A 144,179-nucleotide genomic window follows, 5' to 3' on the forward strand; every position below is an offset into this window, starting at 1 on the left:
GACCAATAGCTGAATATCAAGTTCAGATTTTCTGATGTGGAATGCAGATATTTTAATGGGTGTTTTAATCACTGGGCTAAATGTCTGACTCTACTATTATTTTACATTTGCTTAAAAATTAACTTTCAAAAAAATACCCATGCTTAAGACATTCTGAGATCTTCATTATATAGTGTCAGAGAGAAAAATCACACTCCTTTCTAATCAGTAAAGAGAATTATTATTGAGATGAAACACTCTTCTTGATTCCCCCAGCTATTGGAAGAGGAAATTGAGGCTTTATAGCCCCTACTCTTCTGTGACTACATGGACAAACTTATGAAGATATATTCTTGTATGTTCATATGTGTACCTTAGCAAAACAATGAAATCCGCGTTTCTTGTTCTCAAATTTGATTTCTCGCGGAGGCCCAATGAGTATCAGTGATTTACACTTCCCAACCCACAAAATGGCAGATTGTTATGTAAACAAGATGAGTCTGCAAGTCAGAAGGCATACATATTAGTCTTGTCTGTAAACAATGATAGTTGAACATTTTGACCTGATAACAATTATTTGTTGACCTCAGTTTTAATGCCTGTGAAATAAAAATGCTGGAATAAATAACCCCTGGTAACCCTGGTGATATCAAATGATGTATATTTCAAAATCACTAGTTAATGTCAGAACAGTATGGAAAGTTTCCTCTGAAAGAGCAAAGACTATTTATTACACTTGATATGATTTTAAAGGTGCATTATTATAATTTAAGAAACCAAAATGGGAAAATCAAAACATTGTTTAGTGAATTTAGTAATTACCTTAAGTCATACTGTCTTGCTGTAAACCACCTGAATATTTTTCTCTTTTCAAAACACAATTTTTTCCAGGGGTTATAGGGGAAGTGCAATACAAAGACCTAGATTTTCACTCTCTCTTCATTACTAACCTCGATTTGAGAAGTCAAATTAGCTTCTACATTCCTCAGGGTTTTCGAAATGTCTAGATAATAGTGACTGGATCGAAAGCAATCATTTTAAATAGTTCTTCAAAATAATGCAAAGGCGTATGTTTAGATTCTGTTGAATCATAATTATTTAAGTAACAAAATTTAAATGTTTTCATAGAGGATCTATTGAGTGTTCAGGATTTTCTTCCATGTGAAATATTTGGAAAAATTGATCTTCCTAAAAAAAATTGATCTTCCTAGATTCTAGATTTTTGTGTCAATTTCCTAAAACACTATATTTCATTTGAAAAACAGAATCAAACACACTCACACAAACACACACACACACACACACACACAAACACAGAGATATTTTCCCACCAGTTGGTTCCCTGCCCAAAGGCCTATAAAAGTCACGAAGGGGCAAAGCTGAAATCAGGAGAACAGAAACACAGTCTTGGTCTCCCAGCTTTTGAGCAGTGACACAGCTAGTTCACACACCAGAGTGTATTTGCAGAAAGCTAGATAAGAAGTAGAGCCAGAAGTCAGGAAGTTCAGGCACCCCAACATTGTGTAGTCACTTACAGCCATATCATAACTGCTACAAATGTTTGCTCCTTGTATCCATTTTCAATACTCTATTTTGCAATAACAGATTATCAGATTCTTTCTAATACATTGCTTTCACTGGTACTCCCCTTACGAAGATATTTTGGGTGAAAAAGAAAAGTATATTATCCTGATATGGAAATAACATGTAAATAATGTGTGTTACTTAACAATTTACTAAGGAGATATAGATCAAACCAAAGCAAAACCAATATTTACATATGTGTCTTTCATCACAAAAAACGTTACATAAAATTTTACAAATTGAAACAATTGGGAGGGAACAATCCCGTTTAGAACATGCACAGGACACCCATGACACTGAATGAAAGTTTAACATATTTTGATTTTTTATAGAGAGAGAACTGTGTTTAACAAAATTAAGCAATTTACTAAAGCTTCCAACGTTTTTAAGTGACCGAAGTCTTCATATTCCGGTATCCATAACTGCAAAATCCACACTTCTCCTCTCAATTGTATTGCAGTTTTGTGTTTCTGAAATGGTGCTTTTAAAAGAGCTGTAAGTTCTGGAGGCTGGTCATGTTTAAAGCTTTGCAGAAGCAAGTTTTAAACTTTTTATTTGCCATGCAACACTCTTTACATTTTAAAGCATCTTTCACAGTTTGAACTATATTTCCCCATTTAGTCTGTTTCATGTAAATGAAAATGATCTCAAGTAAAAAAAGACAGACCAGCAATTTTTTTTTCTGTATTATGGCAATGCTATTGAAAGATTACATTATGTTTAGATAGCATGCAGATGTGGCTTAATTCTTGAGAAAGATTACTTTTTGTTTTTAGTTCTGATTCATCTATGGGTGAAAACAAAGGGTAAAATATATCTTTTTAGCACATTAACAGAGAGAAAAATAAAATGCAGCTACAATATAAGACCCCTTTCAGCAGACTAATCAAGCTGATAATAAAATTAGGATCTGGGTAAATGTTTAGCACGCAGTGAAGATGTCCCACATTTCAACAATGGCTTGGATGTCTGTCTCCAACTTGCCACTCATGCACTCTGGAAGCCAGTAGGATGCCTCTGGAAAATGGGGACTCCTGCCACCCACATAAAAGTCCTGGATCAATTCCTGATTTCCGGCTTTTGAGTATTGCATATTCCAATCTAGACAAAATCTTTCTTCTCTCCTTGTTTCTCCCTTTCCTTCTCTCCTTCTTCCTCCCACTTCTTCCTACTCTCTCAAATAAATAATTATATTTAAAAATATTAAGTTCTGAGGCCAGTGCTGTGGTGTGGCAGTTAAGCTGCCAGCTGTGGTGCCAGTATCACATGTAGGCTCTGGTTCAAGTCCCGACAGCTGCATTCCCAACCCAGCTCCCTGCTAATTCATCCGAGAAAGCAACCAAGGATAGTGCAAGTGCTATGGCCCTTGCGCATCTTTCGGAGTTTCATTTCAAACTCCTGGATCCTGGTTTCAGACTGGCCAAGATCTAGTTGTTGGACAAGACAGGATTGAACCAGTGGATGGAAGATATCTTTCTCTGTGGCTTTCCTGCTGTTTCTCTGTAATGTTCCTTTTCAAATGCATAATAAATATGTGAATAAAACAAGTTCTATAGTTAGATCAGTAGCCTATAATTCTGAAATTCAAAAATTGAATTATTCTTTCTGTGAAATTTGAGTTTTTAGTCCATCTTCACTTGTAAAATAGCTCCCAGCTTCAGTCCATAAAACAGCCAATAAAACTAACTAAAACTCTGTTTTAACTGTGCATTCTAAAATATAGAACCACATTCAAGCATTGTGTAAGCACTGTTTCAATTGGAAAGAGCAAAATAAACATTCAAGCTCTACCTTGGACGAACATTTTTATTTTAAATTAAATTTTACATTAACAAAATTTTGTGGTTTATATAATGTAGAATTTTTATTTATATACTGTTTTAATTTACGTAAACTTATTTTTATGTAGTGGATAATACTTTAAGGCATCCCTTTGTGAGCACGGAGTCCAGTCTGTGTGCCCCACTTCAGATACAGCGCCCTGCTAATGTGCCTGCCAAAAGCAGTGGAAAATGATTGGAACTGCTGTCACTCACCTGGGAGAACCAGGTAGATTTCCTGACTCTTGGCTTCAAACTGGCTTACTCTGGTTCACTACAGCCATTTTGGGGAATTAATTAGCAAATAGATATGTGTTGCTCTTGATCTGTAACGCTGCCTTTCGTATACAGAAATCAATCTTAGAAATAAAAAAAAAGAAATGACTACTATTTTTGAAATGTTCTTACAATGAAGTATGAATGACCTCAAACAGGACACAGGATGCCGATTTAAATATGATATCAAGTGATAAATCTTTAAACTTATCTTGTTCACATGAAGGTAAAGTTAGCATCATTGCATTATTAAAATGTACATTAAAAATACATCAATTTCAATTATTGATGCAATTTGAAACATAAACTGTCTTTGTTCTTTGTTAGCAACTACATTAACTGCTGAAACAAGAATATAATTTTCTGTAGCTTTATGTTTTTCAGTTTGCCATAGTTATACAACCAAGTAATGTACAATGACCGTATTATTTCCACCGTATTTTCCCACTTCAAATTATGTGGAAGTATTTGATTTTTGAAGAATTCTGTGAACTCAGTACATGCTTTGTGTGGTAATAACCAGGTGATTTTACCTTAAAAGTAAGGACAAACATGGGCATGGAAATTTTGGAAGCACTTCCTATATTATTCAACAAATAGAAACTTACTTAATATTTTAATTGAGCATCATTATATGAACTTTGCATATCTATCTTTCCAATGAAAATGAGATACATCTTTTTAAAAAAAAGAAAAATGAATTTAAAGGAAAAAGGAAAATGAGAGGACAGAGTTCAGAAATATGTTTATCAAAGCTACAAAATTTCTGCTCTTGAAAGTAAATTCAGTCTAGAAAGAGTTCCAATAACAGGTTAACATTAAAGGATTCACTGAAAGGCTGACTTTGTGATATAGCAAGCTAAGCCTCTGACTGTGCCTCCAACAACCTACATGGGTACCAGTTGGTGTCCCGGCTGCTCCGCTTCCGATTCAGCATCCTATTCGTGGCCTGGCGAAGTAGCGCAAGATGGTTCATGTTCTCAGAGCCCTGCACCCATGTGGAAGATCCAAAGAAGTTTCTAGCTTCATAAAATAATTTTATGGAGAAGTAGATGTTTCTGTTTTGTTTTGCTTTGTTTTATAATTTTGACAATATGAGTTAGGTCTGGAAATTATCCTCTTACTGTCTATTTTAAATCCTCAAAAAAAAAAAAACACCAATTATCCTAATTTGAATTGTCCAAAGCTGTGATAATTCCCATCTTCATTTTTTAGCATTTTAAAATTCGTCACTTGTCTTTACTTACACTTGGTGTAAGCAGGATTATTTATTAGGGTTCTAGGTAGTATACAGTTTCCATAAACTTCTATTCCCATTCAAGCAGGGAGTATTTGTTGTCTCAAAGATTTTTTTTTAATGAACCACCTTTTTTTTTTATTAGAATGGTAGTCCCACAGAAAGGAGATGCAGAGAAATATCCTCTGTCTACAGGTCCACTTCCAAGTGACTGCAAATGTGGAGCGGAGCTGATTCAAAGTCAAGATCCAGGAGCTTCCTCCAGGTCCCTGCACAGGGCCAGAGTCCAAAGGCCTTGGACCATCCTCCACCACCCTCCCTGGCCACAAGCAGGGAGTCCACCCAGAAGTGAAACAGCCAGATATGAACAGGTATCCACATGGAGTCCCACATGCAAAGCGAGCATTTAGCCACTGGAAGAGTACATCAGAGCCTGTCGCAAATATTTTTATTGGAGAGGAAAAAAATGGATCTCAATAGCATTTTGCACTCATTACTGAAAGACTTCTTGCTATATTATGATTTGCTCCCTATTCGCACCATTGTTTGAATAGTACTCATCAACATTACAAGAGGTTAGAGTTTTTTTAAGTGCTCTTAGGAATTTCCTAATTTTTTTAAGCTAGGAAACAGTGATGTTGCATGTGTAAGGCACAGAAAGCAATAATTTAAAAGTTAGTGTACATTTTATTATTTTTAGCTTTTACTAACATAAGAAATTGATTACACATTTTGTAGGTACAGTTCAAAGAAGAAAATACCATTTTCCTTACTTCCCTGTTCTCCACCAATCTCTCTCTCTTCTCTCCCTCCTCTCCATCAGTTTTGCTGACATAATTTTAAGCTATTATATATGTAGAAGCTCAATTCATCACAAATCATTTGTTCAAACATATAAAAAGTAGGAAGACCTCAGTTCCTTAGCAATATAAACATGGGCTAAAAATGGCAATGATATCCCAAAACAGCCAATTTCTATACTTATTTTTGTATTCTACCTCAGCTGTAACATATTAGAGAAAACATAATATTTGTGATTCTGAGGTTGGTTTATTTCATAAAATATAATGGTTTCTAGTTATGTGTAGCTTTTTAGTTTTTCAAAAGACATGATTTCCTTTTTTTAATGGCTGAATAGCGTTCAATAGTTGTATATACACCACATTCCCTTTATTCAGTCATAAGTTATTATGTTTCTGGGTTGATTCCATATCTTAACTATTGTGGAGTGAGCTGCAGCAAACATGGGGACACAAATGGTTCTTTTATATACTAATTTAATTTCATCTGAGTAAATTCCTAGGAGTCCGATGTTAGATTTTTTCAGCGTTCTGAAGAAATTCCATACTGTCTTCCATAATGATTATACTAGTCAACATTTCCACCAGCTGTGGACTGGGGTACATTTAAATCTTTTTAATTAGATTGAAAATTTTAGAAACAGTGAAATTTCACATTCCATACATTCTTTAAGCAATTAAATGGTTAAGATTACTTCAGACCTAGTAACCACAAGTTGAGTTTGATAATTTCCTTTTTGAAATGAATCTTCTGAGGACTCATTGGAAAAGATGAGTTCCCTGAAGCCTTAGAAATCTAAACCAAACAAACAAAATGCTTTTCACAATTAACTGGTAAGAAGCAAAGTAATTAAAAGCACAAAAACGCCCCCATACCTGTCATGTCTCAGCAGGGCACTTAGGATACCCCGCCACCAACACCCTCACCCAGCCTTCTGATCCCTGTATGCCATTCACTTCTAGGTTTTTTTCCCCCTCCAAAACACACTTTACATTCTTGCATTTCTGGAAAAATCTCAAGCTCTCACTTCTGTTCATTGCACTTGCCTCTTAGAGCATCTGGAGAATTCCCACAGCCTCTGTTGGTAGAGAACATGTATTGCTTCATGAGGAATCGCAGAACCATACCTTCAAATCCATCTGGGTCTTGGCATAACAGTCATGTTCTCAGCTCAACTGTCACATGACAGAGACCCTCCTCAAACACTTTATCCAAAGTTTGGCTTCCTCAATTTCGTTCTCTATCTCATTGCTTCATTGTGATGGCAATTTCTGATTTCTTTGCCTGTTTATTTACATGTTTACCATCAGGCTACTCATGTTCTCTAAGGTAGGTATCCTGCTTGTCAATATAGGTGTCTTCTGCATCCATAAATGTTCCATTAGCTCCTGTCACATAGCTTTGCTTGGGAGATTTTGAAATGTTCAAAAAGATGACATGTGTGCTCGCTTCGGCAACACATACACAAAAAGATGACATGTAAAAAGCAGTTTGGTGTGTGGAGAATAACAAACCTATGGCACCAGCATCCCACGTAGGAGCTGGTTCATGCCCTGTCACTCCACTCCCCATCCAGCTCCCAGCTTGTGCTCTAGGAAAGCAGCGGAATGCAGACCAAGTCCTTTGTTCCACTAAACCCATGTGGGAGACCTAGAAGAAGCTCCTGGCTCCTGGCTTCTGATTGGCTAGGCTCTGGCCATTGTAGCCATTTGGGGATTTAACCAGTGGATGGAAGACGTGATCTCTCTCTTGGTCTCACCTCTATCTCGGTATAAAATCTGCCTTTCAAAAAAAAAATAAATAACTCTTTAAAAAAGAAATTAAATAAAGACAAATAAGCAAACTTAAAAAAAAATAGCCCTTATATTTTTAGTATCAACTGTCTGAAGTCAAACAACTTGTTTTATTTATTTATTTATTTATTTTTGTATTTTGTGGGTCATTTTCTCACTATTCAAGAGGCAGAATGTACAAAACAAATCATCAACGTCTATTTAGAATATTTTTCCTCTGGTTTTGCTTTTTGGGTGCTTTTTTTTTCTTGTTTTCATGTTGTAGAACTAAAGGAAAAGTCAAGGGAAGGATAAAAACATATACAAGAAACCAGCCTGGGCGAGGAATTTTCAGAGAAGCCCCTCAAATGCACAGCGCTACTTGCTGTTGACTGAGGCCAATTTCTGTTCATTACCTGCAAGGAACAAATCTGTAGATTTCCTACCTCACCTGAGTTGCAGCAATTCAGCAAATGTCCATATGTCCTTAGCTGGCAGCTTACAAGATAGGACCGTTGGTGTAGTGCCTGGTACACAGCAAGCCCTAACTAAATGTGTGATAAGATAGTTCTCAAACTAAATGCTTTAACCACAATTTTTGTTTCCTGGAGTAATAAAACTTTGAAAAGTTAGCACAGCAAAGGCACTGTTAGTGCTACAGGAAAATGACATTGAATTCAGGATGTGTCAAGTTTTATTATTTTGTATCATTGAAGTCAGTGACACATTCAATACCCCGTTTTCCTACTACTACTAAATCCCACTACATACAAGTGTTTGTTTTCTTTGTATTTTTGAATGCCTCTGTGATGGGCTGGTAGGAATCGTGCCTGCAGCACATGTCTGCCAAGAACTGGAATATCGATCCACAGAGAATAGCAGCTACACCTGCCCAAAGAGTTACTAGTAACTTGAACATGCACTGCATAACAGAATGTGACTATTGAATCATTGTGATCTATCCCTATTCTACAATAAAGTGAGAATATATCTGACCAAATCCTCTTGACTTAACAGTATTTGTATAGTTCAAAACTGGGAGTCATTTTTAGATATGTATCCTAGGCTATGCCATACTTTATATGACTTTTAGAAGGTTATTTGATTTCTTTGTGCTTGTTGCCTCGTCTGTACAATTAATACAGAAAAGTATTAAATGCTGTGACAAATATGTTTTTAATTATTATTATTTGAAAAGGCAGATATACAGAAAGAAGGAGATACAGAGAGAAAGATCTTCCATCCACTGGTTCACTCTCAAAGTGGCCAATCTCTACTGCTTTCCCAGGCTACAAACAGGGATATAAACTGATGCCAATACGAGATCCTGGTGGATACAAGGAGAGGATTTAGCCACAAGGCTATTATGCCAGGCACCAAATATCTGTCTTAGATCTAGCATTGTGGAACGGTGGGTAATGCCTTCACCTATAATGTAAGCATTCAATATGGATGCCAGTTCAAGTCCCAGTTACTCCACTTCTGATTCACTCCCTGCTAATGTGTGTGAGGAAGAAGTGGCAGGAGATATGGAAGAAGTTCCTGACTCAAAAATATTAGAAGTAAATGACATATGCAATGAACATGCACACATTTGGGGGGTTATCATTATCTATAGGCTATAATACAACAATAAACATCATATTTATATCGTACTCGATATTTTAAATAACTTACAAATAGTTTAAAGTTTATGGGAGAATACAAGCATGTTGTACACAAATAGTGTGTTATTTTACGTAAGACTTTTGAGCATTATGGGATTTCGGTATCAGCGCAGAACCTGAAACCAATCCCAGTATAGTACTGAAGGACAAGTGTACCTCGTTTATTTGAAGTGCCCATGGATTATCATTAATTCTCATTCTTCTCACACCATTAGGTATAAATAATGTAAAAGTGAAATCTGTAATAGAATATAGGTATTTTTAAAGATGTTCTGTATGTCTTATAAATTTGTCTTAATTTTTTTATAACATCTTAAGTTAATATCTATTTATTTATTTTAGACACAGAAAGAGATAAAGAGTTTGCCCACTGGCTTTCTGTCCAGAAGCTCATCATGAACGGCTTTGTAGCCTGCAGTGCCCGCTATTTGTCTGCCATGAATTAGTGTTGTCTGGTTTCAGTTAGGTTGACGGGCTTGAGTTTGGTCCACTTTTATTGTTAAACCTTGGTTGTTTGTTTCTTTTTTTTTAGATTTATTTTATTACAAAGTCAGATACACAGAGAGGAGAGACAGAGAGAAAGATCTTCCCTCCGATGATTCACTCTCCAACTGAGCCGCAACGGGCCGGTGTGCGTCAATCCGAAGCCGGGAACCAGGAACCTCTTCTAGGTCTCCCACACGGGTGCATGAACCCAATGCACTGGGTTGTCCTCAACTGCTTTCCCAGGCCACAAGCAGGGAGCTGGATGGGAAGTGGAGCTGCCGAGATTAGAACCGACACCCATATGGGATCCCAGCACGTTCAAGGCAAGGACTTTAGCCGCTATGCCATGCCGCCCAGCCCAAACCTTGGTTGTTAAAATCAACTAGTGAAAATAAACTGTCACACATATCCAAAACACTTCTGAATGTTTTTTATACCAGTATATTAGGATATGCTCAATGTTAAAAAGACAAAAATTCTTTCTTGATTGTGCCTTTAGCATAAATCGCAACAGGGAAGTATATATTCTATTTTGCCTATATTCAAATTCTAAACCAAGACTTAGTTTTCTACTTCAATTTACCTGGAAGTGTTGTCATTATCATCATCACCACCATCATCATCACCGTAATAATTACATCAGCAGCTGACAAGGGACAGTGCTGGGAGAGGACAGGTGAAACCTGCGCCTGTGAAACCCGTGTCCAGCATGGGTGCAGACTCTTAACCCAGACACTTGACTTCTTACCAAAGGTACGGGAACAATAAGGGAAGACAGCCCAAGTGCATGGGCCCCTTGTCACCTGTGTGGGAGACCTGGAAGAAACTTCCTCCTGGCATTAGTCTGCTCCAGCCCTGGTTATTGGCTCCATGTGAGGAGTCAATCAGCAGTGGGGAGATCTCTTCTTCTACCTTTCCCTCTCTAAAATGGCTAAGGCTAGACCATTACACATTTGTAATTAATCTCTTTTTAAAATAAACCTTTTACAAATATATTGTATTATGTACTGTGTTTACTATATTCCCACTATTACTGAGATTAAAAACCTATAGTAAGCTTAAAATAAATATTTCTACCAAAATAAACACTCTCAACATTAAAATTGATATATTTCAATATTTTGTTACCCACATATGAGATCTTTCTTTTGATTTGTTCTCATCTTTTTATGTTTTGGAAAAAGTCATTAGATTTGTCAATATATTCTTTTTGTTTGTTTCTTTGTTTATTGTTTTTTTTTCTTTTTTTTTTTTAGATTTATTTTATTTTTATTACAAAGTCAGACATACTGAGAGGAGGAGAGACAGAGAGGAAGTGGAGCCGCCGGGATTAGAACCAGCGGCCATATGGGATCAAGGCGAGGACCTCAGCCACTAGGCCACGCTGCCGAGCCCTGTCAATATATTCTTAATTCACAATAAAATGCTTAATTATACTTTAGTGTATTTCCACTTAAATCAACGTATCATTATTAAAGTCATCCACGTCTATATTTTGTAAGAAGTACTTACTTACAGTGTTTATAAAATTAGTAAATTAAAGAAGATCTAAGAGAATAAAACGTCATTATATTCATAAATTCAAATTTGTTTTTAGCACAACAGACATCTTGAACACTTTCAACATTTGGCAAGGAATTCAGCAGAGCGATTATATTATACCTTGAGTTGAATTATCCATAAGCAAACTGAATGTAAAGATAATTAAATTCATGTACTGGGTAGACTTTAACAGAAATCTTACCATAATCATATTCAAGTTCAAGTTATTTTCAAACAAGTGTATCCCTGTGAGAATTAGTGGAAGAATTGTGATGGGAAGAAAATAATTTACAAATGAATGGTGCTTATTTCAAAAACTTTGGAGTACAAATCACACTGAAATTCAAACTTGTTTGCACACTATTTTTATTAAATAAAAATCAGTTTTTAGAACCAGTACAATGGCTCAACTGGTTAACCCTTCCTTTATAAGTGCTACATATGGGCCCTGTTTTGTGTTCCAGCTGCTCCACTTCCCATCCAAACCCTTGCCCTCACGTGGGAGACCTAAAAGAAGCTACTGGCTTCAGATCAGCTCAACTGCAGTTGTTGCAGCCATTTGGGGAGTGAACCAGCAGATGGAAAACCTTTCCTCTGTCTCTCCTTCCCTCTGCAATTCTGCCTTTCTAATGAAAATAAAGAAAAGAAGAAGGGGAGAGACAGAAAAAGAGAGAGAGAAAGGAAGCAAAGAAGGAAGGAAGGAGAGAAGGAAGGAGAGAAGGAAGGAAGGACTGACTCACAACTGCAGACCAGCTCTGGGTTCACCAGAAAGTAGCAAATCTAAGCCAATAGTGTTTTTGAAACTGTGGTGCATAGAATATATTGTAATGCTCTAAAGTCTTAATTTTAACACACTGATTCTTGGGCCTACAGCAGCTACTGAATCAAAATGTTGTGAGACAGCCTAGATAGCCTAGATAGCTATGCTTTAGTTCATGCTAAAACAACATTTTAAAAAAACATACAACAGTAAAAGAGAAAAATCTTAAATGTACAGCTGAATGAATATTTACACATCTATATACCCACGTAATTTCTTTTCAGATTCAAGACAGCAAATTTATATCACTTTGGAAAGATTTTTATTCTCTTCTCCAGTCAGTAACTCAACCAGAGTTAAATGTTACTATTCTGATTTTTCTCAAACCTCACACAAATGGAACAGCTCATCTGTGTTTTGAATTTATCTTCTTATTTGAATGTATTCTTAATGAGTGTAATTTTAGTATTTTGTGTCATTGATACATGTTTGGAAGGCTTCCCAGATGATTCTTGTCTACTACAACATTTTGAAGTCTTACTATATCTTTGAAGTGCAGCGTAGTATTTCAAGGCAGTTTATAACTAAAATGATCAGTTGTGTCAGTTCTGCCTCTGGGACTGGGCATTCGATGTAGCAGCTAAGGCACCAGCTGGGAGGCTGACATCCAGTTTCAGAGAATCTGAGATGGAGTCTTACTCCTGACTGCAGCTTCATGTTAACACAGACCTTTGGACAGAGCAAGTAATAACTCAAGTGCTCCGGTTCCGGATACAACAAACTAATCTTCGGCAAACTTGCTAGAATCAATGCCTATAGGAAGGTGTTGGGAAAATTAAGTCTATCAATGCAGAACTGCAAGAAAAGATGCTACCTTGAAGCTTATACAAAAATCAACTCACAAGGATCAAAGATTTAAATCTATGACTTTAATACCATCAAATATTTCTAGGAAGCCCTTAGAGAGACAGAGAAGCCTGAGTGGTCAAACAGTTTTAGAAAAGATGCCGGACATACACACAATAGAAAGAAAAATAAGTAAATGTGATTTCATCAAGGTGTATAATCTTTTCTCAAGAGGAACACTCAAGGACTAAGAAAATTTTGATTGTCATGAGGAAGAGCAGAAGAGTGTTTTTATTTACTTTTGAGAAATACAGCAAACAAAGCAGGAATGTGGATTAGTTGAGTCACTTTAGTGAATCAAGAAAGCCTGGATACAATTTAAAATGCATTTATTTATTTAGTTAGTTAGTTGAAAGACAGTTACAGAAAATGGAGGCAAGAGAGAGGGAAAGAGAAAGAGAGAGAGAGAGAGAGGTCTTTCATCTGCTGGTTCTTTTTCCAAATAGCCACACCTTGGCTGATCTGAAGCCACCAGCCAGAAGTTTTTTCTGAGTCCCTCATGTGGGTGCCCTTTTTGACTTATTTTTCAGAAATATCAGCAGGAAGCTGGATTAGGAGTAAAGTAGTGGGCCCGGCACAGAAGCCTAGAGGTGAAAGTTCTTGCCTTGCACGCACCATGATCCCTTATCGGTGGCGGTTCTAATCCTGGTGGCCTCGCTTTTCATCCTGCTCTCTGCCTGTGGCCTGGGAAAGCAGTTGAGGATGACCCAAAGCCTTGGGACCCTGCACCCACGTGGGAGACCCAGATGAAGCTCCTGGCTCCTGGTTTTGGATCAGCTCAGCTCTGCCGTTGTCATTTGAGGAGTGAATCAGCAGATGGAAGATCTTCCTCTCTGACTCTCCTCCTCTCTGTATATCTGCCTTTCCAACAACAACAACAATAATAATAATAAAGAAGTGAAGTAGCAGAGACTCGAATTGGTGCCCATATGGAATTCTGGTATTATACACAGCAGTCTTACCTCCCAAAGCCACAGCACTTGTCCTTGGCAGTAAACTTAACTGCTGGGATATTATTTATATTCTTGCACAAATATGTAGTAAGAAGAGACACATTTCAGATTACTTAGTCTAACATTAATGAATTTCCCAGCTATACATGTTAGAAAACCACATTAAATCTAGAAGTGAAAAAAAAATCAGAAGTATTTCTTTGCATAAGGATACATTTTTCCTGGCTTACATATGAAGCTTTAATTACAAGGAAAAATTAACACTAATACTTTATTACAAGAACAGTAAAGGAGCTAGAATTGTGGCATACCTGGTTAAGCTGCTGCCTGCAATGACATAATCACTTATGGGCTGCACCACTCCCAATCCAGCTTCCTGATGATACATCTAGAAAAGTAGCATAAATCCCAAGTCTTTGGGCCTCTAGGAGACCCAGAAGAAGCATCTCATTCCTGCCTTTCAAATGGTCTTGCCATTTCATTGCAGCCCATTAGGGACTGAACCAGCAGATGGGAAAATCCCTCCCTCTCTCCCCTTCCTTCCCTCTGTCAAACTTGTCCCTTTCATATAAATAAGTACATCTAAAAGAAATTGTGAAAAATGTCTCTTCTCATCAATTCACTATCTTGCTTATTTTCCCCAAACACCATAAAAGGTATTTGGTTGCTTGTCCCCTTCACTAATGGAATAGACTCCTGCTACACACAGAATGTGTTCCCAAAGAGTACATGGACAATGCGTATTATGAAATGAACTATGTAAGGATCTCAACAATTTTTGCAACAAAATATAATGACCTATTACTTCCATTTTTCTTGATCTTTTCAAAGTGTGCTTGTACAGATTGTTCTAGTACAAGTTAAGTTGACTCAATTCCCAGAATACATCTAGACGGGTCTTTGAATATCTACATTAGAATCTGTCACCTTGCCAAACTCTTTCAATTATTCCCAGGTCGCTGAGATTAGAATTCTAAAATGTTTAAAATAGATCCCAATCCCTTACATTGACCATCAAGGTTGTAGATTTATTTTCTGTCTCCCAAAGTTTATGTCATTCCTACCCTTCTCTCCCATGCTATTTTTATTGCCTGACTCATATCGCCTCCTTAATTTTCCTTAAGCACACTAATTATACACCCTGCTTCAGTCTTTGCATTCACTAAGACTTTAGCCTAAATCGCTCTTTCCAGAACTATTCTCATGACTTGTTCCCTCATTTTATCCAGCTATTACTCCTATGTCATTTTGTCTGGACCTCTCTTGACTATGCTATAAAAATTTATAATTCCTTTCCACAAGGATACTCTGCAGCTCTCTAAATATATAATTTGAAAAGTTTTTTATTTCCACTATTTCCCGTCTAGCATTTTAACTATGCAAGGTCTTGATTGATTTGTTATCCACTGTTTATTCAAGAATGGAGAAATACTTTACCTGATGTTGAAAATATGCTATTAACAAATGAAAAAACAGAGAGATGATGATGCAGTAAAATTTGAGTTGGAAATACATGAGTTTGGGCTCCGGGTTGTTCATCATTTGCTAATGAGAACCGTATTGTAAAGACATTACAGCTGGCCTAACAGGTGCCGACACAAATGTGAAAAGCCCACACATAAAAGGTTTGGGGGCGGTGTGTGTATGTCATGGGGCAGGAACATACTGTTTCCTCACTGGAAAACTGACGCTTCTGCAGCATGTCTGGCAGACTGTACAGATGTAAATCACAAGGCTGACCCAGTGCAACAGGTGTGACCTATGACCCCTAGCTTCTATTTGTGTTTTCTATGAACCAAATAAATTAACATAGCACTAATAAGTATTCAAAACTGTTTTTTTTAAATTCTGCTTTTCAATTCCATTTTCGAATAAATGTCCCCACTTCTCCCTGAACTTTCCAGTTCGTTTCACTTAATATATAACATCTTTTCTACTTTTCTGAAAAATAGCTTCCCCCTTCCTCCCAGAATATTTCTGCATTACATCTCAACTGGTGAAGGAAAAAACCTTTGGCTCTTTCTACTGTTTCTTAAACCATCTCTGTCTGATGACAACACATATATTCTACTTCCAAGAGGAAACACATTGTTTCAAAGATTTGAATCTGAGTCTGCAGGAAGCAAGATTTTCTATTAGTTCCATTACTACTTTTCTTCTCCCATATAAGTGCATTCTAAATACATGTACTCTCAGCCTGGCAAGAAAAGTGATGACGAAGGCCTCAAAGCATGGATGGAAAGCAGTAAACCCAGAACTCTGACAAGGCAGTCTATGTAGGATAAGGGTAGCACAGTGGGTGACAAGCTACAGATCCAAGTACTCACACCTAATATTTTCTTTAAAAATCAAGATTATAGTTTTGTAGGGGAATGAAAAGTCAAAAGAAATAGCGAATATAGAAACAGTAATCACATTTGGGTAGAAAAATTGAAGATACATTTTATAATTTTTAACTTTTCTTATGTTCTAATATTTGGAAAATTTATTAATAATATTACAATATTAGAAACATGATAGACATGTAGTTCTGAATTTGTTGATACTAATTCTAGGGATAGATTCTCACCGAATGATACTAATTTTTTTTTATGTGTATTCAACAAATTATCATGTTTAGCCTAGGAAATATATAGAATTATATTCTTGATATGGATTGTTAAGGTCATTTCATCATAAAACAGTAGTAGGGCCCGACAGCGTGGCCTAGCGGCTAAAGTCCTCACCTTGAACGCCCCGGGATCCCATATGGGCACCGGTTCTAATCCCAGCAGCTCCACTTCCCATCCAGCTCCCTGCCTGTGGCCTGGGAAAGCAGTCGAGGACGGCCCAATGCATTGGGACCCTGCACCCGTGTGGGAGACCCGGGGGAGGTTCCTGGTTCCCGGTTCCCGGCTTCGGATCGGCGCACACCGACCCGTTGCGGCTCACTTGGGGAGAGAATCATCGGACGGAGAATGTTCCTCTCTGTCTCTCCTCCTCTCTGTATATCTGATTTTGTAATAAAATAAATCTTAAAAAAAAAGTGAAGGAAGTCCTGTCATTTACAAAATAAATAAATAAATAAATAAATAAATAAATAAAACAGTAGTAACATTTGTTGAGTGCCAGATACAAAGCAGATGTATCTCACTCACCCCACAGCAACCCTGAAGTATTCCATTATCTATTATCCTGGCTTAGAGAGGAATGAATCAAGTTTAGGAATGATTGAGTAACTTGCTCAAAAACCACAAAGCCAGACAATCTTATTCACTATTGTACCTGCTTGAGCTTGAAATAGAAGCACGTGAAAATGAATATTCACTTGACTCTGAAGAACCTAGTAGGTTTTTTTTATTTATAAAGTATTTTTATATCCATATTTATAGGACTTGAAAACTTTATAGCTAGATTTGTGGGAACAGTCTTACAGTTTGATTTAGAATTTTCATAAGTCAACTAAAAGGTCACTGATTATTATGTCTCTGTGTTTATTTGTGTATGTATGTGTGTTTCCAGTCTTGCCAACTACTTCCACTTTGTACTTGCATTCCAAGTGTGAGCCATCTATCAATCCCTATAACTGAGAACCACAATTCATTGTGCACTATGGTCACTATGTCAGGATGTATGTGCATATGTACTCCTACTAAGTTAAAAGCATAAATCACTCTACAATGCCATTTGTATTTGTTTGCAAATGGATTTATTCTGGGCTCAAATATCACCAAATCATTCATGTAATATAAAATGCTAGAATCAGTAGAGAATTCTTAAATTGATAAAAATTAAATTGAATGATTCTGAAAGGCTAACTTTTAAACATTTATGAGGGAACTAGGAAAAATTCAACAACTCAGAAAATTAAATTTTTGGGAAATTGCATTTGAAATGCTTCTGGAGTAAAACTGTCACACAACTACCTTTAAGATATTATTGTAATTTCAAAAATACATCAGAAGATATAGAAGTAGCATTATAAAAATAATACGCAAAAACTGCTGTGATTTCAACTGTGGAATTAAAGTGTCTTCCAACAACACCAGGAAGTTTACAAACATTTACATATTTCATTTCAAAATTTTCAAATAAATCTATATCACCTTGTGTTCTGCTTTATGTAACTATGTTGATTAATAAACCCATTCCTCTCAGAAATCTACCTGCATTATTTTATAGTAGCAACTAATAACAACACAATCTTTTTTTTTTTTCAGCCTCTATGTGGCAAAGCCCTGGTTACGGTGTGGCTGTTCCTGCTCCGGATCTTACTGAGATGAAATAAGGAGTCATGAGGGACTGCCTTCTGAGCCTAAGAGCCTTCTTCCATGCCCACTAGTTACTGGAAGTCCATTTTCTTCCAATTTTGGGACTGAGATCCCATTTTATCATCGTTTCATAGCTGGGGGATATTCCCAACCTCAGATGATGTTCACAGCGCAATTCAATGTGGCATCAAGAGACCATTCTCAGGTGAATCTGTGTTCTTCCTTTGGTCAATGGAAGTATCTGCTGTGACCAGTGGCAGAAACTTCTTTTTGGGGGGGGCTAATAAAGTTCGTGTGATTAGCTGTTACCATTGGGCATTTCTATTTTTCATACTTTTAACAGCATCACTGAGTTGCAATTGACACACAAAGAACTGCATAGAGTTAGTGTATACAGACTGCTGAGGTCAGACAGATGAAAAGACTTGCCTTGACTTTGGTTATGATAACCTTCCATTGTTAAAGCTGGCTGTGTTACACAACTTAATTACAAAAATGAAGTAAATACTAATTAAATCTCCCAGGATTAGAGTCACACAGACAGACAGCTCCACTTAGCCTGGGCATCTAAGAATTCTGTCTACTGCACACCTAAAAGGCTGGCAAGTGATCCGATGGGATTCTAGTATGCCACAATCTACATAACACAAGCAAAGCCCAAGTGTAACAAATGGACAACTATAAACTCTCACTTCTGCTTTTATATTTTGTTTTATCATCCTCTACTACTTATAAAGCAATTTAAAATTTTACAAGGAAAAAAGAGGCTTATTAAAATATTTGTAATGAGTAGTGGCTGAATTTAAAGTGAAAGAAGCTGATTTTATGAAAAAAATTGGAGGAATTCCTAGTTGTTTTGAGTCAGATATCCTCCTACTCACTCACACCCACATCACTTTTCTTTGAAATAAGATTTAGTCAGAAAAAAAAGAGGGGGGGAGAAGAAGGAAAGAAAATGCATCTGAGCAGGATATTATTAGCTTGGGTTGGTGAAAATAGATCAAAATCGTGATTTCTAAAATAAACAGTTCTTTCTAAGGAGAAAAAGCTCTTAGAATAAAAAAATTCAAAGAATAATAAGTTAGAGTAGTAGCAATAACTATCTTACACAGTAACAAGGAAATGGAGTTGTAATCAATTGTATGGTGAAAGGAAACTGATGAAACTAAACCTAATCTAATGCACAGAGGCGTCTAGGGTTGCTGTGATATCGCATTCTGTTCTCAGGCACAGGCAGCATTGTGTTTTCCAGCTGTACTCTCCACTTTTAAACACATGAACTAGCCCCCCTTATGAGCCTCAAAATAAGGCAAGACATTTGCGCATTTGGTTATTATTTACTCTTGAAAGTCTCTTTATCTTGCAGCAATAAAGGAAACATGTCAAATATATGTTGAGAAAAGATGGCAAAATTCAGCTGCAATCAGAGGCAGGGAACTATGCGTCAGGTACATCGGTCGCTGCCACCCCCGTGGGAGACCAAGATCTTGACTTCAGCCTGGTACAGTTATAGCTGTACCAAGGGCCTGGGAGATGAACCAGCAGCCCGGCGATCTCACTGTCTCTCTGCGTGTCTCTCTGTCCTTCTGTCTTTCAAGAAAACATAAAATAATTAATCTGTTTTAAAAGAGAAAACAGCATGAAATATTTAGGCCATTCCAAGATTTAAGCAAAATTGATATGAGTATTTCTATAGCCTGGTTTTACATTTTCATTCTGCATGCTAACTGGAAAAACAGTTAAAACTGTATTTCACCTATGTATATTTTATTAATTGAATTAACATTCTGCCATTTAAAACATAAACATTCCATAATTTTTATTATAAATAAATGAGTTCTGATTCAAACTCAATTTTAAAATAAAGCAATGAGATTGCCTAAAATACTATTGTCAAAGATATAAATAGTTAAGATTTAGATATTTGTAAACTCAAGCTCTGTTATTGGAACACCTTGAAGTTTCAATCTGTAGAACTGAAAATAAAGCTTTCCTAATTTAAATATCCAACTTCTTACTGTCATTAAATGCCTGTTAGGATAATAAGAAGCAAAGTAGCAGTGACCAGGACAAATACCAATTCCACTATAAAAGATACACTAGAAATTCTGAACTAGCTTCTGAAATTTAATGGAAGAATGTTTTTCTGTTAAATTACTAGGGCACTACAGAAAAATGACAAAGTACCCTGATTCTTCCACTAGAGATCAACTACATTTGGAGAAAATAGAGGGATAAACAGAAAAATCTTCAGACAAATACATAATTTTTTTCCTAATTAGATAGCTTGGAAAAATAGACTTTGGTTTTTCTCATTTATTTTCATTATATTCATTAGTACAATACATTATCATCAGATTTTATACTATATACTCAATCTATTATCATATGCTTAGTCAAAAATCTTTGTGGTCGGCAAGTCTCATAATTTTTTGTGTGAGTGTAAAATGTTGCAACCAATTTGGATAGCTTACATGCAGTTTTTAAAATGTTAAAGATATATTTATGCTATGACTAATCAAATATACTTCTAAGCATTATGTAAAAGTACAAAAGCTATTTGCAAGAGAACATGTTCAATATTGTAACCAAGTTATTCAGAATAGCTAAAAGTGGAAACAATGTCACATCCAACAATAGAAATATTAAATTATGCAATCAATTACTATTGAGAACTAAGATAAAATTACAGAATCATACAATGTGACAGAATGTTAAAACTAAAACTCTTATGGAAAGAAACTATACATAGAAGAGTATAAATGTATGATTCTATTTTTAAGAAAAAGACAAGAATAGTCTACAGTGGCAGAACTCAGATCCACAGGCTCATCAGAACTCAGAAAGATTGCCTAGGAGTGAGCTCCAGGGAGCGATTTAAGCGCTGAAATGTTTTATGTATTGCTGTGAGGTGTGGGCCACATAGGTGCTTTAATTTGTCAAGGTAAACTATAAACTTGAGATTGGTGCACTACATTGCACATAAATACTTTTATGAAAACATTTTTGTAATGTTTTAAGGCATTTTCTTCTGTCAAATAAATTAAAAAGACAGAATTAACTGAAGTTTTCTTTAGTAGTACGACTTTAAATAGTTACCTTATAATCTGTAAGAAGAGGCCATAATAAGTGAATATTTCAACATAGAACAATTTATGTGCAACCCTCAGAGACCAGATCTCCTCTGAACACAACATTAGGATAATATTTTCACTTAATTTATATAAACATCTGCAAAGATAAATTGTGAGTGTGCATATGTATGTTAACAGTGTGAGAGTGAGACAAAATTTAAAAGATATATATTCCCATGGCATGAGGACATGTATCATATCTTTAGTAGCACCTGTTAATGAGGTCAGAAAAATGTTAAAGCTGTTACTAATTCTGTAGAGAATAGAGGAGACAGCTGAAAAGAACAGCAAAGGAAGATATCATGACAATAAAAGGGCAGGCGACTGAGACTTTGATTCAGACCAGCGAAACTGCTGTATGCAACGAGTCAGGAGCTTTATTTTTGGCACTGCTGCAGACATAGCCAGGAGCCCCTGAAAAATTCACACATGAAATTTATGACACTCTGGTTGGCTTAGTAGATCTGACCTGAGAGTCTCTAATTATCTGTGACTGGTGGCAGCTGTCACTGCAGTACAGTACGCAAAGTAATCTCTCTGTGCTACATACTTTGAGAGATTACCAAGTTACAAAGGAAAAATCCACTAGTGAAGAAAATGAAATATCATTAGCCAGGATCAACTTTGGACAGATTGCATTGTGAATAGTATTTATGGATGGCAGTCCTCCCTGTGTGCCCAGCTGTTTCACAGCTTTCAAAGAACAGCAATAGTGTGATTCCAGGGCTGGAGGCAGTGACTGCAGAAGGGACAACCCAGGTGGGCATCTAATACTAAGAGATAGATTGTAGACATCTATATCTATGCACCAACCAAAACTAATGGATGAGAAAGTCTGGACATGCAAGATCTACCATTTATGCACATATTTATATTGTATAAACAATCATGCCTTCAAGAAAATGGTTATTGATCACTAGAAACAGATAATATGCATACAAGCGAATACAATCATGGATTGTCTTCTGTTCTCCCATATGGAATGTAATTCCATGGTGTCTCATATAATAAAGTGTGAACTTCACCAGGGACTCAATACTCTTAAATGGTTCACATCTCATGCCTCAGGGACTACCCAAATAATATCTTACATCTTTTTAACACATACAAAGAAATGCAGTGTGGTTTAAAAGGTTGAAATATAGGAAGAATAAATGGATGTATTAATAAAAGGAAGATAGAGAAAAAGATGAGTAAATGATGCAATTCAGCATACTGTGTTAACTGAGTATAATATAATGTTGTAAAATAAACTTAAAGATGAATACCAAAACTTCTAGTGGGACCTAGATGGAATAGCCCTACATTTTACTAGTCCTCTTTCAAACAATTAAAAAGTTAGAGGAATAATGAAACGTATTAGCAAAAATTTTAAAAAAACCCACTAAAACACAAAATGAAAGGTAGACTAGCTGAAGAGCTCAGCACTTGAAGAACAGAATGCAATGAGTTCTTTTGGCCTTCATGAGGCCTTTCATTGTAGGCCTGGATAAGAAAAAGAGTCTCATGAAAAGCATTTACCCTCTCAGCACAGGCAAATATACATCAGGATAAAAGTAGACTTTTTTTTAAACTCACTCTTATCCAGCATGCCAACCAAAGAAAAACAGCCCTACCTGAAAAAACACAATCCCAATCATAGCAATGTTGGATAAATTAGTTTTTCACATTCCCTGAACTGATTAAATCAATGGGCTAAATGGAAAGCCTAACTTCTCTGTACTCACAGTAGCAAAATGGTAAAAATGACATGGTCCAGGAGGATTCTAAATGGCACTTCAATTTCCTCTCCATGTCACCACAGTGGTAAACTGAGTTCTCACTATTACCAGACTGTTGCTTTATGCTAAATGGAATATCTCCTTCCAAATGGTAGGTTAAGAGCCAAGGCTTACAACATAATACCTAAAATGTTCAAAACAGAATAAAAAGATTCTCTTATTGTATCACAAATTTAAAAATCTTAGCCTGTAAATGAAGGACAATGAATAGACACAAACATAAAAACAACACTAGAATTGGAAATATATGACAGAGATTTTAAATAGTTATGAAAGCAGTTCACCAGGGGTTAAAGTATCTTTAAAAAAAAAATAAAGCCTTAGTGAAGAAGTAGAAAATATAAAGAACTCAGGGGAATTTTTAGAACTAAAAATAAAATAAGGAGTTTGATGATAGACTCAGTAGCACACTACAGCTCAGCAAAGAAAGAATCCATTTTCTTTAAGGTAGACCAGAAAATACTGCACAGCTTCAATGACTGATTGACAATGGCCTGCAAAAAAAATCAAAAAAAGGACCTCAAAAAACAGGAGAGCCAAAAAAGGATCTCAAATTTATGTCATCAGGAGCCTAAAAGGAAAGGAAAGAGTAAGGGTTAAAAACTATTCAAAGATGTTTGGGAGTCCTGGCCTCTCCACATCCAATCCAGCTCCTAGGTAATGTCCCAAAACAAGTCATGGGTCCCCACATGGGGAACCCAGAAGTTCCTGGCTCCTGGATTTGGCCCAGCCCCGTTCCAACCAGTGGATGCAAGAACTCTTTCTGTCTGCCCTTTCTCTGTAATTGATTTTCAAATAAAATAAATATCTTATACATAAAATACTCAAGGAAACAATAATAAATTAAAACTTTGGGAGACAAACACAAACGTATGGATAAAGGACCTGTAGAACCTTAGAAAGGATAAATCTGAAGATACCAGCGACAAATTCAACACACAATATGTTTTTGAACATTGTAAGGATAAAACAAAATCTTACAGAGCTAGAAAGTATTGATGCATTATTCATACAGAAATGAACTTTGAATAATAATGAGTTTCTCACCAAAAGTCATGATCATCAGAAGCAAATGATGTATTCTTTTTTTGATAATTCTTTTTTTTGATAATTCTGACATAGAATTCTATACCTTGCTAACAGAGTCATCAGAAATGAAGGTCAGGGAAGTGAAGCGGAAGGCAGGCTCAGTCAGTCTCTCTGCAAGTAAGATCCCACTGCTATACATGCACCAAACCCTCAGCACAAGGACTGGAGATATCAGGTAGAAGATTACAGTATCTCCTTATAATAAAACATTTTTTATAAACAACACAATGAAAGGCTGAAAAGCAAAGAGTGTCATATCAAGCTTCTTGTATTCTCAAGTAATGCAGGGAGAGACATCACTTGGTGGAGGGAGAGTGAATAAAACCCAAACATTGGCTGGGAATTCATTTCTATTTCTTCTTTTTAGGATTTATATATTTTTATTGGAAAATGGATATACAGAGAGGAGGAGACACAGAGAGGAAGATCTTCTGTCCGATGATTCACTCCCCAAGCGGCCACAATGGTTGGAGCTGAGCCAATCTGAAGCAAGAAGCCAGGAGTTTCTTCTGGGTCTCCCAGGTGTGTGCAGGTTCCCACGGCTTTGGGCCATCCTCGACTGCTTTCCCAGGCAACAGGCAGGGAGCTGGATGGGAAGCAGCGCTGCTGGGATTAGAACTGACATCCATATGGGATCTTGGCTCCTTCAAGGTGAGGACTTTTAACTGCTATGCTCTCGCTCCGGGCCCTCAATTCTATTTCTTATAATCAAGATATTGAATCCATCCTACTATCCCAAACTCTCGCTCAAAACAGAATAAAAATCCAGCCATTGGAAGATAGGGGAGGGATGTAAATTTCATAATTTGACTTGAAACTCACATCTAACGTTTTGCCAGAGACAAAACACCAGATAAAATCCATAGGCTTCTATCCCATAGGCTTCTATGCCATAGGCTAGGGTACACAGATGCAGTTTCTAGGTTTTTCTCAGTATCACATTGTTATTTGCACCTAAGTGGGACAGATCCATTTTGGCACACGTCACCACCAGCATTGCATGGGCTAAGTACATATCCTGAAATTATGCAGAGTCTGGTAACTGTAAGAGTCAGGTGTTAGCTAGCCTAGTGTCAACCTGGGTGGCCAAGTGATTGACTTCACAACCCTCCTCCAATCATGAGAAGTCAACAAGGAGCAAGACCCAAACCACTGCTATTTACAGCACTCAAATGAGCACAGGAATGTGCTCTGAAACTGGAGAAATCATCGCTCACATGATCAAGCCTTCACATTTTAGTCTGTGCAATAATGCCTAAAACTGCCACAATTCTAGGAAGAGATCCATTGCCCATTAATTGGAATTACATCCCAGACATCAACTAGGATTAGTTGCAATGGAATTTGGTTATAATTCCAACTCACTGATCAGCAGCTCATGGCAAAGTAGGCCAAGGAGCCCCACGTGCTGCAGTGAGTTACCCGCTGTGCAGGACCCCACAGACTGCTCAGGATTCCTATTGGCTCCTTCCTCAACGTAACAGGGAAAATGTAACGTTTTGCTTATGGGAAGAAAAGGCACATGTATCTCAAATGTTTAAAGTGTAAAGATCCAGGGGACTGGCACAGTGACAGTCTGTGGCCCCAGCATGCGATGATGGCACCAGTCTGTATCCCAGCTGCTATACTTCTGAGCTGAACTTTGCTGATAGGCTAAGAAAACAACCAGGAGATCCAAGGCGTTTGACCCCTGCTTCCTTGCAGAGGTCTCTTTGTCTTCTCCCTCCCTCTCTCCCTGTAACCCTGACTTCCTTGTGAAAGTAAATAAATCCTTTAAAAAGTGAAAGATCCAGTTCGAAGTCATTTTATGAAACTTGCATTACCTTGATTCCAAACCAGAAGGGCACAGCAATAAAGTAAAATTATAGACCAAACTGCCTGAAGAAAATATTAGTGAATCAAATCTAACAATACATCAAAAATATCATTCTTCATGACCAAGTGGAATTTATCCCAGAGATATGAATCCATGGATGCAATAAGAATAAAGGATAAAAGAATAAAAGATTAAAAACTCAGATGACCATCTCAAATAGATAAAAAACATATTCAGTAAAATTTAGTATACATTTGTGATGGAAATACCAAACAAATAAGTATAGAAGAAACATCTCAACATAATGAAGTCTATGTATGATAAATTCACAGCCAAAACCATTCTAAACAGGAATGTCTTTAAAGTTTTCTCTAACATTTGGAACTGAACATGGATGTCAACTTGAAAATGAATCTCAAAATGCAAGGGTAGGCCCAGCCTCCTGTCTGTCTCCCTTAGCACAAGGTATCCTTGCCTGCCATTTATAACAAGAAATCCACAGATTTAAGGAAGTGATCCAGCTCCAAGCCACGGACTGCTCCAACAGATAAGAGCATCAGTGGCCTGTGTTGTCCTGGGGTGATTTGAGTAGGACAATCCAGGTCTGGGTAGAACATAACTGTTATTACCTTCACACAGCCCCAAGGCCAACTGGAGCCAAATTAGCCTTAATAAATTCCCTAAAGAGATGGCATCACTGATCTACCAAAGGAAAGTCACAAGCTCCAATAAGGAATAAGAAATTGGACACAAGATGATCATGTACTTCTAACCCCCATTTTCATTGCATATGGAACCTCATCTTCCTGTATCTGCTTCTCTCTGTATACCTGCCTTTCCAATAAGAATAAATAAATCATTTTTTTTTTAAAAAAGGGACGTGGGGAGCGCGGCCAGCACGATAACCTAGTGCCTAAAGTCCTCTCCTTGCATGTGCCTGGATCCCATATGGGCCTTGGTTCATTTCCCAGCTGCTCTACTTCTCTTACTGCTCACTGATTATTATCTGGGAAAGCAGTAGAGGATGGACCAAAGCCTTGGAACCCTGCACTTATGTGGGAGATCTGGAAGAGGTTCCTGGCTTCTGGCTTCTGATCAGCTCAGCCCCGGTTGTTGCTTCCACTGGGAGAGTGAACCAGCGAATGGAAGATCTATCTGTCTCTCCTTCTCTCTGTATATCCTCCTTTCTAATAAAAAGAAGTAAATCTTAAAAAGAAAAGAAAGAAACTTTCGCCCTAACTCATCAGGGAACACAGCAATGAAGCAATAGCTCCCTGGCTCCTTGCTCTGTACTTTGAAACAAATACCTACTTTCTTCTACCAACAAATAATGATAATTGGCTTTTTGAAAATGCACAGAGCAGACAGGTTTTGCAATTATGCGTCCAAAAAATGTACAATCAGATCTAGCATATAATCTGGCTATCCCTCTGCTAGATATATATGTATTGAAAATGAAGACAGTATCTGAGATGCCTGCATTCTGTTTATTACAAATTATCACAGTAGCCTAGATGAAATCAACCTAGGTAACCATCAACAGATAAATGCCTTTTAAAATACATACAAAGGCATATCATTCAGTCATAAAAATTATTGAAATCCTGACATTTGCAACAAAATAAATAGAATTACTCTTTTTAAGTAAAATGAGTAAAATGAAGAAAGACGAATTCTTATGTTCTTCTAAGCAGAAGCTTTTAAAAGGCCAATTTGAATTTAGGAAAGTGATTACCAGAGACTGAAAATGTGGGATCAGACTGAAAATCAGTGAGTTTGATAATAAGTAAGCTAACTAATCTAGAGAGGAATTTCCTAATGACAAACACAAAAATATGTATTTTTCTTCCTCTTAAAGCTGATGCCTAATGCTATTGAAGCCACTTTTAATGACAAGGGGAGTTAGCTAAAATCGCAAGTGACAACATGGCCAGCATCTAGGACAATGATGATAGGGAGCAGTCTCTGCATTCATTAGACCTGGAGACAAACATCTTCAAAACTCCATGATAATTAATAGTCTTTTAAATTCTTTATTTCTTTGAATGCTTTGTTATTTGCTTTACACAAGGCAAAAGACATATAATATAAGAGCATTTCACAAAGGCAGAAGCACACACAGATACCAAAGATGGAAGACAGTCCAGAAAGAAGCAGAAAATGTCAAGAAAGTGGAGAGATTAGATCCAGGTAATACAAGATTGGTAAAGGAGAATTCCAGGATGGCACAAAAAATTACCACAAGAGCAAAAGTATCACTGAACCGGAAATACGGAAAGACTAGAAGCAGTAAAGGATAGACACTATTGGTCACACTACAAGGAAATACTGAAGTGTGTAGGAAAGTATTAGCCTATTAGGCTGCAATGGAAACGATTGAAAAATGAGGTAGCTAGTATTTATTTTTAATAATGCATGTTAAAAAGTAAGTGTGAAAACTGCCTCTAATTATTATGGATGCTGTTTATAGAACAAAATAATGCAAAACTAATAATGTAGTCTAATGTAACTGTCCTGGGATCGAGGGAAGGACATGAGATAGAGCAATAGGAAAACTGAAAGCAAATTGCTTATGTATTAGCAACAGAACACATTTAATATGAATAAGTCATATTGATTGGTTACAAAGAAAATTATCAGACGCATGATTCTTTAATTCATCAGATATATCCCTGCCCCTAAATCTTTGTTTCTATTTTGTTTTGCTTCTAGTTACTCCTTTCATTTTTTTGAAGATTTATTTATTTTATTTTTTTATTTTTATTACAAAGTCAGATATACTGAGTATACTGAGAGGAGGAGAGCTAGAGAGGAAGTGGAGCTGCCGGGATAAGAACCAGCGGCCATATGGGATCAAGGCGAGGACCTTAGGCACTAGGCCACACTGCCGAGCCCCTTATTCCTTTCATTTTAATCTTCATGAAAAATTTTAAATAGACACAAAAATATTGTACCTGAATCGGTATGATGTGATGCTGAGTAATATTCAAATCAGAATGAGAATTATTGCTCCCATCAAGAATTTATCATTTTGGGGTTAAAACATTTCAAATATTTTATATGAGTTTTATATTGCACATTATTGTTATCTATGATCAATCTAGTGTGAAGCACAAGATATCTTATCAAGTATAACTTAAAATTCACTGGAAAAAACTTTTCCTTTTTCCTGCCTTCTCTTCTACTTTCCCCAGCCTCTAGTAACCATTATTCAATTCGCACTTACTATGAAATCACATTTTCTTGGGACCTTATATTAGCAGATCATAAGATACATTATTTTTCTGCTTGGATTATTTCATTTAATATAATAACTTTCAGTTCAATCCATGTTGTTGCAAATCACAGGAATAAATCATTTCTTTATGGCTGATTAGCACTATCCTGTGTCTGTGTGCATGTACATATGTGTGTATGCATTTATATATATATATATCACATTTTCTTAATCTGTTTCCACCTTAATGGACATTTATCTTTCTTCTTTTCAATTGTTAACTATTGTGAATAGTACCACAATAAACATGCAAGTTCAGATGTGTTTTTAACATATTAATTTTACTGTTTTTTTATATATCCTCAGTAATAGGATTAAGTAGATCACATTAAGTTATATTTTTAATTCTTCAGGAAATCTCCAAACTGTTTATCCTAAAATTCCCATCTGCAGTATGTAAAGGTTCTTTTTTCTGTACATCCTTGCCAGCAATTATTGCACTTTTTGGTAATAACCATTTCAATTAGTATGGAGTAACACATCTTTGTGGCTTTGATTTTTTTTCTGATGATTAGTACTGTTGATATTTCCTCACTCACCTATGGAAATGTCTTTTTTTGAGAAACATATATACTAGTTATATTGCTCACTGCCCTTTAGTTATTTGCCCTTTTAGTTATTTTAGTTATTTGCTAATTGACTTTCTGATATTGTGTTTCTTACGTGAATTCAAGAAGATTTGAAAATCTTCATGCACAGTAGAATCAAAAAATAACATTCATTTCCATAAATGCTTGGAAGCCACTTTGTTTTGAATATACATCCCTGTCAGTTATATAGTGTGCACACATTTTCTTCAATCCCTTCAGTTTTTGGTGCATTCTTGGTTGTTTCCTATTCTGTGCAAAAATAATTTGGTTTGCTATAATCCCATTTGTCCACTGAGAATTTTATTCCCTGTGCTTCCACAATATGATTTTTAAAAAGCTTCACTCATTTCTATACCCCAAGCATGTGCTTTATGTGTTGTTCTAGTTGTTTCATAGTTTTATATCTTACATATAAGTTAAGTCTCAGATTGAATTTGAGTTGGTATTTATAACTAGTGGGAAAAATGAATGTTTTTTTAATATTATTAACATATAAGCTACCCTTTCATCAGCAAATGTTCTAAGAAATTTCATGAAAGAGCATTCAACTTTAGATATGTTTATTTATCTGAGCTTTCTGTTTTTCCCATTGATCTGAGTGTCTGTTTTGATTACAATACATATGTAATATGTTTTGAGTATTCTGGTAATGTAAATCATACCTCATGTCTTGTTTCTTTATTTGCTTTCTTTTAGTTAATGAGTGTTTTGCTTATGTGTTTCCAATGTTTTATACCATGTGGATTTTAAGATTGCATTTTCTATTTCTATGAAAAATGACATCAGTAATTTCATAGGAATTGCTTTGGACCTGTAGATAGCTTTGAATATGGAAGTATTAACAATATTGATGATTTCATTCCATAAATACAGGATTTTTCCCATTTATTTGATTCATCTTCAGTTAATTTTTCGATATTTTATGGTTTTCATGGTAGAGATATTTCACCTCAGCCTCATTAATCCATCAAAAAGTGTTCAATAAATTAATTCAGTGAATTTGCAGGATGCATAATCAACATTCAAAAATCATCAACATCACTACATGAGGCATGCAAATTATTTGAAAGATAAATCAATAAAGCCATCCCATTTTTAATACCTACCACAAATATACTAAGTATCCTCTTTTATAGTTTTCTCCCTTCTCTCCGTGATAAAAATCACTCCCAAGAGCACTTACTATAAAGTCCATCAAATATTTTCTTCCCTATCGGGCTATTTTTTTTTGTTTGTACCAATACTGAATAGATTATATATATATATATATTATACACATTATTTGTAAATATGTCTATTTTCCTCTCCCCATAGGAATATATATTTCTCCAAGCTGTAGGCAAAAGCCTAGATTGCCTTGTACCTAGGCAAGTGTTATAGTGCTGGGAGAAAAGCAACCAATATTTGGTGAGCATTCTGGGATGGTTAATGCCAACTTTGTGTTAAACATACTAGTATGCTAGCATAGTTTTCTATTCTTTTTTTAGGATATGTGGGGAGGCAGGCCAGGATACACCACCTGGCACTCAGGTTGAGGTAAGGGTTGTAAATTGCCCTGGGAAGGGCGAATAGGGACTTATTGGAGTGAGAGAAGCTGAGGGTATGTTTGTCAGTGTAGGAATGACTTCTAGGGGCTTCCACAGACCAAATCACTGCACTTATAGGTAGGCAAGGAAGCTGAGATGGAATGGTTCAGAAATGGGAAACTGGAGAGTAAGTCTGTGTCAGGCCTAAGCATGTGCCCATGTGGGATACTAAGGTTGAGCTAAGTAGCATTGCTTGCTGCCTGCTGGAGCTCACAAAAGCTAGGGCTGGAGGGCATTCCTGGTTGGACTCAACTTCAGTACCCCCAGTGAGTATGATGCAGGTGGTAAGGCGCATCAGTCTGGTTTGCAGCAATCATCAGATCATGAGAAAACAGGATCTGGGGAAGATTCTGTAGGGGGCTTATGAGTTCACCTCTAGTGGGATTACGGCACCTGCAGGTTTGTGTGATGGCATGACATGGTGATGAGCCAAGCCAGGTTGGACACCAGAATTCCCATGACACTCACTGGAGCAGGGACTGGAAGGTGACTGGGCTGGACTAGGCTCCAGCATCTGCTGACACATGCATAGGCCAGGACTGATGGCAGACTATGCCAAGCAGTGCTGGATCACCTGCTGGCAAGCATGAGCTCAGGGGTGGGGAGCAGGTCTCATAGGGAAATTTGGGGAATTCCCCTATTAGGCTGCAGCTCCTGCTGAGGAGCACAAGAATTAAGGCTGAAGGCAGGGCAGCCCAGGCAAGTCTGCAGCACTCACCAGCATTTGTGTGATTCAGGTCTGGGGACAAGCCATTGGGCCAGGCCACAGTACCCACTGATAGGAAAGAGGACAAAGAAGGGGTATGGATCATACCTGGCTGGATTAGGTTGAAACATATGCCAGCCAGAGCTGAGCCTGTGAGTGGGTCATGCCTGGCTGGGCCAAAGCATCTATCAGTATGCATCACATAGGGGCCAGGAACTGGCCTGGTAGGGGAACTTTGGGGACACTCCCGATAGGCTGAAGCTCTCACTGGTAACCATAGGAGCTGGGGCTATGGGCAGACCAGTCTGGGCAAGGTTGCAGCACTCCTACACATGTGTGTGGATTGGGTCTGAGGCAGTCCAGATTGGGTTAGTATCAAGCACCAGTTGGTGCTCATGAGTGCCAAAATGGGTTTGGGACAGAATGGGATAACCTATAGTACTGCCTGGGTTACATGAGAGCAGGATCTGGGAGTACCAGAAAGCATATGGGGTGGGATGGGCTGTGCTAGTCCACAGTACACATTGGCATGAGTGAGAACCAAGACTAGTTACAAGCTGGACAGAGTTGGATCACAGCACCCAGCAGTTCACATGAGGGCTGGTAGTAAGAATGGGCCAACCTGAACTAGAATAATACACCTGTCAGGGAGAGCTAGAACTGGGGGCAGACTGGGCTGAGTTGGAACATAGCACTGCTGGCAATTGCCAAAAATGGAGATGGGCCATCTCAAACTCGGCTGCAATACCTGGTGATACATGCAAGACCCAGGGCTGGCAGCAGGCCCTGTAGAGGAAACTCAGAGACACCACTCCTTGGCAGCTGGTTCCACTGGTGAGCATGAGAGCTAGAACTGGGGGGTAGGACATTCTGGACAGTATTGTAGCACACATCAGCCAGACTTTTGGCTGGGTCTGAAAAAAGGGCCAGGCTAGTATAGTCTGCCACATCTGCTAGTGTGTGTGTGAGAGACAGAATGCATTCAGGCCAGTTGGGCTAGGTCACAGCACCAGCTGACAAGTATCAGGACTTTGTGCAAGTCATATCAGGTTGGACCACAATACCCCCTGGCAAGTGTGAGATATGGATCTGTGAGCAAGTTTGGCAGAAGAAATATGGGCATTCTCTTGTTAAGCTAAAACTCCTGCTGGTAAGCATGATAGCCAGAGTTGGAGGGTGAGCGGTGCATGAGGCTGGTCCAGACAGCAGCACCCACTGGCATATACACTGTATATGTCTGGAGGTAGGTCAGGCTGAGCTAAGCAGTAGCACTCGTTTGTATTAAAGAGAGGTTAAGTGGATGCAGGATGGACCAGCTAAGCTGCGGTACACATCAGCACACACACACACACACACACACACACACACACACATACACACACAAACTGGGATGAGGGCAAGCATGGTGGGAATGATTGCGGGTCACATTGATGTGAAGACCAGGCCTGTGGCTGGCTGGGTTGGGCTAAGCCACAGCACCAGTTCACGTGAGAGATGGAGCTGGGGACAGAATTGATCATGCAGCTGTATTCACCAGTGTGTGCTAGCTGGTGCAGATAACAGACCTAACCTGACCCTGTACTGATACAAACAAGAGTCAAGTCTCAGATAACCCCAGCTAAGGTTTCTAGGGGGACTGCCAAATTAGATTGTTGGATTCTAATTCTGGCCACAGAGAAACTTACACAATATGTGGTCCATCCTTGGAGTGCATATATCTGTACTGGTCTTCCTCAGTTGCTCATATCTGCGCAGTGAATTGCAAAGGCACATAGGGGACATGACAGCCAGATCACCAAGGATGGAAAGCAAAACAGATTGGACATCATTCCTGGCCAAGCTTTACAGCAAGTTTCTGGGTCTACGGATGCATACTGAGATGGACTTGGTCAGCCAGTAGACCTTGAGAAGATTTTCTCAGCCCTGGTACAATGAAGCCAAAACATCTAAGAATGATCAAAATTACCCTCGGAATGTTCTTCCCTACATCAGGGTCTCTGAAGCATCATCAAATGTCCATTCCCCATACCCATGTACTAATGTAATTTGACAACAAGAAGCAGTCCTCTTGTGTTCCCTACTGTGGACACAGGACATAAAAAACAAACAAACAAAAAAACTAAAACATTTGTCCCTAAAACATTTGTCCCACTCAACATCCTCTATATATTGATCCCCCCAACACAGCTTAATCAGAGGTCTATATGAGCAAGCATCCCTCTCAACTGTGTAAATAATAATGAAAATTAAGTTTAACTATTTTGGATAAAAAGGAATATACACTTCATATAATGCAAAGACTTTTATATTTGTGACATAAACAGTATCTGCTTTCATTAGGCATTTGGTGATCATATTGGTTTAATTTCTGTTTATTTAAAGAAAAATCTGAGACTGAATATTTTACAAAGTGATTTATCTAGCTCAGAGTTCTAGAGATCAAAGGACATGAAATAACTGTTGAAATTTCCATGACTGATGCCATCACAATGGAGAAAGCCTATGCTAGACACTTAAATCACTTGATTAAATAGGAACCGTGGCCCATGGAGGAGCCAATAACTTCTCTCCCTGAGATTTACATCTTAAGGTCACATCAACTTTCAACACTGCCACACTATAGACCGAAGTTCCAAGTCAAACAATGTTAAAACTATAAAGTATCAGTGAATAAATAAATCGTTGAGTATGAACTCTTAGTAGTAAAATGAGAACTGTGAGTCAGTTATAGACAGCCTGCTGTTGTGGTTGCTTTTTCTGTCACTACAAGTCTTATTAATCTATGATTTCAAATACAGGATCATTGACTCAGAGATTGCAAGGTACTTTCATTTTTTAAAAGTGAACTAGGTAAAGTAAAAATAACTTCTATGATATTTTGTATCTGATGAGTATATGTATTTTTCTCTAGCTAACTAACAATATGTTGACCAAAGTATTTTAAAAATACAAACTAGGTAAGTGCAGATAGCATTAGGAGTATCTTATTTCTACAAAAATCAGACAGAGAAAGATTTTTTTTCCTCTGAGCATAAAAAACCTATTTCATTATACATTCAGGAAATAGGAATTGAGAAAAAAAGGCAAAACTCAGAATCACTCATAACTCTCTTGCTCAGAAATGTTTTTATATATATTTGTATATCAATAGATATTCTTGACAGTTCTATTTCTACATGGTGTTTGTGTGTTTATATGTGCTTGTGTGTGTATGTGTGAATTTCCTCTTATTTTCAACTGGAATTTGTGATTCAAATATTGAAAAGGAGCAAAGTTGGAACACCTTACTTCCTTCCCCTAGCAAACCAAATAAACATTTCTATACTTTAATGATGTCTTAGCCACTATTGATTGAGGGTAGATTGGAGCCATTGACTTTGAGGTTAAAACTTTCACGTTGACTGTTACCGATCTCCTAACACAGTTTGTGCCTGAGGTTTCTTGGGTTTGCTTTTGTTTGAGCCTCTTCTCAAAATAACATTCTAAAAATCTAGCAATATAAGAATGATGAAAACAAATCCTTGGAAAATCAAACCATGGTCCTTTAGATAAACACTGAATTTGGTCATGCAGAATTCCATGGTAGATATGAACTAGTGTTCCAACAACATTTCCCTCTTACATTGACAAAGAGGAACATTTCAAGTAAGGAGAGCTTGTTAATATCAATACATGGGAAGCAAGTACATAAGAGCTCACCAAGCAACAGCTTTCCAAACAGAAATCTTTCTTTTTTTAAAAAAAATGACCATGTCCAACTGTAATAAACAACTAGATATCAATTTTCTCCCCCTTGTTCTGTTGCCTCTCTTGCTGACCCTGCAGTTTACCTGTTGATGTCATAGCATAATCAGTGATTTACTTCTTAGCCTATGCAGAAATAAAAGACAAATATATAAGAACGGCTTTAAAGTTATTTTTCTGCTCTGATTTATTGTAAATATATAAAATAACAAAACTAAAGAAAGGATAAAGGAAAATGTGATAAAATTCATATTTAAATTACAAAAAACTCATGTTGATCTCAGAATTATTGTTGCATAAGTTATCTTCACATTATAAAGTTTTATGATCTAATAAAAACTAAAATTTCTATCTGTCACAAATTGTAAACATGCACGCTGCCATTTCAACACAACCCTTTGCAGATGACAATGTTTGTTTGCAATCAAATTTGTTTAAACAGCTAGTCTATCAAAGCTGATTCCCTAATTTTTTAAAGCAGCTAGATGCTAAAACACAGTTGAGTTTAAAACTCCTTGTTTGTTCCCACATTTTCAATGCCAGCATGTTGATTGTCCAAATTACTATTAGTATTTATCTGCTGTAATAATATTTTTCTTTGTGTACTTTCAACTTGGGTAAAAAGTGCAAACATTTGAGTTTGATTGCATATCTAATTTGAGTAAATCAGAAAAAAAATCAAAAACCACCCCTTCTGTCTCCTGAGAAAATATTTCCCAGCATAACTTAAACCTAAGCATTTACTTCATTTTAAATTTTTATATTTTATTTATTTGAATTGTACAGTTGCAGAAAGAGGGAGAGAGACAAAAAGAAAAGTCTTCTGTGTGCTGGTTCATTCCCAAAATGATCACAATGGCCGGCCTGGGCCGATCTTAAGCCACGTGTCAGAAGCTTCTTCCAGGTCTTCTAAGCGGATGCAGAAGCCCAAGTTCTTGGACCAGCTTCTGCTGCTTTCCCAAGTACATTAGCAGGAGTTAGACAGGAAGTGGAGCACCACGGAGTTACACCAGTGCCTAAGCCGAGGTTGAGTGCTACAGGAGCAGCTATGTCTGCTCCGCTACAGTGCAGGCCCCTGCTTATAATTTATTGGATTGTGAATAAAATTGTCCTGTTCCTTTTTTGCTTTAAAGACATGTAAAAAGGAGGAAACTAAGAAGCAGAAATGTAATTTTCACTTTAGGATAAATGGAAGAATTTATAATTTAAACTATAATATCTAAGAATCTACCTCAGAGGTAATGAAGGTAAAATGGGTATAAAAAGGCAGTAAGACTCATGGAAGCTAAAGATGTATATATACAAATATTTAGTCCTGCACAGAAAAACAGTGAAACCTGAGGAGAAAAGCCTAGGACCCTGTATCAGGAAAAAACAAATCTGTGGTGTGGGAACTGGTGTTACATTGTGCCCTGCTATTTCCATAGAAAAATATTAGGTTCATGAAGAGATCTTGAAGAGTGAGAAAACCTGTGACTACAAAGCCTGCTGGTGAAATGAAGAGAGAAACATTTCAGCAAACGCACACAGTTCTGTTGCAAAGAAGGTCTGTATGAGCAGAACATCTGTGCTGAGAACCTGTGCTGCTTACTTTCCAATCACCATTCTGTAGTAAAATCATCTCATTAAATCCCATCCTAGTTGGGGAAGACATTTGGTCTAACAGTTGAGATGCCAGCTGTGATTCTGACCTTCTTTGATTTAGCACCCTGGTTCAAATCCCAGGTCTATTCCTAATTTCTACTTTCATCTAATATGTCCCCTATGTGGTGGCAGTGATGGCTCAAGTAGTTGGGTCCCTGTCATCTGGGGGTAGGGGGAAGCTTTATTGCATTCTTGAAGGCCACCTTCAGCTAGGCCCAGCTCTAGCTATTGTAGGCATCCAGGCAGGGACAGCAGAGGGCTCTCCTTCCCTCTCTCTCATTCTCTTCCACTCTTGCCCTTCACTCCTTCTTCCATAAATAAAACTATAATTCACAAATTTAATTATCTTTTAATTTGTGACCTCTTTACTTGGTAGATAACAAAACCCTTGATTGTAATGCAAAGGATGAAAGAAAGGAAACAAGTGAGATGAAGAAATCATTGTATTTTGGGGATTGTAATTTATATGAATTATTGAATTTGTTAAAAACTAAATCTAAAAATAAATTCAAATTTAATGGAATAGTTTATCCCACTTGAAAATATTACTGCAGAGCTGTATGCTTCCACAGGTTTGAACAGCATATTAATCAAGAAAATTTCCTACACAGAGTAACTCAAATAGTAATGATGAGACAAGAAAATATAAGATATACGCTAACAAGCCTCAGAAAAAAGTAGAAAGAAAATAACTTAGGTAAAGGCAATATTTATGCAAACATGGATGAAAATGCAAATATAAAAGAGAAAGTATAATGGAAATGTAAAGTTTTGCAGGAAAAATGTGAGATTAATAAGACAATCAGGGAAGATATGTATTAACATAACCACTTCCAAAAGAAGAGTTACACATGGACAAAATCAAATTGAACTTTGATACATTAATATCAACATCATTCAACCTCTGGGTATATTAGGGCAATGTCCAGAAGTCACAGGAAAAAACAAAGCCAGGGGAGAAAGACAACCAACAAACTTCTTCCCAGGCTAGCCAATCTCTCGGGTCAAACGCAGTTACTGGGAAAAGTAAACAGATGAACAAGCAAATGACCTTTGGCTTGGCAGGTGCTAGATCCCACATTTGCTATCTAAGACAGGATGTCTAGAAAATGTGGAGATAATGGATTTCAGTAGAAAGAGCCCATGCTTGTGATTCTTGACAAATAATAATATAAGCTAGAAAATAGAATGTTCAAGGAAAATAATTTGCCACCTATTTTGAAGCAGACCCCAGTTGACAGAGTAATAACACAAAAGTAAACTAATAAATCTGCCAAGCTGCTTATGAGCCCTTGATGGAATTCAATAAAATTCTCGTAAGAGTCATGAAAGAAGATGTTATGTTGTCATTATTATTACACTCATTCTACAGAAGAAGAATCTGAGACATAAATTTTTGTCACTTTTCCAAAATAGCATGGCATCTAATAGCTCATTCTACATTTAAAAATAGTACAACATGTGTGCATGTAGTTGATTCAAATATGCATAAAATTAGTTTTTGAGAAGAAAGTAATGGATAAGAAGGGAATGTGTCATGGTAATCACATCAGCAATAATTCACACAAAATGGAGAAGTGCAAAGGTATTGGATAAATACTTTTGGATTTTGTAGCAGTTGGGAAATTTATCTAAACAAGTATTTAAGGCCTAAATCAACTAAGATGAAAGAATAAATTCAGTAAAACTGTGAAACAGTAACCACAGAAACAGAACTATTTGACAGGCGCTGCAATGTGAACGTCCCTCCTAACAGTCCAACTCAAATTTACTCTCCATTGTGGAATAGTAACAGATAAAAACTTAATCTGACTGTGGCATGCAGAAATGAAGTATTTGGGATATAATTTAGGATAAATGAGATAAGTGAGGTCATAGGGGTAAGCTGTATACAGATCAGAATATAGCTTTATCAGAAGAGAGACCTGAGATGGGATGTTCTGCCTCCGCAGGTTCTGCCCTGCACTACCTTGGAGTTCACAGAGTTCATACCGACAAGAGGGGCGTCAGAAGATGCAGCTATTAGATTTCAAAGGTTCCGGCTTTCAGAATTGTAAGGCAAATATAAGAGCATTCTTTATAAATTACTTATAAGTTACGTCTTAAACATTGTTCCACTGATGCCAGTTAGATCATTCAAAATATGGGAAAAAGCCACAATAAGCATAAGGAACCATGAATTGCCAGGTTACAGCAACAGCAAATATAGATAAATTTTCCCAGATTAATCTAGCCACTATGAAAGTTCATTTACTGGATTAAAAAATAAATAAATAAAAGGAGGACTCCCAATGAAACTGTTAATTATAACGTGACAATCTGATATTAAATTTTCTACCATTGCCTACACCTACAGTGCCAGGATACATGAAATGGCAGAATGTTCGATTTATGACTGTTGCTACACTATTGTGACAAAAGGGGGGATACACAGGTGGGCAGAGGGGAGGAGAGGGAGAGAAGAAGTGGGCGGGAAGAGGTGAAATCCTTACACCTACAAAAATGTATCATGAAAAATAATAATAATTTTTTTTAGAAAGAAAAGAAAGGAAATTGAGTATGGAACGTCAGCACCTCAGGTGCTGATATACCACCATGGCAGTTCCCAAAACATTGACATACAGATCAAACTAACAGCTACAGAACGACCAATACTGTAGTGTTACCTATGTAAGAAAAAAAAAACAAAAAACACTTTGGATTCTGTTGTCCTATCTTTATTTACCTAGTAAATATTGGGCAGTATCAGTCGGTAATTCCCAAGATGAATCAAATAAAGCAAGTCTGTGTATGTTACAGATTTTAAAATTGCAAATTTACAATGTTGAGTGGGTCCCTGGAGGCTGCAGGTCACATATAAATAGCAATGACACACTAGGGAGGTCTGGGTACATGTCTCCAATACTACAAAGGGAGTTTCTTTTTTATATCACAAAAATAGGCAGGCAGCTGATGGAACATTTCCCTGGACAGTTCGAAGATAAGTTTTCTCTCTGCTTTGATGCAGGCAACCAGCTACTTTTCCGCAGTGTTCGCTTTTAAGCTTCTTACAGCATCTGAGAGTTGAATGAAGAAGGAAAGACTGTGCCTTCACTATGCAGTCTGTCACCACTTGGAAGTGGCAGAAAATATGTATAAGACTCATTACTGCCCGACAGTTGGCAGGAGAGATAGGTGTGAACAGGCAAAAACAAAACTGTGTTTCTCATGCCAACACTGGGAGACTGCAATACTAATAGATTCAAATTGTGAGCAAGGCTATCATGCCATAGAAAACAGTAGTTGAGGTTCTGATTCAAGTTTACTCACTTTAGGCTCATGAGAGCCTAACCTTCACTCCTGCATTCTGCTGTAAACAGATATTCTTTGTTACAACTTTTCTATATTAACTAAATTAAATAAGTAGAATTACTGCACAAATCTGATCTTAAGAATCTTTCCCTTTAATACCCAATATATAACATAATCCAACACATAATTTGTACTCAATAAGAAAATGAAAGATTACCATTTCTGCACTCTGTCTGCAACTATTTACTTAGCAAGCCCAGTTGTCTTTTAATTGTAACAGAGAAACCCAAAATGTGTTATGATCAGTTTTCATTAGAACCTTCATATGCCATAAGTAACAAACAGCCTTTGTTCTGCTACTCCTAGGACACCACTGTCCCCTGAGAGTTCTCTCTACTCTCCTTCCCATGATTCCCCAATTGTTCTAAACACAAGTGTTTGGTCATCTCTATCCTTAAAGACACTACTCTAACTTTCCACATTGCTCTGTCCTCTGAGTTTGCATGAAGGGGTCAGGTCAGTGGACAGTACGGCGAAACAGGGCATGGTTGAAAGTAATCCCATAGAGCAGTGAGTAACTCACATGGGCTTAGGGGCTCCACACAATCACTGCATGTTGTCCTTGATAAATGCATTTCAGCCTACAGATGCAGAGTTTAATGAAGGCCTAAGATGCTCATAGTCAGTCTACTAGTAACATACTAATTATAAATATTATAAGCTACCACAATCCTTAGCAGTGAATCTGCCTTTCAGATAAAAATACTCTTATAAAGAAAAAAAATGTTATACAAAGAGATTTATACATGAAACTAAAAATTGCCAATTTTCAAATGTCATTTATAAGAATTAGTTTTAGAAAAGAGAGACCTAAGTTTTTCTCAAATTTCTCCACATCCCAATATCCCTAACAGATCTAGTTATTATCAAGAAAGACTTTGAAACTCTGCATATATTTAGATTTCTCTCAAAGAAGTCTTCCAAAGTTATCAATTGAAGGAATCTAAGCATAGGACCAAAGCGGAGAAAAAAAACCAAACAAACAGGGAGTTGATTTTCATGACCTAACCAAAAAACAAACAAAAAACAAACAAACAAACAAAAAAACCTTCACTTCACCGGCACTTAAGAAACAACCTACTTCACCCAGCACTTGTTTCTTGTTTTAGCCACACCATCAATGAATATTTGTTATATTCCATTTAAGTGTATTCTTCTACTGCACATAAAGCTCTCCACTTTTCTTCCCCAAAATTTCTTCTGTATATCTGCCTTTCCAATACAAATAAATTAATCTTTTAAAAAAAGTTCAGGTCATCCTTGAGCTGATAAGTAATTGGTAGTGGAGATGTCTAATAAAATGAGTTCTTCAAGCTTCCACTTGTTATTAATTTTGGAATAACTAGTGTGGCTTATCTGGAACTAAATCTACAAATTTCTCACTGTATTTTGGTCTCTATTATTCACAAAACATGCTACTTTATAAGATTTCACAAAGAAAGCAATAGCTATATAAGTTTTATAATAATAATGGGAGTAAAATCAAAGAAGTAGTTTATGAACTATGTTTAAATAATTATATCAAATGCAAACTAGAAATAAAAAAGGAAATAATACTGTCATTCATACAAGTAATCTAAATCAGGAATTTGATTCATTAGAATAAGACAAAGTGACACGTAGTCTACTTTAAACTACACTACAACCAACTGCTATATATATATATATATATTTATTTATTATTATTATTATATATACTTGATGACTTTGGCAAAGCCATCTGAAAATTAATTGGGCCCGGCACGATAGCATAGTGGTTAAAGTCCTCACCTTGCACGCACTGGGATCTCATATGGGTGCTGGTTCTGATCCCAGCAGCTCCACTTCCCATCCAGCTTCTGCTTGTGGCCTAGGAAAGCGGTCCGGGACGGCCCAAAGCCTTGGGACCCTGCACCCGTGTGGGAGACCTGGAAGAAGTCCCTGGCTCCTGGCTTCGGATCGGTATAGCACTGGCCACTGCAGTCACTTAGGGAGTGAATCATTGGATAGAGGATTTTCCTCTCTGTCTCTCCTCTTTGTATATCTGACTTTGTAATAAAAATAAATAAATCTTTTTTTAAAAAATAAAGAAAATTAATCAAGGAATTAAAACACTCTCATCTAAAACACTCTTGGGGTGTCCACATACCACAGTAGAGAGAACCTGGAGTGACGCCCCAATTCCATTTCCCATCCAGATTCCTGCTAAAGCACCCATGGGAGGCAGCATGTGATGGCACACATACATCAGTCACTATCACCCATGTCGGAGACCCATATTAACTCCCAGACCCACCTGTCCAGCCCCTGGCAAGTAAGTTAGCAAATAGAAGCTCTCTCACTGCTGATTGTATCTTTTAACTGAACACATATTAAATATATTTTCTGTCTTTGATCCATTACTTGGGATTTACAAAGACACATAAATTACATAAACTCCAAAATATTTAGGGCATAAACACAGTGCTATGTCCAACAATGGGTTCAATTATTTCACTATACATTGAAAATATTAAATATAGTTTACATATGTCTGGAAAGCCAGGTAATGGTGCTGAATAGTGGAAAAACAGCTATCAGATTATTTTTATTTTTATAAGAATATTATCATATGTCTTTGTAAGTATGTCAGCCTGTGGATTAGATACAAATGGAGATTTTAAAAATATACACAAACAAAAAATTACTCCAAGTGTATAAGAGTAATCATTTATTGGGTCTGGCGAGTTAGCCTAGCAGCTTAAGTCCTCACCTTGAACACGCCAGGATCCCACTGGGACACCAGTTCTAATCCCAGCAGCCCCGCTTCCCATCCAGCTCCCTGCTTGTGGCCTGGGAAAGCAGTTGAGGACTGCCCAAGTCCTTAGGCCCCTGCACCTGCACAGGAGACCTGGAAGAATCTCCTGGCTCCTGGCTTCAGATTGGCTCAGCTCCAGCAGTTGTGGCCACATGGGGAGTGAATCACTGGGCGGAATATCTTCCCCTCTATCTCTCCTCCTCTCTGTATATTTGACTTTTCAATAAAAATAAAATAGCTCTTTAAAAAAAAGAGTAATCATTTGTGGGTCATGAGTATGTTGTAACTTTCATTATTATTCTTTAGTAAACACACAGCTCTTTGAACAGAAAGGGGGAAGGGTTCATTTTAAAGCAGTAAAGATGACTTAGGATGCCCCTGCAGAACTGTTTTCCCTGGAGGACAGTGCAACGTAATGAGTTGGAAGCAGTCTGGCTATTACCCTGATGCATTGCAGCTCACTGTTGTCCCTCCAATACCACAACCAAATGGTCCAACCAGAGACCAGTATGCTCAGTGGAATAAATCAATCCTCAAAGGACAAATACCATACGTTCTCTCTGATACAAGGCAACCTTCAAGCAAAATAAAAGATCAATATCCCTTTCAACACTGTTTTTGCTGCATCTCATGGATTTCAACATTTTGTTTTTTATTTTCATTTCTTTAAAATCGTTTCTTTTATTAAATTATTCACTGAATCATCACAGGTTATACAGTAGCAACATTTTCTCCAATAACGGTATTTTTTATCATTTTTTTTCATTTCTTCAGTAACACATTGGTCACTCAGTAGCACATTATTTGTTTTTTTTTTCTTTTTTAAATTTTTTATTTTAAGTTTAGAATTTTATCGTACAGTTCTGCATAGTCTGGGATTCCCCTCCCCCCAATTCCCACACCCCCGAGTGGTTTTTCCCATATTGTCACAACGGTACATTCTTTCATAAGCAATCACACTTCCATCAGTCTGCCATTTAAGTGTGCCCCGACATTGCTGGTACAGACAATATCAGACAGTCCATCCTCCCATTGTCTAGATATGTCCAAAACTTTCATTCAGATTCCATCTTCTGAATAGCGCGTTATTTAACCTAGTGGTGATGTAGAATGTTTAACTGTCTTTCTATTGTTGATTTTATTTTATGGTTTTTCATTCAAGGGAATGTATAGTAACTGTGTAATAGAGACTACCAAATGCAGATGTGAGGATATAATGCAATATGCATCTCTACTTTCAAATCAAAGATGGACTCCTAATAAAACTGTCAAATGTATCTTCACAACAGGATTCTGGATTATCTGCCATTGTCCATGCCTACAATGATGGACTTATGGCTGCTTATGCAGGACTATACTGTTTTTTTTTAAAAAAAAGATTTATTTATTTTTATTGGAAAGGCAGATATACAGATAGGAGGAGAGACAGAGAGGAAGATCTTCCATCTGCTGATTCACTCCCCAAGTGACCGCAATGGCTGGAGTTGAGCCAATCTGAAGCCAGGAGCCAGGAGCTCTTCTAGGTCTCCCACGCGGGTGCAGGGGCCCAAGGCTTTGGGCCATCCTCGGCTGTTTTCCCAGGCCACAAGCAGGGAGCTGGATGAAAAGCGGAGCTGCTGGGTTTAGAACCAGCGTCCACATGGGATCCCGGGCACGTGCAAGGTGAGGACTTTAACCACTATGCTATCGTGCCGGGTCCCGGGACTGCATTATTGTAATACTACAGGGAAAATCAGGGGGAGGGAGCGATGTTTTGAAGGGGGTAAGGGAAAATCCCAAAGCTGATGGAATTATACCATAAAATTAAAAAAATTAATTAGCTTAAAAAAGAGAAAAGACATAAAGGAAAAAATAAAGTTGATTTATCAAGTGAAAATAGAAATGAAAGATGAGAAGGAGGAAAGTGATGAGAAAAAGTAACCCATGGAGGTACGGAGCAGGTACTCTAGAATCATCCTTAAGAAAGATTTAATGATAGAAATCTCACTGTAGAAGGTGAACTTAATTACCTATTTTAAGTAAAATTCTGACAGTAGTGCATTTGAAATTCCTGCCAAGCCTAAAATTTTCAATAGGTATTTTAGGTTTTTGGAAAGCATAATGGAAAACTAAGGGAAGGTTATTGCTGCTTCAGACCGTATTTTCTCTGATTAAGTTATTTTAAAAGACTTAAGTATCAATACTGATACTGCTTCCCAAGTCAACAGGAGTATTGGTAAGAAAAAAATTACCATTATCTACCAAAAAGGGGGCAATTGTAGAACTTCAATTGTCAGGTGGCCGTAAAAAGATGCTCTGTAACAAGTTTACACTAAAGCAACAACTGCTGCTTTTTCCCCTTTTTATTTGTCTGGTTTTTTTAATTGTTACTATTATTTTCCATGATTCGATTTTGTAAGTATATGGATTCCCCTTCCCACTATGTTTTCTCCCTTCCTACTTTCTCCCTGAACCATTTCCTCCCATTTTATTACAATAATAGAGTCTTCTAGTAACAGGTGCAGCATGGTCCAGCCATGGCTATAGAAATCATTTGGGGAAAAAACTAGTGGATGGAAGGTCTCTTTTTTCCATGTCTCTCCATCTCTCTCTCTCTCTCCCTCTCTCTCTCTCTTTTTCTGTCATTTTTTCCTGCAAATATAGGTGTTTAAAAAGCAGTGATAATATTATTCTTAGAGCCAAGGAAATGAATAATCAACACATATAACCATTTAGGATTGTTAAAATATATAAATAAATGCATATTTTTCTATACAATACATATATATGTATACTACACATATCCATGGCTTCCCATTTACATTGGCTCTTCTCTAGCTGTTGTGGGCATTTAAGGAGTGAAGCAGCAGATGAAATAGTAGTCTGCATTTGTCTGTCTCTGCATTTCAAACAAAAAATTATAAAAGATAATTTAATGATTCCAATAATGTGGCCCTTAGAATGGTTAAAGAAACAGAAATATAGAACCTGGTCCACAACTTTGAGTTTCAGAAATGTGACATTGTCAGTGAGCTCTAGGATAATCAGTCTTATCAAGTAACTCACAGTACAAATGGCAGGATGTTTATTTGGTTCGTGTTGATAACTTATTTCTTCTAACATATTTTACTTGGTGTGTTGGTCTGCACTAAGGAATCCATTAGACCTGCGGCCCATTAAAGTAAATCTGTCAGCTGGATCATCCTGACAAGTGCTTTCCTATAGGATTCCTATTTTGTATACTCAATGCAGACATCTGTAATTAGAAACATATTCGTACAAACCAAGTTCTTTAAATTCACTCTTTAATCCTCTTACCTGAATTTATTGGTCATGTTGTAGAATAAGTCAAATCTATACACTTATGATTACGTCTAAAAAAAAACCCTTCATCATTTAGTTCCAAGACAATAGGTCATTATAAACACACATGACTCTTTTAACTATTTATAAATGTTTTTATTCATTTTCTTTATAATCACTGTTGTAAATTAACACAAACCTTTAACTCCTCTGGTCTTCTGAACTGGAGTACTAATAAATAGCCTATTTGGACTTTGTAAATTAAAAAATTTATCTTAAAAATAATCTCATTGTTTTTATTAATGTTAAATTCCTTTAAGCACAGAACTTTTAAATGTACTGTAGATTAGGAAGCTTGTTTTAATTAAATAGCAATGTATTGGGAAAAATTAGAATGCTTTTTCACTTGGCAGCCAAAGCATTTTATATCCACATGCACACAACATCCAATGTACATATGTTGAATTTTGATAAGATGAAACATGATGCCTTTCCACATTGTAGGCAAAACTAAAAACACATGAAAAAGAAGTTACCTTATAATAGAATCATCAGGAGATGACTAGACAATTTTACACAAATATTCACTGGCTGTTAGACAAAGTACCAAATTCCCATCTGCAAACAAAAGAAGCATCCTCAAGAGAAATGCATGAAAAGTGACAGAATATATCCTAAAAATAAATAAATACATAAAATGAAGACAGAATTGAGGAAGGGATGGAAAAAAGCAAAGAGAAAGAAAAGAGCCATTGTGTTCTTAGAATTGCATATAAGGAAAACACTGATCTGTTCTCTTTGCATTAATATCCTGCAACATAAGAGTTGTGCTACAGCAACGATCACATGTTTGTTATGATCATGTGAATCTAATGAACTAACAAATTCATTAAAAAACAAAATAAGGAAAAAAGAAGAAATGAAAGGAAGAGTTAGAGAAGAATGGAAGAAAGCAAGAAGGAAGGGAGGGAGGAATGGAGGGAGGAAGGGAGGGAAGGAGGGAGGAAGGAAGGAAGAAAAGAAGGAAAGAGGGACATATTTGATTCCAAAATGTAACATAAGCCTACAGAGGCTCAAAGAAAGCAACATCTCTCACAAAAATATTAATGAGCTTCCAAAATATATTCTTTTCTTCTATTTGCTTTCTTCTCCCTATACCAGCTGTTGAAAGTAAACGTATGGAGCCAAACATGCTTATTGAAATCTAAATGAGTTTTTTCGTAAGCAAAATGTTAGGTAGCTAACTATTGCAATGTCTACTTGACATTGCACTGTAATTTTCAGAAGATACAGGGAAATAGCAAATTCCTTCAGTATAAATACTAAGAAAAATAAGCACAGAGAAAATCGTCATTGAAATAGCTTTTTGAATTAGCCTTTTGAAACATGTCCCTAAAATATTACAGACTAAGTATTAAAAGATTTGGGCATGGCAAAACTAAAGCATAAAATTTAAAAATGACACTATTTGCACAAAAGCTACAATGCACATAAAGAAGAATGTTGATGTCAATCTTATAAATTTTTTCATTAAGAGTAGATTAGTTACTTAAAACCCTCAATGGCTGGAGGATCTGCTGTTTATAGAAAAGAAAAAGATCTTTATGCACATGTGTCTTTTCGCTTCTTTGACCCTAATTTGGAGAAGGACCTTGTTAGCCAATCACTTAACTGTTACCAGCCTTAGTTCTCTCACAAGATTCAATACATGAGTAAGCCCTGCAATTTAGGAATTTATGTGAGCAAATAGTATATGAAGGGTTAAAGTTGTTTCACAATCATTGCTATTCCTCCCATTAAGCTATGGGGTCTGATTTCCTTCCAGTTGACTGTTAGCTGCCCTTGAAAATCACTTGAGTGACATGATGCAGAAATAGTGCTATGGAACTTGTAAAGTTAGACCATGGAAAATCACTGCATCTCCTATCTGTACTCTTAGGATACTCATTCTGAGAGAGACACTTACACATTAAAATTGTCTCACCAACCCAACGGCTCACTGTTGGGAGTCTAGACCATGTGAGCATATAGAAGAATGGCAGCCAGCCAATCAACTCTTAGTGGATTCAGTCTTCCAAGCCAATGACAGATACATACGTGTCAGGTACCTTAGCTAACTCCAGACCCAACTACCATTTGACTGCAATCATATGGGAGGCACTTCACCCCAAAAACATAATCAACAGGGAATGATAAAAGAAGATGAATCCAACTGAGGCACCTCTAGAATTCTGAGAAGTTATAGTGTAATTTTAAGCCACTAGGTTTGATTCATAACAACAGATAACAGGGGAAGTTTGAAAATTTTTGTAGAACTCTGAATTCCTAGAGTAAATATCCACACTGAGTTCTGTACAATTGTCAGAGTCTATGAAATGTTACTAGGAGTTCTATAATATGTAGCAATTTTAACTTACCCCAAAATGCATTGTTTGTACTCACAGTGACTAAACAATTTTGTTATGAATTTCATTACTGATATTCCAAAAGGAAGCAAACAACGGAAGTAAATTTACTTGATTGAGTCATGTCACCATTTTGTGCATTACAAGCTACAGCAATCTTCCTCCTCAAGTCATCTTCTTCAATTTCTTATACATACATCAGCAAATGACTATAGGAATGAGTAAGCTATACAGTTTAATGGAGTTGAAGAGAGCTTTTCCTCAAAAGAAGTAATTATTAAACTCTCTAATTCAGCTGAAGCTACCTCTTTATTGATGTTGCAATAATGATAAGAAATTAAATGTAGAAATAAGAAATTATTATCATGGGAATATTTTTAGATATTTTTGGAAAACGTATCATTTAGCTGTATATTATGGGCTGTGCCTTGATTTTTTTTCAGGGCTTTACTGTGCACACTGAAGATCCATGTGGCAAATTTTTTATTTAGGAGCACAGGATTAAAGGTAAATTTATGTCTGCCATGACATTAAATGCTTATAATAAAGAAATTGAGAAGTTTTCAATCATACCTTATCATAAGTCAACTTAATGACATGTCATTTGGTGTTGAAAAAAAGTAAGTGAAAATCACTCTTCTAAACCATCTGAGTTCCCTCCTTGGGGAACAACTAAACATCCAAGCTCCCACTCCTAGTCTGATGGCGAAGAAAGACATCATTTGGACAAATTGGGATATACAGATGAAGATTAAAAACCTCTGTATTAAGGAAATAAGGAGAGGAACATGGTGAGAAAGCATGAATTTTTAAGAAATGGAATAACACTGTATTGTGTACAATATGAACTCTCACTCCCTATAAGTACTAAGTTTCTTGGAAAATCCAATAATTTGGACAGAGCTTTGACTGTGGATCATGAGGTGGAGGAAGTTTGCACCATGGGAGTGGCAGGGGACATAGGTGTTAGCTTTTACCAGGACATCTACCGAGACTTAAAAGCGGAGAGAACTAGAAGGAATGGGGTACAGAAAGAAAAAATACTAATGAGCGAACAAACAAAGAGGGGGGAAAAAAGCAGAGAACAATACACATGATTTAAAACAAACTCATTTTGAGGGCCAGGCCAAAGCTAATCTCAATGCAAGTGTGCTCAGATTGCATGATGAAATGAACTTGATTCAGTCTTAATGGATTGTTTTCTGAGAACTCAGTTATTTCTGCTGCAGTGTTCTTTTTATGCATGGTTCCTCTTGGTAGACTCTTGGAGGAAGGGTTTTATGTGGAAAGAAAATATGCTGACCAAGGAAACAAGATTCTGTTAAGGAAGAGAAATGAGGGTCAGTGGTCTTTTGCAAGAATTGGTGATAGTAATAAATAATACAGCTTTATATTTTTAATTGCTAAAAGAATAGATTTTAAATATTTTAAACGTTCACATGCAAAATGTGTAAAGTAAGAGTGGTTAATTTGTTTTATTTGGTCATTGCACATGTAATACAACATCACATTGTGATCCAGAATTATATGTAAGTATTATTTTTAAAGTAAATATTTTAAAGAGACACTGTGTCATTTCTTGGCATTTTGCCTAAGATCAAGTATAAAAAGAAAGAAACTGGCCCCAGGGTGGTAGCCTAGTGGCTAAAGTCCTTGTCTTGCATGTGCTGGGATCCCATTTGGTTGCCGGTTCTAATCCTGGCAGCTACACTTAACATCCAGCTCCCTGGTTTTAACCTGGGAAAGCAATTGAGGCAAGCCCAAAGCTTTGGGACCCTGCACCTGTGTGGGAGACCTGGAAGAGGCTCCTGGCTCCTGGCTTCTGATAAGCTCAGCTCTGGCCACTGTGGCCCTTTGGGGAATAAATCAATAGACGGAAGATACTCTTGTCTCCTTCTCTGTATATATGACTTTCCAATACATAAATAAATAAATAAACCTTAAAAAAAAAGATTGAGAGTGAGAGACTACAGGTCAAGGATCACGCACACTCTGTATTATAGTAACCTGGAAAAAACTGGAAAGAGTTGAGTTGCTGCAGAGATCAGAACAACCAAATCAAAGCGTAGAGGAATGCGCACTAGCCTGTTTGTTTCTTTACAGAAATGGATTTAGAGAAAGCAGAGATAGTACTTTCTTAAAACAAACTTGATAATACAAAGATGACAGAAATTTGTAGGGCAGTTAGCAGAGTCCCATCCGAGTCAAGTTTCATAGATACGGTGAACTGACGGGATGGAAGTGGATACAGAATACACAGAGCATGCGGGTAAAGTGGGCCATTCACAGGATATGGGACAAACTTAAGAGCAAAAGTGACTCCTGACAGAGAAAAGATAACAAATAAAGAGAGGACTCTCACACTGCCTGAAGTATGTTCTTAGCTGAATGAAAAGGATGCCATCTCAGCTCTTCCAACTTCACATAGCTAACAGCCTCTTCTATCTGGCAGAGATAAGACAGAAAAATTATGTAAGAAATAAGGGATCACTATCAAAATTCAAATTAGTGAATCAACTAAGCAGTTCAAATAACAGGATACATATACCGGGACTTCAAAATTCATGAAAGTTGAATCCAAAAATGTATATTTTTGTGTGAAAACTTGTGAACATTCATGTACAGTTTCTCCATGATATGAATCCTCCAATGAACCTCTTCTGTAATGAGCATTTTTTGCACAGGGTAATACCTGTTGAAATGAACACATGAAGGCTAGATCATCTTACACAGGTAGAGAGAAAAAAGAGTATGTGAAAATGGGTCATCTAAATATCTAAGAATTTTGAGTCGGGAATAAGCTTATGTCTACTTCCTCTAGTGTGATTAGGCATTCCTGAGTCAAGAGGGTAAACAATCACAGGAAGAAAGGAGATCCTGCTTGGAATCCGCTGGACTCTGTTCCACCACACCTTATTTTATCCCTGTGTGAGTCTGAAATGACACTTTATTCCCCTCTGTGATCACAAACACACTCACAGTACCTTGACAATAGTCAAGTCCTGGTAAATTGTAATGAAAGAAAGAAAGAGAGAAAAAAGGGAAATGTTCACTTGGCACTTGTTTCTGCTTTTTAATTTTGTTTGAAAACACTTTTTATTTGCATTTATTTCTGGTTGGTTTGTATCCTATCCACTTCTATTTATTCCATACCTACTTTAAGATATTTATGACATACTCATGCTATAAAAATATCAGTACTACACTCAACTAATTTCCCTGTGGAAGAAATATTGATAGTAAAATTTCTAATAACCTGAACAAGTGATCAAGCTCTTGTATAGCTCATATGTTTATTAAGATACATTAACACGGGGCTGTTTATGTCTTACACCACCAGATCCCACATCAGAGTCACTTCCACTCTCACTCAGCTGGATAGCAGAGAAAGGATTATCTCCTTCCTCATCACTTCCAGCATCTTCCTCATCATCTTCTCCTTCAGACATAAGCAAATCCTCATATAGGACACTGGCTTGAGAGTGTTGCACAGTTCTCTCCTCTTCATCTGCAAGATGAAACAGCCCCGTGCACTTCAGGAGAACATAAGAACGGGCATGGAAAATGAAGAAAGCATGATGTCCTATGAGGGAGATGGTGGGGAGGCTTCCCATGGTTTGGAGGATAGCAACATCAGTTATGGGAGCTATGAGGAGCCTGACCCCAAGTCGAACACCCAAGACACAAGCTTCAGCAGCATCGGTGGGTATGAGATATCAGAGGAGGAAGACGATGAGGAGGAGGAAGAGCAGTGCTCTGGGCCGAGTGTACTAAGCTAGGTCCACCACTCAGAGGACGAGGAGGACAGTGAGGAGTTCCACTCCAATGCTGGGGACAGTGACTTGGACTCTGATGAATGAGGCTTCCTTTGGGCCTCCTTGGTCAGCCTTCCCTGTTCTCCAGCCTAGGTGGTTCACCATTCCCCAATTTAATTTGTTTCTGTTTGTACGCTGTCTGATCCTGAAATCACTAGAATAACTAACACCTTTAGCCTTTAAAAAGTAGTGAGTAACTAGGAATAAATCATCTCTCCTGGTCTGGGACAATGTTACCCTCTGATCAAAACAAAGCAACTCCCTTCCCCCTACTACTAGATAGAAAACAAGCTCGTTCTTCGTTGTCTTCCTTTAACTTCATTTGTTGCTCTTGATCTAATTTTCCTCTGGGAAGGAGAAATTATAAAAGGACTAATTATGTCCTCTTGATGTGTTAGGAATTTCCTAGCATAATATCATCTCAGTTTTCTAATTTGCAGGCTGAATAAGTGACAGTTCCCCTGCTGGGACAGAGAATTGGGATCTGGTAGGCTCTGTGCCACATTTAACAGACCTGCTGGACAAACTACCCGTTATTTTGTGATTTATTTGATTATGCAATGCCTTGTTCCTAAATGAATTCGAGGCAAATGACTATAGATTTTTGAAACCAACTATATGTCAGAAGCAATATGTGGTCTTATAATAAATGTGTTCTGTCCTTCCCCCATCCACCCAGGGGAAATAATAGGAAAATGGTAAGTTCCTTAGGACAAATGGTAAGTTTCTTTTCATGCTTGGGATATGGTTCTGTGCATAGTAGTTGCTCAGCAAATGTTCCTAAAACATTGGTTCCTCAACAGTTAAATTACTGAGTACCTGCTTCAAGATAAACACTCCATCAGATCCTTTGGATGGAAAGGTAACTCAAAACATGTAAATGAATTACTGCAGTACTGTGAGATAAGCACAATTAAGAAGCTAGCTATAAAGTATAGGGGTAAATAGAGAAGTGATTATGTCTTGAAAAAAGTTGGGAAGTCTTGTCTTCTAGAGATCATTTTTAAGCTGATTGTTGGAAGAATTAGGGACTTGCCAGATGGAAAAGTCCAGGCAGAATGTAACACAAAGTGAAAAGGCCAAAATCTAGGAATGACAGAGTGTGTTCCTAGTTTGTTTGTTTGATTGTACTGCCTTTGTTTCAGGAAGAATTTAAGGTAACTTATGTTCCAGTCTTTTCATACTGGAGTGGTTAGAGATGAGACTCAAAGACGGCAGGAAGTATATTATCAAGAGTTTTGTAATTGATGCTTGAATATGAATTTTATATAATGGAAAACGAACCCAAGAGGACTGATAATCAGATTTGTTGTGAATTTTCTGTATATTGAATGAATGAAGATAGAAATTGAAGATTAATATGTACATTTACATGATCTCATTTTTGTAAAAGGCAAAAGTGCATTTATGTGTGTTTATATATACTTGTATATACAAAGGAAAATGTTTCAAAGGATATATTTTAACTTGTTCACAGTGATAACCTCTGGGGAATGGGATTAGAGGGAAGGGGATTTATGTGGCTGTCTGTATACTGGGTGGGATATTGTGCTTTTATTTCTGTATTTGAATTTTTAATAAATATGTATTAACAACAACAAAAAGATACATTAACATGGGCCCGGCGGCGTGGCCTAGCGGCTAAAGTCCTCACCTTGAAAGCCCCGGGATCCCATATGGGCACCGGTTCTAATCCTGGCACCTCCACTTCCCATCCAGCTCCCTGCTTGTGGCCTGGGAAAGCAGTCGAGGATGGCCCAAGGCTTTGGGACACTGCACCCTCGTGGGAGACCTGGAAGACATTCCTGGTACCCGGTTTCAGATTGACGCAGCATCGGCCGTTGCAGTCACTTGGGGAGTGAAACATCGGACGGAAGATCTTCCTCTCTGTCTCTCCTCCTCTCTGTATATCTGACTTTGTAATAAAAATAAATAAATCTTTAAAAAAAAGATACATTGACATTAGTTTGAGTTGTGAGCCAAAATAAATATTTTAGATGCATCAAGACAGGAGTAAAGTGACTTCAAATAACCAAATCCTAGGCTCCCACAGTGGCCAGGAATTGCCTGGACTATAAGTGTATTTTAATATATATTTCACGGATCCACAAGGAAGACTTATACATATTCAAAAGTGGGTGGATGCACATGCTTAGTAAGTTATCATTAATGCTATATCATTCCATGTTTTGGTGGAGGTAGAATTTTAACATAACACCACATTAAGTGTCTTAACATGGTTACAGCTAGATGAGGACTTGCAGTTAATTGGCAAGAAATGTTAGCAGGTAGATTGTGTATTTGTCCAATCAACTGCGTCACCCAATCTGAAAGTCTGATTATTCTCAACTCAAGATTCAGCCACAGTTAGATAATTCTATCCAAGAGAGACAGTAGTGTAACTTAAAATAGGAAATGGCTTTACACGGCTCTTCCTGCTTCCTTTTATGTTTCCACAGCTCTGCTGAAAATCAAGAACAACAACAACAAAAACAAAAATGCTTCCAAAGAAAACTGCAGAACAGAAACAAGTTCCAAACGAATGGTCTTCCTCTTATTTATCTGTTTATTACCTATATATTTATTCACTTATTTATTCATGTAGCATTTATTAGAACTTGACTATCCTCCAGCTACTGTGAAAGTGTGTTTATTTACAGGGGGCAATAAAAGGTAACTTCAGACACCACTCAGGACTAAAATAAGATATGGCAGAAAAGACCACTTGGGTTTGAAATTTTAATAACTTTTCAAAATAGCAAAATAACTTACTTATATTTTAAAAGTGCTGAAACTCAGTTCTATTTTCAGTGTGTGCTTTATATTAACATGTATCTGAATATGAAATGTTAATGTTTCCTCTTAAACACACTTCTAAACCCGACACTGGAGGCTACAATAGAGTGTTTTCTATAATTTGGTGTTTTGGCACTTCATTCTAGGTCATTCACTTACTATGTTTTAGTATTGCTTAAATTTGCCTCTAAAATATATGTGTAAGTTTCCTTGAAATCTTCTCGGAAGGGCCATGATAGGTATTTTTGTCTTTGTAATAGCTGTTTTTTTCTCAGTTACAATTAAATGATAATTTAAAGCCCTACATGATTCTAGGTAAGAAGATATGGAGCAGTAAAATTAATTTTTTTAAGTTTTGATATCCAAATAGACCACTGAACTAATGAGTTTATAAAATATAGCAATAAAATCAGATGAGATCGGGCGCGTTCAGGGTGGTATGGCCATAGACGAAATATAGCAATAAAATCAAGACATTTTCAATGATAAGTACATCTTCCCTACTTATTTCTAAAATTCAAAATTTCATGGGAAGTTTTACTATTTTTGATAAAGCTCATTATCTCTAGATATCAGTGTTCCACATCTAATTTCTTATAACTTTGGCACAATACTGTTGACTTGTTTTTCTGAAGAATACTGGAATAAAACTGAACATACAGCACACAGAAATTATTTAAAATGTAGTTGTTCAGCTGAGTACTACAAGAACAGAGGTCACAAAGCATTGTTAAAGTTAGATTTTCCCCTTGGATACTGGAGTTAAGTTTAGTAAACAGTAAATTTATTGGGTTCTAAGACTTCTGGCATTTTGAAACTGGAAGTAAAATTAGACAAGCAGAAGTATTCAGACAGAATCTAATCTGCTTGAATATTGGCAAGACTGAAGACTGGGGCACATGGCTGAGCTCTCCGCTTTCCAGAGATTCCTTGGGGATGAGTCCTCCAGTTCAAGTCTCTTTGACTACATGCCTCACTGCTTCTTTTCACTTCTGTATAGAAATCTTATGGATCTTAGAGGGGAAAGTGAGAAGTGAGTTTTCAAAAGAGGCTTTATCAACATAATGGCACACAGTTTGCCCCATAGAGGAAGAAAGACAATGGGGAACACAATGGAGTGTTTAGTGATTCATTTAACTTGCTCACACTGAACAAAGGAGCTATGAGTTGAGCTGCTTCATGGTTAACATTAGGCAGCAGTACTACTATTTTCTTTCATCCTTCTCTGGAAGTGAACTTGAGTCATATTTTTCCCATTACTTCACAAAAGGTGGTACTTGTGAGAAATTGCATGTCTTTGAAATGTGTAATTTTGTTTGAAGAGGTACATAGAGAGCTTTTTACCTAGGCTATTAGCTAGGCACACTGACAGGGGAGTCTTTGTGCTTGGGTAATGACAGTTGAGCCTGTCACATTGAGACATGAGATGTATTCCTCTCGGTCTATTTAGGCCGTAGAAAGTGCACAAGTTTGTCTAGGAGTGTTCCTTAGTCTGAGCATATTTGCATGTAACCTTCAGTGTTTACACTCCATCAACAGTCCTGGGTCCTAAATGTGCTCTATCACACTTTTCAGTATGGCTTTCAGTATGTCCACCCAGCCTCCTTCTTTATTATTCTCTCTAAAATGGAAACAGTAGGCATTGCCATACAGGCTGCCCTGAGGTACGTGAAGTATTCTCAAGGCACTTCTCGATGGTGGCGGTTCCTCCACTGTTTATCAGGCCTGACTCAGACTTCATCGTCTTCAAATGCAATGCTTTCTCACATTGTACAAAGTGTGCTCTTCCCCCACAACTTTCACAGGTATCAACCACTTCAGAATAGGCTTAACCAAGAGCTCATGGAACACAAGATCTACATCATCTTATGGTTCCACACCTTTTCTTTCCATCCCTTCATCTAGAGCGTGATAGCACTTTAAATAAAATAGGTCTGTTGATTTTTAAAATCAGCATTCATTCAACAACCCTCCTACTGAAAACAGTGTTGAATCCGATAATAGATATTTGAGGTCATGTGGAACTATAGGAAAAAAGAGCACAAAAAAGGGGAGAAACAAGAATTGAACCTTGAAAGTGAGTGATGGACCCATGTTTATATGCCCTTCTCTTTGGGAAAACATTTCAGTCAGGAGAGTATACCCAGCAGCTAGAGCACGGATAGCTAAAGTCCTACAGATTTATAGCAGAAGGACAAAGTTCAGACTACCAATTATTTATTTCTTCAAACGGTGTTTCATTTTTTCTTGAGTTATAGGCATCTTCTAAAATGACCACTAAGGTATTTTGCTTCATATGTTTGTGCTTTTGTGAAATTCCCACCCTTTAAGTTAGGCTAACTGGTCCATTTCTAGGATACATAATGCAGTGGAGCAGATAGAATGTCAATTTTAAGATTAGGCTACAGGAACTCTGATATTCATCTCAATCATTTTTTCTTACACACTTCATCTCCTCTTGCGAAAGCCAGCTTTCATATTGAATGTCCTCTGAAGAAGCCCACATGCTAAAGATGTGAAAGAGTATTCTGGTGAACAAGCAGAAAGAAAGTGAGACCTCAGCCTAGTATCTGGAGATGAACTGCAATTCTGCCCATAAAAATAACATGGATGACCTTAAAACCAAGTCATATCCTGAGAGTTCAAATAAGACTGAAATCTCATGAGCAACCTTTAGCCAGAGGCACCTAGCTCAGTTAAATTCATATTCCCAACCCACAGAAACTGCGTAATAAATACGTATTATTTTAAGGTACTAATTTCTGGAAAAGTCTGCAACATTGTGAGAGACAATTCTGGGAATAAGGAAATATATCAATTGTTAAGCAGTTTGTGTTGTGTCATTAGTTCGATCATATAACAAAATTATTTACTCTAATTCAAAGCAGACAGAGGCTTTGTACTTCTTTATTTAAATTTGTAATTTCCATTTAATTCCAAAAGTTATAATTATTAAGTACCTTTAATACAGAAAAAAAAAAACTTTTGAGGCACCTAGAAATGCAGCAAAGAAAGAAAAAGGAACATACTACCACTCAGTTAAGGGTGGGTTAGCAAGTATTTACCTGTTTTATTGATAACAGAATGGGGAAATATTTCATGTTTTTCTCAAAACACAAACAATAATGTGCAAAAACAGATCGAGACTGGAGAAGATTTGAACTTGAAAGTCAGAGATTCAAGTGTATATGCTCATCAAACAAGGAAAATCCATCAGTTAGCAGAGTATATTCAGCAACAAGACAACAGAAAATTAAAGTTCCACAGATTGATGGTGGCAGAAAAGGGTTCAGAATTCCAAAGTATCTTCAACTTGGAGAGTGACAGCTGGTTTTGCAAAAGAGAGAGTCACAAAACATTTGTATAGAAAATAAAGAGAGGCCCCAGGGCCTTAGCCTGGTGGCTCAAGTCCTCGCCGAGATCCTATATGGACGTTGGTTCTAATCTAGGCAGCCCGACTTCCCTGCTTATGGCCTGTGAACACAGCTGAGGACTGCCTAAAGCCTTGGGACCCTGCACCCCTGTGAGAGATTTGGAATAATAATGGCTCCTGGCTTCGGATCCACTCAGCTCTGGCTTTGAAAGCCACCTGGAGAGTGAACCAGCGAATAGAAGATCTTTCTCCCTGTCTCTGCTTCTCTGTAAATCTGACTTTCCAAAAAAAAAAAAAAAATCTTAAAATATATTTCTGAAAAACTTAGAAAAAGGAAATACAGAAACAATTTCATAAAATAGTGATAAAAACACAACCTATAATTTGTTACATACAAAAATAAGTCACCTGAAACATACATTTTAATGCATGTATTTTAGAATTTAAATAAATATATAAACTAATATTAATATGGAATTTACATTTTAGAGCAGTGAGACTTTATTTCTAATTGGCTTATAAATGGTTGGAGGAATGAAACTTCATCATGTACGTGGATAGAATGTGGAGGAATAGTTACATAATAAAATGGGGTAGAGTGCAGGCTAAGAGTAGCATTGAAACACTTTGCTGGCAGCTTGCCAAGATGTGACACTGCCTGGCATTGGTGAGTGAGATGTTTTACCAGTCTTGGCTTGCAGCCACCCATCTTCATGTCGATTGTGTCAGGATTTGGGTTTAGTGTTGTACGCAGAGTTTTTAACTGCAAGCATTTCCTAAAAGAATATCTTCGTTGCAAATCAAAAGCAGAACTGCAAGGAAATCTAGCCCCAGTAGAGAGCAGGCTTTTAGCAGGGACATTGTTTACAATTATCAGTGCATGATAATAATGACAGTAAATTGATTTTCTGTTAGTTTTATTAACACTTTTAAATCACCTACCAAGATGATTCAAACTGCACGTCTTTTCTCTGCACTTGGGTGTTGGTTTCATCCATGAGGACCCATTCCCTGGTAAGGCAGTCACTATCTACCCTGCTAGGCCAGTTAAACTAAAACATGGAACACAACACTCCAAAATTCCTAACAATTCCAGATGGCTTTATTTCACTTTCCTTAGTCTGCAAAATGAAAATAATGATAAACTGGGACTCCAGAGACCTGAAGTTAAAGCTCTATCTTTGCCACATAATCACATGTGTTAAATGAGATAAATACAGGGGTCTAAGATCATGCTCTTCTTTGAATTCAAATACAATTGCCCCAGATCACTAACCAACAATTTGGTGATGTGTGTGAATTCCAACGGATTAAGTTCCTCATAATTACATCTTACTCCGAGGTGGGGCTTCTTTTTAGTTCCTTATTTGAATTTCTTCTTTCATCCATATTGTTCCCTATTTTTGCTCTAATTCAGGTGTAAAACACAATATCCTTTCTTAGATTTTAGCAAGTCTGTTCATTTACAAAGGAATTCTGTGTGTTGAGATTATTTAAATCTGGGGTCAGGGACAATGTCTTACAGTCCAGTGATGGACATAACTGAAATGCCTCTTGGGGATCCCTATTCTAAAGTCCTTCAAATGCTCTCATCCTTTATTAGCACTATTTTTTTTTCAATCAGGTACCAGCTTAAAACATGTTTCCTATTTCTCCATGATTCTCAAATTCTCCTCCAAACAAGACTATTGTATCTCCAAAAATTTTATTTATACAGTTTTATAAACAGAATTTCAAGTATCTATTTTCCCAGAAAAGTGGAAAGAAGTCAGACATGTCATTGTGTCTTGATTTTTTCCCTCCCAAAAAACCTGAAATTAAAAACAATGCTGGTATTTGTCCTCCACTAAGTAGCATAGTTTATGTTATCTTATGGAAGCAAAAATGCTATCATAGTTAATCTTCCTTTTAAATGAGTGTTCTTTCTCATAGTGTCTAAATTTCATAGCAACTGAGAGCTATTTAATGTTTTGTTTCTTTTCTTTTCCTAATAATTATTGCTCAGATTATTTCATCTTCATTTTGCTGTTCATCTTTGTAGCACAAATCACTCTTTGAGGACACACTATGTAACAGGAAAAATGACAAAAGATCAATAATCGGCTAGCATTCAGGTGCAGCAGAACAAGGACAGGCTGTAACACCTGTTTCCCGTGTTGGAGTTCCGGTTTGGGCCCATCTGCTTCACCTCCAATCCACATCCCTGACAACGTGTCACAGGAAGCACAAGATCATTCAAACACTCAGGCCTCTTCCACACACTTGGGAGGTTTGAATGCTGTTGCAATCTTTAGGGGATGACCTAGTGATCTATTTTTCTGCTGTGACACTGCATTTCAAATCAAAGAAATAATTTTTTGTCTGTTTGTTTTGTTTTTTTTAAAGGTCTTTTTATTGAAAAGTCAAATTTATAGTAGAGAGGGGGAGAGACAGAGAGAAAGATCTTCAGTCCAATGATTCACTTATCAAGTGGTTGCAATGGCCGGTACTGAATTGATCCAAAGCCAGGAGTCAGGAGCATCTTCTGGGTCTCCCATGCCAGTACAGAGTCCCAAAACTTTGGGCCGTCCTCCACTGCTTTCCCAGGCCACAGGCAGGGAGCTGGATGGAAGCAGGGCCACCAGCATGGGAGTTAGCAGTCATATGGAATCCTGGAGCGTGCAAAGTGAAGACTGTAGCCACTGCGTAGGGCTCAAATCATTTTTAAAGTGACCAATATTGGGGTTTCTTCATTCAAGCTATTATAATGTGCATTTCTCTCTAAAATACTGATGAGCCTAATATTAGTCATTTCATATACTGGAAGAGATAACGAGGCTGGTGTAGAGGAGGAACAGCATTTACATGTGCCTGAGTCTCTGTTTTCTGAAATGTTCTTCCATCACTTAAAGGATCTTCAGAAAATTCACGATAATTATGAAACAGCTGCACCTGGATCAAAATTTTTTTTTACCAAATTAATCTCATATGTTCATACCAACTTGTCCAGCAAACTAGAATGAAAAACTAAAGATAACATATCAGATTAAAAAGAATTCCTACAACAGTAATATAAATTCTCCTAAAGTTAAAAGAAAAAAAGAATATCAAGATAATGGTAACCTTGTGTGAAAAAGTTGTCGAATCACTGATATTTTATGAACAATTTATGTAGGAAGTGAGTGCTCCCAAATAAACTGACCATTTATGAATGGATGGATAAAGGAATGAGATGGTGCTGAAGCCCGCAACTGCAGAATACACACATATGTAGAAGACATTAATCTTGTTTGTGCCCTAATTGCCAAGAATCAGTTGTGTGAGCATTGGGGTATAGTGAGGGCATCATCTCCTGTGAGTGATTGTTGAAACCTAACTGCCCTATTTCTGATTTAGCTTCTGGCTCATGTGCCTGGGAAGACACAAGAAGATGGTTCTAGTGTTTGTGATGATCTAGACAGAGTTCCACATTCCTAGATTTGCTATGGCCAAGACCTGGATTTTGTTGTCATTTGACCATTGAAACAGTAGATGGAAGATCTCTTGTCTGTCTTGCCATCCCTCTGTAACTCTGAATTTCAATAAGTCCATAAATATTTTTAAAAAGAGGACTAATGATTAATAGCAAAAATAATAACCAGCATAGATACATCTTAACTGGCTTTATTTGCACAAATTCTGATTGAAAAATTAAACTGAAGCAAAGTTTCTTCTCAAAACTGTTGTGCCAGATTAGCTATAGACAAGAGCAAAACTTTGTCCCCAGATTAGCTACAGATCAGAACAAAGCTCTGAAGGAAAGTTATTTTAAACAAGATCAAAACCTTGAAGCACTTCCTTGAAGAGTTAGAATAAAAGATGAGACAGGACTTAGTAGTAAAATACTCAAGCCAAAGCATAATCAAAGCCATGCCCACCCAGGGGTGGACAAGGTCTAGTCGAAGCAAAAGTGAACTAGTCAAAAAGAAAAATCAAAGCAATGTTTTTGGGGGATGCTCCAAGAATTTTCCATGTCAATTTTCCAAATGACCAAAGAACCACAATATGTACTTGCCAGGCTGAAGTTTTGAGAATGGCAGCCAAGCTTTCACAAGGAATAATCCAAGAAGTCTTCATCAGAGCTTCATCTACGTCATCCTGAATTGACAATTGCTAGCTCCATTTTGTCCTCCAATGTTAAAAAATCTTTAAGATGATCCATTTTTTTCTTGAATTAATAATGTAAGAATGACAGCAATGACACATTGAAATCCACAGAAATTTCAATTCTTTAGGGATAGACTAAAAAGTCTATTATTATCATGTGCAAAAGTCTGTTGAGCTTGACAGAGCTGTTTTTGTGAAACAGTATAGAATATTTTCTTTTAATTCTACTTTCTTTAAAATCTCTTTTATTCCTTTTCTGAAGAGACACATCCCATGCTCTTAAAAGTTTGAAATCTAACATAGTCTTATTGATCAAAGGATCTCTGATCATATATTTTGAACTTTTATTCATGAACTTCTATGCCACTTCCACTTCTTTCATGTATATCTGTAACAAATTATTTATTCTGACTCTATAAATGATTGTATTTCCTTTAAGCTCCTGGCAATTTGAGGAAGGCATCCCTATGTGATTTCTTTTTGCATTCCCACAGAGTATCTGGTGGAATGCTGTCACTTTGTAGACACAAGAATTATTTCTTAAATGCTGAAAGGCTGCACTTTCATGAACATTGAAGTTTTTTTTAATTTTCTGTTTAGAATTTGACATCATGCTTTGACTTTGGACATAAAGTCATTCACTGGCACAAAGTACACTGTACGGAGGTGGGAGACCTGGAGAAAGCTCCCGGCTCCTAGCTCCAGGTTGGCTCAGCTCTGACTGTCGCGGTTGTTAGGGGAATCAACTAGTAAATGGAAGATCTTTCTCTCTCTGTTTCCTTCTCTCTAAAAATGTGCCTTCAAAAAATAAACTCTTAAAATGCATATTTTATTTTGCAATAATCAGTATCAGATACAAAACTAGTTATTATTTTAGATATTAAACACATAGTAAAATACCTGCTTTGATAACTCTTGTTTAGATTTATTTTCATCATTTTTATTTTTTCTTCATCTAGCAATAAGGAAAAAAATACAAGAACACACCCAGAAGTTTTCAAATTACAATTGACACTATGATTATTCCTATTATTTCTGTGATCAGTTGTTGCTAACCATTGGGAAATCATCAGGAATCATACTATAGAATTTGTGTGTGTGAGTATATTTTTTAAAATGAATGAAAATGTGGTTTAAAAGGTTTAGAGATAGTCCTGCAGCAGTTAATAGGCTTGTGTTCCACCTCGTAGTTCCTGTGGTTCAGTGATGATCCTTATGGTGAGTCCAGCTTCCTGCTAATGTGAATCATGGGAGTCTTGATGGTGACTGAAACGGTCAGATTCCCGCCCTCTACACACACAAACTGGATGCAGTTTTGGCTCTCAGCTTTAGCGTCTTTGTTACTTGGAGCATTGAACCAAAAGAGGGAAGTTTCTCTTTCTCTCCCTCTCTCTCACACTCTCTCATTCTCCTTCTCTTTCTCTCTCTCACATAAATACATTAAAAGTAAATTTGAAAAGATTAAGTCTATTTTAGCACAAAAGCATTAGAAATTAATGCACTGTTTCTCACATATTGCACATTTTCTATAAACTTTTTTGAGGAACATTCATAAAAAGATTCATTATAGAAATGGCACATTTTCTATAAACTTTTTAAAGAATATTTCAAAGATTTATTATAGAAATGGTCCAAGATATGTATACATTGATGAGATTTTTAAGCTTATTCAAATTATTTAAAATGATACAATGATAAAATATAATAGGATATACAATGTTTTAGGAAATATTTTAAAGTCAGTAACTCCAAATTACCCATATTACATTGCTGTAATTGACATAGTAGGCTTTCAATTGAAGGGCAGTATTGGAGGTGGAAAACAGTGGTAATAACTGAAATAATCAGAAATAACTTTCATAGAAATAATTTCTACCAATTTGTTTACATGGTTCAGAATGAATCCAGGGAAAAAGAGTATTGGAGCCTGTTAAAGTAATGAGAATACTCCAAAAGGTCCCTAGATTTTTACATTTTTTTTTAGGGAAACAAAATCTATCTTTTTCTGGTGCTTTAAATATAACAATCATATATCTTACAACCAGACCTATGTAAAATAATGTTTTTTACAGTTGAATCACACAATAAAATGTAATGGTAGAAAAACAGAACCATATCATGTTCAGAATTATTATTTTAATCTGGTGTTTTAAAAATAGTCTTAAAATAGTCTTAAAAATAGTCTTCATTATAATTCCCCTTCTTAGGTAAGTGACATGGAATCCATTCTACACAATGTGTGATTAGCTGACAGAACAAAACAACACTCACCTGCAGTCTTTGAAAGGAGTAGAGGTGGCCCTCACAGCCCAGCAGCAATCCCATAGCTGCTCAGTCCTCAGGTTTGCTTTGGCCCTAACATGAATAGAGACATACAGACTATCACATAACAGTTTGGACATTTAAATCGAAAGTCACATATGTGCACAGATTTGGCCCATTGAATTTGACATCATATACAGAAATGATATGCAAAGACAAGGATGGCTTCTTTTACTGGCTAGAAGAACAGAACAGATTTTATTTTATTATTATTTTTTTTTACCTTTTTCTGAAATGATTTATTTCCTTTGCAAATCTGTTTCAAAACAATAATAGCATGCTTAATTACTAGGAGGTAGTAATACATTTGTCATTGTTTATTATTTTACTTTTAAAAGGCCTTGGCTCTGATGCTCTCAGGGTGTCAAAGGTCATCTCCTGTGGGGCTTGGCTGCAATATATTTCTTCATTTACATAAAAAAATATGGAACTTTCTATTTAGATTGTCTAAATAGAGTTCTTATGACCTAAGCATCTTGACTAAGGCACACAAGTTTTATCTTTTCTTTCTAAAGATTTTTTTTTATCATTGAAAGGTTTTTTTTATTCATTTGAAAGAGTTACAGGTATATAAAGGGAGAGACAGAGAGAGAGAGAGAGATCTATTCACTAGTTTACTCCCCCAAACAAGTGCAAAAACCAGAGCTCGGCCAGACTGAGAGCGGAGACAGAAACTTCCTCCAGGTCTCCCACATGCATATGGTGTCTTAATCTGCTTAAAACACAGTGTGATTGGGCCCAGCGGCGTGGCCTAGCGGCTAAAGTCCTCGCCTTGAACGCCCCGGGATCCCATATGGGCGCCGGTTCTAATCCCCGCAGCTCCACTTCCCATCCAGCTCCCTGCTTGTGGCCTGGGAAAGCAGTTGAGGACGGCCCAAAGCTTTGGGACTCTGCATCCGCGTGGGAGACCTGGAAGAGATTCCAGGTTCCCGGCTTCGGATTGGCGCGCACTGGCCCGTTGCGGCTCACTTGGGGAGTGAAACATCGGACGGAAGATCTTCCTCTCTGTCTCTCCTCCTCTCTGTATATCCGACTTTCCAATAATAATAATAAACAAAACAAAAACACAGTGTGATTCCTGACACCAAAATCTTAAATACAAGTTGTATGTATGTTGGAAAAAATAGTTCAATTGAGGTAAATTTGAGGACCATTCCAATTAAGATACATGTTAACATGAGATATTCCATTAAAACACAATATTTTCCTTGAAATATTGCATGTCTTCTTCCTCAACCACAAGCATTTCCAACAACATTTTCCTTTAAAAATTAAAGAAAATATTATTCAAACTTGGGATGATTTTCAACAACTAGGAATGTAATGAAGCAGACTAATTACAGTCTTCTGCCCTTTCAACAAACTTTTGGATGGCTACGAGCAGTCACTTCTCACACCAGTTCCCTCATCTAAAACCACAGGTTATATTAGATATCTTCAAAGATTTCTTCCAAGCATTGAAAAAAAACCTGTGACTCTAAATTTAGTAAAAATGGTGCCCAAGAAAAATTAGAAGCAGTAACAATTAGGCTTTTCCAGATTTTCAATTAGTTTGCTCAGCTGTAAGCATTGTGATAAGATTGCAATATAACTGTGATTAATGTTATAATCATTATGATAATTTTATCATAACAAATCAGGAGGAGATTCCCTACAGCAACAAAGGTAGCAGTACCATGCAGATTGCAGCTAATATTAACAACGGAGAGTTTTACAACTTAAGAAAATATTTTATACACATTATCTCACTTGATCTCATACCTGCTTGATGTAATGTGCCTTGAAAAGTATGTTAGCTGAAATCGAGAGTATTTGAAGAATCACAGAAGTGAACAGAAATAGCTCAATTTTAGAGGGAAGTTAGTATGATTTTTAATACAGATAAAATAGTAATTCCCAACAATTTAAGTGTTTGTGAAGGTCATAGCTCATTTTAGAATCTGAAGAAATCCATGACCTCATCCAGAAATGGCATATGCCAACAACTAGTAACATTTAAAGTTCACATAGGGAACCCTTGGGAGCCATATACCCCTCGTTATTTACCCATGATTCTACGTGCAGAAGGTTGTACATCTTGAGAAACTGTCTAAGGGAAAAGAAAACTATTTTTTCTCTAGTATCTACAGAGTTAGGGAGAAGGACGTAAGATATTTAACATGTCTTGAATTATGCTTAGTGAAATACACCACTTTCAAAAAGATGAATAGGATTTTTCCCTGATTTGTGATAACTAACACACAGGAAACACAAAAATATGTGATACACATATAAAAACATATTGACATTAGATTTGATCATTTTTATAGCCTTTATACTCTTGAGGAACAGTTTTTTCCATTTATTGGTATTTATTCAGTTTCTCTTTTTTTGATTATTTATTTTATTATTCCATGATACAGTTTCATAGGCTCCAGGATTTCCCTTCTGCCCTCTGCTCCCCATTTCATTGGCCCCTCTTCAATGATTTCCCCCCATGTAATCACAACAGTAGAGACCTTCACAATGAGTAATATTTAAACGTATCCTGACATTGTAGGCATTGACATTGGCAGAGAGTCCAGCATGCTATTGTCAAGATATTCAACAGTTTCACTGGGAGTCCACTGTTAATTTGGAAGTAGTAATGAAGACTGCATTGCATTTTCACATTTGTTTGTTATAATTGCTACTACACAGTAACTATATATGCCCATAAATGAAAAGCCATAAAACAAAGCAAGAACTGAGAGAACAGAAAATTTACAATAACATGATGTTAAATAACATGCTATTGTGTGATCAATGTGCCACTGAAGAAATGAAAAAGAAAATCAAAAACATTCCTGAAGCAAATAATGCTATTGTATGACCTGTAAGTCAGTGAGGAAATAAGAGAAATAACTTTTTTCCGATGAATAAAAACAAAAATATCAAGTCCCTGAGATGAAGCAAAAATAGTATTGAAAGGGCTGTTGATATTCTGTTTTGTATAATTTTGTTGCCTTACATTAAAGAAACTATATGATATTTGTCTTTTTTGGGACTGACTTGTCACTGAGCAAGATGATGTCTACTTGAAACCATTTGGTTGCAAATGGTAGGATTTCATTCTTTTTAATGGCTGAGTAATGGAGTAGATGTACCATTGTTTCTTTAGCCATTCCTCATTGGACGGGCATCTGGGTTGTTCTCGTGTCTTTGCTATTGTAGATTGTGCTGCTGTAAGCATAGGATTACAGAGCCCTTTCCCATATGCAGTTTTCATTTCTTTTGGATATATTCCCAGAAGTGGGAAAGCTTGGTCAAATGGGAGTTTTATTTTCAATTCTCTATGTACTGTCCATACTGACTGCCACAGTTTCTGTACTAGCCTATACTCACACCAACAAGGAGGGTACCTTTCTCCCCACATCCACACCAGCAGTTTTAGTAGAGATCTGAATGTAGCCAATATCACTGGAATTGGGTTGTTATCTCAATGTGGTTTTCATTTGTACCTCCCTGACAGCGATGGAACCAGGGCATTTTAAAAATATATCTATTAGCCATTCTGTTCTTTTGAATAATATATGCTCAGTTCCTTCACCCATTTCTTCAAAGAGTTGTTTGTTTTACAGTCACTGAATTTCTGAAGCTCTGTATAAATCTTGAATATTAGTGCCCTATTGGTTGTGCAGTGTTCAAAGATTTTCTCCCTTTCTATTGGTTGTTTCTTTACTTTGTTGATCAATTCCTTTGCTCTATAGAAGCCTTTTAGTTTGATGTATGGTGAAATAAGTAAATTGGTTCTACTTATATAAATAAAATAATTGAATATATAAAAAGAAACTAGAAATGGTCAATAAACACATGAAATACGTTCAATAACAATGATCATCATGGAAGTGAACGGTAAAATCATCAGACATCACTACATACTAAGGTGAGTATAATAAAATCAAGCAAGGATGTTGAGAAATCAAACCCTTATTCCACTCTCAAGAAGGTTAAATGGTGCGATCATATGAAAACAGCTTCTTGGGATGGACATTTGACTGAGCAGTTAAGACATCTGGTTTTGAATCCTGCTTCCAAATGAACCATGGGAGGCAACAGGTGATGGCTCAAGTGAGTGATTTTCTGCCACACATGTGGCAGACATGTAGCTTTGGTCTGGCCCAACTTCCACCATTGAGAGCATTTTGAGAGTGGCCCAGCAAATGGGATCTCTCAATCTCTCCTCTTTATCTCTTTCTATCTACATCTTTTCTTTGTCCTCTTTATCTATCTCCCTACTCTCAAACAACAAATAATCAAAGTAAAGAATCCCTTAAAAGATTAAACGAAATTACCTTATGATACACTAATTCCACTAGTAAGAATACATTTTAGTTCCCAGCTCAGTAGCCTAGTGGCTAAATTTCTCACCTTGCGTGCACTGGAATTCCATATGGGCATTTGTACCCCAGTGGCCCTGCTGCACCCAGGTGGGAAACCCAGAAGAAGCTCCTAGCTCCTGGCTTCTGATCAGCTCAGTTCTGGCCAGTTTTTGGCATTTGGTGAGTGAATCAGCAGATTGGAAGATCTCTCCATATCTGACTTTCCAGTAAACATAAATAAATCATTTTAAAAATGAAATATAAGCCCACATAAAAATTTGTATGTACAAGTTTATGTAACTATGTCCATAATAGCTCCAAAGTGGAAGAAACTAAATGCTTACCAACTGGAGCCAGTTCTGTGGCATAGGGGATAAAGTCACCGCCTATAGTACAGGCTTCCCACATGATCATCAGTTCAGGTCCCAACTGCCCCATTTCCAATCCAGCTCCCTGGTAATGTGCCTGGAAAAGCAGCAGAGGATGGCCCAAGTGTTTGAGCTCCTGTACCCATGTGAGATACCTGAAACAAAGTCCAGTCTTCTGCCTTTGACCTGACACAAATCTGATCATTGCACTTTTAGGGAGTGAACCAGTGACAGAATATTCTCTCTCTCTCTCTCTCTCTCTCCTCTTTAATATTGTCTTTCAAATAAATAAAATAAAACTTTACAAAATGTTTATCAACTAATGTATAAATAAAGTGTGACAGATTGGTAAAAAAAATGATGCTTGCATGTTAAATACTTTACAGTCTGATTAAATACTATCACCTTAGCTATAAAATATATGTAAGCATTGATTTATAGGGGAAATAGATCTAGTAACTTGTCACACAATCAGAAAGCAAAAGAAGGGTTTAAAATTAGGTGTCTGCTCTTACAGGATGTACTGTCTTCACTACACCATGCTGCCATCACATTAACACATTGTTCAGGAAAATTAAATCAGCATTTTTTTAGTTGTAATAATTGGACTGAAAAATTCCGATGGCCGTCTTTGCTTGAAGACTTTGTGTAGGATAGGATGCTGCATTTGAAGAGGTAATGATGATGTTATGCTTCCAGTGGAGAACGGTTTGCATTTTGAGGATACACATCAAGGTAAACAGAGCAAGGCAAGGACAGAGTGAGACTTACACAAGCATGCCAGAGCTAGCTTGATCAAGATGGGTTCTTTATCTGTGGCATCAGAAGCAAAGAAAGTACAGAAGTATTCATTAAAGAGAAACGTGTGACTGTTATGGAGGATAGCAGAGGCTTCCGCTGTCACTTGACTTCAGGTATGTAGGCACTGCTTCAAGGCTAGAAATCTACCCAAAACATTTGGAAGATCTCTTCCTACAGCTTGCAAACCCAGAATCATACTTTGAGTGACTTTATTGGAACAGTCCTGTAATACTTACCCTCATCCTTCTGCATAGACTCTAAAACACTAACCTTCCCTTGTAGGGATTGTCAGAAATAGCCAAATAATGAACCTTAGGTGTGTTAGCCATCTAGGTCCTATTTCCTTTCAGCTTATCTAATTGCCATTGGCAAGAATTAGTGCCCCTACAGTAGCTTCCAACAAAAGGCTCCACCAGAGGAGTTTCCATGAGAGCTTTTCATGATAATGGAATGCTGCCACTATCGTATAACAAGAAGGGGATTTTTCCAGGCACAAAGCTCCTGCCATTCTCAGCTCTGCAATTTTTCTTTTTATTTGTATATAATATGATTTCCTTACAGTCTCTATCATGTGATTTTCCAACATAACCAAGTATCAGAATCATTTTACACATGTTCATCTCAGGACTCAACTCCCAATGATTCCAATCTGGTAAATCTTGGGATGGATAAAGAAATATCTGTCCACTATCCAATCTTTTATCCATTACTCTTTCCTAATTTTTATCACTGGGGATAATTCTGGCAGTTTAGAATAGAACATACAAGGACAGGAATACATTTCAGCTTTTTTTGCTTGGAGTAGTAACTGGAAAGGAACACTAAAATGATTAATTCAAATTCTAAATCTGATAATGCATTTATAGATGGAGAATAATTTTCGGCAGTGCAGGTAAGAATGCAAGCATACATATTGTGTAGCAAGTAAGTGCTTCTAACTATGAGTTATTAATCAAGTTTGGCACAGGCTGTATCAAAGTTTCTATTGACCTCTACTTAGTCAATAAACTCACCTATCTCTTAAGATGCTTTATTCCTCTTCCTCTGGGTATCAAATAATCCAGAGAGAAAGAAGTACAGTTTTGTTTGAGAGTCTTCTTTATTAACTGAACTTTATGTCAAAAGGGTCCTCAAAACCAGGTGAGTAGGCTGCAGTTTCCATGAGAACCTCCTGCTCCTAGGTTTCCCTCTATTCCTAAGGAGGTTTTCCTATGATAACCTTAACTTAATTCACATCCTTTTGTCTATCTGGTTGTAGATTCTATTCCAGATATACTAACTCAAGATCATAACATCCAGGTCGGCGGGGTGGCCTACTGGCCACCTTGAACATGCCAAGATCACAAATGGGCACTGGTTCTAATCAGAGTAGCCCCGCTTCCCATCCAGCTCCCTGCTTGTGGCCTAAAAAAGCAGTTGAGGACGAGTCAAAGTCATGGGATCCTTCACCCATGTGGAAGATCTGGAAGAAGTTCCTGGCTCATGGCTTCTGGTCAGCGCAGCTTCTGCTGTTGTAGTCACTTAAGGAGTGAATCAATGGATGAAAGATCTTCCCCTCTGTCTCTCCTCCTCTCTGTATATCTGACTTTGCAATAAAAATAAACAAATCTCAAAAAAATCATAACATTGTTTAGCATTTCCAGAGTTATTTCTTTTGCATCTGCATTCTACTCAACAGAGAAACCCCAGTGTGATTCATAAAAATGTTAGCTTCTGTAATAATGTGAGGTGCTAGCAAATCACTGAGCTTCCACATTCGAAAACTAATATGTCGCAAATATCCCACCAAGAGTTCAAAGACTCTAGTGACTCTAGAATTTGCCTGAATATGTAGGAAATAAAGTAACAGAGCAGAATTTAGAAACAAACTAAATTTAGGAAGCAAAAGTTTACTTGCACTTACTTGATAGAAGATTAAAAAAAAAGAGCAAATGATAACAGAATGCTAAAGATCCAAGCAGAGTCTCCACCCTTCAGCTATTTTTTTTTGTGGAGGTTCATATTTATTTATATAAGGCATACATATTTCACATACTTCATAATACAGGTTGGGTGCACAGTGATGTCATCCACCTTATCCCTCCCCCGAGTTCAGGTTTCCACCCAACCACCTTCATTTTCTCTCTTTTTTTATTGCATTTCATTTTATGACATCGTTTTATAGGCTCTGAGGTTACCCTAACCCTTCTCCATGCCCTCCCTCCCCCCCATGGTGGATTACTCCACCTTATTACAGTATTACAGTTCAAATCCAGTCTTGTTTCTTTCATTGCAAGCATGTACCATGCATAGAGTCCAGCGTCTTATTGTCCAGATCAATTCAACCGTTTCTTGGGGAGACCATCTCTGGTCTAAAGGCAGAGCTGGCAGAATATCATTCCAACCAATTAAAAGCCAAAACATATCATCAACAACTGTTTACAACATTATGGGGTTAATTGACATGGTATTGAGTGATGGATATGTTAGAAAATGCAGTTAATTTTATTTAGTCATTCCAGGAGATTTTTATAAGGTTTTACCCATTGCGAATTTATATGGATTGCCACATGAAGCTTCAATCACTCATTTTGTGCCATTTAAACCTGAATCCTTAATCTCATTAACATGTTTTTATAAATTGCCTTTGAACGTACAGTGACTTCCACTTCAATTTAAGGCCAGAAATAATTGCTTTTGGTTAATTATGAGCTTCATTCTCAAAAAAGGAATCAATATTATGTATTTTGAGATTCAATTTGTGCTCAAAGGAAGCCAGAACTTGCCAGCAGTTATGGGTTCTGTTGAAGATACAGGGACAAGAACCACAAAGCAGGAGCAGCGAGCTCAGCCCTACAGAGCCTGAGTTGAAATCCACATCAGCAATGTTTCTTAATCTCAGCCAAAAAAAAGTTCAAAATCTAAGTTTTTGTTTATTCAAAAATAGTGACTCATGCACAATTGGATATATTTTGAGGATGAGTTAGACAAGATAAATGACTGTCATTTTATTTATTTTTTTTCTTTTTCAAATTTTGAGGCATGCTTAACCAATTGAGGCTAGGCACTAGATCCTTAATTGACTTTTAACAGGCCTATACAACACAACTATAAAATACGATTGTCATTCACTTCTTTATTTTAGATACATAATGACAATATATATATCAAATTGATGTATCTGATTGACTCACTTGAACGTACATTTCACTTTCTCAAATGAATCTACACACGTACATAATCCTCTACCAAGAAACACACAGGTAGATTGTTCCCATTTCTCTTCCATTTAAAAGATAAAAATGACCTCAATCTTTGTGAGATTTTTTCTTTCATGAGGAGATCTCCCAATATCTACCATTTCAGATAACAAATTGCTTTCCAAAATTTTGATAGCAAGGAACACTGCAAGCAAGCTATATTTCCTGGTCTCACACTTTTACATTTTATCAGTTGATCACGCTGGAAATGGCAAAACAACAGTTGCTAGTCTATATTGTTCTGATTACTAGAGTAACCAAACATCTACAAACAGTTGCCTCATTATTACATTTACATTTCTTATTTTTGAACCTTGTTAAGGGCAGGCAGAAGGAATTGGTGACTAGACACAGACAGCATCAAATAAGTGAGTAAAATAAGTGATCCCTACTTAGTTGTAGCCTGGAGACTCACAGTAATTGAACTGACCTCAACAATTGCATTTGTACGTAAAAACAGAATGCACAATAGCTTTCATGAACTTTGTTGCACATGTGTTATAGCATCCATCCTCATAATTTTCATGTATTTATTATGCTCTTAAAATAATTGGCAATCACAGGGAAAAACAAAAACATAAGAATCATAAAAATAATGGGATATATTCCTTTCAAAATTGAGATTAATGAGTAAACCCCCACATGCCTCGCTGGGATACGACGGCCCTTTGCATATTTAAATGCATTATGATGATGTGAAAAAATTAATTACTGGGAAACAAGTGAAAACCAAAGAAGGGCCACCATGACCAAATCCAGATATTTCTGAGGTAGTAAGAGTAGCACAACTACAAAATTACTTCTTATTTCTAATTAAAGCATGATTAATCATGAGCTTTTACTATGGACATCTTTTCAGAACAAGTCAGCTACCACTGTATCTTGCAGAAATTTGAAAATTGAAAGTCTTAATTTCTCTGTTCAGTATAATTACCTCTGGTATTAATTGCCACAGATATTATGGATATCTTGCATTATATGCATCAAACAAGCACAATCACTACAATGGCTCTGCATTTTATGACATGTCAAACTTTTTCCTGATTTATATGACTTTAGGTTGCCCATGAACATGCTTTGTTGCATTCTATATAAAACGAAATGGGATCAACGCACATCTTAAACTCATTATGCTGATATTACAAATGCAAATTGCTTGCTACCTACAGAGTAGTTAAATATCATCCTGCAGTTTCCTGTTACTTATGAACAATTTAGAAATAATAAGTGCAATTTTAAATGTGTTTTCTTTGTCTACTCAACCTTGCAACATCCCCAAAGATGTTCGTATCTTGGAGAAAGACTTGCAAAGTCAAATGACTATTTGACACTTGCAGGCTAGGTTATAAAATTAAAAATAAAAATGCATACTTATTTGTTTTCACGTAAAACTATAGGAAATTTTGACAAGTTTTGTTAGATATCTGGCTCTGATATCTTTATTTTTAGTTGTCAACACAAACTCCATACTGTTTACAGATAGAGGCTCAAACTCAAGGAGGTGGCCTTTGGCCTTTGCAACCTCGCATTACAAAACAGCAAGCACCAACTATCCCTGGGTGTCTACCACAATAGGCACCACAAAATGCTAGTAACCATGAAATATCTAGTTTGACCACAGCTCAGGACAGCACTTCGAGGCAGTACAGGTTTTACAAGCATTAGTATGGGGCCGACTCTTGTTGGAAAATGTGCTAGGCAGCATCTAAATAGTTGGTACAAGGGCTTACTCTTTTCATAATAATGAGAAAAGTTTAGTTCCTTTGTCTCTCTTGGATCTTACCCTTCCCAAAGAAGAGGCTCAGACTTCATGCTTAATTTATCTATTTTTCCTCTGAATTGGGACTTCATTTGGTAAATGAGAATGTGTGGTTGCTTTTTCCTGTTTTCTTTTGATCTATATGCCTTGTTTCTTTTTTCTATGCCTACCATTTCTTGACTTATGTATGCTCCTTGCTCAATCTCAGCTCCTAAGAACTTTGTCAATCTGACAGGCCATGCTTCTTTACCAATGGAAAAACAGTAAAGAAGATAATAAATAGTCTACTTTTAAAAAGTGTTTCTTTTCTGTTCCTCAAAAAAGGATGACTTTAATTAGAGACTTCCAGCAGCAGAAAGAGAAATACAATGGCAGAGTCACTGGAGATGCAAGATAAAGCATTTATTTTTAGACAGATAGGACTTAAGTATACTCTATGGAAAAATTCTGATTTCCTTCCCTGCAGTATATGCAAATATTACCTTAACTATAATTCAAAATGAATTATCCATTTGCTTCATCATAACATTTTATAATCAGAACTCCATAGTGAAATATTAATAATGATTAGTATGTTAGCTTGCAAGGACTGATATAACAAACTATGGGCTTAAACAAGAGGAACTTGGACTCAGCACAGTGGCCTAGTGCCTAAATCCTTGCCTTGCGTGTACCAGGGTCTTATGTGGGCACCAGTCCGTGTCCCAGCTACTTCGCTTCCTCTCTATCTCCCTGTTTCTGGTCTGGGAAGCGAGTGGAGGATGGCCTAGGGCATTGAGATCCTGCATCCATGTGGTTGACTCGGAGGAGGCTCTTGGTTCTTGCCTTCATATCTACCAGGTGGCTGTAGTCACTTGGGGAGTGATCTTTCTTTCTGCCTCTACTTCTCTCTGTAGATCTGCATTTCCATTGAAAAGAAATAGATTTTTAAGAACATAATATAAATAAATAAATAAATAAATAAGCAGGAAAGTAAGTTTAAACAAGCCTAATATTTCACAGTTCTGGAAGTCCAAGGTAAAAGTTACAGCAGGTTAGATTCTTTCTGAGGCCTCCCTCCTCGGTTTGTCCGCTCATACCTTCCCCCTGTGCCCAACCACCCCCAAGGTGTTCACATCTCCTCTTAGAAGGACACCAGTTATGACTGACTAAACTCCACTCTTCTGGTCCCATTTTCAATTAATCTCATCTTTAAGGCTTTATCTGAAATATAGTCACATTCTGAGGTAGGAGGTATCAGGGTTTCAACAACAACAACCACAATAACAAAATTATGGAAAGCATAATTCAGTCACAAGGAGATGAGAAAATCATATGTTCCATTTGGGATGCTTCACTGTAAGAAAAATTTTGAAAAGAGAGAATTCAAGACGAGAATCATGGTAAATTTTTGAATTCTAATCATTGTTTGCTAAAGAACGCAGTTGCACTAGTTAGTAATGAGAAATTCATGGTGTAAACATTGTCACTGTGCTAGCAAATTTAATTGACTAATTGATTAGGTTATTCAAAGTCCAAATATGTTTTCAAAATATGTTTCACCAACACTTTCTAGTCTGTTGCTAATTAATAATCAATATGAGTTGGCAAATAGGAAGAAATACATTTCTCATAATCGATTCATAAAATGGATGGCATCATTTAAAAAAATACTACAGAGGTATTTTAGCTCATATATTGGTACTTTTATACTTTATTTAGATTCTATTCTATTATTACAACCTAAGTTTAATAGCTTCACTATTTTGCAAAGATGATATTTTGGCTTTTGTTAGGAAAATTATAGTGGTGAATTTTGCAATTGTCTCCTATTACTTTGCCTTTTACTATGCACAGTTCTGCTTCTGGTTGTTTGAAACATCATGGTGATACATAATGTGTCTTCACGTTTCCAAAGGTCACAAGTTCCACTACTATTATGACATGCCGAAAGCTCAATCACATGATATTATTAAGACAACATTATCCAAGTTCTTTAATACTTATGGAAGTGATGTCTCTCAACCTGTTATGCTTCTTAGCAGAGTTTTATAGGTGTACCTGCTAAATTTTTTCATGCTGACTTGGCAATATATAACAGATTTTCAACCTGCTTAACCTTTGATCTTAATTTTCATTTTAAGAAGTGTGAAAATACATTCAAATGCAAAGAGATAAACATAAAGAGAAGCCTATCAAAGTATTCATGAACATAACTCATTAACCAAATTGTGGCATGTCTACTTTATAGTATTATTTAGCCACATCATGATGGGTGAGATACAGATGTGTTAAAATGGAAAGATGACAATAACTAAGAGTACAACACGGGACTAGCACAGCAGCCTAGTGGCCAAAGTCCTCACCTTGCATGCACCAGGATCTCAGAAAGGTACCGATTCGAGCCTTAGCTGCTCCACTTCTCTTCCTGCTCCCTGCTTGTGACCTACGAAAGCAGTTGAGGACAGCCCAAAGTCTTGGGACCCTACACCCACGTGGAAACTCAGAGGAAGAAAACTCTGGGCTCTTAGCTTCAGATCAGCTCAGCTCTGGTCATTGTGGCCACCTAGGGAATGAATCAAAGGATGGAAGATCTTTCTCTGTCTCTCCTCTTCTCTGTGTATCTAACTGTCCAAAAAACATAAAATAAATCTTTAAAACAAACAAAAAAAGAAACCAACACAGTGAAATACTATAGTTTTGTATTACATAATTCTTTATGTAGTTACAAACACATCAAAAAAACAGAAACACACACATACATATAACACTTTAATTATCCCATAATAGAATAAAGAATAGAATAATAGAATAATAGATAATAGAATAAAATAAGTTAACATTTAATGTTAGCATATATACACACATACATGCATGGGTACAATATCTCACAATATCTATATAGCTTTAATTCTGTGAATAAAAATATGCATACATTTTATGATAAAATTACTTAAAATATTTGTATATTATATATTTTCTATTTTGTGTATATATGTCATATATATTTCATACTACTTTCATAATCAGAAAAAATTACCCACAATTTATTTTGTTACATCTAATCTCTGATTGTAATCTCAGTATTAGGAATTCTGTTCATGCACTCTTGCTCATGTATCATTTCACATATTCATAAACTTGAAAAACACTCTCCAAACCTGACTCATATTTTGGCAAAAACAGTCAACTGTGCAGGATTAAGGACAGAACCTCATTCTAAATCATCAGAAACATCTATTTATCAGTCCATACATGATCTAGCATTGTGCCTTGCTGAATTTCTGAAATGATCTATTAATTTCATTAGCCTTGTACTTAAAATAGTAATGATTAAATGCTAAAATAACCTGATTTGAAGTATTCCCTGATAACTTACTCTGACAAAAATTGTCTCAATCAGTTGTTCTAGAATGTCTTCTGAACTCCTCATGTGCCTGCCAACTAAGTCACAGTCTTTGTATTTTTTTATGTGTCACTGATTTATTTGAAAGAGAGAGAGACTGAGCTAGACCTTGCATTCACCAGTTTACTACCCAGTGCCTATAATACCCTGAGATGGGCCACACTGAGGCCAGCAGTCAGACACTCTGTATCATCCACATGGGATTCAGTGATTTGGAAAATCACCTGCTGCCTCCAAGGTACCTGTTAGCAGAAAGCTAAACCAGAATAGGAGGACCAGAACATTCTCTTCCAGGGATATGAGAAGCCCAGGTAGCGTCCTCTGAGCCAAGCGCCCACCCGCCATGCTCTTTTGAGCCTTCTATTATAGCTATCCTATCATTTCCATCTGAGGCACTCTCCTGCTCCTTCCTATGAAATCAGTCCACTCTCCCCCTATACGCACGCTTACAAACACACCTTAAGAGTTTAGTATTATTCTTTTAGTGGGTCTTCTGCTAAAAGAATAAAAAGTATGTATTAAAGCTCTTTGGGATCCATTATCTATTAATCTCCTTTACATTACTTGCATAGTCAATTGTACGTAATTCCCATAGTATAAATTTTTTAAAGGTAGAGATAGTGTCTCACTCATTGCTATATTCTCAATAATTAATACCATGATTGTAACACTAGATTTCAACAAATGAATATGAAATGGCAGGATCACGAATTCATGAACCAGTACATCAGCCATTATAGATACACAAGTCACTGGTGATCTGATGTTTAGGGAGCACACAGTTTTTTTCTGTTTTCAATTTCTTGGAACTTTTTCTATTCTCTAAAGATCTCTCCAAGATTAGTAAAGTGGGTGTTAGGACCAGTATATCAGATCCCTCAGCTTCTCCAGCATAAAATTCATGTGTCTACAGTCTTAATTTAGCAAAAACTCATTTTTCCTAGATATGAGTTCCATTTTAGCAATGTTTTTCTATATGCGTCCTCTGGAGCAAATTCGATTTGTATTCAGATTTAATCAATAGAACTATGAAAGTCATTTGATTTAAATTCCTAAAAAATAAGTTCTTGATTTAAAACATAAAGCAAAGTATTTTTATAAATAATAAACACAAAGTTTCTGAGTGTTAGCATTTTGGAAACAAAAGAAATTTAGTAAGTAAATCTACCAGCTAACTCCTGATAAATGTTTACTGGATATAATTAAATGGTTATAGTAATCATCAGATTCATAAAAGCAACCAAGTCTGGTTTCTCATCTCAGATTTAATGCTCTCAACTGTAAAAATCCATTGTGAACTGTGAAATCACAATTGTTCCCCAGTAGAATGTGATCATTAGCAGTGCCTGAGACCACCTAATTTAGACATGTTAAAGGCCTGCCTCTGATTCATGGGACATAGAAAAAAATACAGGCACGCAAAACCAAGATTTTATTACAAGCATTTTTCTGGTTCACAAACACCATCTATTGTCCAAAAATTATTTTTGTCATGTCAACATTTTTTAATAAGGATCAACCATTTCATTGCCCAGAGGTTATAGAGGAGCTCGTACGATATTAGCCACATTTGCCCTCATAATCCAAAGACTTTTTGTTGAAAGAAGATAACCAACACAGAGAGATGGTGGATAGAAGCATGCAATACAGAGGTGAGCATGAGGTCACATTAGTGACTTCCTAAAAAAACAGCCAGAGCGAAAGGGAAAAAAGATGACAAAATTTTATAGATGATCTTTTAACACAGACAGAAACAATCTACTTCCAAAAGCATGCTGTTTACCACTGTGTTTGCCTGGAAGGATCACACCCCCAAACTCTACCTCATAAACCATGTTACATATATATCTTTATAATTTACATATATATATGCCAATTAGTTCTGCAACACAGATTGCATCATATCTTTTCACAGGGGATCTAAAGAGTGAACATTTCATCCTGCTGAACATGAAAGAATTCCTAAGGGTTTTTCATGAGCTGTGACGCTGATTCCACATACACAGCCATAGTAGGGCGGCTGGGAGAGTGAAGAACAACAGACAGCATTCTCAAAGCAAGCTGGCAAGAGTTTGGTACTAGGATTGTGATGGAGTGAAATGTTTAAGGATTCTGAATAAAAACAACCCACTTCCAAGGTTAGTTGTGGCTATAACTTCTAATGTTAAGTTTGTCTTGTTTTCCAAACGAACAGCCATACTACAGTACATAAGAGAAAAAGTAGTTTCCTGAAAAGTGACTAAGTTGCACTGAACATCGTTTACAAATTCATTCATAAGAACACTGGGGAATAGCAAATGTCATTTGATTAGAAAAGAATTGGCTCTTACGAAGTAAGTTACTGGGCCCAGTGCAGTAGCCTTGTGGCTAAAGTCCTCGCCATGCATGAACCAGGATCCCATAGAAACACCCATTCAAATCCTGCTGGCTGCACTTGCCATCTAGCTCCCTGCATGTGGCCTGGGAAAGCAGTCGAGGGTGGCCCAAAACCTTGGGACCCTGCACCTAAATGGGAAACCTGCAAGAGGCTCCTGGCTCATGGCTTCATCTCAACTCAGCTCTGGCTGTTGTAGCCACTTGGGGAGTGAATTCATGGATGCAAGATCTTCCTCTATGTTTCTTCTCCTCTCTGTATATCTGTCTTTTTAATGAAAATAAGTAAATCTTTAAAAACCTAAGAAGAAAATTACTGGTGAAAAATTGGTTACTTCTGTGGATGACAAAGAAACCTGAAGTAGGCATACAGAGTGAAATTTCAGTGCCCAGGAGCCCACAGATTTTTTTGGAGAGGGCACTGACAAGTGAACGAAGATAAGCAGCAGTCAGTTAAGAAGCAGAACAGAGTTTTCTCAGAGGTAGATTTTATGTAACTTTATCTCTGATTTACTAGTTCCAATCACAGGATATAGAGAGGAAAAGCATGTATGATATACAATCAAAGATTTTAATCAAGAACAGCAAATCTAAGATATACTAATATCTATATCATCTACCTACCATCTCTCTCTCTCTCTCTCTCTCTCTATATATATATATATATATATATATACACACACACACACACACACACACACACTATAGGAAGTTGTTGATCAGAACTCAGCTAAAAAAGGACCTCTATAGTAGAAGAGGTTCCAGTATGTGATACTTGAACTAAGACAATCAGATCAATTCAGTTCAATTGAGCAACCACAGAACACACAAAGAGATACAGCTCTTAGCAGACGTGAAGTGAGTTTAAGTAGAGGGACCCAGATAAAAAGATTTCAGTCCCCACAAGGACAAGAACTTCTATAACTCTCTAATTTTTGCTACTTATTTGCTTTATGTCCATACTTGAATAATCCAACAAGCAGGGAGCTAGATGGTAAGTGGAGCAGCTGGGACACAAGCCAGCACACATATAGGATGCTAGCTTATTCAAGGCAAGGATTTCGCCAATAAACCATCATGTTGGGCCCAGCACTTACAAAAAAATTTCATGGTAGAGATCTTTGACTTCTTTTAAGCCTTTCCTAAAGATTTTGATTTTTGTGGCTATTTTAAATGGGGTTTATTTCTTATTCCTCTTTCAAAAACATTATTGTCATGTTTTTTGACTGAAGGATTTTCTGTATTAAGTAATTTTATTTTTCCCTACATTTTCTCCTATTAAATTTTTGTGAATTTGACTATAAAATGCATTAGAAATAGGGCATTTTGGTTGAATCTAGTTGGATTCCTTAAAACTTCCTGGTATCTAGAGGTCCATGATTCTTTTGTAATTTGAGAAGTTTCCAACTGTTAACTAGTTCAGTCCTTTCTCAATTTTTGTTTCTTTTCTTCTCTCCTTCAGGAATAACTACAATAGAAATAGTTGCTGAATTAATGATATTCCATATAACTCATAGAAAGTCTTCATTCTGTTTCTTTTTCTCCTTTAATTTTTGACTGAGTGATTTCATGTGTCTTGGTCTTGAAGTTAGAAGTTATTTCTTTTGCTTGGTCTATTTTGTTGTTGGTTCTCTGAATTATATATTTTTATTTTATTTAATTGAAATTTCAGATTCAAAATATCTGCTTGGTTTTCATTATGGTTTGTGTCTATTGAATTTCTCACATTATGCATTTTTAATACTTATTTATTTTTATTGGAAAGGCAGATATACAGAGAGGAGAAGAGACAGAGAAGAAGATTCACTCCCCAAGCAGCCCCAATGGCCAAAGCTTAGCCGATCTGAAGCCAGGAGTCAGAAACTTCCTTTAGGTCTCCCACGTGGGTGCAGGGTCCCAAGTCTTTGGGCTTTCCTGGACTGCTTTCCCAGGCCACAAGAAGGGAGCTGGATGGGAAGCAGGACTGCCGGGATTAGAACAGGTGCCCATATGGTATACAGGCACGTTTAAGGCGAGGATTTTAGCCACTACGTTATCGTGCCGGGCCCAGCATTAAGCGTTTTTAAACATTTCTTTCCCCGTATGTCTGTATTCTCTTGAATTACACAGAGTTTTCATTAGGATCAGTGTATTGAATTCTTTTTCAGGCATTGAATAGGTATCCTTCAAACAGGGATCTATTTCTATAGAAGCACTGCATTTCATGAAGTTTATGGGCTTCCTTGCTTCTTAACATTCCCTGTGTCCTAACTTATATCACGGCTCCTTCTTTTTAATGGGATGATTTTCTTTGATTCTTTTGCTTGGACAGACTGTTCAATATTTCACACAGTTACTAGCTTTGCCTTTGCTTCCATGTGAACTGAGAAATGTAACCTCTGAGTGATTTCTTTGTTTTTTTTAAGTTTTATTATTTTTTCCCATTAATTACAATGTATTACGCGACACAATTTCATAGGTACTGGGATTCTCCCCCCTTCACCCCAAACCCTCCCCCCCGGTGGATTCCTCCATCCTGATGCATAGCCACAGCTCAAGTTCCACTGGGATTCCCTCATTGCAAGCATATACCATACATAGAGTCCAGCATCCCATTGTCCAAATTCAACGGCCTCTTAGGGAGGCCCTCTCAGGTCCGAAGGCAGAGCCAGCAGAGTGTCATCCCGATCAACTAGAAGCTCCAACATATCATCAGCAACAATCCAGGTATGATGAGGCTGGTGCAGAGTCCACTGACTGATATAGAACATCATAGCGTCTCTCCTTGTCCAGTATTTCGCTGCCAACATATAACGGAGGTGGTTGATTGATCTATTCCATCTTCCGTATTTTCTTGGTTAATGTTCTGATTCCTCCATTATGATTAAGGAAGTTCCCAAAGAAACTTTGAGGTGTTCCCAGACCAGGTTCCTACATGCACTAGTAAGCACAGTGCCCGCCACAATCCATCACCCCGATCAGTTGGTGGTTGCAACTGCTGGGTTGGTTCTATTCTCAGCCCCGACCTCCACTGGAACCAATGAGTACTGCAGTCCATCCTGGTTCTGGCCATCACACACTCATCCTTCACTTAAACCAGTGGGAGGTGTGGTGGTTGGGTGCTGCATTCCTAACCGGCACAGGCAGCCTTGCCTTGGCATTTTGTATTATATACTTCTTTTTTTTATTATCGCAACCGAACCTGGCCAGACCCCCGCACAGCTCCAGCGCACAGATTTGCCAGTGGATAACGCGAGCTAACTCAGCCTGGTCTGCCCCCAACCTGAGCCAATGTATGCAAGTGGGTTATTTTCCAAAGCCTCTTCTGGGTTGTTTACCTCCTTGCTGCCTGCGTTTATTTGTAGGGTCAGTGTCCTGTCAGAGGAACTGTTCAGGTTCCTCCATCAGACCCCTTCCTGGTGTCAGGCTTCACGTATACCAGCAGTTCCTTGGGCCAGCTCCGCTCTTCAACCCATTCTGGTTCCTGCTGTTGGAAGTTTCAGCCCAGCCACGGCTCGTTCATACCCACATATAGCTCTTATATGGCTCAGTTGGCGTTGAAACCTAGCTGGGTCCGTCCCACATCTACCCTGGTCCTCCAGAGCACCAAACTGTGCTGCGGTGTAACCTGGCATGGTGCGTCAAGTCCCGATCCATATTTATGCCAAGGGACTACAACTGTGACCCGACCAGAACTCAGCCCCCTTCCAGTTCCTGCGTTCCTTAGTGGTAGACTCCACCCAGCCAAGGCCTCCCCCAAGCTCCCCAACCAGGCCTGTTCCCAGCCAGTATTAAGTATGCCAGTGGTTGCTCTGCATCAGCTCAGAGCGCCCCATAGACTGTCATACCTCCTGCATTGTCTCCACCGGCCCTCCTAAACCATCAAGTGGGGTCAGAATTTCCACGGGGATTGGCCCACACAGCCCGACACTTTCTAACCCAGGGTATGGTTCTCGAATGCCAGTCAATGTCATGGTCTTGCCTACTGTGACCCGTCTGCTAATTCATCATCCTATTAGGCAATGGGGACATACTGCTGGACAAGCCCGTAATTTTTTCTTTACCTGCTATCAATTTCACCATTTTCTGTGAATGTCACAATTGTGCCACAGTTCATGGAGACAGTAGTGTGAATTTGACATTAACCTGGGCCATTAAAGGGAACTGTGTGAAGTTGATGGGATTTTTTGCTTGATCCTTCTATTTGGGTGTGAATCATCCTGGGGCTTACAGCACTAACAGGCTTCGTCTCACATGTGGGCATGTGATGGGTAACTTGACTTAGTTCCACAGGAGAAGTTTAAGTAAGAAATCTTAGAATAATAGACTTGTGACCAAGGCAGAACAGTACAAGAAGGATCTTCTCCAACCTCTGCAGAGTGGATTCTAATGATCTGAGAAATATCATACTAATAGCACAATCTCAAAGCACCAGGGCAGGAAAAATACCTTGCCCAGATTCCACAGGAATCATTCGGAGGCATATGCACTAAAACCATGGCCTGCAGCAGTGGGACTGTGAGAGAGCCATCTGCATGTCCCTTCTGGCAAGCACTGGGGTTCCTGAGATCCAAAAGTAACAGCCCCTAAACTACTGCATACAGTGAAGACCGTGAGGGTCTGTAACCTGAAGGTAATGTTGAGGACTGTGCACTGCAATGGAATCTAGAGAAGTGGAAAGGCGATACAGTCTTCCTCATGTATCTTGGAGCCAACTTGGTGCCTACTGGCATGTGAAGCAGTGGAATGAAGATCCTTCTCTCTTGCTTTCTTAGTGTTTTTTTTCAAAGATTTTTTAAATTATTATTAGAGAAGCAGATCTGATTTACAAAGAGAAGGAAACACAAAGAGAAAGATCTTTCATCCATTGGTTCACTCTTCAAATTGCCAGAAGGGCAAGTACTGAGCTGATCTGAAGTCATGAACCAGGAACCAGGAGCTTGTTCTGGTTCTTTCATGCAGATGCAGGGTCCCAAGGTTTTGGATTGTCATCTATTGCTTTCCCAGGCCATGAGCATGGAGCTGGAATGGAAGTGGAACATGCAGTACATGAACAGGTTTGCATAAGGGATCCCAGGACATTTAGCATTTAGCCATTGAGCCATTCCTCCAGAGCCCTCTTGCTTGATTCTTTTTCCATCACTCTGTATAACTCTTACTTTCAAACAAATAGGTAAGTCTTTGAGAAAAAAATATCAAAATATAAGATATTTCTATTCATAAGTACAAATGCAGTAATTATTGGGATTCTACCCAATTTACCAGATAATGTTGCGTAGTTTACAACTGTAAATAAGAACTTAAGTCTTCTTAAAAATCTCAAAAACAAGACAAAAACAAAAGAGACTGAATTTGAAACTTATATAAGCGGGGATAGAGTTTACTTCATAAATATACTTTTTAATAGCTTACACAGACATTCATTCTCTTTTTAAAAAATCATTTAAATGGTCTCATGAAATGTGGAATGAACTTGATATAATGCAATAAAGCAAAAGAGGGAGAGTATGAAAGCAGACATCTGCCTTTGTGTGAGTTCTGGGAGACTCACTGGTAGAGGTGATACCCATTTTTGTTAGGATGCATCTTTTTAGCAAAACTAATAATAATATGGAAATGTGAGCATCACTTTCAGTTTTGTTGTTGTTGTTGTTAACTAATTGATTTATTTATATCTTCACTATAATCTTTGCCTAATGAAATAATTTGTTAGGAGACTGCATAATAAAGTCAGAAAATGAATAGAGAATACAAAGATTTTACTTCTTTTACCTGTCTTACTTCCATTACAAAACTCAAGGTGAATGCATCACATTTTAACTTAGTGACTTAAGTAGTGTAAGCCGTAGAGAGAACATTATACTGAGCAAAAATTGATGTTACAAATTGAGTTTTGTTGAAAATTAGTCAATGTAGCAATTTCATAAAATTGTCTATTTTATACCAGATAAAAATGATCCAATATTTCTTGGCATCAAATTGAGAGCAAATTTTGCAATCTTCATCTCTTTATTATTTTCAAATTTGAAGAATACTTCCGTATTATACTTTTCCTATACTTAAAAAGCACTTTTTGAATAATGACAACTAGCATATCAGGATTAATTTAGCCCTTTGAATATGATTTTAATTCCTTGTTCCTAAAACTCCTTTTCTATCAATTTCAAGTAAAAATCTCACCCCAGATTAACTTATAAAAGGCTCCTTACTTATAAAACATAAATAAATATTATCTTCTAAGACAAAACAAATACATTCAGCTTTATTGAGAGATAAGCATTGGAATGTATGTTATATGCAAGGCCTATGCATTCCATACAGTTAGTCAGTGGGAAAAAAAAAGGCAAGGCGCAATGTTCATCTGCATGTCACAATAAAGAGAATGATAAAATGTTTACCAATGCCTAAGTATGCATAACTCTTTCTTGGTAAAATGAAGTTCCTTAACTCAGCATGTAGATAATGTAAACTCTACTACTGTGTACTGATATTTTCATAAAGAATGCAAACATTTTTAAAATCTATTAGCTCTCACATTTCTAATTCTGCAAATTTAGTAACAACATACTATGTATTTCAAAGTTACAAGAAGTAGAATGTTTAGTTTCAATTTCTTTATAGGTATCATATATAGGATGGTAGTATATGATGGGATAATGATTTTTTTAAAAAAGCAAGTTCTAGTTTTCCAAGTATCAGCAATAAAGTAGATGAAATGCACTGTTAGAGTAAGAGGCTTCTTTCCTATTAAAATGCCTGGTACCCTTGAATGCATTACATTTTATCTTTCATCTGTCTTACACTACCTTTATCCTCTCCCATCAATTCTAGTCTCCAATGACTCTAGAATTCCTGAAACCAAAATTTTTATTTCTGTACCTCATTTTCTATTAGTATGGCTGTAACTAGATAAAAGCAGAGAAAATATAAAGCATAGCTAGTAAGGGAATCAGAATTTCCAAGCTGGTAATCAAAGTGCATTTTATACTTGGAAGGCACTGCATAACTCCATATTGCTACACTAATACTGGGTAAGTTCAATGCCTCAATTAGTACTTTTGAAGTTCCCTCGGCCTCCTCTTCATCTAGTTATTCTATTTGGACCACTTTTTAATAAGTACCATTGAATTTCTCCTAAATACAAAAGAAGCTTTAAGTTTCTTCTGTGTGATGCAAGACAACCTGAACACACCCTTTCATCAAAAACACTTAATATGTAGCAAGACATCAAACATCACATATTCATCACTCTCAGGCAAATTCCAAAACTGGAGCTTTATCAATACGAGCCTCTTCCTCTTCAAATTATGATAAACTTGGACACAAGTGGATGATTGTGGTGCAAAGAAATGCTATAAATTCTGAATACATTGCAAAAAATAACACTCTACAGGTATAAAGATTGAGTGGAAATAAATCCTGACCCAAAATTCAAACTAATGTAGGAAAGAAAAGCAGGAACTACACAGAGGAATAAAGCTCAAACATTCATATCCTTTAATTTAAATTTTTATTATTATTCTAGATTATATTTACATAGTTGATCAGTGTGGGAAGGATCAAGGGTTAGGGAAAAATGGGTGTGATCCTTGTTTCCAAATTTTCTATTTTGTCTTTATTTATGGGAGGAAGGTGGAGGCAATACGGGAAGAAGCCATACCAGTCTCCCAACCACCCCAGTTCCCAGGGATGGGGAATGACCACCCAGTATCAACCCAAAATCCTGATGTGACACATGCTCCAAGGGCTCTGCCCTGGTGGTTTTGATAGTTCTGAAATGCTGTTGATCTTGCTGATCCAAGGATGAGGAAACCCTACCAACGTCCATTGGCTGACACAGTCGAACCCAGAGTCTCCATTCACCCAGATTTTTGCTGTCATCATTTGGTTGGGTAGTTGCCTAATTTTTTCTGTTCCCCTTCCTGTGCGGCAAGATATCACTAGCAGACCTCAATGGGCTGCCATATTCTCCATGTGCATCAGTGCCTGCCATACATTACTTGTCTTTTACATTGAAGAGGACCAGTTCTCAGGTGGGCCCAAGGACCTGGGCCAGGCGACCCATACTCTGTCAGTCCCCCAGAGTTCATGGACCCGGCACCCAGACTAGCCTGGCTAGCCTCAGCTTGGCATCCACTAGCCTGCCCCTAGTTCTAGTTCCTCTTGGTGGATGATGCAGCCTAGTCCGGCCCAGGCCAATTATCAGTTCTGCCCCTAATGTGGACGGGCTGAAGTTGTGGCCTGCCCTGGCCCATCCTGCTTCCCTTTTTGGTTCTCACATCTGCTAGTAGATGTTATGAAATGGCCCAGCCTTGCCCAGCTCCTGACCTGATCCACTTGTATGCTGGCAGGTATCGTAACCTGACCTGGTCTGGGCTATTACTGGCCATGTTTCTTGTGCTTGTTTTTGGAGACTGAGCCCTGACAAAGGAGTTCTCCAACCTCCTCTATTGGCCTTGGTTAACTTAGTCTACCTCTTGTCCTGGCAGGAACAGTGGTCTGCCCAACCTGACCACACCCATTCCGGTTCTTACTTTTGGATATTACAAACCAGCCACATCTTGTTCATAGGCTCTGGGATTCCCCTACCCTTTCCCCAAGACCCCAAGTCCCCTCTGCCCCCACTGATTTCCCCTCTAGTGGTCTTTCATGAACAGTCGTAAGTCCATCATGCTGTTATTGAGGCATGGACAATGTCAGAGAGTCCAGCATCCCATTGTTAGGACAATTTCAACTTTTTCACTTGGAGTCTGTCTTTGGTCTGGATGCAGAGAAACATACTGCATTATTATCTCCACATCTAGTCATGTCACTTGACATGTGATACTTCTATTTCATATCCCCTTAAATAAAGAGCTAGAAACATAGTCCACAACAGGGAAACAGAAAAGTTTCATCAACATAAAGTTAAAGAACATGCTACAAAGTGTGTCACTAGAGATATGAAAAAAAATCAAACACCTTCTTGTAGAAATTAATGCTATTGCATGACCCACATGGTGCTGAAGAAATGACAATAAAGTTAAAGAACATTATTGCCCATGAGATGTAGCAAAAGCAGTGTTGAAAGAGGCATTCACAGCCTCAGGTGCTTACAAGCAAAGTTTCTTATTGATGATCAATTAATGAATTAAAAGAACTTATTGAAAAAGATACAAAAAAAGACATAGAAACTGTGAAATGATAAAATTCACAGCAAAAATAATTAGATTTAATACCACAAAACTGCAAATTGAAACAAGAGCCATTCCCTAAGAAAATGAGCAAAACAACCCCTCAGCCTTATTAGCAGTGAGCCTCATGAGGAAACAACCACTTAAAATTAGAGAAGAAAATGAAATGGTACCAACTTTTTGCTATTTACATGGGTCATGACACTTTTGGCATGGGCGATTATAAGAACTGTAATTTTTGTTGTCTAGTTATATTTAGAAGTTTCATTGGGAGTCTGCTTCATTCCTTAGTAGCGATGCATTATATTGATTTTCCTTGATTCCTGCTACTCTTGTATCTATTATATCCTTTGTTTGTGGGTTGACATGTGTGTGTTTATTCTTTTTTTTTGTTTGTTTTCTTTTGTTTTTTTTTCCAATGGAAGTTTTCTTTTATTACAGTGAAAATATTATATCTGTTTGAGATTGACTAATTTCACCATAAAAGTTTCAATTTGAGCCCCTTTTGGATGCAAATGATAGAATTTTATTCATTTTTATCAGCTGAGTCATATTACATCGAGTACATGTATCACAGTTTCTTTATCCAGTCCTCTTTCAATGGACATCAAGTTTGTTCCCATGCTTTTGCAATGGTTGATCGTGCTGCAATGAATATAGGGGTGCAGGTTGCTTTCTCACGTGTAGGTATTAGATATTTTGGATATATTCCCAGGAGGGGGTTTGCTGGGTCACATGGTTGGTGAATTTTCAGTTGCCTGATGCATTTTATTCTGTTGGCTAATTAAAAAAAAATATTTTAGCATTGATATTCATCAAATATATTCATCTGTAGCTTTCTTTCTCTGTTATGTCTCTTTCTGGCTTTGGTATTAAGGTGATGTTGGCCTTGTATAAAGAGGGTGGGAGGAATGCCTCCTTTTCTACTGTTTTGAATAGTTTATGAAGAATTAGGGTGAGTTCTACTTGGAACGCTTTGTAGAATTTAGCAGTGAAGCCATCTGCCTCAGGCTTTTGTTGTTGTTGTGGTTGTTGTTGGGAGGGCTTTAATTACTGATTCGATCGCTGCCTCAGTTATCAGTTTATTTATATTTTCTGTTGCCTCATGTCCGTCCAAGTTTTGGTAGACTGTATGAGTCCAAGAATCTATCCATTCTTAGAAGTCTGATGTGTTGGCATATAGTTGCTTGTAGCAATTTCTTATTATTCTGTGTATGTCTGAGTTATCTGCTGTTATGTTCCCCTTTTCATCTTTAATATTATTCAATCTTGTATTCTCCCACTTGTTTTTTGTCATTTGGGCCACTGGGATGTCTACCCTGTTTACTTTCTCAAAGAATCCACTCTTTGATTCATTGATTTTGTATATTCTTTTGATCTCCACTTGGTTTATTTTTGCTCTGCAGCTGCTCTCTCCCCAATGGCTCATTTCCCAACTGTTTGCCCTCCTTGGTGGTGCCCAATCAGGTGCCTCTGGGTTTCTCCTCAGGTTTGCCTTCCTGCACCAGTGTCTGATGCTATGGGTTCCTTTGCCTCCCACTGTCTCTTTAGGGAGGCTCCCGCTAGGAATCTCCCTGGACTGCTTGGAAATTCTGCAGGCTTTTTATTTTTTGTCACCTGGGGTGCCTTCCCGTTGCTCATCTATGCTCACCCTCCTGGGCTACTGGCTGCAATCCTGAGTGATTTCAGCTGCTCTTCCCCACCTGCATGGCATCTGCCTCCCTCCGGTGGATTCCAGAGAGGTTCAGTCAACTTACCTGTTCTATTGGAGCTCTCTGCAGTCTCAGCTACACTTGCCTTCCAGTTGGCCATTTTGTCATCTGCTACCTAGGATTTTTTTTTAAAGATTTATTTATTTTCATTTGAATGGTAGATTTTACAGAGCTAGGAGAGACAGACAGAGGTCCTTCATGCACTGGTTCACTCACCCAGTGGCCACAATAGTCAGAGTTGAACTGATCCAACGATAGGCGCCAAGAGCTTCTTTCTGGGTCTCCCACATCTGTGCAGCTCAGAAACTTGAGCCAACCTTCACTACCAATGTGGATCCCTAGAAATGCAGACAGAAATGCAGTACAAGATGGCACAAGTACCCTGCACTCATATAGCAGATTCATATGAAATTTCAGGCTAAACTCTTCAGTCTGGTCTAGAACCCTGCACTGTGTGAACACTTGGTGAGTCAATCAGTGGATGGAGGATCTCTCTATCTCCTTTGCTCTCTGTAACTCTGAGTTTCAAATAGATAAATAAATCTTTTTTTCCTAAAAAAATGTACCTATTTCTCTTATTTGTTATAATTTATTTGTTCATGAATCTTTACATTTTGTTTGAAAGGCAGAAAGACTGAGGCCAAAAAAATAAAGATATTCATCTGTTCGTTCACTCCACACACACCTATGATTACAAAATAAATCAAACTAACTGCTGGTGAGAACGTGGTAAAAGCAGAATTCTCAACTATTTCTCGTGGGAATGCAAAAGGCTGCGGTGAGTTTTGAAGCCCACATGCTATTGCTTTATGCAACATTATTCTATACCTAGGAATTTACTCAAGATAAATGATAACATATTTATACAAAGAAATGCATGAACAGAGTTATAACTTTCTTTTTCATTATAGTAAAAAAATTTGAATAAATAAATGTCAATCAACTAGGAAAAATGGATGAGCAAATTGTGGTAGTCATAGTATGGGATATTGCTGAGCAGTATGAATAAATAAAACATTAATAATATACCCAACAATATGACTACTTCTTAAAAGAATTGTGCTCAGTGAAAGGAATCAAGCGATATAATTTTTGATACTATTTATAGGTAATTAGTGCACAAAATTATAGTAGTGCTACACTGCTGGGAGAACAGCAATCAAGAGCTGATGGGCTTTCTGGACCTGGTTAGTGACAAATTTGTGTTAACTATGCCAGTATGTCGACATACTTACTTATTCCTTTCTTTTTTCTCTCTTTTTAAAAATAAATGGGGAAAGTTGGGACCTCCAGGCCAGGACATGCCACCCTGGCCCCAGGTGGTGGTGGTGGAGGGTTGCAGATTATCCAGGGAAGGGATCTGGTGACATACTAGAACAGGAGCAGCTAAGGGCATGTTTTACAGGAAAGGAATGATTTCTTGGCTCTCCCACGGACTGGGCCACTGCACTCACAGGTAGGCAAAGGACCTGAGATGGAGTAGTTGGCGGGGGTGGGGAGGAGATGGAGGGCATATTTGAGTAAGGCCAAGGCCTACCCACATGGGAAACTGGAATAAACAGTATCATCTGCTACTGCTTGAACTCACAAAAGCTGGGGCTGGGGGGAAGGGTGCATGTCTGGCTGTGTTAGGCTGCAGTACCTGCCAGTGAGTGTAAGAGCAAGGTATGGGCCATGTCAGGGTGGGCCACAGTACCCACAAAAACATGAAGGAACCGGATCCAAAGGCAGATTCTGTAGGGTACTTGTGTGTTCACCTCTGTGGGACTGCAATACCAGCCTGTTTGCATAGACATCTAGCAGTCATGGAGGGCTGAGCTAGGCTGGACCAGGGACCTCACTGGACAGGAACTCACCTGACACTTGTGGGGACTGGGGCTGGGAGAAGGTCAGGTGGGGCCAGGTTGCAGCACCTGCCAATGCAGGCAAGGGTAGGGACTGAGGAAGACTGTGACAAGCAGGGCTGATGCCCCCACTGACATGCATGAGATTAAGGCCTCGGAGTAGGCCTGGCAGAGGACTTCAGGGAACTCCCTTACTAGTCTGCAGCTCTTTCCGGGGAACACAGGAGCTGGGGCTGGGGGTGAGGTGGGCCAGGAAGTCTGCAGCAGCTCATGCGAGCATTTGTGTGGACTGGATCTGGATATAGGCTGGGCTGGGATAGGTCTTGACATCTGTTGGCATGCATGAGAACCAGGACAGGATGTGAGCCATGCATTAGTGGGTTGACATGCAACACCTACCACCAGCAAGAGCTAACACTGCAGTTGGGCTATACAAGGATAAGCTGAAACATCCACCCATATGCACAAGACCTAGGGCTGGGAATGGGTCTGGTAGTGGAATTCTGGAGATTCCCTTGCTGGGCTTCAGCTTCTACTGGTAAGTGCAAGGTCTGGTACTATGGGTGAACAAAGCTGAACAGGACTGCAGCACCCATCAGTATGCACATGGACTGAGTGGGATGGGCCAGTACTGGTGCTTGCAAGAGCCAGAATGGCTGAGGGCCAGCTGAGCAAGACCACAGTACCAGCTCGCAGGTGCCAGGACTGATTGGGAATTGTGTCAGGCTGCACTGAAATATGCCATATCAGACACAAGATCTAGGGCTGGGCGCAGTCTTGGCAGATGAACAGTGGGCACTCACCTGTGAGGTTATACCTATCACTAGTGAACACAAGAACCAAGACTGGGGGACAATTAGGATAAACAAGGTGGTAGCCCCTGTTGACATTCCTAAAGGGTGCATCTGGGGGCGGTATGGGCTGAGATAAGCCATAGCATCCATGGGCATACACAAGAGTCAGATGGAATGTTGGCTGGGCATAGCCAAGTTGTAGTAGTGGTATGCAAAATCCAGGGCTGGGGGTGGGTCTGGTGGGGATTAATGGGGGTCACCCAGCGTAGGACACAACTCGCACTGATATGTGTATGAGGACTGAGTCTATAGCAAGCTGGTTGGGTTGGGTCACAGTTTATGTGAGATATGGGGCTGAGCCAGAACTGACAAAATGCATCAACCAGCATGCGCAATTGCTGGTGCACGTGACAGACCATACCTGACTCTCCACTGGCTGGCACCCAAGAATCAAGTCTGAGGTCACTCAGGGCTTCCAGAGTGGACTCCCAGACTGGACCTCTGGACTCAGATTCTGGCCACCAGGACAATTACAGAAGTCCCACCCTGGATTTCATGTGTTGGGACTGGGCCTTCTCAGTTGCTGTTGCTTGTGCAGTGGATAGCATGCCCAGAAGTACCCAGAGGACATGATGGCTAGCTCATCTAGACCAATCAATATCAACTGCCTCATCAGAGGATGGAAAGTAAAGCAGGTTGGACGATTCTCCTAGCCAAGCTAGCAGCATGTTGCTGGGTTTGTGGATACACTAAGATAGACTTTGTCAACCATGAGACCTTAGACAGATTTTTTTCAACCCTAAAGCAATGAGCTATTGAGACCATTCAAATAAAACTCTTGGAACACTCTTCCCCACATCAGGATTTCTAGGGCATCATTAAAGGACCATCCACCATCCCTAGTTGCTGATATGGTTTGACAGCAAAGAGTTGCCCTCTCCACTTCCTCCTCTACCAACACAGCAAATAAAAAAAATTGAATCATGTGTCCCACCCACCTTCCACCATACCTGACCCTCCTCCCAATCATAATCAGAGGCCCACATGAGCATGCTTCCGTTTCAACTACAGAAAAAAAATTAAAAATGAATATTAAATAAATAAATGGATTAACATCAAATAGATCAATAGTTACCTCTGGAGAGCATCAAAATAATATGAAAGTGCTTTCAGACATTAATCTATAACTTGCAGTGATGCTTGCATAATTCTAGTTAAGAAAATTCATCAGGTATTATAATGTTTATATACATACATCATAACTTTTAAACTGTGTAGATCACAATCTTACACGGATGTTCAACAGAATTTCCAATAACAATTTTGTGCAGATAGGGTTTCAATAATAAATGGAATTTTTATCATGCTTTAAATACAGAAAAGATTATAGAGGAAAGAAGGAAAGAAGAAAGGAAAAAACAGAAAAATATCAGCCATGGTCAAAAGGCAAGAGAAAGAGACAATTTTCTCACATTTTATGCTCTGTAAGAAAAAGGCACTTAATTTGGTAACACTGGAGAATTTGGAGCAGTGCAGTGGGATTTTTTATTCTCACTTTCAGATTATTCTTGGTTCTGGGTGAACAGTGTATAAAAGGAGGACAAAAATAAACCCAGGGACTGAGTTGTGGCATAGTGGGTAAAGCCATTGCCTGACAAGTCAGCATCCCACATGGGTACCGGTTCATGTCCTGGTTGCTCTACTTCCAATCCAGTTCCCCGGTAGAAGCAGTGGATGATGATCCAAGTGCTTGGTCCCCAGTACCTATGAGGGAGACCTGAAAGAAGCTCCTGGGCACAGGCTGAGAACTGGCCCAGCTCTGCTATTTGAGAGGCCAGCTAGTAGATGCAAAATATCTTGCTGTCCATCCCACTTTCTGTGTAACTCTATCTTTCAAATAAAATAAATAAATCTTTTAAAAAGAAAAAGAAAATGAACCCACGAAGGTTGTGTGGAATCCTGTTGTCACAGTCAGAGAGAAAGCTTATTTGGAATATGGCAATAACCCTGTAAATAAACAAGTGAAGAGGTATATTTTGAAAATGATTAATACAATTTGTTTAACTGATGAAAAAGGAGAATGAAGAACCAAGAATTATGTTTACATGAATGATTTTAGTAAATATAGCTAGTCATACAGCTCTGAATGAACATTTTATCCAAAAAAGAGGTATGATGACAAATTCTTGATATTTAAAATATTTTTGTATATAACTGCCACTTAACTTTTCATCGCTCGATTTTAAGAACATAGTATTTTTGAAAATAAGGGAAGAGTGTGTTCCAAGTTAATTTTCTGAATTACACTTCATAACTGACTACTGACCTCTAACAGTCCACACAGCAAGTTTTATGAGTATAATGTATTTCATTAAACACTGAATTATGAGATTTAGGATAAATGTATTATATGAAACGAGCAAGTTTAACAGCACTGCAGAAATAATCATTGGGACATTCTGTTCCTATTTTCCTCATTTCTCCAAACTCTTAGTTAAATATGGACTGAAACAAAAAGGAGTCATTTCTCAGTTGGTTCTCTGGTAATACATTGTCTGTCAATAATTCATTAAAATTAAACAAATCTTTGTTATGAGGATAAAGAAATTAATATTCATCTTAATGGAGGAAATTAAAATTAAAATTAATCTTAATGGAGGAAGAATCTTCCATGCCTTCCATAGACAGGCATTGGAAATCCTGAGAGTTCGCAAATGGAGTTTAAGCTAACAAACTTATTCCTGAAGTGACTGCTCACATTAAAAGTTCTATCTATGAAGAAATGTCTAATACAAGTGGTTTTCATGATCCATTAAGTTCTAGGAAGAAATGCTCAACGCCTGCCCACACCACAGCTGCCTCCTTAGCCCCCAGGCCTCTCTCTCCAGCAGAAGATGAATCTGGAGAAAACTGGCCAACGCTACCCAAGAGGCCCCCATAAGGTGACAGGAGACTTTTGGATCAGATGTTCACATTTTAGTCCAAAAATTTGATGTCCAGGGACTTCTTCATGTGCCAAGAATCTCATTCAATCAAGGTAAGAAGCAAGTGTGGGAGGAAAGAGACATTTATTTCAAACAGTGCTGCATGCATACATAACAGATGTTTTGTGCATTTTTGCTTACTGATATATTCATTAAACAAAAAGCATTCAAGGAGAATAGAAAGGATAGCAACTCCACAAGTTAAAGTACCATAATATTTACAAATGTTACTACTATAACAGCTATAGATGGGATTTGAAAGCATTTTTAGTACAACTAGGAGCTTTACTAAATAAATGCTCATTTTATTCATTCTTTGGGCAAATCTTCATGGGTTTTCTTTTAATTTCAATTTAAATTTTGTAATTCTTAGTTAATACAGATTTTAAAACTTTTTAGCTAAGGGGTTTATTTGAAAAGAAATCAGACAGGACATCAAGTATTAGTCAATCACAATTTGAGATAATTTTGAAATAATTTTATTGAAAGGTAAGGTATTGTTTGCTGGATTCTGTCTGCAAATGTTTGAAAAATATTGTTTCAATGAGAGATATTCTTCATTCCTCAACACTATTTCCATCCCAACAGTAGTGGGAATCCCAGTTCCTAGTTCTTCTGCTAACTACCTGTTTACATGAGGTGATGGACTCAGGACATTGACTTCATGCACGGCATCTCATTAGACTTTGAGAAACAGGATATTAGTAATAAACCATATATAAGTATTTGCTAATAAAATGCCTTTTGTTTCTAACTAATAATTTGTCATCAATTACTAAATGATTTCTTAAAAAAAAAAACCTTGAATGTATTTAGAAATGACTTACGATTCTTATTAATGAAATAATGAGCGTATCTGACATGTCTCCTAGGCCAGACATTGTCAGCTCATCCTAAACCCCAACACTTTCCACATACCTTCTTTGGCAGCCTGTTCTATGGCAGCACGTTCTCTCAGTTACCTACAACTTCTCATGGTCTGTTTTTAGATTTGTCCAACACAGTAATAAGAAGCTATGCAAAGCAAACAGGCAGGGAGCATATAGCCTAAGTAACAATTGCAAATGCACGACTACATTCCCTGGTCAGTTAGGAGGTAGTTTTCTGAGATGGTACATTGAAAAGTCTCAGCATGAAGCAGTCTCAGCATGAAGCAGATTCTGCTGTCTCTGGATCCTGCATTGTCTTGCCCTCTCCAATGTTTCTCCTTCCAGACACCTTCTGCTGCCTCTTAGAATGATTTATATTAATCATATCCATTTTAGCCTCTTTGCTAGACTCTGCTTTCATTGGTAAAGTGAGGCTAGGACAACAAGATTTTACTAAAATCACAAAAACCCAAGGACTCACGTACCTGCAAATACAAACATCACTACATGAGTAGTTTCTAAAATAATAATTAAAAAACAGCTTGACTCATATATTCTACTGTTTATAGCTTCTATAATGAACCTTATACAATGAACTTATACAATGAATCTTTGCCAGATTACACCTCTGAGCTTATCCTCACTGTGGGAGAAGAAAGATGCTTCAGTCCTCCTATTTAAGAAGCTTGCCAACAAAAAAAAGTCTTCTCTCCTTTCATTTCATAATGGCTTTAGAATAATCTAAATAAATAAATAAATAAATAAATAAATAAATAAATAAATAAAACTAATCTTTACACTAATTAAATAAACAAAAGAGAAGACACAGTGGATTGTATGCCAACATATTGTTCATTCTTTCCCTACCAATCTCTCACATTCTTCCTCACAAAGCCTGTTTTCCTGCAGCTTCAAGCACCTCTAAACCAGTTCACTCCTACCAGGATAAACAATGCTGATAGCCACTCCATTTATTCTTGCGTGTGGATGTCCAATGGGACATACCTAACAAATGGAATCTCTCATTTGAGTCTGAGTCACTGCAAAGTATATATGTAAAGTAAATATCACTGCTTTGGCAGAAGCTTGTTTACATTCCTCCTTTAATCCAAGTTAGAAGCAAAATATTCATAAGACACAGGGCTACAGAGCGGTATTCAAACACCTGTCTGATGGCAAAGCCTATTAAGAAGCACAGGGTTCTTGTGATGCGTTAGTTCTTTCTAATCGTCGCCAAGGCAGCATCTGCACGACCTTCTCAAAGAAGTAGCTGGAGTTTACATGCCTTATAGGAAAGTGGGGTCAAAGCTGTGAGTCAGCCCACAGAATAAGTATATAAAAAAAAATACCAGCACGCCGGGATAGTCAGGAAACAACATACAAACTGCCTACAGGGCATCCCTCTGGTGATGAATAAGAAGACCTGGGATTTCTGTGACAATTTACCTGCACAGTAATCACAGCCACTCAAATCCTAGCATCTAACATACTCTAAAAAAAGAAAAAAACAAAGACAGTACCCTTTAGCTTCACATCTGTATGGGATATCCCTTCTCTTCACTATGTCAGTTTACTAATCACAGAAATATTTAAAAACAGACATAACAACAATACCGTGCATTTGAATGCAAATGTACATACTCACATAGAGAGGGCACTTTATGGGATTATGCTCACTGCTGTAAAGATTAAAGTCTAAAATAGGACAACATGTTATCAAAAACCTATACTTATTACTCTATATAATTCATAACATAGCAGCTTTCAGCAAAATTACATGTTTCTGTAAAAAGCCAGCCCACAGTCTTAGCTTGAGACTCTTCTCTTGAAGTTGCGTGTTCCTAAACCTAGAGATTTGAGGGCTTTAGAATGTCATACTCATAAAATCTATTGCTATTTCTTTCTGTACTAGATTCCACTGATAATAATAAATGGATATAGCAGCATATTTTTGTTTCATTAAGTATGCTTGCAATTAGAATAATGTTTATAAATGTAGATTATTTCTCATGAGGGCATAGAGACACTTAGAAACGAACATATTATTTACTTGTCTGGGTAAAACAGTTTGCAACAGATTACAAACATTTTTCATTAGAGAAGTGGAAGCAACATGTTTTTTCTCAAATTGACCTTTAGGATTACTTCACAGGTTTCTGTGTCTCCACCTGCTAATCTCATCATTTCATGCTCTACGCCTTTCTGCTGTGACCTGAATATTTCTGTCCTTCCAAACTCCTTATATTGAAGCCTAATCAGCAAGGTAACGAGATTAAACACAAGAGCATTTGAGGGACAATTGTGGGACTAGTGCCCTTATGAAACAGAACCCAGAGAGTTGCCTTCCCCGCTGCCAAGTGAGGGCGCAGCATGAAGACATTGTCATGGAGCCAGACCGCTGATAGACATTGATAACCCTGGGGTCTTCATTTTAGGTTTCTGGGTGACAAATTCTTGTTCATATACTGCTCATTTATTTACAATAAAGCATATCTTTAACTTATCACTTTTCTTAACAACCATTGCAGTTCAGTTTGAGAGGCTCTCTGAATTTAGAGCAAACAAGAAAATCTTTTTCTAAACAAGTATGGAAATAAGCAAAAGCCATTCACTGATTAAGGTAACATATCACGGCTATCATAAAGAGATACAGGATTCAGATTAAGCTGAAAAGAAGGCATTCTAATTATTCAACTAAATGACAAGTGACAATTTGAACTGCTTGATGTAGTTTACAGATATAAATTTCACTGTGACCTTTACCTTTTTCTGCTCTCCATCTTTCGACAACCCTTTTACTGGACTGTTGGGAGCCGAAGCCTTCAAAAGGAGTAAACACGTCGAAAATTTGGCTTTTCTTGATGACCTTTCACTGCAAACCCAAAGGGCAACAGTTAGCCTTCCTGTGAGGTGGAGGAAGAATGTGACCTAAACCTGAATGACGAAGGCTTCTCGTTAGTCCTCAATCCTTAATTGACTTTCCTGACATTGATGTGTGTTATAGCCCAGGCAACCGGCTTTAAAATAGCAGTTCTGTTTTCAAAGTCTTAAATTATTGCAGCTCTTTGGCAAGAGATATAGTTCACAATTTACTCAGTTATGTGTGTGTTCCATAGAAACACACTTGGAGCTGTTGCTTATTCTCTCAGATATATTCAAATATTACTAACCAGTTTCTCTAAACTCAAGCAGAATGTCAAGCTGTGACATTAATGCCCATGTCTAACAAACTCAAGGTATTTAGCCTTCCTGGATATAGCAATGTCCCAGTTATGTTCACAGCAGCCTTTTGATTTACATGTTTTCAGGAGGCATGGTGAGCAATTAAAATTTGGGCTCATCTTTCAGCTTAACAATAATCACTATAATATTCACTACTTATTGAAAGTGTCGCTGTTTAGATGACATTTAAGTTCAAGAACTGCTTGAGATTTATGTAAGTATGTTACTCAAAGAATCATCAAAGAGTTCATGGCATGAAAATGTGTATTACTAAGAAAAGCATGCATTTTAAAATATCCTGCACCAAAATAAACAACGTTTAAATACATTTCTCCATGAGCTTTCTTAGATAAGAATCCTGTCACTCAACTCTTTGAGTCTCAGTGTCTAATACGTTTGGGAATTGTGTTACCCATAATTATAACTAGAATGATGCTGTATTTTGTCCTATCTTTAGTTGTTTGATAACACCCTGAATATTCTTCAATGCTTGGATATTCACATTAGGTTGAACATCTGGTCCCCAACCTATCAACATGGCAAACATGTCTTTAAAGTGCTTTGAATAGCTCAGGGCATGCTTATCAGACTTTTTCTCCTACAGTATATATTCATCATTCTCCACAAAAGAACAAAGTGTCCCAGAAATTCAAGGACAGAGAATCATACTGAGATTACATGAAACCTTGAAAAATCATTCACTCCAACTTTGCTAGTCATTTTTTAAAGATTTATTTATTTATATTGGAAAGTCAGATATACATGGAGGAGGAGAGACAGAGAGGAAGATCTTCTGTCCAATGATTCACTCCCCAAGTGAGCACAATGGCTGGTGCTGTGCTGATCCGAAGCCAGGAGCCAGGTCACAAGCAGGGAGCTGGATGGGAAGTGGAGCTGCTGGGATTAGAACCGGCGCCAATATGGCATCCCAGCATGTTCAGGACAAGGACTTTACATGCTAGGCCATGGCGCTGGGCCCCTCTGTTAGTCACTGAACTTTCCAATCTGTTGTACCTGCACTTGTCCAGTATGTTATCATTTAAACTCATTGAAATTAAACATAATTAAATTCACTTCCTGAGATATACTGGATGAATTTCAAGTGCCAGTAAACCTCATATGGCTAGCAACTTCCTGCTGCAAAGCACAAATACACAGCATATTCATCATCCCTGATAGTTCTGTCATTAGTCTGAACATTAACAATGTCATTGCACTGAACTGCCTACCTGCAGGCTGTTGGTATTTTTACACTGTCAGAATTTTTTCCCCAAATTTGCTATCAAAACCCAGAGATTTCTATACATTTGGACTTAACTCCATTTCCAAAGTGAATCTACAAATCACACACATTTCTATTTGTAGCCTTCTAAATCAATTTTTTTCACGTTCTTCCTCTCCTTTTCTAATGTTTGTGTGCGCGCGCGCACGCAGAGGAAATCCTATCATTGGATTTATAATAGAATTTGTTGAATTTCCCCTAGGAACATTATTTTAGGTGTGAGATACCTTGATTTGCATGCTGAGTTACAAATTGACAAATCTAGAGGACAGCTAACTGAAGACATAAATATTGTACATACAAAGAAAACAAGACTCCTTCCCAACCTTATTGCCCCCAGTGCACAGCATAAAGTGAGCATTCAGTTGGATTAATGAATAACTAGATTTATCCTGGGCATGTTCTTAATACATTAATCCTTACTTGAGATGCATCAGTAATTTAAGACTTCTTCTGAAGATAAAAATATAGTCATAATAGATGACCCTGCATATATGAGAAAAATGAGCAGGTGCTTCCCCGAACATATAACTACTCTCAATATTTTTGGCTTGTATTAAATTTTTATGCAAAGTTGGAATAAGCGTTCATATTTTATAAACATATTTTTTTCACTCAATATACATTCACATCATTTATCTAATTGGTGAAGTTTCTAGTGGCTTCTATTTTATCACATCTATATCATATCAGAAACTTTCACATCAGTTCAATTTTCCATAGCTAAGTTTCTGCCTTATAACAGTAGCAGTACCAACATCAATACCTCAGAATGTCTTTCAAGATGCAGCATTTAGTGAAATAATTAAATTAAGTTAAGGGGCTGTTGCCATGACTGTGCCAGAATCCCACATGATCACACATTTGATTCTGAACCCTTTCACCTCTGTTCCAGCTCCCTACTGATGTGACTGGGGCAACAGCAAAAGATGGTCTAGGTAATTAGGCCCCTGAACCTACTGGGAAACCAGGAAGAGGCTTCAGTGTGCTTGCTTTGGACTGGCCCATCTCTAGTCATTGCAGTCAACTGGAAAGTGACCAGTGGATGGCCTATTTTTTTGTGTGTGTCCCTCCATCTCTCTCTTTAAATCTTGCATTCAAATAAAAATAAAGTTAAAAATATTAAAATTGTTAAGGTGGACACATAAATCCAGTGTACCTTATAATTTTATAGGCAATTACAGCTAGTTCAAGGCTGTTCTGCTTCCAATTACTCTTCCTGCAAATGCATCTTGGAAATCAGGGAGAATATGACACAAATATTTTGGATTCTATCACCCATGTGGAAGACTGGATGGAGTTTCTGGACCCCTGTCTTTGGCCTAGCCCACCCCCCATCACTGTGGCCCTTGGAGAGTGAGCCAGAAGATGGAAGATCTTTCTGTCTCTCCCTCTCTCTTTGTCACATTGCTTCTCAAGTAAATAAATCCTTTTACTTTTTTCTTAAGTAAACTAAGCCACAGACATTACAGAAGAATGCCCAAAAGAGGGCATAGCACGACAGGCAGCCATCACCAAACCAAGGGGTGAGAGGCTTCAGAGCAATTAAAACTTTTGACATGTTGATATTGGGATTCCAGACTCCAAAACTTTAGAAAGTAAGTTTCTGTGACTTCAGTCACCCATTGTTTTTGGTATGTTTTTAAAGGAGTCTAAATAAGTCAATATATTTTTACTTCACTTTCATGAATAAATAAAGCCATAACTTCAAAATATGCTCATCTCTAATTATTTTCCTTATTTTCATTTTTATGAATAAATAAAATTGAAATTTCAAAATCGGCCATCTCTGATTATTTTCTTATACAAAAAAAAATCAATTCATAAAGAAATTGTTTTTGAAGGCTCAAGACGAGCAGGATTCTGATATAGGGGCTAAGGTGCAACTTTGTATGCCAACATCCCATATTTGAGAGTCTGGGCTCCAGCGCTGTTTAGCTTCTGACCAGTATCCTGCTCTCATGCACCGTAGGGAGCAGCAGGTGACAGCTGAAGTACCTGCGTCCCTGCCACTCCTGTGAGATTGACATTGATCTTTTTCTTAGTTTTATTTCATTTTTATTGGAAAGTCAGATATACAGAGAAGAGGAGAAACAGAGAGAAAGGTCTTCCATCCATTGGTTCACTCCCCAAGTGGTCGCAAAAGCAAGAGCTGCAACGATCCAAAGCCAGGAGGCCTGAGCCTCTTCCTGGTCTCCCACATGGGTGCAAGACCTCAAGGCCTTCAGTTGTCTTCCACTGCCTTCCCAGGCCACAAGCAAGGAGCTAGATGGGAGGTGGGGCTGCCAGAATTAGAACCTGTGCTCATATGGGATCCTGGTACTTGCAAGGGGAGGACTTTAGCTGCTAGGCTACCACATCGGGTCCGGGATTGAGTTTCTGGTTCTTGTCCGTCTGGCCCAGTCCCAGATACTGCATGCATTTGGGGAGTGAAGCCAGTGAAGGAAGATTCTCTCCTCTCTTTCATTTTCTTTCTTTCTTCCTCTCTCTCATCTACCTCTGCCATTAAAATGAAATATGAATAAGAATAAATTTTATTTATTTTATGAAAAGACTCTAACATGTTTCTAAGTGTTTTGTGAACTGTTGTACCTTGCAAGCATGTTTGTGAATTCAATAAGCAAAACAAAGTAACTGCAGGTCTCTCTGTTTCAACTTACATTTTAGAAATTCAAGTGCAGGGCCAGGTGTTTTGGTTAGCTTGTATACTGGTTCATGCGTTACCAGCATACCTTTCTGAAGCACTAGTTCTGACTCCAGTTGTTCTGCCTCCAGTGCAATTCCCACTGGGGAAATCAACGGAAGATGACACAAGTACTTGGGCCCCAGCCACCCACCTGGGAGAACTAAGTAGATGGAGTTATTGGCTCCTGGTCTTGGCCTCTTTCTTCCCATGTCTCTCTCTCTCTGTCTTTGGAACATATAAAATAAATCTTAAAAAAAATTTCAAGTGAAATATTTTTAATTGTTGGTGATTATTTTGTAGCAATGGTATGTACAAACATATGTCTCAAACATAAATAAACAGAAAATTACTTTGCATATTTTAAGCATGTAAGCTTATGCATGATAAACGACTCCTACCCCTTGTTTTCATCACTCGATATTATTTTGGTATTTTTTTGTGTTGTATGATATGTTCATTCTCATAGTTGTATGTTTTCCTATACTCTCTCAATTATTTAAACATTCTGTTATCAATGGATTTTTAGGTTATTTCTACTTATATTTTTCTACTAGGAATGTAATTGTTATGAACTCATTGATATTGTTCCTTTGTACTATGGAGAAAAGTTTTCTGGGGTAAATATCAGCAAGTGAGATTACTGGCTTCATATGTTGGGAGAGGCAGCATATTTTAACTCTGAAACAACACTGCCTGGGCTTGATGCTGATTTTGTAATGAGCATGCTTTTGATCTTGGGTAAGTAACTAAACTTCTCTGTATCAGTTTTCTATCTTGTCTAATAATGAAAATTGCAGCACTTACCTTAAAGGAATGAAAAATGTGATTTGGCACTTACACATTTAAGAAAAATAGCTAGCACATAATAAATGCTTCATAAATGGTAATTATATTTCCAACTGTAATCAGAAGTTATTTAATGTACTTGTTAAATTCTTTATTTAGTGAAGGATTGAGCATGTGATTACAAAGTCAATTGGAAGATTATCACTGTAAAAATAAATTGTAAGAGAAGAGGAAGGAGGATAATAGGGAAGGAAAAATGAACAGAGGGTAAGTATTGTTATGTTTCTAAAACTGTATAAATAAATTTCATGAAATTTGTTCCCTTTGTAGAAATAATCGTGAAAAATAATAAACATTTTTATAATCATAAATTGTTTTCCAAAGTGGCCATATGAATTTATACTTCCATGAGTGGAACATATAATTCACTGCTAACTCATTAATATGTAATATGGTAGGACTTTTTCCAAAATAAATATGAACAGAAACATTTTATTCAGTATCATTCATATGTAGTATTCCAAAATGTACACTTATTTCAGATTAGATGTATTTGTGAAGATTTCTATATTGTGCCATTCTTGATATTATAAATGTGATTTGTATTAACATTTTCCCACATGTATTACTATCTATTGTCAAACGTTTTCCCCTATTCTATGCAAAACATAGGTACTGCCAAGACAACAGCATTTGAGAATTTCACAGCAAACCAATTAATGAACCAATTAATCTTCCCAATTCCTGGATATTTCTAGAGGTGTCCTTGTCTACCACTTCCAACCTCTGCTTGTTCTTCCCCAATGTACACCGCCCTCCATGGTTCCCTGTAGTGTGTTTTCAAAACATAAAAACTTTTTAACTTATTCCCATTAGAAAGAATTCAGTAGTGGATAAAGTCTGTGAAAATGAGTAAATGATTTGGGAGAACTTCGGAAATAAAGCAATAAGCAGCAGAGCACGGCCAGACGGTGTGTGCCATCCATACAGAAACATGGTCGACAGCCTCAGGATTGCAGAGCTATGCTGTTCTGCACCATCACAGTTTTTGATTATTGAAAACACACAAAAAATCATTAAAAAGATCATAATGATTACATATGTTTGGGATGCATACAATAATAGATGCTTTTCTTCTTGCTGAAATGACACCAATCACCTCTCGTTTCTTATCTTTTTATGTAATCAATTCTAAGTATCCATCGTAATAATGTATAATCACAACCTGTCATTACAATCAAAAGACAAAATAAAAATGTGAAGAGGGGCTATACAAAAAAGTGTCAGTTTGTTCATCACAGAAGCGCTGGCAGATGCCTTAGTTCAACCTTGCATCCGTAACTTCAATGACTTGGCCCTGGGATCTGCCTTTTCATTTTGGTGCCGATAAGCGGGAAGGAAAACATTGATGACTATGACTAGCCTTTCAAGTAATTTCTCAGTTAATACTATAATACCAAGATACCAGGAAGCTGCTGTGCTAGACACCACAACATTCCATTAAGCCTCGTTCAGGTCCAGAATCTAAGATCTTACAAATATGGAAAGAGTATAAACTTGTTTTTGTTTTTTGGCTTTTTTTAAATTTGTTTTCATTTCTAAAAATGTGATTAAAAATTGGCATGCTATGTTCATCCTGGTTTACAAATTAGTTTCTCCTGAAGCTTTCAAACTTGTCATAGCTATGATAGTGCATGTTTTAATCTAAGATAGAGATATGTGAAGTTGAAATAAACCCTAAAACTAAAGTTAGGAGGGCTGACTTGTCTTTTACAAGTTTTGTAACTTTGTATAGTTTATGAAAGGATCTAGTCAATGGGCTTTGGTTAATACTAAACATAGTACTAAATAAATTTCACTTAATTATCTGAATGGGTCTTTCATTGATCTAGATATGAAAGTAAGAATTTAGAGTCCTCCCGCTCCATATTAATAGAGGTATCTTGGACTGTTTCACATATTGGATCAGACAATTTCAAAGGGCCTTTACACAGTCTCTAAATCATCTTTACTAAACCCACTACCAACCCTGGATGCAAATTAGAATTCTCCTAAAAATGGAAAAGAAAAAGGCAATGCCTAAAATAAGGCCTCAGAGATTTTCATTTAATTGCCTGTGTACTAGCAATATTTAAAAGCTCCCCAGGAGATTCCCTGTAACTTAGGTCAGGAAACTTTTTCTCAAGGCTTATGAACATGTGAGTGAACCAAAATTCTTGTTTTGACCCTTCACATAAACCTACATGCCAAACACCCAGATTCATTCAATTGGCAAGAAATTAGGCAGCAGACTTGAAAGAAATTGAATAAATATTGTCTCTCCTTGTTAATCCTTCTGGCTAGACTGTGGAAATAGATTGTGATGATGTGGATCTGGCACTGAAACGAGGCGCAGGGGACGATTGGGAAAAGGCTTGACTAGGACACATAGATTCAGTGAAGTTTAGCACACAGAATGTAAACTTGATGAGCCTTTCAGAAAACCTGCAGAATTCCTAAATCAATACCCCAGGGCTGGATTTCAGCAATAAGCACATCTCTGCTGTTGTGTGTGAGAAAAGAAGCGAAAGTCCATCACGTAGCAGCAGGTTCATTCTTATCCACTACATCCATTCTGTCCCTAGTTAAAACACTGTGCACATTTGTCTCATTCCATTCTTAACTATGTGATTTACACAATCTGTCCACTCTAGGAGGCAGCAACTCTTAGCCTGTTCTTCAGTTCTGTTAATGTTCTTCCCAACACCAGGAACTAACGAGTCTATGCTAAACAAAAGTGAATAGAACTATGAAGATTTCCTTGCAACGTGAAAGTAATTCTTCTGAGTATAAGCTTTTAATATGACAACATATTTGGTAAATTAAAATAAGGATTTACTTTATCCACATATAGATCACAACATTAATTGCTCATAATCTTATATTATGTGTATAAATTGAAAATATCACAATAAAAGAAGATAAGGGATGTTTGCTCAGCCTACAGATCAAGATATCTTTGTCTACATCAGAAGGCCTGTGTTTAATTCTCCACTCTAGCTCATGATTCAGTTTCTTGCAAGTATAGATCATTAAAGGTAATGGGGATGGCTCAAGTAATTGAATTTTTGCCAACATGTGAGAAACGTGGATTAATTCCAAGCTCCGAGCTTCATCCCTGGCCCAGCTCCACTCTTTGTGAATACTGGAGGTGTAAACGAACAGAATGGAGCTCTCTCTACCTGCTTCTGTCATTCTCAATCTCATCATCTCCATCTCTCTGCTTCCTACTTTCCAAATAAAGAAACTTTAAGGTAGAGAAATGATAGCAAGATAATAATAATAGATGCCAATAAACGTGGTAATGTACAAAAATGACTGATGAGATCATTACCATTGAGTAGGCTTAGGAAAGAGCAGGATTGTATCAGGCACTAATGCTGTCATTGGGTCCAATTTAAAGTTGCTAAATATGATGTAAACTTTTTCTTATATCAAAATGCTCATGTTTTAGGGAAAACTGTTGGGGAGAGGAGAAAGGTGCCTTCCCCTCTGTAAAATGTAATGGATATTTTTAAAGCATTAAATTTTTAACAATTATATGTGAACATAATAATGTCTATCGTTTAAAATTACTATGTGCTGGGTTGTAATAGATGCCTTATATATTTCATCTCATTGAAATGAAGATATATAGTATCAATCATTGTGCTACAGGAGAAGAAACTTCCTAGACCATACGTGCATATAACTTATTAATAACAAAATTAGATTTAAACCCAACTCTATCTGGATCAGTCCTTTGTAGGTATCAATGAATATTTGAGAATGCATAGCTCTTAACGAATATTGGCAGCTATTCTGGATATGTAAAGAAATGGTGAGGCCTCTTGGAGGAAATTTATTAGGTATTGTTTGTACCACTATTTTTTCATCTCTAAAAAAAATACAGAACATAACCATGCTCATCTCAAGAGAGTCTTAGTGCCTTGTCTCCATGAATGCTACCAAATGCACATGAATACTTCCAAGCTATCTTGACCCTACCTCATGAGTGATATCCATCAAATCCAAACAGCCCTGGAGTATTTCAGTTTCTGTCGGACTGGTGTACATGATTAATTAAAACTCTTATGGATTCTTACTTTGATTATTTTCATCATTCTTAAATCCATTTGCTTCACTGCTATTTAAAAAAGATTTTTGCAAAATAGCCACTCTGACCAGCTACTTTCCTGTAATTCTACAACCAAATCAAATAGAACATCTATAATAATTTTCTAAATATATTTGAACTCTGTGTTCTTCAATTTCTAACCTGAGAAGCTTTTATATCCATCCATCCACTCACTTTTAAAATTCTACCATTATCAGTGTTTTTCATTACTTTTTTTATTATTAGTTTACTATAGGGGAGTCATTAATCCAAGTAGGTATGAAAAATACAAAAAAGATAAAGTCTAACTCTCAAATATCACTTGCAATAAATTTTAGAATGAAACACATATAAAACAATAATAACCTGAAAATTCAGAAATATTTGAGTTTAAACTGCACCTCTGTCATGTACAGATTTTGTAAATTTGGAGAAAATCATTTTAATGTATAATACAGCATGTGGAAGACAGTAAGTGTTCCATAGCTGGCAATAAAAATGACAGTGAAAAAGATAGAAGAGAGGAGCAAAAATAAGGACTCAGAACTCTAATCAAGAAAAGACAGAAGACAGAGCAGATCAATCATTCATCTCAGCTATATGTTGGCAGCGATATATGGGGCAAACGGAGACTTTATGATGGACCATATCAATCAGTGGACGACCTCATCGAGCGAACCTGGCAGCGATTTATAACCGGAGAACTATTAACACCATTCGAGCACATATCTCAGAGCATGCCCCACATCCGGGACTCGGGGTGGGCGGGAAACTGGGTGGGGCTTCCCCCTCAATATCCCCCTTTACCTCAGATACAAGATGGAAACAATGTGGACATAATAGTATTACCCACTTCCCTATCCCCCTGAACCTTTTTTTTTCTTTCTTTCTTTTCTTTTTCTTTCTTTAACTGTAATTAACTATGTAAAGATTGTCAACAACACAATAAAATAGATTATAAAAAAAAAATAATAATAATAATAAATTGATTAAAGGTTGAATTAATTATGTGATTGTTCTGATCAATTGTGGAAAAGATCAACTAAGACGGATGAAATAAGTCAACTGACTTAGAAAACACACGTGACAGCCAAACATAGATTTGTGATTTATAGTCACAACTCTATGTAGCACATTTCCTATATAAACACAATGCTAATGTTAATCATTTTCACTATTATGATAATTTGTACATTCATTCTGATTAGATTTGTACTAAATAGCATGAGCACTGAAACAAGCCTATATTTTGTTTCAATTTTTATATGAAGACGTTTAAGAAAGGCAAAATTATTTTTCAAAGCCAGTTAGCTTTCAACTGACTAGAGCCTGTTTATTCCTAACAGGGTGCCAACAATTGTGGTGCTCTAATCCAGGACTTAGTTCCAGGTCTACAATGCAGATGAGCTAACTTACTTCACCCATTGTCTCTTGACAAAAAGATAGTTTTCTGTTTATTTGCTGATAGTGTTTGCTGTAAAAAGAACCTTAACTATTTAATTAGCCTTGTACACAGTAAAAAGTATCTACAGAACTCAACGAATGTTTTATGTAAAAGGACATGAGAGTAAATACTTTAAGCTTAGAATTTTTAAGATATGTCGCAAATATTCAGTTCTTCCATTTTAACACTGTGCCACAAACACACACAAGCATAAACAAACCTATATGCACACACTCCACAAGTCATTATTTTTGGTATAAGCTTTCATTTTTGCATGATATGATTTCATACATTTAGAGCTTTCTCCTTCCACTATCTTAAATCTCCCTCCCCCAACTGTTTCTTTCCATAGTATTACAGTAGTAAAATTCTTCAATAACAGTCACAATCCATTATTCTGGTATTTGCGTATATCATGATACTGTAGATAAAGACAATGACAGAGAGTCTTGCACCCTATTGTCAAGCTATATTTAGCAGTTTTATTGGGAATCAATTTTTATTCAGAAGCAGAGAGCATACTGCAATGTATCGTCACTTCTAGTCTCCATCATATAATTCATCTATGAGAATATATGTGTATATGTGTTCTCTTATTATATTTTGCTTGAATGCTGCTTTCAATCAGAAAGAACATATTATATTTTTCTTTGGGAACTGGCTTATTTCACTAAGCATAATGGTCTCTAGAGTAGGAACCATTTTGTTGAAATAGTAGAATTTCATTCTTTTTAAAATTTGCATAGTATTACATAGAGTAGATGTGCCACAGTTTCTTTATCTACCCCTCTTTCAAAGAGCAAATGGAGGGTTTCATGTCTCTAAAATTGTAAATTGTGCTGCTGTAAATATAGAATTATAGGTCACTTTTTAATATTCAGACTTCACTTCCATTTGATGTATTGTCAGAAGTAGGATAACTGGGTCATACACTAGTTCAATGTTCAGTTGTCTTAGCACTTTCCATACTGATATCCACACTGGTTGTACTAAGATACACAGTAGAGTACTTTTCTCCCCATATGCACCACAACAGGTGTTGTTAGTAGGTATTAGTACAAAAAACAGAGAAGATCAATGAAACAGACTGGAAACCCCAGAAATGAGCCCACATATGTACAGCCAACTAATATTTGACAAGAGAACTGAAAACAATCTGAAAAAAAGCCTGGTCTCTTCAACAAATACCAAATGACAATTGAGTAGCAGCCTGCAGAGGTAAGCAGCAAGACCCTACAATTCACCTCATAGAAAAATCAATTCTATATGGTTCAAGAGCCTAAATCTGCACCAAGAAACCATCAAAAGATTTGAGGAAAACATAGGAAGCACTATCCAAGATACAGTAATGGGGAAAGACTTCTTAGAAAAGTCATCACATGCACAGTAGCAAAGGCAAAATAAACAAATCAGACTGCATCAATCTAGAAAGCTCTGTACAACAAAGGAAACAACAAAATGAAGAAACAACCAACAGAATGTAAGAAAATCTGCATACTACACAACCAACAGGGGACTAATATTCTGTATTTACAAAGAGCTTCAGAAACTCAGTGACATTAAAACAAAAAATCCTGTGAAGAAATAGGTGAAGGAAGTGAACAACTTTCAAAGAACAAATTCAAATAGCAAGCAGACGTATGTAAAAATGCTCTGGCTCCCTAGCTGTCAGGGAGATACAAATGGAATCCACATTCAGGTTCCACCCAACTCCAATGATACTGGCCTGCATTCACAACTCTACTAACACCTGCTGGCATGGATGTGGGGAAAAACGGACACTCTTTCACTGCTGGCAGGAGTATAGGCTAGTACACAAACTATGGAAGTCAGTATGGAGAGTTGGTAGATTTAACCCCTGATTCTCCCCAGCTCCAGGTACATGTGAGAGTGTGCCCTGGGAAACAGCAAGTAACTGCTACCGTTGATGAATCTCTGCGAATCATGAGGGAGACAGACTGAGTTCTCATGCCATGGCATTGGCCTGACCATGTTTTGGTTGCTGCAGGCATGCAAGCACTTTAGGTATAAACCAGGAGATTCATTTCTATTTCCTCACTTCTCAAATAATTTTAAAAACTCGAGCAATATAATTCACTGTATTCACAAAACAAATAAGCATATGATCACTTTAGAAACAATAGTGTAAACATCTGTCAAAACCAGATGGATGGGGTTAGGAATAAGAAAATTCCATTCAACAGTGTCCCGGAATTCCTATTCAGTATAATAAGGCAAATAAATAAGCAAAATACAAAGTTCGTTAAGCACATAACATCTAGGTAGGACAGAAAAATAATGTTGGCTTTACTACCAGAATGCATAACTCTAGAAAACTCTGAGCAGTGTTCACAACTACTAGCACTAGCAAATGAGTTTATTAATTTTTATAACAAAAGGTTATCATGCAAATTAAAATGCTTTCCTCTATTTTGGCAAAAAAAAATTGAAGTTTCTGTTTAAAAACACCAATTGCAGTTCCACAGAAAAACCATAGGATTCTTAGAGATAAATCAAATAAAGTATACAGAAAGTATATACAGTAAAAACTAAAACAAATTAAGTCAATTTCAAGGTAGAAAGGCGTTACCATGTTCATGTGCTATAGAACAACATTCATAGAACAATTTTCATTTTAAAATGTTCATTTATTGATTTTCATTTTGCTTGAGAAGAAAAGAAACAAAGAGAAAGAAAGAGAAAGCTCTCTTCCACTTTTAGTTCACTCCCTAAATGTCCACACTGGGCAGGGCTGGCGCAGAATAAAGCCAGGAGGTTGGAATGCCACCCAGCTTTTTTACTTGGATGATAAGGAACCAAGCACATGAACCATCATCTGCTAAACTCAAAGTACATATTAGCAGGACGTTGGGTCAGCAACAATAGTGCCAGGACTTATCCAAGCACCCTGATATGTGATGTAGGCATCATAAATGGTGTCCCAATCACTACTTAAATTTCGCATCCCCTAAAACACAATTCTTGACAAGTTGACTTCAGGTAATCAAAACCAAAAACCTAAGAAACATTTTTGAAGAAATTAGTGTTAATTATAAAATTAATATGGAAATTTAAAGTATGGAGATAAAACAATTTGAACGCATTAATAGTTCTTTGATTCCAGATTTTTTGTCAAGTGTCATATTATGAAAAAATAGAATTGCCATCAAAACAGCAAAATAGAAGATTTTTCAGAAAGTAGCATGACTGAAAACACCAGATATACCTCTCCCCAGCTGGACAATTACTTCACTAGCAGAATTGTTCTGATGTGATTAGGTTGGAATTTCAAAATCTTCTGAAGGGTTAAAACCTCCATCATAGTACTTGGAGAGTAAATTGTGCTTCATTTCAGTCAATGTAAGCTCTTCACGTAATTCTAACAATTCATGCCCCACTCCCCCATTGTGAAAATGTATACATATGCAAGAGCAGTTACACACAGCTTGACTGATCCAGGATGGGTAAAAACAATCTTATTGTCCAGTCATTAGGAATCTGTTGTCTCATCCCATTCATTCTATGTGATTACAGACATGAAGACAAAGAGGTGAATGGACATTGTCATTGTTCCTCTGTCTATTGTATCAAATCCCTTTCAAGCTGAAGTGACTTCGTGAAATTTAAATAGTTCTTTCTTCTTCCCCTTCCTTTTTCCTCCTCCCCTCTGGAGCCAGACATTAAAGACTTGATCATTTAAAAATAAATGCTTCGATGACAGATTGGAAAGTGACCACATATACCCAAAAGAAAAGTACAGGCTCGTACAAGTGATGAGAATGCCGCAAGCCTACTTCAGGATGGCACTAAGCACAGAAAGAACCTAAAATTAAAGAAATACACAAAACTAACAAGGAGTTGCAAGATGACTGAATGGACAAGCCATACTCAAAGGGAAGAACCAGGAAAAAGGAAGGATTACGATTCCAGGAGACTGATTTAGGGAAAGCTATAGTAAACAAGTAATGAGAATTTTTAACAGTACAGGAACTCCAAATGGTATGACTCCTTGGTCTGGTGGAGTTATCCTTCTGGGAAAAGATAAGTAGAAAGTTTCACAGACCCTATCAGTGCTGCAGACTCACAGTCCCTACCACAGGAGAATCACACGGTCACATTGGCATGACATCCAGTCTAGAAACCTAACCAGGGTAAAAGCAACTACATTACTTTAAAAATGGAACCAGTGTTGCCTTTCTCCAGTCCCAAAGCTTAAGACTCAATGGTGTCATAGCACAGCCACCACTACTCTTTTCTATTTTAAGAGGCAGCTGACAACCCAACCCATTGCTCTCCTAGCAAAAGGTTACATCCCCACAGAAGCAGGGAAAGTCACATGGCAGAAGCCAGGTAGCTCTTCTTTCTGTAACAACAGGATTGTTTTTTGCAAGCTTCATCTGCATTTACACAATCTGTGTGATTCAGGAAAGGTTCCTTCTGCTTCTTGGGACTGAGCTCCAGCAGCAGCTGATACATAAACACAGAAATTCAGATATGAAGAAGCCCCCTTCTGTATTTTTTACCTGCGCCCCGGATGGCCTGGACACGAGCCCAAATGTTACCCTTCAAGGAGCTGGTAGTCCTACCGTGCTTAAAGTAACTCAAGCGCACTCAAGGGACATGAAGAGTCCTATCTGCCTGCTTCTGCTTGCTGCTGATAGTTTTCATGAGGACCACCATAATATGGACCCCGACTATGAGACCTGGGTGAGGGTACCACTGCATCCTGTAGCTCTGGGTACTATGATTCCATGAATTTATAGACTGTGTCCTAGAAGTTAGAGAGACAACTTTAATACTCCACAGTGTCTGTCAAAGGTCCTATTCATATTCTTCTGCTCCAGGTCTGCCTCTGCCAGTGTATAATACCCTGTAAAGCAAATGATCATACTTTGGGTCCTGGGAATGATACTCAGTGAGTGTAGTACCTCTGGAACGGGAGCTGTTGGAACTTTATTCCTAAAGTCAACTAAATTAACTCCGAGGGACCTGGATAAACATCTCTCTTCATCTTGTAGTTGCAGGGCTATGACCAGTCCATGAGTTACAACGACACGTCTATTCACTCAGGAGGACAGGTGAAAGGCCCTATATGTCTGCAATCAACCTAGGCAGGCACCTACTAGTGCATAATCGCCAAAATAATCTGTGATAAATCTGTGAGCTCTATGTAAGCTACCTCTGAATCCTACAGCTCTAGCGAATGCATTGTTGGAGTGGTATTTCACAGAGAAGTTGAGTTCACCCAAGGTGGCTTTAGGAAGCCACTATCTGCCTTTCACTACTCCAGACTTTTTTTAAAAAATTTTTTTATTTTTAATTAATATTTAGCATTATGTGACAGTTTCATAGGCTTTGGGAATCCCCCTCCCCCTCCCCCTCCCCTCCCCCCTGGTGGATTCCTCCACCTTGATGCAGCATTACAGTTCAAATTCAATCAAGATTCTTTCCTTGCAAACATACATTAAGCATGGAGTCCAGCTACTTATTGTCCAGATGGGTTGAACAGTTTGTTGGGGAGACCATTTCTGGTCCGAAGTCAGAGCTGGTATAATATCATCACAGTCAATTAAGAGTCCCAATATAACATCAACAGCAATTTGCAATATTATGGAATTGACATAGTTTTGAGTAACCACTATGTAAAAAAAAAAAAAAAAAAAGAACAAAATAACAAAAAACAAGTCCTAACCACAACCTATGATTAGCTCATTGACATCTCAATTTTAGTTTATATACAGGACCGGACCGGCTGCTATATACCTTGAAAAGGCTATAGGGTACCATTCAGCTGTCTCATATCTATTTCATTTTAGTATTTAGCCATTTGTTGTGTTGAAGTATAATTTTGTTGATCTTGGCAAATTTTGGGATAATCTAGACTGGCTTGTAACTCTAACAAGATATTTGTCGACATTTAATGTGCAGAACATTTTTTTTGGGGGGGGGTGTGCAGGAAAATCCTCAACACCATGGTGAGGAGTGACTAATCTTTGTGTCCCACCCAGCAGGGCATGAGCCAATCCATGCCAGCTCTTGAGGGCAAACAGTGCATAACTTCTGTGTGAAGCATCTGGGACTGGGACTGCTGGATCTTTAACTCCTAGCAACACCTGCTCTTGACCTCTGGTATCTGGAAAAGCTCTGACTTTTTCTTCCTGTTGCAGGGCCACATTAGTCAGAACACAATGTCTAGAATAGCCTACAATTCTCCTGTGGACTCAGATAAAACTATCATCCTTTCCTTGCAGTTATGGAATATAGTCATATGAAAATCCTTGGTCACTGGAACCACCCTTCTAGACTATTAAAAATGGAACCTGTATCCCACTGCATCAGGCTCGAACTGACAAGTTGTAATGCCTAGCACACCTGTAGAATCACAACAAGTTCACGTTTACAATCCTAGCACCGAGACATAAGTCTTAACGTCCACCACAACTACCTTAACTTCCCAGGTCTAATCTGGGAAGGCCTCATTTGCACCACAGTGTTTCAGGTCCATGGCCATGGTGTCACAAGCTCCATTGCCAGTGAGGTTTATCCTGTGAGACAAAGGCAGAGCCACTTGTGTATCTACGACACCAGCGGCATGGCTGCTATCATCTCAAACCTTGGTATGTTTGACACCCAGTTTTGGGGACCTAAGAAAAGCACACATTTGGAAGCACATATCTACCTCAATTTCATAGCAATACCTCCACAAACTGGTCCAGAATAGACATTGTCACACTCAGACATTCCACATTTTTATTTATTTACTCAAAAAATTTCTTATTAAATTATACATTTTAACTCCTTTGTCAAAGATTAGTTTGTTATAAATACATGGATGAAATTTAGGGTTCTTTAATCTGTTCTCTTGGTTCACACATCATTTCTAGTGCCAGTACAAGGCTGTTTTGATTATAATCACCCTGTAGTATATTATAAAATATGATATTGTAATTCCTCCAGCTTTGTTTTTTTATGAATTAGAACTACCTTAGCTACTCAAGGCCTCTTGTGATTCCCCATCAATTTTTAGTATTGTGTTTTCCAGATCTGAGAACATCTTTGGTATTTCTGATTGGGGTTGCAATGAATGTGTCAATTACTTTGAGTAGCATGAACACTTAGATTATATTAATTTTTCCAATTTGTAAGAAAGCAAGTTTTTATTCATTTTTTGTTCTCTGTTTTGTTTCTTAATGTTCTTAATTCTTCACGCATATATCTTTTATGACTTTAGTTAAACATATCCTAGGTATTTAAATGTTTTTATAGTATTTATTATAGTGGAACTGAAGTTACAGATTCCTTCCTAGCCATGACATTATGTGTGTATGCAAATACAATAGATTTTTATGCATTGATTTCATATCCTGCAACTTCCTTAAACTGTCTTATACGTTTCAATATGATAGAACTCTCTTATGTGTTCCAATATCACAGTGGAGACTTGCAGTTCTCCAAGCATAGGATCATTTCATCAGAAAGCAGGGATAGGTTTAGACCCAAAAAGGAAATTTACCCAATATTGTTTAGGAGCAAAGTACATTACAAACTGGACATTTAAATGGCAACATTTGAAAAGGAAAAGGATCGTTTAGAAAAGAAAAACAAAGTGACCTAATTTCATCATTTTAAAATAGTAGTACAGAAAACTACAATGATACATGTTACTGCTTTCCTATTTCTTCACAACTCTATTTAGAAAATATCTCATCACAAGGAATTCCTAAAGGTATGGGCACAATTTTAATCTCCAATCCACTTGCTTTGTTTTCCACTTAACTCTGTTTTTCTTGCTCAGAGCATTGTAAGGGCCTGATATCTTTATTTATGTACATAGTATCCATTTACATCTTGCCTAGCAGAGCCAAAACCTCTAGTGCAGGGACATCCTATTCACAGTATGTTCTCCATCCTAGACTGGTGCCTGACACAAAGCACTAACTCCATAAATATTTGTATATGAATTTTGGTAGTAATAAACTACTAACAAATAAATATTTATGTCTTATCTTTGCTACTACTTGTCTGTGAAGGGTTTAGGAACAAATTTGAACTAGATCTTATCCTGTAATATTTTTCCCCCACACTCAGAGCATCTCATGAATCACAAACACTTTGTAACAGGATCATTTGAAGTCAAAATCTCTTCCTTATTTCAATCTTTTTCACGTGCTCTGTAGCTCAGACTGACAGATAAGACCCCTACAGTTCACACTCTAGACGGGGTATTCATTACAGACTCCCTACATAGTCTTATTATCTAAAAAGGAAATAATTAGATTTATATCTCTGTAGAAGTTACTTTATCCTTTTTAATAAATGCAACATCTGAATAAAATCTCCATTGGATATCTTTCTTAGAAAAATATACGGAGACTTCTCAGAAGTACAGCTAGATAGGACTGAGTATTGACAAAGTTCTTTAATGTTTGATGTATAAGTGCAGACACTTGTATCTGTTCGGAGAAATCACTGAATCAACTGGCGTCAAGCACCATCTCTGGCTCTTCTGGGTACTATACATGATGATCCGTCCTCTAGTATTAAAAAAGTGCAATTTTCTTAGTCTTCAGACTTTCAAATGGATCATATTGAAGAAATTATATAGGTCCCTGTAGCAAGGGCTTCACAGTGATTAGTTTGCTCGACAATAATTCTAACAAGATCCCTGATCATTTCTATGTCCTGAGAAAAATGGAAGTCTATCATAACTCCTCAAATGCCCTCATAACTCAATCGGATATAAAGCAATCAGAACTATGGTATAACTTGACCTTACACATTGTACTTACACTATTTCATAGTAAAACCTCAAAATACTCCTACAGTAATTGGAGTCCCGAGGAGGCCTTGATTGGATGCTAGCATCACAGCTTTAGACCCAGCCTAAGCCCTGGCTGCGGCAGCCATTTATGAAGTGAATGAGCAAATGAGAGTTTTTGCTCTCTACTTGCAGCTTTCCCGTTTCCCTCTCTCTTTCTCTTGCTTTATCTCTCCCGCTCACAATTAAATAAAAATTCTAACAAAAATTTTTTTAAAGGAGAAACTATATAGGTCAAATAGCGTTTCCATTCTTTGGCTACTGAAATTTGTATAAGAACCTAAGTCCCCCACCTCATATTTTAGTGATTTTTCTACAATTACAAATAGTGTTCTCTATTTTTTTTGTGGAATACATATATTTTTTTCTTTTGCAGCACAGCCTCTTCTTCAAATAAATTTGTAGTAGAAACTTTAAAACAAGCCACTAATAAAAGAAATCATCTGGTGTGAAGGCATTTTCCTACATAAAATGTGAGATCTCCTGCTTTGCTATTCCCACCCACTTTTGAAGATTAGAAGAAAAACTATGAAAAAGCAGCTACTGAAATATGACTTTAATGCTCACATAATCACTGTTTTGCCACCTTTATCTCTCCTGGTGGTCAGACCTCTACCCTGCCTCTGATGTATTTAGTTTCCCTACATTTAACCTATTATTTAAATAACCATATTAATTAAAGCTGAAGGCAGTCATTGGTGCATTGATTTAAAATGATTCACCAATACTTATCTAATCACAGTCCAATTTGTGTTACAGTACTTTCTTTTCTCCTTAATTACGAGACATAAATTTCCCTCCCATTAAACCTCTAACAAGTGAGAACAGCTTGGGGTAATCATTCACACGTGAGGCTCTGGTCTGTTCACGAAGCAAAGATCTCTAATGGTTCTTAGTTATTTCAGGTATTCTAAGAAAAAATTATGGTGACTGTGCTACATTTTCTTGTTTGCTCTCTGTGTCTCGGCTGTAGAACTAACTCAGTTATTTGTTAGGTAACCTTCAGTAACTCTTTTCCCAGTATATATTTTCTATTTTGATATTTGGGAATAATTAATAATTCTGTACCATAAATCTGTTAAATATCAAATCATGAATATAGTGTATTGTATAGCAATCAGGGCAACAATAAGCATTGATTCCATTTCCTATCCCCCCTTTGAGGAAAAGGATGGGTTGAGTGTGGTAAATTCTGATTGCCAGTGGTTTTTCCTTTACCTGCCATAGCTATGGAAAAGAAGATACTATCAGCTGCAGTCCTTTAAATCTGTTCTCTATCACTCCAGATCCTTCTCTGAATGGGCACTTGGCCTTTCCTAGTCTCTCCTTCACAGGATTGTCCACTGATCTGACAAGCACTTACTACTAATTCTTGATTTCTATCTCTGTCACACACACATACATCTCCTGCCATACACACACATGCACACTCACTCACAAATAAAGAATAATTTGTTCCCTATGGGTTAAGACTGTACAGAGCTTACACTCTTTTCTCATATTTACATTCCACCAAAATGCTCAGGAAAGGCCGACCAAAGAAGTTTATTGAAATATTGGAAATCACAGTACAGTAGAACAATTATATAAGTTATAATCTTCGGAATACAAAACTGCTCATGCATCTATATAGAAGTGTTCACCTTAACTGATTAATAAATGCCATATAATTTATGCTATGAAGTAATCTTGTCATTTTGTGACCTTCTTAAACATAAACTAAACTAACTTCAGTAATTAAAATATGAAGCTAAAGTAACTGACTGTCAATTATAAATGTATTAAGATTTGTTGCGAAGAGTGGTCAAATAAAGGAGTAAATGTACATGTAACATCACTTAGCCAATGCTAGCCTTTTTCCTTCTTTATTTTTTAATCTGGGAAACTATATTTCCTGAACTCTGTGTGTGTGTGTATGTGTGTGTGTGTGTGTGTGTGTGTAGAAAAGGCATAGTTACACAGAGGGAAGAAGAGACAAAGGGACATGTCATCCATCCACTGGCTCACTCCCCAAATGGCCAAAACGGTTGGAGCTGGACAGGTCCAAAACCAAGAGCCAGGGGTTTCTTTTGGGGTCCCACTTAGATGCAGGGCCCAAGGTTTTAGGCCATTCTCTGCTTGTTTTCCTAGGCCATAACCAGAAAACTGTATAGAAGTAGAACAGCCATATGTCAAACTAGTGCCTGTTTGGCACACCAATGCCACAGGTCTAGTCAGCAGGCTATACCACCATGCCAACACTGATATTTCTGTACATTGTCCACTACAAATATTTGATCAAATTGGGAGTGGTGGCAAAAGACCAAAGAACACGGCAAAAAATACACTGAGCTGTGTCTCCTTCCTTTTTGAGTCCCATGCTCTCTTCTGTATCCAGCTGCTCCTGCTGGACACAGAGACTGTGATCCTGTTGCTAACCCTCAGCCTTCACGCCTCTGTTCCTCCTCTCACTAGGGGTTTCTGGCTGATTCTAATCTGTCTTGTGACTCATCATGCTTTTTGGATTCCCAGAGACTTTGCAATGTCTGTAAGTGATTCTCAATCTTAAATTACTTCAAATTTAAAAGTTTTACAATGATTTCCTGTGTTCTTATTTTGCAATTTGCTTTTGTCTCTCCTCCTCTCTGTATATCTGACTTTGCAATAAAAAATAAATGAAAAAAAAGAAATTAAGAATTCAATAATCACTTTGACCACCACAGAATGATATGATAACTAATAACAATGACACTTACTTTACCTTTAGTGAGTAGGCAGTTTCATGATTGTAACATGAAAAATGAGTAGATACTTGACTAGGAAAATTATACACTAATAGATTCCTGATTACAAAATCAAGACCAATTCTAAGGTATTTTAGTTTGAACCAATAAACACTTATGGAAATTCTGGATGTTTCTTTAAAACTATAGTGGCAATTTTAGGAGAACACCAAACAAGGTGTACACTGATATTGCTGCCCTAAAAAGACTCTAACATAGTTGGAATAAAAAAAAAGTGAAATCAAAACACTTGAGCCAATCAGGATCCAATACAAAAGAATATATGATTGAAGACTAACACATGTGTTAAAAAACACTATTATTACATGAGAGATCCTGAAAGTTATTTGATAGGCTTCAGTACTTTATTTTAAAAGATTTATTTATTTTTATTGGAAAGGCAGATATACAGAGAGGAGGAGACCAGAGAGGAAGAGCTTCCCTCCAGGGGTTCACTCCCCAAGCAGCTGCAATGGCTGGAGCTGATTCAATCTGAAGCCAGGAGCTAGCAACTTCCTCCAGGTCTCCCACGTGGGTGCATGGTCCCAAGGCTTTGGGCTGTCCTCAACTGCTTTTCCAGGTCACAAGCAGGGAGCTGGATGGGAAGTGGAGCCTGCAGAATTAGAACCGGCCCCCATATGGGATCCTGGCACGTTCAAGGCAAGGACTTTAGCTGCTATGCCATCATGCTGGGCCCAGCCTTCAGTACTTTTAACAGGGTGGAATTAAGCTGTGGCTTAACAAGTGGTGGGCAGCAAAGATGAGAATCTTTATCTTCTTGTGATACCACTAATCTTACCCCAGGTTCTCCCTGAAATCTACCCTGAACACTCTTTCAAGATTTTTTGAAAACTATTTTTTTTAAGATTTATTTATTTTTATTGCAAAGGCAGATGTACAGAGAGGAGGAGAGACAGAGAGGAAGAGCTTCCGTCAGATGATTCATTTCCCAAGTGACCGCAATGGATGGTGCTGAGCCAATCTGAAGCCAGGAGCTGGGAACCTCCTCCAGGTTTCCCATGTGGGTGCAGGGACACAAGGCCTTGGGCCGTCCTCGACTGCTTTCCCAGGCCACAAGCAGGGAGCTGGATGGGAAGCAGGGCTGCCGGGATTAGAACCGGCGACCATATGGGATCCTGGTGTCCAAGTCGAGGACCTGGCCTGGAAACTGTTTTTTCTTACAGCAACTTTTATGGGTTGTATTATGCCATCCAAAAATACAAATTTAAATTATAACCCATGATATTTGTAAATGTGATCTTTCTTATTTGGAAATAAGATCTTAACAAATGTTAGCAGGTTAAAATGAGCCATACTCTAAATATGATTAGTGTGTTTATACAAGAAGACTAGAGATAGACGTAGCAGAAGGAGGAGGACGGGAAGACACACAGAATGAAGATTACTTGACAACAGAGAATAAGATTGGAATGATGAGTACACGAGCCAAGGATTGCTGAGCATTGCTGGCGACATCAGAGGTTAAGAAAAAGGAACAGAAGAAATTCTGCTCCAGAATCTCCAGAGAGCGTGACTCCGACCCCCTGATTGCAGACCTCTCTAAAGGACCAGCCTGTGTGGTCCTACGCTGCACAGTTGGTGGTAGTTCATTTGAGATTTAAAAAAAAAAAAATCTGTAAGGGTCACACATGCAAAGTGGAAAATGTCTTTGACGAAGAACTGATTAGAACGTTTCCAATGGGTACATAAGAAGTATAGATCTTTATCTTTAAAATAGCGACCTTTTTTGCTTATCACATTCTACTTTGAACCAATTCAAAGAATATTTCACTACTATGTTGTTACGCCTACTAATAAAACTAAAGGTGAGACAATTCCAAAGTATGGGCTGTTAAGCAAACAACTCAAAGCCCCATGTAAACAATAAAATAAGACTAGGAATTTAACCAAACCAAAACTGCTTAACTGATACTAACCAGGAATTTTCAATCAGATCCAAATATGGTATATACAGTTATATCTAGACAATTAATATATTTCCCTGGCATCTATGTTATGCTCACACTACTGTAACAGAGTTCTCTGGGTCTGAAGCTGCCTGATTAAAAAAAAAAAAATCTTTCCTCTAATAAACTCTGTTAAATTTAACTTGTCTAAAGTATTTCTTCTAAAAATCTCATACAACAAAACAATACTTAATTATCCAGAAAACACACTAAATCCTGAGGCAAATATCAAAGAATTCATCAACTTTGAAGGCCATTATTAGTATTACATTTACAAGCTAATTGCTATTTAAAACAAAACAGCTTGGGGATGTTGTGTCTCTGATGGAGATTCAAACATGTGTTGCAGATACAATTCTGGAGGGGGATGCATGATCTTTGTTAATATACCAAACGCTATGCAATTATACACTTTAGAATGTCCAAGACGTTAGATTCTATAGTATGTGTGTTTTACAATGTTTAAAAAACAGAAAAAAAATATCAAAAAGATCATCATGGCTCAGGGAGAAGCACTTGCTTAGCTTATAATAAATCTGCTAGAAATTTAAATTGGAAAATCTAAACACTTATCCTAAAGCAGTGATTTTACATTTGTAAATACATTAAAATTAGGCAAGGGTAGAGAGAGGACTTGTGAATGTAATCAGACAGTTGCCTAGGAGATAAAATTCTGTAAAAACAGAACCAGCATCTAGAAGCCATTAACCTCTACCAGCTTGATAAATAAACATTCACAGGATTCTAAACCTTAAAAATTCTCTGAGATCCAAGTGCTGGAAATTACATGCATTTGTATGTTACATTATTCTATCGAACTATCCCCAAAGCCTCTTGCTTCCTCTTTGCTCCATTGTAATGTTCATATCAACCCTAATTCTCCTGTAAAGGGCTCAGCTTCACTATCACTAAAGGAAACATCATCACTCACTCACTCACCTTCGCACGATGCCTTAGAGGCTACCTTGTGAAAAGAAACATCACATGCTGAGCTTCAGCACCAGTCACTATTAACATGAGGCGAGAAAATATGAAAATTCTCACTCTTGCGATTTCCTAGAGAAATGAAACCTTGCTGCTCTCCATATGGGAATGAAAATAGTAAGAAAACAAATGGTGAAAGTTTTCACATGATAAGCAAGGATGTTTGACACAGACAAAAACCAGCCAGTGTCAACTCTGGCCCTGTGTCAGCTCTGCCCCAAATGGCCGCAGGAGTGTTCCTGGATGTACTTGTGTGCAGTGAGAGAGAGAATTGAGCACCTTTAGCCTCAATACACACTTTACTTTTTGTTGGCAAGTACATGATGGGAACATCTGAGTACTAAATAGTTTACATATCCATGTAAACATCCCTACTTGTAGTCCTTTAGGAAACAGTGGCCCATGAATATATCATTTACGTCTGAGTAAGGTGAATAATGTGGAATGCAAGTAGAAGAAATGCCACAGCCTAGCTACTATGCTATGAAATCTGCCAGTCGTAATCCCTGAGGAGGGGCTGGGTGGAGACTTTTAACTAATTGTAACTGGAGTCCCACTAATACCATTTGGGAAGAATGTACAGGTTACCAGGTCTCTTGGTTTGTTAAGGAAGCCCAAGGAATCAGGATTTTAAAATGAAAATTTCTGGCCTTCAAAGGCTGGCAAGTAAGTAAACATTTTAATGCCCTGCGAATGCCAAATTCCAAGTTTTCATGAGCTATCTTCACGCATTGTACCCTTAGGTTTACATACCACAGAGCAACAGGAAGAAGGGGTACTGGGAGAGAAGTAAAAAGAGAGGTATAGAAAGTTGATAAAATGGACATTTTAAGAGAGATCCTTAAAGGGAAGTTTTGGGATTGGTATCTGTGTGATGGGTAGTACAACTATCTGGACACTGGAACACCTTCAGTACATTCCAGAATGTATATCTGGATGTGATAACATGGGCTAAGCAAAAGGGGCAACTACTCACAATCCCCATTTACATTCATGAGTTATAAGTGTTCCAGTCAACTTTAAATGCAAATTTTTTATTAAACTTCATGTTAGTTTATTATAATCATCATAGTTCTGAGGGAATTTAGTAAGGCTGTGTGAAAACCATTAAAGTCTCAGTTAAGGGTGTGATGCCAGCAGATGAACCCAGCACAGAGAGTAGTGCTAAATATTAATAATAATAATAACAATAAATGCTCCCAAAGCATGTTTTCTCATTTCTAAAAGCATGGGTAGTGCCCTCACACACACACACACACACACACACACACACAACCTATATAATAAATGCTCTGAACTAGCTGTATCCTCCCTATCAACAAATTTATGTTAAGGCTCTGGCTCCCAAAGAAATGTTTTTTATGATTAGATTTAAAGATGGCATATGTTAGAGAACTTCGTGGATAGGTTCAATGTTCTTGTAAGAGATACACAAGAACTCTCCCTACCACGTAAGGATACAGCAAGATTGCAGTTAGGTAACAACCGAGAACTGGCTCCTCACAAGGATTCAACCATGGTGACATCTTGGGCTCTGACTTTCCGTACTTTCCGTACTCTGAGAGATCAATGCAGCCTAGGATGTTTTGCTAAAGAAGCCTAGTTGACTGAGACAAATGTGCACACAAAATTTTCAGTATGTCATTGGAAAAATATTTTAAAAGATTCAGAAACTACCCATGTATTAGCACAAATTTAGCGATCAGTCTTGATTATCATCATGAAAGATCCTGCTGTTTCGTGTTATGTCCTTTTGAAATTCAGATACTGAAGAATATATATATGAAGAATTTATATATTGAATACATATTCATATACAATCCTTAGTTTCATAGAATTAAAAGGTGTGAACTTTGAGGGACATCTAGGACATGAGCCTGGGGCCCAAAAGAGTAGAATTAGTAGGACAGAGCATGTGCTCACTTTCTCTATTTTCCATCAAAGCAGCAGCTTGCAAGCCAGAAAAGGGTTTTGTTAGACAATAGTCTGCTGGCATTCACAATGTACAGAAATATGAGCAATAAATGTGTGTCTTATGTCAGCCTCTGTATGGTATCCCATTACATCATCATGAGCTGACCAAAACAGATCTTCACATTTCATTCTTTAAAAGCAATTTTAAGATTTGATCACAGAAGATACTGTCATATGACAAACACTACCCAAAAAAATTTTACTCCAAATGATGTAACATGAGAAAATACAGGGTTTTTTCTAAAGAAGGCAAGTTTTGAAAGCATGAAGACCAAGATTAGATTGCGATTTTACTATGTACCAGATATAAAATGTTGATTGTCATCTTCAATCTTTTCAGAATGGAATTCCAGCTCTCTACAATGAAGATGCTACAAACTATTTAGCCCATAGCCGGGTTTTATAAATCAGGCACTATTTCCAGTATTCTGGAAGTGCTGAATTTTTTGTCCCTAAAATCCTTAGGTAGTTCCCTCTGCCCGGAAAGTTTCCTCATACGCATGTGCTGATTTCAGTGTTTTGAATTGGGAGAAGTCCCCAAATTCTCTCTTTGCAGCTGCCATTGCTTCAGTACTTTCCTGTGCAAACTTGGTGCATCTGCCCGAGAACCCACATCCATCACTGTAGCCTGTGAACTCTCAGTACCATAATCTGTAATAACTGCTTGACTGCCTCATTTCTGACTACCTCATTTTTTTTTGCCTCATTTGCTTTTTATCTCACAGGGATCATCACCTCTCATAGCCTGATATCCTGTCACGAAATTATTATGTCTCTTGTCCCATTTTGTTGTTATTCTTCCTGTTGTTTGGGTTGCAGTGATTGTCTTATCCTGTTACTCAAACTGCATTTTTTTGTAATAGTGCCAAAATCTAAGCCACCTCCAAATTAATGCACAGAAAATGAGTAGATAAATTGTGGAATGTTTATATAATGGAACAACACATTTCCAGAAATAAACATAAGGGAAGAACAAATATGATCAGCAAAAGGATGGAAATCAAAATGTTGAAAAAAATAAAGAAACCAAGCACAAAACAATGCAATCATGCATGCTCTATCAACCCAAACAGAAACAGCACTGAACTACTCCATTAGACTTCAAGATGGTGGTCATCTTTGACAAGTGATAAAACATGAAAAGAGACCCTATCCACCAGATTGTGTCACACAATTTACACAATTTGATTTATTTCTCAGTAACAATAGGTAGCTTAGTTTCTTTTTTCTAAATAGATAGTAGATCTTTTTTGTCAGACTCTAAACCCGCATTGGAGTTCGCATCTTCCTGAAGTTCTGCTTCGGTTAATCATCCTGTGATTCTGTGTTTATTCACAACAAACTCCCATCACAACCCCCCAGCATCTTCCCTTCATGGGACAGATGACCAATCCCTCTGTTACATCACTCCTTAAGTCTTCTGAAACAAGTTATCTGCAAACACAAATGATGCACTTGTGTCTAAGTTGAACGGATGTTGATCTCCTAATGTGCCACAAGAATGTGCAGTATTAATGGTCTAGATGCATGTCATATTGGATGAAGAAATTTTTTCCCGATGTGTACCAAAACGATCCATCAAATTTCCAATTTTTCTGCATAATTAATGATGGCAAGAGGATAGTTCAAGAGAACACACACGAAGCTTATTAAATGTAGGAATTTAAGAACTGGATAACTGTGAATATAAATGCTTGTTTCAAAATACTATGCCATCATGGAGCACCTGAAAATGTATTTCTTTACAATTTTTAGGGTTTTTTCCAATCTGAAGGACTTACTATATGTTTATAGAAAAAAAATTAAAACTCGGTCTGCCTCACAAACATGTACATACATATGTACTATATATGCATATACACATATATAAGTGTCTTTCTCAACAAAAAATGTTCAGTGGCAATACTGTTATAGCACAATAACAGAACAGAATTAGAAACAGAAAACATAGTTTAAATTGAGTCAGTGAAGTGATTTATAACCTCAAAAATATTTAAACATTTCCAAACAAATAAAAACCTCCCTCATCATCATTATTATCATCAATGGGTTATTGCTAGTTCAAATAGCACCCGTTGATGATGCTGTTTTGATTTGAAACATTTTTTAAAACACATGCGTTTTGGTGAACTAACACAAGGAATAAAAGACTACTCATTTAATCACTTTAACCTGCATATTCAGTAGGGGGAAAGATGGGGAAAAAAATAAAGTGGTAAGAAAAACTGCATTTATCTGACTAATTAAAGATTATGTAGATCCAAATACAGCCCTACATTTCCTAAGGGGCAAAGAGAAAGACTACCCACTTGTCTCTGCCTGCCTGATATATTCAAATTACAGAGCAATTGCAATGTTTCAGGAACAAAGTAAATGTATAATAGATACTTTCAAATGATGTATTAGAAAACAGCACTGCTACTAAGCAAAACACATCCCAGTTACTTCCTGTGTCCCAAGCCTGAAGCAGATACCCAGCGACCATGACCATGACCTCAACGCCAGCCCACGCCACTGCTGTTCACACTTTCCTGAAGGCAATCAGAATCCAGTGCAAGAATCTCAGAAGTGGAGGTGCTTCCATAACTGAGGGCCAAGCCATTGGTTCACATACTGCAGCTGGTTTTAATGGACTTTAAAAATCATTTTCTCTAGGATGCCTTAGAGACACGAAACTAGATAGTAGTGACAGCTGGATGCCAATTTTTGAAAATTTCAACGCACAGGTGAAGGGAAGTTAAAGACAAAACGCTTAGTGTGAAGGAAGCCTAGAAATTACCCTTCATGTGTCATTTTTAAGACAGACATAAGCAATTTCACATAGTATAATACTAAATGGAATATACAGAAAAATAATGTCTATCCCAAGTAAATTAAGCTATAAACATGCTTATAAATTTTTGAAAAATATATACACAAGTGTATGTAGGGATGCTTTAAAATTTTTGCTAAAAAGTAGAAAAAAGTAAGTTTATTTTGCTGGGCAAATTCGTTTTGAAATTATTGCATATTTGTTCACAATATGCATTTTCACCAACCTTTTGAAGTATTTTCATATATATGTATAGGCACGCACTCCAGCAAGTACGCACATATCCTCTTATTCCATGTATTGTATCTGTTTCTGTGTGGCATCTATTCCCAGAAAGTATAGATGCTCATGTAGATATTTAAGATGCACATTTGCTTGCTAGAGTACACACATCCTATGTAACTTCCCCCTGAGTTCTACTGACATCCCATTAGTAAGGATGCCACTCTGGCTATGCTATATTATGCAGAATAGGTGAAGGTAGCCTGTAGATTCAAGTTCAAAAGTAGTTCATGTTCATAAAAATGGTGATTGTTCTATGTAGGTCAGACAAGATAAAATGAGCCCTTTCCTTCAAGGAAATGTCAGAGAGAGATTCAGCTTCTGACCATCCACAGGACAGCAGGCCCCTAGGTGCCAAGTGCCCCTTAAAGTCTAGGATGCGGCTAGTAATCCAGCTGCCCACTGGAAAGTCAGAGCATGGTGTTGCATGTGCACAGGTCCCCTCACCTGTATGGGAGATCACAATGGAATATTGGGTTCCTGGCTCAGCCCTGGCTCTTTGGTGGGTGAATCAGAGTCAAGGACTGATGTATCCCTTTCCCTCCTTCCCTCTTTATCCCCTTCTTTCTCACTCTATTAAATATGCGAATAACCTTTAAAAAGGAAGTTCCTTAGCCCTAAAAATAATAAATAACTCTTTAAAAATCTAAAAGAAACCAAGTGCTTCAGTTCAATCACCCAATGGAATGAATTTCACTAAGAAGTTAATTTGGAAGCAACTCTTGGCTCTACACAGCTTGATTCCAGACTTGTGACACACTGAACAGAAAATGTAGCACATCTCCAAACTTCTGTCCAGCAGAAACTGAGACAAAACTGTGCATCTTACACTGCTGAATCTATGGAAATTTATTAGTTAGGAGAGAAAACCGATCTAATAATTGTGTATTGGCTGACTTCATTTTATTCCCTCTCTAACTGCTATCACTTCCCTGACCCCTGGTTCTGCAGATGTCTCATGTGCTTGAACAAAGAGTCCTCCCAAGCTCCAACCATATAATCCTCCAAGAGTTCTTACTCATTAGTCTCTGCACCACTGATGCTAGAAAAGGGCTTATATCTTTACATATCAATCATGTAACTGAGTCACAGCTACCTGACCTGCTAAGTCATCTAGGCATCAAACTTGGTCCAGAGATTCTCACAGTATGATTTTTATTTTTTAATGTTTATTTATTTACTTAAATACAAGAGTTAAAGAGTCACGGGGGGGAGAGGGATGAATTTTTCTTTGATTGGCTCACTCATCAGATGGCTGTAACTGCCAGGGTTGAGGAGCTTCATCCAGATCTTCCACAAGGATAATGGGGCCTCAGGAACCTGGACTATTTTTCTGCTGTGTTTCCCAGGCCATTAGTAGGGAGCTGGATCTGAACTGGTTACCTATGTGGGATGCTGGCACAGGGCAGCCCTGAGCCTAGTGAGGATTCTTCAACTAGCCAATATGGAAACTGCTTCTCAGTTGCTAACTGGAACTATGTGTACAATTCTGTTCTCTACTGACTGTTCTCTGACTGAAGGAAAAGTTCTGAGCTACAAGATCAGGACACAAAGCCAGCAAATGAAACAAAGCAGAGGGCCCTGTGTGGTAGCCTAGTGGCTAAAATCCTTGCCTTGTATGTGCCAGGATCCCATTTGGGCACTGGTTCGTATCTTTGCTGCTCCACTTCGCATCCAGCTCCCTGCTTGTGGTCTGGGAAAGCAGTAGAGAATGGCCCAAAATCTTGGGACCCTGCACCCAAGCAGGAGACCCAGAGGAAGCTCCCGGCTCCTGGTTCCCAACTCCTGGCTCCTGGCTCCTGGCTCCCAACTCCTGGCTCCTGGCTTCTGACTTTGGATCAGCTCAGCTGTGGTCATTGTGGGCACTTGGAGAGTAAACCAACTGCAGGAAGTGTTTTCTCTCAGTCTCTGCTTCTCTCTGAAAATCTGACTTTCCAATAAAAATAGATAAATCTTAAAGAAAAAAAAAGCAAAGAGGAAAGATTAAAAAAACAGCAACAGCAGAAACAAAATCTTCAGTTCTAACCTTTGCCCCTGCTTTTTTTCCAATCACATGTTTCTTTTCATTTGTTTGCTTTTCTTAAGTTTTTTCTGTTGCCTGTGCTGCAGTAAGTTAACTTTTGTTAAGTTTTGGTGAGCAAGAATGCTGGGTAATGTTTTGGTATGTGAGGAATTCATTAAAATATCTTAGTTTCTTACATAAAAATTCCTAATATGATATCTATCTATTTTACCCTACCAATGAAATTTATCATGGAGAAAATAAAATGTTTAATGCATGTGCTAAGGGCTCTAATAGTTATTTTATTCTTATTGAATTAGAGGAAAACAGAAATGACAGCCAATTTCCAGCCCTGAGATATAAATGTATGCTCAGCAAGGCTTTCCTTCTTTTCCACTCCCTGCTCAGTTGGTCCTGTCAGGAAATACATTGATCTCCTCAAGTTAGAACTTAGCCTCTTTCAGATCAATAACATTAAAATGTCTCAGATTAAAAACATGAGGTCTTTCAGGCTGGTAACACAAGTCAACTCAGCTGAGGATGACCAAGTTAGCAATGAAACTCAGACCACTCCCAGTGAAAAAGTATTGCAGCATCATTTCAGGATGGATGGTCGGTATTTACTGAAACCTGTACCAGAGGATGTTGGCCCATCTGGAGACTGACATGTCTGTGTTTAGCAGCTTGTCTCTGTGTCAGATGTAGCTGTGAACTTACTTCTAAATGGTCATTGGTGATGACAGAGTTGTGATCTACAGCCTGTGCTGGGTTCACTAGAACCTCATAATATCCCACGACTCATTATTAACAAAGATACTCTCACGCAAAGCACCCATGCAAACAGACCTAAGAAGCTCTCCATTTTATTTCCGGTCACCTACTGCATTGGATTATCATCCAATAACACATTTCTTAATGGATTTTGTCTATCCCCCATACTCATCACACTAAAATTTTATGAGAAAAAGTTTTTCTCATTGAAAGATGACACAAGTTGAGATACAAATGGTATTTGCTATTGGAAACAGAGTGTACAGTTTTAACCTTTTGCAATCTTCCTTACCAAATATCTGTCTGAGAGAGTACCTGCCTGACTTAAAGAGGTTGATCAGTGTAATTCAATAATGACATCATAATAATGCCTACATTTACCTGGTAAATGTACTTAATTTGGTGATTATTTAGTGAAGGAAAATTATAAGCCATGTGACTTCTATGTTTTAGAAATTTTTATTTATGTGTTTTATTTATTTATCTATTTATCTATTTTTCTCGGAAGGCAGATAACAGAGCGAAAGAGAGACACAAAGATCTTCTATCCACCAGTTCACGCCCCAAGTGACTGCAATGGCCAGAGCTGAGCTGATCTGATGACAGGTGCTTCTTCATGTTCTCCCACATGAGTACAGTCCCAAGATCCTGGACCATCTTCCATGGCCCTCCCAAGCCACAAACAGCGAGCTGGATGGGAAGTGGAGAAGCCAGGACACAAACTAGCATCATATGGGACCCCAGTGCTGTGAAAGATAAGATTAGCAAATCAAACCATTGTGCCAGGCCCAGAGACTTTTAATGTAAAGTGTTTTGGAAGCAAACAATATCAAGCGTGAGAGGCCAGTGTGGTGGCACAGAAGGTTAAGCCAGTGCATATGACATTTAGATCTTGCTGTTGTATGCATTTGGGGAATAAACTAGAAGATGGAACAACTATCTCCTGTGTCTATCCATCTCTCTTTTTTGCTCTGCCTTTTAAATTAAGGAAATAAAATAAATCTGTAGAAAAATAAAATATATTTTACAAACTAATGCCTAGCAAAATTTCTAAGGAAGAAAAATGTATTAAGTATAATTAGTTTGCTTATGGAAGAGTTAAATATTCCTGAATAAGTGTCAGCAACATACATTTTGTAATTTCTAAGATTTGTTCTATTTATTTGAAAAGCAAAGTTACAGAAGGAAAGAGGGAGAGACAGAAAAATATCTTCCATTTTTTTTTGTTTTACTTTTTTGTATTGTTTCATGTTTCATAGAGTAAGACCTAGGTCCATTCTAAACAGTAGCAGCAAAATAATTTTATATTAGGTATGAAATAAAAGTTAATGAACAGCTGGTTACAAAATGTCAATTCCTCTTTGTTCCCACAGCATACTTCAATCAACTCTTTAAGTTTCATCATTTTTATTTTAATTAGGCTTAGAATATCCTCCTGTGGATAACAGAGGACAAACTGTATATTTTATTCATTTCTAAGTCACGTGTTTCTGCTACAATGACAGTATATAATCAGACATCAAAAAAACACTTATGAATAAATTAAAGAGCACACTGCATTGAGACCATCTCTTCTACACACATTGGTATGATTTTCAGCATACTTTTTTTTTTTAAGAAATCCCAGTAAAATCTATCTTGAAACCAATTTTTGTACCTATAGATACACTGCTCAAACAAGGGCAATACACTCTTTCATGGGCTCTTTTGTGATAGCCTAGACAATAAAAAAACGGCAAAAGTAAAGCTAGGATTCCTGAGAGATTCCATTTTTTTTTAATTTCATTTCATTTTATGGCACAGTTTCATAGGCTCTGGGATTCTCCCAACCCCTCCCCATACCCTCCCCCCATGGTGGATTCCTCCACCTTGTTGCAGTATTACAGTTCAAATCCAGTCATGATTCCTTCATTGCAAGCATGTACCAAGCATAGAGTCCAGCATCTTATTGTTCAGATAAATTTAACAGTTTCTTGGGGAGACCATCTCTGGTCTGAAAGCAGAGCTGGCAGAATATCATCCCGATCAATTTAAAGCCACAACATAACATCAACATCAATTTACAACACTGTGGAGTTAATTTACATGGTATTGAGTGACCAATATGTTAGAAAATGCAAGTTCTTAACTACATCCTGTAGTTTCACTGACATTTCAATTTTAGTTTATACACCACTGCTGCTATACACCTTAAAATGGCTATAGGATACTATTCAGCTTTCTCATATCTATTTTCATTTTTACATTTAGCAGTTTATAGTATTGAAGCATAAATTTACTGAACTTGGCAAATTTTAGGATAGTGCAAACTGGCTTATAACTCTAACAAGCCATATGTCAACAAATGAGGTGCAGAACAGTTTTAGGAGGGGTGTGCAGAGATATCTTTACTATCTTTGTGAGGAGTAACTAATCTTTGTGTCCTACCTAGTAAGGTATATGTGAGTCCAAGCTGATTGTTTCCTGTCTGGTTCTAAGCTTTCCTTGTTGTTCTCTGTATATCTATTCTAATTTAAATTTTTAGGGGTGGGGCCTCCAGAGTGACTGTGATGGTCATTGCAAGAGAGGGTGGGGATCCAAAGTTGGAACTAAGTAAAGACCAGAGAAAGCTCCCCTCCCATGTCCCAAAGGAAGTTTACTGCTGTTCTGTTTCTGAGGTCCACTCAGGACTCCGGGCTATTGTTCCAATGACATGAGATCCTGTGAGGAAGGATCTGCACATCTTCCATCCGATGTGGTAGATCCGAAAGGGAGTGGATGACCTCAGAATTCTTGGTCTACAAGGGCAGTCCAATTCCCAGTGGTCTCCTTGGCAGCTGGGTTATAGCCCTTGATGCCGGTACTGATATTCCATGGTGAGGATCTGGGAGTCTCCAGGATTGGGATACAAGCCTCCTCCTGTCCGCCTGCTCCACAATGGCGTCCCCCACCCCCTCTCTGCAAATGACCTCCTGTTAAGAGGTTGTCAGGATCAGTCTTGATTCCCCCTGTATGTCTTCATAGTTTTGCTAATGTCTAATGCTGATGCGAGTCTGTTATCTATAAGTTACTTGTTATATTCTTGATAGGTTATACTTAACGTCTTCCTCACACATTCTAAGGAGGTGGAAGATTTCTCTGTTCTCCTGCCCCATTACGGAATAACATTCTTACAATTACTGGTTCATTCTCCAAATGGCTGCAGTTGCAAAATGAAATTAGAACCATTTACTAAGACTACTAGGAAGATACATGAGCCAATATAACTAGAAATTATGTTTAAAGGAGATGATATTTTTAAAACTTAAAAATGGTATTTTTATCATATAATGACTTAGTTCAAAAGAACTCAACCTAACTTATTTATTGCAGTTGGCCTTTGAACAAATAACTGAAAGATACAAATAAAAGTAGAAGGAAGCAACAACAAATTATAAAAAGAAAAAAAGTATTATAATACAGATGATTCTGTTTAAATTCTATACTACAGGTAACCTTATGCTAGGAAGTACAGAATGGGAGAGTTGTGTCTTGCTCCTTTAGACTTTTTATTTTTTACATACTTGTGTCTATGAGTATTTTATACCATTGAATGTGGCTTAGATATTTAAATATTAATGTATGCACATATATACACATTTACATATACTTATATGCATAAAATCTTTTCTTACTTGACTGTTTGAGCCACAGTGAACCACTTTTCCCCCACTACAAAGGAGCATCGCTGCATGTTTTATATATTCTAGTTTCACAATATTACATGAAAGTGTACATGCTAAAGTGATCTGTAGTCTGTAGACATTTCAGATTCTTTAAATTTAACTTTGGTACTATGTAGTTTTAACCTCACTTATAAACAGAAGTACCTAACCTCTCCCAAGGCTATCTATATGCTTGCCCATGTGGGACACTGACTTTTTAAAAAGACTATGAATCAGACAGAAGAAATATAGCTCAACACTGTATCTTTTTGCAGTGACAGGTGAATTGACTCAAGAAATGCAGAGGGTTCCAGATGGAGCAGAATTAACTGCAGCTCAAACACCAATATTTGTTACAATAATATTTTTAAGAGGGAAAGGTGTTTGATTAGACACTTTCAGTGAATACTTACATAGTTGTCAAAATCAGATAAATATAAGGAAAAAAGAAACTTTTTTAAAAAGTCAACAGATTAGACAAATGTAGATACAGAAAGGAACAGGATTTGCTCTAGAGCAACTTACAGCAGAGACGTATCAGAAGCCAGGCAAGGAGTCAGGGTGTGAACGTGGTTGTATAAAACCATTAAGGAGAATAATGGAAGAGGGAACAAAGTGAAATATTTCAGAATTAGGGCACTCCCAAAATGACAGAAACTGTCCACAAAATTAAGTAACTACAAATGAAACCCACAAAAACAACTGCTCAAGTTATCTGGAGGTTGACATTCTACAGAAAATAAATCTTTAGGATAATGGGAATTAGAAGCACTGTGAGTAAGCCCACAACATCCCTCTCTGTGACAACAGAGATACTATACAACGATAAGGGGAGATCCAAGAAATGAAAAAAAAAAATTACCCCTTATGGAGGATATTTTGTACTGTGAGAATGAACGAGATCACTAGCCAATTAGGAGGCTAAGGCTGTGGGCAGAGGAACAGGCTACCCTATCTCTCCACTGAACTAAAAAGATTGGAAAATAAATATCTGGGGCCAGTGTTGCCATGTTGCAGATTAAGCTGGTATTTGTGATGCAGCCATCCCATAACAGCATGTCGGTTTGAGTGCTGGCTATCAAGCTTCTGATCCAGCTCTGTACTCATTCACATGGGAAGGCAGCAGAAGGTGGCCCCAATATCTGGGACTTTTGCTACCCATATGGCGATTCTATTTGAAGTTCCTGACTTGTGGCTTCAGCCTGACCCAGCCCCAGTACATGGGAGATCTTTCTCTTCCTCATTCCATTTCTGTCACCCCATATTTCAAATAAAGCAAATAAATATTTTTAAGTGGTTAAATAGCTGGTTCATCCACAAAAAAAATCAAAGTGCCTTTTTATTTCTGTAGGATGATCAAAGATAAGACAGAAAAGGGAGCAATATAATTTCAAGTCAAGAATGGCAGTTCTGCAAACTGTTTAACCTAGCCCAGTGTTTTGCTTTATAGTGTCAAGCTCTGAAATGATCAGAGATACCCCAGACAATATGCTAGTTCTTTCAGAGATGAGGTTTCAGGTATTTGTAGCAAACTCCAAAGTAAAAAATGGCAGTAATTTGCCCTAATAGAAAAGAAGTCTAGAGTGCAGGAAGATTAATATATTTCCAATGAATATTTCAAATGAAATAACTTATTAACACACAGCAAAGAAGTTATGTTATTGGGTTAAAATGTTTAGAATAGCAATTAATCTATTAAAGAGACATGCTTCAAATTTTAGAATCAAATGCAGATTTGAGTCCCAGTTTTTTGCCTTAGTTGATATGAGACTTTTGTAATTTCTGTAAATCTATGTGCTACTGTCAAGGACAAAATACAGATAGCTTGATGATTTGTTCACAGTATGAAATAATATAGTATATATGAATATTTAGGTCACTGTCTGCCAGAGTAAGCATTCAACACAAGGAGCTCTAATTTTACCTACACTTGGAAGAAAACGTGTGTGGGAATGTTTGTTTCCCAAGCCCATTTGAGGCAGTACATGCTAACGACGACATTTCACCTTCATAATTCCCATTGCCAGGGAACTCATAAGGTACTTTTGTACCTATTATGATACAGTACTGTTTATTTATTAGAGCCCTAAAGTTTAAAATGCATTAAGCTAACATGAACAAAACAACTTTGATTTCCACAGCTTGACTGCAATCACACACTTGAGCCCTAAGAAAAGATAAACAAACATGTAAATGAAACATTATTATACTAAAGGGGAAAAATAACAAGTGATAAATTGAGTTTTCAAGGTCTTGTTTATTTCCAAATAACAAAAGATGCAAGGCACAGCATTCAAATAACTAAAAAAAAATCAAATCATTCCATCATTAAGTATCACATTGGATACAGTTACACAAAGCACAAGGACATATTTTCAGGCTATAAATATTAATAAGCTAAGTCAGACTTCAAGTTTTAACATAATTTATTCATCCACATGTTCTTCCATTTATTTCTGTTATTTTGATTTCTTCAAGGATATTAATTTCACCATAAAACTCCTTCATAGATCATGAAAATATAACCAGAAATTGAAAGAAAGAGATAAGTGCAATGTAGGTATGATTTCTGAATATTTGATTGGTTCATATCTGATATGGTTGTTTTATAATCCCATCATGATACCTGTATTCAATGTGAAACATCAGGTCAGATAATGGCCCAACTAAAGGATAAACTTGAATTCAGTCTCCACCTATGTATTCTCCTATTTTTCCTCAGCCAGCAAACACACACACACATGCTACTGAGTATTTGGAAAAATGCAACAAAGCTTTCAGAATTTTGAGGAAGAACTTATAAGAAAGTTCTCCATCACTATCCACAGAAGATTGGTCCCAGAACTCCCTAAGGATATCAAATCGATTCTCCAGTCCCTTATCAAAATTATAGTGTGATATTTACATATAACCTACACACGCACACACACACACACACCCTGATTATGAATAATACCTAATAAGATGTAAGTGTTATATAAATAGCTGTTATCTGATACTGTTTATTGAGGAATGAGTAGGAAATAAGTCTGCCCATATTCAGTTCAAACATCATTTTTCCTAATATCCTTGATCCACGATTTGTTAAATCTTGGGAGCCAACAGTAATTACCTGCAAAACATGCTTTCTCTGCCTATTACCTCTTCTTAATTTCTGTGCAGTGTCTATGTCTACCTGTCTGTGCAGGCTCTTGTTTTACCCTCTTTAGCATCTCTCTAAGGATTGTGGCCTCTTCAGTCAGAGTATCATGCAATAAGCCTCAGGACCACAACAGACAGAAAATGGTAATGACTATAAGAATGTATAGATTAAGGAATGCGACACAGACCAGAAACAAAGTTTGCAGCAGAAATGAATACCTATCAAGGGCTTTCATTACATGTTTATAGACAAAATTTCATATAATTCCAGTGCAACATTTAAATATTATTTCCTATCAATAACGAAAACTTATGTTCAGTTGGATCAATTGGGCAAATTGTAACACATTTAAAAACCTAAAATGAAAACTGCCATCAATCTGGATGCAAGCAACATATTCTTTTTAAAATACTTTATTTACTATAAAGGCAAAGTTACAGAAAGAGATCTTCCCTCAGCTGATTCACTTACCAAGTGCTCACAATGGCCTGGGCTGGGCCAGGTAGAATTAAGCCCTGAAGATTTATCCTGGTTTCCCAAGTAGGTTCAGGGGCCCACACACTGGGGGCTTCTTCGGTTGTTTTCCCAAATGCATTAACAGAGAGCTGGATTAGGAGCAAAGCAACTGGGACATGAACCAACATCTGTATGCGATGCTATGTTACAGTGCTGACTCCAGGCACACGTTCTGGCATCATCCCCATGAGTCTCCGTCTATACATGGAGAGCTCTTTGTAGATCTCTTCTTTTAATTTTTTATGGTTTCCTTTGTCTCTAATCCCTTAAAACTATAGCATTATACTTTTTTAAAGTGTTTTAATTATTAAGTAACATATCCAGTTCTCTGGTTCTCATTTTTAGAAGGCACTGGGGAGGGAGACATGCAAAAAAGTGCCGAATTTGTGTTATACAAATGTTAGCTAAAGATGATTTAACTTTTTTCCTGTCCTGTATGTAAAATCAGTGATTAAAAAAAACTAATTTTCTATCCTATACTGTACCATAAATAGTATATCCCATTGTGTTGCTACTAGAGAACTGAACATCAAAGCATCTCATATGTTTGGATGTGTATACTTAATTTACATATAGTACAAAAGGAAATAACCAGAGAGGGAACAGAAAAGAGAAAACCTCCCTTTGTTAATGTCACTTTTTAAATGGTTATTTACTTATAACCCTGTTCTGCCACATTTATCACTGATCAACATGAAGCTTAATAAAACCGGAAACATATCAGGATGGAGCACAAGTCATGCCGAGCTAGGCTCTTGCACCTACTGGTCTGCGTGAGGCAGGGATGCTAAGCCACAGTGTCTAAGGCAGAGGCCGGGACAGGTGAGGGGCTGAGCTAAGCTGAGTCAGAGCAACCACTGACATGCATGTGATCTATGGCTGAAAACAGGCCCGCTTGGGGAGCTAAGGGGACACCCGAACTGGGTTGAGGTTCCCACCAAGGGGCACGTGGGCTGGAATGGGGGGCTGCGTTCTGATCAGGAAACAGTTGTAGTCTCCCTTGGCACAAGTGTGGACTGGGACTGGATGCACCAAGCTGGGCCAAACCCCAACACCGTCTGGTGTCCCGAAGGACCAGGGGATATGTGGGACAGACTAGGCTAGGTCTCAACCCCATAGTGAGCCATGTGTGAGCCATATGTGGGTATGGACGAGCCGTGGCTGGGCTGAAACATCCAACAGCAAGAACCGAATGGGTTGAAGGCCAGTCAGGAAAAGCCACTGTTCCTGCTAGAATAGGAGGTGAACTGAGTAGGGCTGGCTCATGGACCCACTGGTATGCGCAAATCTGACATTGGGAGAGGTTCTGATGGAGGAGTCTGGGCAACTCCTCTGGCAGGACACAGACCCTGCAGGTAAGCACAAGAAGCATGATAGGAAACAGCCCAGAATAGGCCATGGAAAGTTTCCCACTGGCATACACTTGGCATGGGTCGGGGGCAGACCAGGCTGAATCAGTTCACGTCATCCTCTGGTAAATCTGAACACCAGAACAGAGTGTGGGTTGAGCCAGGTTTGGTGCGACAAAAACCAGTGCACAATATGGAATGCCAGGGTGAGGTTGCCTATACCAGATGTGACTGTAGCACCCAACCAGGACATGTGATAACCAGGAAAGGAGGGGGCAGAGCCGGCAGGGAAATAAG

This window comes from Ochotona princeps, chromosome 3 (genome assembly GCF_030435755.1).
Source record: "Ochotona princeps isolate mOchPri1 chromosome 3, mOchPri1.hap1, whole genome shotgun sequence".
In the NCBI taxonomy this organism is placed as follows: domain Eukaryota; kingdom Metazoa; phylum Chordata; class Mammalia; order Lagomorpha; family Ochotonidae; genus Ochotona; species Ochotona princeps.